Below are 144,179 nucleotides of genomic sequence, written 5' to 3'. Positions count from 1 at the left end.
TTATTATTATTATTATTATTATTATTATTATTATCGTCATCATTATTATTGCCATCATTATTAGTTAATCTTCATTATCATAATTGTTATCATTATTATCATCATCCTCATCATCATCGAGCGCCATGCGCAGAAAAGTCATTAACTGAGCCTCCTCCATATCTGACGATTGCTATAGGCTAAGGTGTTCTGCTTGCAATTCGCTACAGCCTGTGTGATATACGGAATTCCGCTGTCACGAAGAATCGGTTCTGGTGAATTTTCGGGTGTAATCTCTTACACAGAAATGTTGCACAGTAATCTTCCGTGACTCACACCAACAGGAACAGGATCTGTGACATCTTATGCCACAGTTGCCATTCGCTTCACTTCCGACTGCTGTTAGAACGTTTTGAAGGACGTGAAGAAGACAGATGTTTCCATGGAACTGATTGACCTTTCAATCCAGGTCCAAAGCCGTAAATCCGAGTCAAATAAATGGTAGCAATGCGTCTCACATATGATTCTTCTTACTGTTGGTATGGTGAGAGCATGGAAGTTCCTGTATATTATGATTTATGTTTATTTATAGTGAGGTTCACGTAAGAGCAGTTCCTAAAAGGCTAATTTGACCGTCTCTTCAGTGTTGCCAACAAATATCAGATTTCACCAAAGAGGGTAAAGTCACAATGCCATGTAGTCTACTGAAATAATAATAATAATAATAATAATAATAATAATAATAATAATAATAATAATAATAATAATAATAATAATCCTGAGGGAAAGAGACCTTTGGGGAGGCCGAGACGTAGATGGGAATATAATATTAAAATGGATCTGAGGGAGGTAGGATATGATGATAGAGACTGGATTAATCTTGCTCAGGATAGGGACCAATGGCGGGCTTATGCAAGGGCGGCAATGAACCTCCGGGTTCCTTAAAAGCCAGTAAGTAAAAATAATAATAAAACAATGTCTTGCTTATTTACTTGTTTACCACATCTCATCTTTAGTACGTTGGAAGGTGTTTTCTAAATGATTCAGTAATTTGTGAAAGAGTATATTATCCTCCTGGACCTCTCGGACATTATGTTGGTAATTAGTAGATTAATATGATCTAATATTAAAAAGTATTTTGCCTGACAACATGAAATTCATTGCTTTGACTAAACAGTTCACGATTCACGAGACCTAACCTAAAATGTGGCAATTGATAAGCACAGGAACGCCATTTCGTAGTGCTTTAGCAATAACATGTTTAGCAAGACTTCTGGCTTCTGTTACATTCAAACAATTATGAAATACGATAATTTGGTCCAGGGAGCATCCGTTTTTGGTGCAAAGATAATTCGTTTGGCGTGTTTCTTAACATTTAATTTTTGTCTGATCACGTGAAATGATTAGTACGAATTTCGAAAACAGAATACCACTTTGAAATGCATACGCTACTTAAAAATTTTAAGAGTGAATTTTAAGTAAAAATACATACTCCTAAATCGCTACCGTGCTATTTCCTCTCTTGAACTTTTTAATAAAAATCTTTCCATTAGCCACATGCATGTTTAATACCATGTATATCTTATTTAATTACACTTACCTGAATACAGTGTTGAATTGATTATTCAATTGTTGAATTCGATCCGTGACTAATAAACATAGTTCCGATATGAGATCCAAGTATGTGCAGCAAACTTGACGCAACTTTTTCCTGCAACCAAAAGGGACTTACTGTACTGTATTAAAACTACTTCGTAATGGCCCGGGACTGATGCTCTGAAATTTATTATATAAAATTGTGAGTGTGACAGGTTCTTTTTAAATAATTCTATTTCTGTGGTTATTTCTACTACTTTATTTCTCAGTTGTCGCTATATTGTCTTCCTTCTTGCTTAAAAAAGTGTTAAATAAAGAAGCATTGTCTGTAACGGTGATTTCTGCAAGATTTCGCATCTTCCCAGTAGTTTCTAACAAAAAAGTTAAGTAAAATTGGCAATATTAATTGGCAGGATTGCTGGGTGGTTAATCAGTGTTCAGTTGGTCCTTTTCAAACGTCAACAAGAACGATAGATATCGAATGAAGACAATTGCTCACATTTGTTTAAAATTCCGCAGCGGAGATAAAAACTAACATTTTTGCGGTTTTCCTTGTCCGTTACTTCTCTTCTTTTTTTTTTTTCAGGCCAACACTATTCTGGCCATTTCATCATTTTTAAACAAAGAAACGCTGCCTTTCCCTCCATCTGGCGACAAAAATTCCAAACACAGTTGAAAAAAATTCCCCTAACAATTTAAGTGAGTGATATCCAACCCACAGCCCTCTGAAGTTATTCTGTGACCCTTTCGAATATGTACAAGTAATATAGTGCTTAATAAAACTAAAGGCCTCCGTACGATTCATTTACAAATGTGAGGGACAAAGAAGAAACATTTCAATGCTTTCTGAAGTTTGGCTATGGAGGGAGATTGTCTAATATAGGTAGCTCAGCGCTAAAACCCGAGCATATCAATATCGGGCTCGATCCCTGATTAATACATGTGGTGCAGAATATCGTTTGATGATGATCTTCTCAAGACTTTTCTATTTTCCTCAACATTGATATAAATTTCATTCAACCTACAATTTACCTAATCTTCTGTACTTTTCATAACGTCGGAAAAATATGGTTTTAGGGTAAAATGTACGAACTTCATAGATGCCAAGTAGAAACGACCAGTTTTTTTATGCATAAATAATAATAAAGTAGTATCAAAACAGTAGATTTTTTGCCTACACATAAATATCTAACAATCTAATAGGAAATCTAAGTGGGACAAAACCACTAAATCAAAATTCAGTGGCGATAACATGAGATTTATAACAAAAGAAATGCCAGTCAAAATATACACAAACTCAATGAACAATGATGTTTTCTTCAGGTTTTCTTAAGAAAAATTTTACCTTCTGTCAGTTGGTATTATTTTGTGCGATTAAAACCTATGAAATTGCAAAAAAAAAAAAAAAAAAAAAGGAGAAATTAAGTAGACAGTAAAATTGATAATAGAAATCCCGTTTAAAACATTGATTTACATACATTAGAGACGGTAACATTAAAATACTTTAGTAGATTCGAAAGAATGAGCAATATTAATCATTTAATTTGTTTTGGTTTCTCAAATTCATTACCGCAAGGATTCAGTACTCTAAAGGGAAATTTGGTCTTAATTTGTTTTGGTTTCTCAAATTCATTACCGCTAAGGGTTCAGTGACTCTAAAGGAAAATTTGGTCTTAATTTGTTTTAGTTTCTCAAATTCATTACCGCTAGGAGTTCACTGATTCTAAAGGGAAATTTGGTCATTGTCTTGGGAATTTTGGAATCTTGGTGGAATGAGTAGCTTCTGTTTTTGCAAGTGTTCCCTCGAAAACATCTCTGTTGTCTCGTTATAATGTGTGGAAAGTCCGGTTCATTGGTAGTGATAGAAATAGAAGGCAATCATCGAGCAAAATATTAAAAAATATTAATATTTTTATGAAATATGACAATTTTGCCAACGTTTTATAAAGTGTTATATTTTTTTGCGTTAATTTCATTCTGTATATCGTGAATCGTGAGAATTATTGTCCCCATACTTCTAGCAGAAATAGTAAAGTTCAGAGTATGAATAGGCCTAAATCATAAAAATGAGGGGTCCAGTTTAAAATCTGTTTTATTATTATTATTATTATTATTATTATTATTATTATTATTATTATTATTATTATTATTATTATTATTATGTAAAGGCACTAACATGAAACTCGTGCAATTTGCGAAGACTTAAAAGCGCTTGCCGGTCAGAATGACTGTTACGGTTTCTTTAGTGTTAAAAATATTACTGTTTTATAAAAAAATGTATGACAGTTAACCACATTATGTCTTTCGATAAAATATACTGTTGTAAATTTAATTTTATAGATGCTTTATGGAAACTGTGCTGCAAACCCTGCTTAATGTAGCCTACAATTAAAACATCATTATCTGCTAAAACCATATTTTTTCGACGTTATGAAAAGTACAGAAGATTAGGGTGAATTGCTGGATCATGGCTGAATGAAATTTATATTAATATTGAGGAAAACGGGAGTGTCTCGAGAAGATCATCAAACGATATTCTGCACCATATGTATTAATCCAGTGGGGTCAGGGATCGAGCCCGATATTGATATGCACGCGTTTTAGCGCTGAGATACCTGTATTAGACAATCTCCTTTCATAGCCAAACTTCAGAAAGCATTGAAATGTTTTTTTTTGTCCCCCCCCCCACATTTGTCAAAGAATAGTATAGACGCCTTTAGCTTATTAAGCACTATATTCCATATTCGAAAGAGTCACAGATATAACTTCAGAAGGCTGTGGGTTGGATATCACTCATCTATGTTTCTTGGGTTCTAATAGAAAAGAATATAATATGCTTGCAAACTTATACTTACTTACTGGCTTTTAAGGAACCCTGAGGTTCATTGCCGCCCTCACATAAGCCCGCCATTGGTCCCTATCCTGAGCAAGATTAATCCAGTCTCTACCATCATATCCCACCTCCCTCAAATCCATTTTAATATTATCTTCCCACCTGCGTCTCGGCCTCCCCAAAGGTCTTTTTCCCGCCGGCCTCCCAACTAACACTCTATATGCATTTCTGGATTCGCCCTTAACGTGCTACATGCCCTGCCCATCTCAAACGTCTGGATTTAATGTTCCTAATTATGTCAGGTGAAGAATACAATGCGTGCAGCTATGCGTTGTGTAACTTTCTCCATTCTCCTGTAACTTCATCCCTCTTAGCCCCAAATATTTTCCTAAGAACCTTATTTTCAAACACCCTTAATCTCTGTTCCTCTCTCAAAGTGAGAGTCCAAGTTTCACAACCATGCAGAACAACCGGTAATGTAACTGTTTTATAAATTCTAACTTTCAGATTTTTGACAGCAAACTAGATGACAAAAGTTTTTCAACCGAATAATAACAGCATTTCCCATATTTATTCTGCGTTTAATTTCCTCCTGAGTGTCATTTCTATTTGTTACTGTTGCTCCAAGATATTTGAATTTTTCCACTTCTTCGAAGGATAAATCTCCAATTTTTATAGTTCCATTTCGTACAATATTCTGGTCACGAGACAAAATACATAAAATCGCTAACATAAATCCCGTGCAATTTGCGAAGCCTTGAAAACGCTTACCGGTCAGAATGACCGATACGGTTTCTTTAGTGTTAAAAATATTACTGTTTCATAAACAAAAGTATGACAATTAACCACATTATGTATTTCAATAAAATATAATGTTGTAAATTTAATTTTATAGATGCTTCATGGAAACTCTGCTGCAAACCCTGCTTAATGTACAATTAACACATCATTATCTGCTTAACTAATGAAACTGAAAGCATCTATGTTTCTTGGGTTCTAATAGAAAAGAATATATCGTCATTGTTCCTGCAATAACTCCTATGTGACATATTTATCTATTTTCAGATGTTTGCTCTATTAAATAACTTAAATAGTGACACAGCAAATAATAGAATCTCCTATATGTAATTATATTTCTTTGTTTCGAAAATATAAGAATTCACAGTCTCTTATGTACTGCTGCCATATAGGAGGAATAAATGTGTTTTTTTCCTCCTACTGAAAAATTTTATATTTACCACATAGGAGTTATTGCAGGAACAACGACGATATGCTTGCAAACTTATATTAAAAAGAATTGCATTACTCATGGTTACTAAGATACATGATTTCCTCTGTATCTGAAAATGATGAATTTAGCAGGTTTTGAACGGGACGCCCTCAAATATACATACATCTAACTGACCACTGATTGGATGACCTTGTCTCCAGCAACAAGTGTACCAAACAAGAACGACCGGGAAAGGTTGTCTATAACAATGTAGAGTAATAAAACTGTAGACATCTAATAGAAATGTCGAAAGAAGTAGAATAATATAGATAGAATTGTTCTCTGGACTTCGTCATCTATTCGCGCAGGGGGTAAACCTTGCGACAGGGGGTCCCTGAGCACATCCCTCCAGGTGGAATGTTAAGAGAACACAGCACAAAAAGAAAGAAAACCCGTCCATCCATCCACACGAAGTCAGAGCTCCCTCTCTGTGTTAAGAGAGACAGAATCTTCCCTTTCACAATCCATAACATTTCCTTCTATCAAGTCCTCACACTTCCCCCACTACAACCAACTGTGGGAGGGGGGAGGGGGCCGAGGGGTACCATCCGAAGACCACCCACGATGGCGGAAATCCTAGGGTTTGTGGGCGCGAAGTTAAAAAAGAGTTCCCCCTCCTCGCCTAGCTGTCATTCCATCCGTCCATACGACCACCCAAGGAGCCGCGCGGCGGACCACACAGGTCGAGGCTGTCCCTCTCCTGCCACAAGGGCCTAACCGACATCTCCTTACAAATTGAACAGTAGCCTGTCTCGGCCAGCCCGCGGATCTGGGATCGTCCCCCGGCGCGCTTTAATTACGTCCCGCAGAATCAGTTCCGCCGTTTCGAACAGTAACGGCCATAAATCATAAAGACTGTTTGAAATATCTTATTTAACTCGGAATGGCTTACTAAGGTTCGATTCTCGACTCAATTTCCAGGATTCGTAGTGTAGTACGTGTGTGGTATCGAACTTCAGTTTCTCTTCATTATCCTTTTAATTCGTTGGCCGAGCGAAGTGGCTTACGCGGTAAAGTTTCAGACTCGCATTCGAGAAGTCTCTGGTTCAAACTTCGTATTATCCTATCATCTCCCCGCGATTGGCTTGCCACCTGTCTGACAGAGTAGCGTAGTCGGCAAAGCTGTTCACATATTAGCCAGAACCTCAATAGAATATAATCAGCGCCGTGTATTTATGGAGATAGCGAAAATCACGACATAATAAATATACAATAGTTTTTTTACTAATCTTTACGAATTAAATGATTCTGATGAATAATATGTAGATTAAACAATCGCGACAAATACAGTTCTAATAGCGAAATATGAACACATTCGCGAATTATTATTATTATTATTATTATTATTATTATTATTATTATTATTATCATCATCATCATCATCATCATTATTATTGCGTCGTTTTATAGCGAATACCACATTCTGAGTTTTTTCTTTTTTTTTCCCACTTGAATTTGTTATATATCCAAGTAGGCTACATTACATGGTATTCCAGGTGTTCTGATTACATTAGTGAACTTAAAAGACGGAGAATTCAACATTTCACTAATCATTTGGAAGTGTTAATTTGAGGGCTGCAAGTTTTTTTTCGTTCTTAATTAATGTGTGTTAAATACAGTCTTAATCCAACAAATATTGTCTATTAACCACACCGCGCCTTTAACAGAATCCAACGAACCTTTAATGATAATTGAAGAGTCGGCTGGAACAACGTTGTAAGTTACAAAATTTTCATTCGGCGTGTTTCCGCGTAATAATGTTGTATGTCATGTTACCTTGCTATACTCTTTGGCTTGCAACTGTCCATCAATGCAGTACGTGAAATTTGTCCACTCAAAAGTTTGCTACCCTATAAGAACAACGTTGTTCGTGTACAAATTTTTGCAGTTTCTGTCAATTTTACTAAATGTAACTTATAACGTTGTTCCAACCGACGCTTCAGTTATTTTGAAAGTAATATTCATACTGAGTTAATACGCCAATTTCAAAATAATTTCATTTTCCAAAATTTCAATTAATCTCCGCCAAGAGTACAAATCAATCTCCAACAATCTCCGCCGACAACAGTATTAAAAAACACAAATGATAAAATTAATCTCCATAAATACCTGTCCCTGAATATAATATAAAGTTTTATTTTCTCTGGCATAGTTAAGACTATAAGACCTTCTCTTTCACTCAACCAGCTTTAATCACGTATAGAAATGCAGATTAAAAAAAAAAAGAAAAGAAATAAAAGAACCGTAGTTTTAAAAAAAATGCAAATTTGAGATATTAAGCATATGATGAACGTATTGTAGCGGCCATCTACTGAATCAGTTGTTAGTGGAATAAACACCATTAGTCCTATGTTACAGGAGTGGAAATTTTCAGTGGTTTTCATAAATCAACCATAGTCCCGCTTGGGCCGATTATACCTGGTTGAGTTTTTTCAGAGGTTTTCCCCAACCGTAAGGTGAATGTCACGTAATCTATGGCAAATCCTCGGCCACATCTCGCCAAATACCATCTCGCTATCACCAATCTCATCGACGCTAAATAACCTCGTAGTTGATATAGCGTCGTTAAATAACCACCTAAAAACTATCCATACAATTTTAACTGCTTCTTATGTACGCGGCAAAAGCCAGCTCGGAGAAAAATACTTTAGCAGTGAATTGTTGTATTAGTCAGGGAGTCATCTTTAGTTGCAGAAGTAACCCCATGGAAGAAACGTAGGCATTGAAAGGAGAAGAAACAGGATATAATAAAGAAAAGAAGATTAAAGAAGAGGCACACTTCAGCCACAACAGAGTATATTTTCTTAAAACAGTCATAGTCCACAATTAACTGCATTTACACGTGTATTTCTGTGAGGCAATTTAAGTTATAAGTGTACTTCAGTTTTCCCAAGTTTCTATAACACCTTAATAAATAACATGATGAATTTCATACTTGAAGCGTCAACAACAACTTGCCAGATAGTTTTTTGCTTGTCCTGAAAATTTATGTTTTTGGACTATGGTTGTTTTTCCAAAAAAGAATCTCTTCAAATGTAAATTGACAATAACGATGCTGAAAAAGATAAAGATATGTGGGGAGTGAATGCATCGGAGGATCACTAATTGTTATTACTTTAAACAATATTATAAAAATAAAATATACAACATAGTGTCCACTAATGCCGTCTCGTTCTTTAGTCGTACAGTCAACGAAACTGCGTCTTGTATCCCTTACCTTTACCGTGCACGTGCGGCTTGACTCGCCTGTATTGTGTATTTCGGTTTTCAGTGATGTTCATGATATATTAGTAGCTACTGTTCTCCAACCAGGAGATAAACCGTGAAAGGAATGTGCTTACTATTGCGTCATCTATTGGAGCGAAGTGGATAGATAATATTATCGTTATAACGTCAGTTTAAAAATAATGCGCTCTCCTGGATATGTTATTTCCTGTATGGAGGGATTAAAAGACCTGGAAACTAACCGTTAACTAATTTTGTAACTAGGGTAGTATAAAAATGTGTACATCAGTGTTATTGTTTGTGCTGTGAGAGCTAGCCAATAGAGATACGAGTACCCACGTGTGTGACCTTATGACATCTTATGACATCAACATTCATTCACAGCATCACCCCGCTCCGTCTCATTCCCTGGAGACTTTCTCGTGGTTGGAGTACAGTACACACTTAGAACTTGTTTGCGATGTACGCCATTATTTTAGAGGTGCAGCGGCACGCCACTGCTCATAGGAATGGCTATCTGTGTGTCTGTTATATACATACTCACTAGCATAGCAGTGGCAGGGGAATGAAATATATACTGATTGTGAACACAGCTTCAAAACTTGACTGTTTTAATTTAATTTAGTGTAAATGTAACACATATTATTCATAAATTAATGTCCTGTCACAGTTCCGAACTGTTACAGCTCCGGAAAAATCACTGTGATATGTAATAGTGATTTTGCCACAGAGTGATTTTTGTGTTCGGATGATTTTTGGCGATTGTGCGGCTCTGTTTCTTGTCTGTAGATTTCCAAGTCGGCTAGAACTCATTATCACCGTCATCTACAGCTTGTTTCAGGGATTTTGGCCCCTGCAAAAAGTAAGTAGATAGACTATTGGCGGGCTGGGTCACACAGGTCAGGCCGCTCAGTCATAACACCTAACACTTCCTTCTTATCACGTTGCGATACATTCCGCCTTAAAAACACAACATTCTTCCACACGTCCCGTTACTAATCACTACGTCTGTTGACTAAAAAATGTCCGATGACTTATATTTTCTTGACATGAGTGTCCCTCAACTAGAAGGATAGATATTATTTTCATTCCCAGTGTTGCCAGGTTGAGGGATTTATCCCTCGGCGTAGGGATTTTTTGGTCGAAACGGGATTGAGGGATTTTTTGACAGAATGACACAAAATGTAGGGATTTTCACACCTTTCCATTTTTTTCATTTTTTAAATATTTTTCAAAATATTTTTATTTTTCAGATATAAAATGAGTTTCTTAATTTTTATTAAAATCACATAAAAGTGATTTAACACTGAAAACTCTATTAAATGCTTAATATATGGTTTATCAACAATGGGTTGTTGTAACATATAATTTTAATTCAAAGAGTTGAGTGATTCAGATAGAAACGACCAATGAGATTTATGTTTTTCTTTTTTAATTTTACTGCTTGTTGGCTGCCATTTACCATTGTCGTTTACGTCTTCCCTCTTTATATTCAAATCGATTCAGTACTTCAGTAGAGAGTAGATTGTTGCGAACATGAGTACTTCAGGAATATACTGCAGTTTCAGTTTTTACGTTAACAGCCGGGGAAAATCTACGTAGGCCTATTGTATATTATGACCATAGTTTTAAGTTGATATTTTTTAAATGTCTGTTTATTTTCTTAATTTTAAATTACTGATATTTTTAAGCGTGTATTTATTTTATTGGTACAAAGAGTGATCCTCAAGAAGGACCTTCCAAGCCGAAAAAAAAAAAGTGAAATCAGGAAAGAGTTCCTACCTAAAAGTGAGAAATCTTGGCGGAAACAATCATTCGTTGAATCGTGGTTGGATGAACCTCACTTTAAAGGTTGGTTGGCTAAATCTAATGATCCCTATAAAGTAAAATGTTTGTGCTGCAAAAAGGAACTACAGGCCGGTAAGAGTGAATTACAAAGACACAGCTCCACGCCCATTGTCTTGTTCTAATTCATTATTTTAATTCGATTTTAAAATGTGTATTTTGGAGTTTAGACTATACCACCCCAAGAGGGATTTTTTCTAAATATGAGGGATTTTTCAACTCATCTGAGGGATTTTCTTTCGTAAAAATCTGGCAACACTGTTCATTCTTCCTCTTCCCTCTTCCCCTCCTATGCACATTTGTGACTAAATTTCTTTCTTGTGACGCAACACACAGCTCGCTCACTAGCCAAACAACCAAGGACAGGGGCTAATAACGTTGAATCGAGCTCTAAGTTGCGTATCGTATAAATAGGATAAGAAGTTAGTAGGCCTACTAGACCTACGTGTGAAAACTGGATAGTAGAATGTAATGTGAAGTGGGATAAACTTGACGTAAAAAAATTAACCATGTTATCAGACATATTTGTGAATTAAAATAATGAAAAGTACCTAAGAAATATTTAAAAAATAGTGAACTTTAAAAATACGTTCAGTGCATCAGATATCATGTTTTAAATGCTTTTTATGGTCAAATTTACCCCAGTTTGCGGTATGGAAAGTAGTTTAATTCAGAGGAAATAAAGAGGAAGTACGCCATGCGATATACCCTGTAAGATCTTTCCTAAAAAAATCATGCCATTCCCCAAACAAAAATTAAAATGACGCCCCTTGGTAGTCTACAATCCGCTCATAACCAAAAAAAAAAAAAAAAAAAAAAAAAATAATTCGACAGTTCGTGATGTCACTCGATAACTTACTGGAAGGAAACTCGCATCCAAACTTTCAATATAGCAATTCCATACGTAAAAAACGCTGGCGCTAGTTTTGTATGGAATTCGTCTGAAGACCGAAACGAACGCAAGGTTCTAATTTCGTGAAGGAAAATGATCATGACTTTCCTATTATCTGTCTTTGTTGGTTTGTCGAAATCATACTGTATACAACGGATAATTGTTTTACGAAAATTAAATTATTGCCAGCGCGTGTTTGTGTGTGTAAGCTATTTTTAACCAGTTGACCTTGCGCAGACGTGGAATGTATTGTTTATTATTATCAAAGCGACTTGCGAGAAAGACAGAGACGGAGCACAAAACAGGAGTAGTAACTCTGGTGCTCATGTTAGCTTTTATGTTCTTTGCTCGTTTTACAGACGGAAGTTGTCAGAATTCTCCCCGTGCTGCTGTCAGAGTGGCATACTTATTTTATTGCTTTATTTAAGTAGCTTTGAATTGCAGCGTGTACGAAACTGTTACCGTGGCGACGAAAGTAATGTGTGTTGAAACTCGAAATGAGACTTCGATCGCTCGATATCTTAAAACGTTCGAGATGTAGCGCATTTGTATTTGTACACTGACGTTCAAAAGTATCCGACCTACTATTTTATGATCGTGTAAGCGAACTTTCCAACCATGTGATAAGTCAAAACCAAAGATAAAGAAAATTGACAAACTTTGAAACAGTTTTCAATAGGTGGCACCATTATTGGGAATCATTGAAAATGATTTTGTAGATTAAGCATAAATATTTCGTCTAATAGAAAATACTAGCGGTTTCCAGCCAAACTCATTGTTGTTTTACAATCAGTAGAGTGGGATGAAAAATGTAATTCTATAATACGGGTATATTTATCTACGATTGGCTACAGTGACTATTATCTTCGCCATCTACTAAAGAATCCAGACTTACACCAACAAATTATCGATCACTATCGATTAGCATAATCAGATATATTTGAACGTCAGTGTACTTAACGCCGAGTGCGAATTAACCTTCTTCTTCGGGGGGGAGGACATCTAGCCAGTTTCTCCTCTATCAGTAGGCTTCAAGCACTGACATTTCAGTATTAAACATTTTCTTGGCTACATACAGTAAATAAAAAATCATGCTAAACTCAGTAACTTACACAAACAGTTTAAAATTTTAAGATGCATGTTTTTGATAGTATGAAAAATAAATTAAATAGGAAACATTACAATTAACGAAGAAAGTAAAAGAAAATAATTAGTTTGAATGAATATATGTATATATGTAATAATAATGATAATAATAATAATAATAATAATAATAATAATGGTTTATTTTAACTGGCAGAGTTAAGGCCATTCGGCCTTCTCTTCCACTCAACCAGTATGATAGAAAATTACTACAATGCTATGAATATAACATAATTAATACAATACAATTCAAAGCAATACAATACCACAATACAAGACAATATAATACATAATTAATATAATACAATGACAATTCTTTTCATCTTCACAACACCAATAAAATAATTATGTAATAATAATAATAATAATAATAATAATAATAATAATAATAATAGTAATGATAGTCATACCTAAATTAAATTAAATTATTAAACTCGATCACAATTATAACTTCAATTTGACTGCGCCCGTAAGAAATCGTTTAGCCTTTTCTTGAAAGTGGTTATTGTCTGGCAGCCCCTAATCTTCTGAGGTAGAGAATTCCATTCACGGGGGACTGAGACAGTAAAAGAGGATGAATGGTGGGATGTTCTATGGGCAGGAATTGCTAGGATTTGGCTCTCCTGTGACCTGGTATTTAGATTGTGATTGGAGGATAAGTAGTTAAACCGGGAACGAAGATAATTTGGAGTAGAAGTGTGGAGAACTCGAAACAGAAGAGAGAGCGAATGAAGTGTTCTACGGTTACTAAGTTGCAGCCAGGATTTGAACGAGGGTGTAATGTGGTCAAATTTGTGAGCATTACTGATGAATCTGACACACATATTGTGCACACGCTGCAGCTTGTTCGAAAGGCCAGTTGTCAAGTCTGTAAGTATTACGTCGCAATAGTCAAACAGTGGTAGTACGAGGGTTTGCACTAAAGTCTGTGAGGCCAAGAAAGACGGCACAAAATTAGAAATATTCTATTTTCTGAAATACATAACATTAATTTATAATGAATACACTGTTGGAAAAAGTAGACTTTAAAGATGAGGAGGACTTTTTACTATGTTTGCTGAGCCTCAATTAAAATCTTATGGAGATCAATATACAATGATGCGAATAATGTGATTTTTCAAGACAATTTACTACTTCAAAATACAGAAACTGAATGTTGGTCAAATTAATAATAATTAATGATCTTTCAAATAATCAAAATTAAAAATGATGCTCCATGTGACCGCCATTTGTCCGTCACAACCATTTGTAGGCGTCTTCTCCATTGCCTAATAGCACTGGATGTCTGTCTTTAATCAAGCAGGTTCCAACATTCAAGAAGGCGTTGTCTGAAATGTTCAATATTACGAATTCTTATTTTGTAGTAAACTGTTTTTTGTAGTTGACTCCATACAAAATAGTCGATAGGATTAATATCTCGCTTGAAACTCCAGCGGAAACCATCAGAGAATCTGAGAAATGCGATCTTCCACGCAGTGATCTCTCAGGAGGGATATCATGTCCGTATCTTGCTAATCAATCGTTGTACACTTGAAACTGACCATTCTCGTTGAGCGTAGTTCCTTACAATTTGACGGGCAGATAAATTATTTATCATATTGGTGCAAATGTTTAATGAAAATCTTGTCTTCGTTTGTTAAGCGACCCATTATTCACAAAATGAGAACTAAAAACGGAAGAAAACAAATGATGACAGCACAACAAACGGCTTGGCTTCCTGAACTCGTAAGACCATAATGCTTAGTTCGGCATAAACGATCGATTTTGCACTGTCTTACAAAAGATAAAAAATAATGTTTAATAAATGGTAAAAAATTAAATATTACAGTACTTTCCCGGTGTACAAGGACTGTGAAATTTGTCTGTGAAATAAACTTTCAAGTGAAATCATTAGCTACTGGAATATAACCATTTAAATTTTGTGCCTTCTTTTCGGCACACTGTGTGTGTGTGTATATATGACTTTCACGCTTTAACTTCAACTTCTTCTTTTTCACTACACGGATTAGGCGTAGTCGCCTGTTCCGGCTTCACAGGTTCTCTTTCCATCGTCCTTTAGGTCTTCCTACATCTCTTCTTCCAGTCGCCTTTTATTTAACTAGTCTACTATTTTTGGGGATCCTATTAATATGTTGGAACCATTTATCACGATATTCTTTCATTCTTTCGTTCATATTAAACATTTTTAGTTCTTCTCTTATATCTTCATTTCATAAACACTCCTTTTGTTCTTCTTAGAAATGTCATTTCCGCACTTTGTACTCTATTTTGAGATTTCTTTAAATTCACCCAAATTTCTGAAGCATATAGAAGAGTAGGTGTAGCCATCGTTTTATAAAATTTAATTCTGGTTTCTTTCCTTGTTTTATTCTTTAAAGTTCGATGGATGGTTCCAGACATCATTTGAAATTTTGATAGTTTTCTATTAAATTTTCAAAGTCATTTCGTGTATAAATGTTACAACCTAAATAGTTGAAACTATTAACGTGAACTTTGTAGAGTAACGGTCAGCACGTCTGGCCGCGAAACCAGGTGGTCCGGGTTCGATTCCCGGTCGAGGCAAGTTATTTAGTTGAAGTTTTTTCCGGGGTTTTCCTTCAATCCAAGATGAGCAAATGCTGGGTAACTTTCGGTGCTGGACCCCGGATTCATTTCACCGGCATTATCACCTTCATCTCATTCAGACGCTAAATAACCTAAGCCGTTGATAAAGCGTCGTAAAATAACCTAACCTTAACGTGAACTAGTTTAAAAATACCTTAGTTGACTAGTTTCGGCTTGGGAGCCATCTTCAGAACTGAGTGGTCCTTGCGTCTTTCGGTGTCTTCACCCCCCCCCCGGGGGTGTGTTTCTGTTTCGCAGTTCTGAAGATGGCTCCCGTGTCAAAACTAGTCAACTAAAGTAATTTTAAACTGACAAGCAAACATTTTGATGGGGGCAGAAAAAAAAAGTTAATTCTTTTTCTTCCTCCATACCATTTATGCCCATAACTTTTTTTTTTATATTTTCATAATTTTCGCACCGCCACATGAAACTGAAATGGAAGTTAATTGTTGTGCTGCACGCTCCTTTGACTCTTCTAGTATACACAGCAATGAAATAAAAGTTTATTTTGTAATTCATTTCTTTGAATTTTTGCAGAACAATAATTAATGCAGAATGTTGCGAAAACGCAACACTAGGCAGATATAGGTAATGTCAAAACAAGTGCTTATATGCTTGGAAAGATTTATTGAAACAGATACAGCAATTGTTGCGTTATTTATCAACATATCCCCATTGGAACTGAGAGATTTGTCATACCATGGGATCAATTTTTGTATCCCTGTGTCGTAGAAGTCAGCCGCCTGGGATCGGAACCAGCGTTTGACAGCCGTCTGTACCTCTCTGTCGAATCCATGATATGACAAATGGATGAAATCCGTATAACTAGAAGAATTTTCTACATACAGAGAGAGAGAAAGAGACTGATAGACAGACAGGCACTCATACGAAATGCTGAAAGCCACATTTTCGCTATCAGAAATGACAAAAAGTCGTTTCTGCGTGAAATTGAAGTCGATTTCATGAAAGATGACAATTTATTTTATATATTTTGTATAATGATAAGGTATGAATAGCAATGAGATGATGATTATGATGATGGTGATGATGATAAATATAATTATACTAGTGGCTTGTGCAACAAATGCTGCAAACTAAGTCCATTAGACGTTCAAATAAACATTTTTCAGATTTATTTTCAATGAAGAATACCAGACATTCTGATAATAATGCTTCCATAACAATGAAAGATTCTCTCGAGCCAATACTGAAGAGAACCACGCATATAAATATCTACACCACACCGCCATTAAATATATGAAAAAGACCCAACCCCTCTTGATTAATAACTATAAAATATTTGATTTTTAATAATATTATTAATTATCTTACGTAAGTTTCATAGCTTTCAGTAACATATACTATATATACTACATAGCCGCCACTCAGTAAAATATAGAAGTCAAAATCTAATTTAAGTTATTCTCTACATCTACTTATATAACCCCAAAACGTTTCACTTTCATATCATCAATATACTTACTTACTTACTTACTTACTTACTTACTTACTTACTTGCTTTTAAGGAACCCGGAGGTTCATTGCCGCCCTCGCATAAGCCCGCCATTGGTCCCTATCCTGAGCAAGATTAATCCAGTCTCTACAATCATATCCCACCTCCCTCAAATCCATTTTAATATTATCCTCCCATCTACGTCTCGGCCTCCCCAAAGGTCTTTTCCCCTCTGGCCTCCCAACTAACACTCTATATGCATTTCTGGATTCGCCCATACGTGCTACATGCCCTGCCATCTCAAACGTCTGGATTTAATGTTCCTAATTATGTCAGGTGAAGGATGCAATGCGTGCAGCTCTCCGTTGTGTAACTTTCTCCATTCTCCTGTAACTTCATCCCTCTTAGCCCCAAATATTTTCCTAAAAACTCATATCATCAATATAGCATTAATATGTATAATTAATGAAAAATAGTCACATCATGACATTAACTACAATAACATTTCATTTCTAATGGTAATAATGTCATCAAACCACCTCAAGTTTTGTAATTTTTAATATCCAATACACAGCTGTACCCAGAAAATAATTACACACCACAGAATCAAACCTGTAAATTATTTTTAGTAAGTTAAGTTTTTAATAACCAATTTAATTTGAGCACTAAATATGTCAGTATTCTTGCAGATCATGGCCTTCGTGTAATATTGTTTACTGTAGTGTGTGTTTTGTTTTATTCTGAAATGCAATTAGCTAGTTCTCAAAACTGACGACAGATGGATTTTGGAAAATAGGAAAATTATGTTTAAAAATTGACATTTCACTGAAAATTATTATTTTTCTGAAACACTTTGAGTTCCAAGCTTCAAAATGAGGGGTCATTTATTAAAATCCGTTCAGCCGTTTTCCCGTAATTTCCATTACCAGTTCAAATTTTATATATATATATATATATATTGTGAGAAAGTGATAGTTCTAAGCCAAATAATAATAAACAATCGACAGTAGCGTGTACAATGGGATTGGAACCCACATTCGTAGACTTGCACAACTTTATGTCTTTGACTTGAATCCCTCGACCACCGGGATCGCAGGAGATTGGAAATAATATGGCGGAGAATCCACATTAACATGTGTCCCTAAATAACCTGCCACTGCCACCTGACGTTTATATTCACACGGCATCCTTTAAAGGAAAGAGGGCGTCGTAAGGTTTGCACCAGCTCCTCTGTTAATGTTTCATTAGGGATGGAAATTCCCGAAACTTGACGCACTAACCACGTACAATGCAATTTATAACCCCTTTCTAAATAAGAGCTTACATAATTGGTAAGTCTCCATTAAATCTGAGGTGCTATTCAGAGATGATGGCATGCAGATAAAGAGATTCTAGAGACTTTACACAAACCTTCCTTACAAATATGACAAACCCGCTCAACCGTTATTGACGGTAAGTTGCCTACATTGCAAGGCGTTCTCTATTGTCTTGGTATCGTTAAAACTCTTCAAGTTCTTATAACAATGACGATGATTAGGTACACATATAGAAGAGTATCATTGTAATAATAATAATAATAATAATAATAATAATAATGAAGCAGGTAAAGACTATACGAATGAAAACGACTAACTATGTGAAAACGTTGAAAAAGGTAAAAAAGATGACGAAAAAAATGTAGTAAAGATTAAAGAGGGTGATAGGTGAAATTTTGGTAATTTTCAATCAAATAACGCATTTTTGTTTAATGTTTTTATGAATCAACAATCTCTTATTTACAGTATATATTCTCGAAGATTCGGTGATCTGCGACGCTTGGAAGCATGAAAATTAGGCCATATGCGCTGTTTTCTGACAATTTTTTTCCAGAAATTTCCTCACGTTCAAAGTGTAAAGGCTTTCACAAATTTTGATGTTAGGAACTTAAAATTCCGACTGCATGTTCTATAAATTATGGTTAACAAACCATGGTAGTATTCTTTGATAAACTAAATACTTTCAAAATTAAAAATAAAGCATACTTAGTGGACACTAAAATTTAAATTTCGAATTTGAATATTATAAAAAAAATTCTCCATTTGTACGTCAGAATTTAAAATTCAAAGTACTCAGTTCTTCTCTAAATAGATCTAGGGATATCGTAAAAGAAGTCATGCATGAAACTTCAATTATGTAAGAAGAGATGGATTATGAAAATATGCTAATTTCATTTTTAAAAATTAGAATACCGCTAATTCAATAAGCATTTGTCTGATCTCTTTGAAACTTATGTCAGGGAATACTTATAGGAAGAGGATGACGGGTAAAATATATCAAGTTTGTACCTTAAAATGGTAAAAAAAAGTAGATATTCAACCAACACAATATAAGAAAAAGAAATGTTAATGGCGGTGATGAACCTGAACTCATTTCGTTGGCATTATCACCAATTCACACAGACGCTAGATAGACAGTGACGTGCAGTGGCCCAACAGATTACCCAAACAGCCACGTAGTCAAGTTTTCTCTTCCTTCTTACTATTTATATTTGATTCAAATACGGTACTTATAACATTACTAATTATAAAAATACGTTGGTATTTGGTAGCCATTTTTTTTTACAAAATCTATAAGAGCAGGCCTACTGGAACTAATGCCTAAAATTAAAAATACTATTATAAAAGACTTACTTACTTACTTACTTACTTACTTACTTACTTACGTACTTACTTACTTACTTACTTGCTTTTAAGGAACCCGGAGGTTCATTGCCACCCTCACATAAGCCCGCCATCGGTCCATATCCTAAGCAAGATTAATCCATTCTCTATCATCATATCCCACCACCCTCAAATCCATTTTAATATTATCTTCCCATCTACGTCTCGGCCTCCCTAAAGGCCTTTTTCCCTCCGGCCTCCCAAATAACACTCTATATGCATTTCTGGATTCGCCCATACGTGCTACATGCCCTGCCCATCTCAAACGTCTGGATTTAATGTTCCTAATTATGTCAGGTGAAGAATACAATGCGTGCAGTTTTGTGTTGTGTAACTTTCTCCATTCTCCTGTAACTTCATCCCTCTTAGCCCCAAATATTTTCCTAAGCACCTTATTCTCAAACACCCTTAACCTATGTTCCTCTCTCAAAGTGAGAGTCCAAGTTTCTCAACCGAATAATAACAGGCATTTCCCGTATTTATTGTGTGTTTAATTTTCTCCCGAGTATCATTTATATTTGCTACTGTTGCTCCCAGATATTTGAACTTCTCCACCTCTTCAAAAGATAAATTTCCAATTTTTATATTTCCATTTCGTACAATATTCTCGTCACGAAACATAATCATATACTTAGTCTTTTCGGGATTTACTTCCAAACCTATCTCTTTACTTGCTTCCAGTAAAATTTCCGTGTTTTCCCTAATAGTTTGTGTATTTTCTCCTAACATATTCACTTCATATTATAAAACACTACTCTAAGTATTGGTAAGTCGTGACGAGTTATTCCATCTTGTTGGGGAAACATGTGGTAATAATCGTCGACCCAGAAATTCATCAAGAAATTTTGTGCGCTTTGATGATTTGGAGAAAAACGCTGCAAGCCCAGGAAGAGTAGCAAAAAATATACGGCATTCAGAATACTTGAAGCACTTTGGGACAGTGCTAAATTTAAACAGTGTGCATAGTAGTGAACAAAGAGAGTTTTTGGAAAAGACGCCTTAATATTAGCTTGACACCATGTAATGAAGAGGCCATCACTGCACTTCCCTCTGTGCGATAAGTTTCTTACTGCAGTTTGAAAAATCTTGAATATCTCTTAAAAATAAGATCAGAATGTGCTGCCGCTGTTTTGTCCTCACTCACATCACGGAAGCACACAAACCGCTCCACCACCCTTCCTTCAATCGTATATCGATAAACGAGAGAAAATTGTGATTTATTCGAGACGTCAGCTAATATGGCAAAAAAAATCAGATTTCTGTAATTGCTGTTTAATTTCCTTATTAAATGCGCTGGCAACAGATTCAATTAAATCATTTTGAATACGATTTGATACACTTTGAATACTGTAGATGTATCGAAGTGATTTTTTAGAAGAGGGTCGTACTGGGCGGTGTAGTCCAAAAGTTCTAAATAATTACCGCGGTTGTTGGACATTTTCAACTTCCCGTTTCCTTAAAATAAAAGTTCCAATTTTCCAAGTAAACAAACGGCGTTTATAAGCCTTTTCAGAATGTCTCTATTGCGTGTTACCTTTTCATTATGTAGAATAATACTTTGTTGTGTTTGGTCACTTAGCTCAGTTTCAATATGCACAGTTCCAAAAGTCGCGAGTGCGTTAGAAGCACAATATGTGCAATAGCAACATCATGATCCCGTACTGCTTTAGTTAAATTACTGTATTTAGCTTTTGTTGCTGAATTAAATTATTATTATCACCAGACATAATCAAAACTTTTTATACACGTACACAATGTAACTACAAAGTACCGGTACAAACAAACGCGAGAGAAACAGTACGTTTTACACTCATTCGACTTCGCGCACACAGCCAGCCCAGGCAGGCTACCGGTTGCTTGGGGTATATGCATCTATACAGTCTCGTGAGGCGTTCCTCATTGGTTAGAAGTTATGATGACGTGGGTTGTCATGGCAACTTCCATCCTAACTTGCATTCAGCACTGCTGTGCCAGCTCGGGAACGCAGTATGTGCATTGTATATGCCCCATCACGCGACTTACAATTAACAAAACGTATTTGGAAACGTTTCAGGACTTTATGATTAAATAAACAGAAAGTTTAATCATGGATTTACGTAGATATCGTGATTCTTATAATCAATCAGTGCTGCCCAAGCCGTGCTTGGGTTGCTTGGGTGGACTGCACGTCACTGTAGACAGGTAACCATCGCAGTTGATAAAGCAACGTAAAATAAACCAACATAGCATATTCGATAGTTCATTTATTTGTTTGATTGTTTATTTTGTGTACTGTGTGTATTTATTTATGCATTTATTTATGTAGCTATTTATTTGTTTCTTTGTTTATTTATTTATCTATCTATTTATTTATTAGTTTATTAGTTTATTTATTTATTTATTTATTTATTTATTTATTTATTTATTTATTTACTTGTTTACTTATTTATTTATTTACTGATTTACTTGTTTACTTTTTGTTTGCTTTTTACTTAATTACTTAATTACTGACTATCTATTTGTCTCTCTATCTCTTTGATTGTCTGCCTGTGTATTTATTTGTCTATTTATTTATTTACTTACTTATTTGCTTTTTATTTGCATTTTACTTAATTACTTATTTACTGACTGTTTGTCTATTTGTCTCTCTATCTCTTTGTTTGTCTGGCTACGTAATTGTTTATTTATTTATTTATCTATTTATTTATTAGTTTATTTGTTTATTTATGTCTATCTCTTTGTCTGTCTATGTATTTGTTTGTATATTTATTTATTTATTTTTTATCTATTTACTTGTGTATTTATTTATTTATTTATTTATTTATTTATTTATTTACTTTTTGTTTGTTTTTTACTTCATTACTTATTTACTGACTATCTATCTATTTGTTCCTCTATCTCTTTGTTTGTCTGTCTATGTATTTGTTTGTCTATTTGTTTATTTATTTATGTATTTATTCATCTACTTTTAATCTAACATTAAAAACATGAAATTAATTCACTGAACAGTTTACTATTCATGAGACCTAACCAGAAATATATAGTTTGTTTGACCACATAAAATATAGTTTGTTTCACCGAGAACAGAATACCACTTTAAAACGTATAGGTACTGTTTATTTATTAATGATTACCGTATGTATTATTTACCTATTAATGTTGATATTGTATGATCAAATTTCAAATAACACTAGTTAGTAGGTCCACTCCTGTGGAGTAACGGTCAGCTCGTCTGGCCGCGAAACCAGGTGGCCCGGGTTCGATTCCCGGTCGGGACAAGTTACCTGGTTGAGGTTTTTTCCGGGGTTTTCCCTCAACCCAATATGAGCAAATGCTGGGTAACTTTCGGTGCTGGACCCCGGACTCATTTCACCGGCATTATCACCTTCATCTCATTCAGACGCTAAATAACCAAAGATGTTGATAAAGCGTCGTAAAATAACCTACTAGTTAGTAACTTTCGTTTCATGGACGTTGGAATCTTCTTCAAAGACAAACGGTGCTGTCAACGTAACAGTTAGAAAGTAACTGCCAGTTGTAGTATTTGCCAGTGCCGAAATTCGAAACAAAGTTCGCAAAAGAAAACTCAGTCTCACCACTAGGAAATCACTATAATCCAATACTAACTGATATGTAGTAATAGGTGGAAAATTATTAGGTTTCAGCCTTTGGGCATACAGTAAGAAAGCCCAGACTGTAATCCCCAGCAATCTTAAAGAAGTTGCAGGACTGTACGACACTCTTGCACACACGAACGTTGGTCGCCCTACCGAGGGGATATGAATGCCCATTTACTTATCTGGATACAAATCAGCTCTATGTCTGTAATTGTCGGTTGTGGCGGCGCGTTGGGGGGAGGGGGAGGAAATGAACCACGTGCTGCTTGAGACATCAGTTGCCAATAACAACTTCGTCACTGCATTCCGTATTGTTTTCTGAATCCTCATAAACACTCGAGTGCTGTCTGTTATAACGGCAATCGAATGCAACAGACATAAAACGAACGAAGGAAGGGTTATGTGCGATACATGAGAATAATTCAAGCTCATTATAAATGTTACGACTTTGGCTTTCTGCAGGACTTTATAAGGTCGCCAGATGTACGGGTTTACCCGGAACATTATGGTTTTAGTTGTTTTTGCTCCGCGCACGGTGTGAGTCTTGGATCGTACGCCACCCCATTTTAATTCAGATTTTTAAATTGTTGGAATCATTGGCTTAAGGGACAAATCAAATATTGATTAAAAGTAGTCGGAAGTAGGTGTAATTTGACTTGTTTTCTAGGGAGAGAAGTGAAATCTAATAGAAAATATTCGTAGTGTGATAGTATCAGAAATATGGGTGTGTTTCATGGATTTAATCGATGCACGAATGATTGAAATTGTAATCAGGTTTTTTCTAAGCATTTTCCCATCAAATGCATTTACATACAGAATATTTTCACTAATTGCTATAAAATGGAGGAAGGAAAGGAGTAGAAATACAGAAAATCTTACCAAAATTAACTTCGTGCATACTTGTTCCCCAAAGTCTTGCAACATATACTTGTATTTTTGTCGTTCCTTGAGTGATATCCACTGGTTTTGGGTGAAATTATCGTTTTCGATTTTACAGGAATTTGTATTTTTTGAATGGAGTTAAGTACCGGTACGGTAGTGGGGGCCGCAAAGAAAAGTATCGTCCAAAAATGGATTGCGCCTTAAAAAAGTTTGGGAACCACTATGTTAGACAAAAAAAATTAAATATTGTATCTTCAAACGGTCAGCGCGTCTAGCCGTGAAACAAGGGTTCGATTCCCAGTCGGGGCAAGTTACCTGGTTGAGGTTTTTCCGAGGTTTTCCCTCAACCCAATATGAGCAAATGCTGGGTAACTTTCGGTGCTCGACCCCGGATTTATTTCATCGGCATTATCATCTTCATCTCATTCAGACACTAAATAACCTAAGATGTTGATAAAGCTTCGTAAAATAACCTACCAAAATAACATTTAAAAAATGTATCTTCAATTGAGAAATGTATGTAAAGTGTAGGAGTGACTGTACTGTATGTACTTATGCTGTAATAAATAATTAAAATTTATAGTGTATAAATCATAATAGTCTAATATGGTTATTAATAGGGGGCGGATGTTGATGAAAAGTCATTTTCTTATTTTTCATATTAGGACGATGGCTATTAATATATAAATCCTTTCTGTGTTAATATAAACGAAAAAATTAATTTTTTATATTGCATTTTTTGCATTTTTCGACGTTTTTGAACTAATAGGTTATTTATATATTTTTTTCGGTATTTTTTGGTTATTTTTAATACTTTGAAGAACTTTTAGATCATTTGGAATGTATTTTACTTTCTTCTTTACCGATAGCTCTGTTCAATTTTTTTCTAAGCAAATAGGTCAGTAGTAATTACCTACTGAATAAGTGAACAACAGTGAAGTTTGAGTTTTATAGTTTGGAACAGATTCTAAAGTCCATCCCTCATTCCACTTAAGGCTTCACTTCACACAACGGAAGTAATATAAAATGCTTGACAGCAGCTTAGTTTAAGTGAGGACTTTGACCGCTACTGTTCTTTTGTCGGTACGAGGGTGTCTTTAGAATTTATGTTCGGAAGAGGGAAAACTATCACCATGTCCTGGACAGGACGTTGTGTCCTCAACATGGTTCGGAAGGGATGTCTCTGTGTAGACAGTATTTTTAACACAAAAATTTGCAAGAATGCACGTGTGCTCACAATTTGTTTTGTCATTCACACTCCCTCATCTGGAAGGTCTGGTAACAAAAGTGAGGAGCGGAAGGAGGAGGAGACGGAGAATGAAGGCACTGACATGGACCATCCGTGATTGAAACACATTGTAAACCCTCATTAAAATCTATAGTTTTCCTTTAAAACCTTCATTTTTTGCATGCTCTTTTCCTTTATCTTAGCCAAATTCCAGGAAATTGCCTCCTCTCTCCGAGATTTGCAGGGCATCAGTGAAACAAGGTGACTAATTTTTAAGAAGTTGTGGTGCGAGTGCTTTGAATAATATTTAAATGTCATTTTCTTTTCATTTTATGTCATTTTTCCATTAGATTAAGGGCATTTTAATGATCATTTTAAGTAGATTTTTTGGTCATCAACATCCGCCCCCTAATTATAACATTCATACTATTACAAAAATAGCACAAATAATACCAAAAAAAGGCTAACCGATTTTTTAATAAGAGACTAGCAGTTGAATTAATATTTCAAAGCCAAATAAATAAATGAATTATATACAATAAATGAATTTTTGCTTATAAATAGCAGCAAAATTCAGATATCGCATTATTGATTTTTTCCGAGTTAAAGTAGTCTGCCATCAACAGATTTGTGCGAATATCTATTTTTTTTTTCAAAATGTTGGTTGATCTATTATTGCGTAACTTCGTCCAATTGTGAAATAATAATAATAATAATAATAATAATAATAATAATAATAATAATAATAATTTATTTTAGCTGGCAGAGTTAAGGCCGTAAGGCCTTCTCTTCCACTCAACCAGCAAAAAGTGTATATACATATGCATGAACTTACAAAGAATCCAACAATTTGATTTAGATGAGAGTTACATGTATACAAAAGTTATTTACAAATTAAGCAACAAAATACTATGAACTATTAATTAAACACTGAAATAAACTGTGTAGCAGAATTAAACTAAAATACATAGAATGTTAATATATTTCAAATAATATTAGATAATAGAAAGAGATTATTATGAGACAATTAAAATACAGCACAATCAGGATGATGTCTAAAGAAAAAAGTAACAATGTAGTCAGTGATAGTTTAAATCAGTATGATTGGAGTGAAATGCTAATAAGGTTATCTTTTAAGCTGTTCTTAAAGGTGTTTATTGTCTTGCAGCCCCTAATACTTTGTGACAAGGAATTCCATTGACGCGAGGTGGATATTGTAAAAGATGATGAATAACAAGATGTTCTATGAAGAGGTATACTTAGCGTGCCACAGATAAGTGATCTGGTATTTACGTCGTGGTTAGAGTATAGATAAGAGAAACGAGACGAAAGGTAATTTGGTGTTGAAGTGTGCAGAATTCGAAAGAGTAAAGACAAAGAGTGTAAAGTTCTACGTTCTTTAAGTCGGAGCCACGAGAGACTTGCGAAGGACGGTGATATGTGATCATACCGTCGGATGTTGCACACGTATCTGACGCACATATTCTGAGCTCGCTGTAACTTGACTGACAATTCAGAACTTAGGTCACTTAACAAAACGTCACAATAATCGAAGTGCGGCGTTACTAGGGTTTGCACTAGGGTAAGTTTTAGTTACCCTGTATAGAATAGAGCGAGATGGATCTCATGCAAAACCATAAAACATGAAGATCTTCTTTCACTTCTGTTTCAATGATAACATGAGTCACTTCAGAGTTTAGAGAAAAACCTTTCATATCAATACGTTACAATGTTTCTCCCCTTGTAGGTCGAGTATAGGTGTTTCGCGGTGAAACTGAATTGGTATGAGATGCGTAAAACATAATACAATTATAATGAGGATGTATATGTAAGCTTTGTGACATCGGATTTGTATAGAATATCTTCCACCAAGCTACAGCTTGAATCGTAATGTTATTGCCTTGGCAACGAAGAAGACTTGAAACATCGCCACACGGCGATCCAGGCAACGTGCGAGAGAATGCTCATTACAAAAATAACAGACGTAAATGAAATGTTAATAGAAGAAATGGCGTCAGATTCTCGTCATCCGCGGTCCCCGAGTGTGAATTTCAAAGAGGCACACCCTGCGTGAACCCGGATCCGATCTGTAGACTATACTTACTTTAATATTCGCGACTACAGACATACAAATTGATGTCCAGAATTATCCCCTCTCGCTCTTATTCAGCAAAGATGCCCTCGTTTAGCAGAGCGTGGGACGGAATAATACTTCAAAGGAACGGGGCAATACCCTTTCAACTTCCTCATCTTCATATGCCTCTTTTTTTAATTTTACTCGTATTTTTTTTCATTTCCTTCACATTCTTTATTATTATAACGTTCATTTTTATATTCAGCTTTGTTCTCTACACTTATATTATTATTATTGTTATTGTTATTATTATTATTATTATTATTATTATTACTCCTTCAACATTTTCTATTACATCTTTTCTATTCTATCATCCTCTACTATCACTTCGTGATTTAAGACGGCGCTTATTCCGTCGGATCCCGGCCAACTAGTCACTCATAACGAGTGCACCTCAGCACATGTGTGGACTTCGGACCTACGTTCATAGACATCTATGACGTAGTGCAGAGGACGGCCACTAGAGGGAACCCAAGAGTTGGAGCTTAATCTGAGACGGTTCTGTTCGGCGCCGGGGTCGTATTCGGTGTGGCTTAGTGGATAAAGCATCAGCACGTAGAGCTGAAAACCCGGTATTCGAATCCCGGCGCCGGAGAGAATTTTTCTCCGTTCCATTACTCTTTCATCCTCTACTATGTTATTGTCTTTTTTGCATTAGGTACATGGTATTGTATTATTATATTTTCGTTTACTGCATCATCTTCCCCTGCATGATGTTCTACTGCATCATCTTTTCCTATTGCATCATCTTGCCTACTGCATCATCTTTTCCTACTACATCATCTTTGTCTACTGCATCATCTTCTCCTACTGCATCACCTTCTTCTACTGCATTATCTTCTCCTACTGCATCATCTTTACCTATTACATCATCCTCTCCTACTGAATCATCTTCCTCTACTGATCCATCAACTTATTCTACTGCATCACCTTCTTATACTGCATCACCTTCTTCTACTGCATCATCTTTACCTATTACATCATCCTCTCCTACTAAATCATCTTCCTCTACTGATCCATCAACTTATTCTACTGCATCACCTTCTTATACTGCATCACCTTCTTCTACTGCATCATCTTTACCTATTACATCATACTCTCCTACTGAATCATCTTCCTCTACTGATCCATCAACTTATTCTACTGCATCACCTTCTTCTACTTCATTACCTTCTTCTACTGTATCGTCTTTACCTATTATATCATCCTCTCCTATTGAATCATCTTCCTCTACTGATCCATCAACTTATTCTACTGCATTACCTTCTCCTACTGCATCATCTTTACCTATTACATCATCCTCTCCTACTGAATCATCTTCCTCTACTGATCCATCAACTTATTCTACTGCATCACCTTCTTCTACTGCATCACCTTCTTCTACTGCATCATCTTTACCTATTACATCATCCTCTCCTACTGAATCATCTTCCTCTACTGATCCATCAACTTATTCTACTGCATCACCTTCTTCTACTCCATTACCTTCTTCTACTGCATCATCTTTACCTATCACATCATATTCTCCTACTGAATCATCTTCCTCTACTGATCCATCAACTTATTCTACTGCATTACCTTCTTCTACTGCATCATCTTTACCTATCACATCATCCTCTCCTACTGAATCATCTTCCGCTACTGATCCATCAACTTATTCTACTGTATCACCTTCTCCTACGACATCATCTTCTACTGCTCCATAAACTTCTATTTCATCACCTTCTCCTACTGCATCATTTTCTCCTGCGTCATCTTTACCTACTACATTATCTTCTACTGCATCCTATTCTTCTACTGCCCCATCAACTTCTGCTGTATTAACTTCTCCTACTACATCAACTTCTACTGTATCACCTCCTACTGCATCATCTTTACCTATTACATCATCTTCCATTACTACATTATCTTTTTGTACTGTATCATGTTCTACCGCATCATCTTCTCCTACTGTATCATTTTCTTCTACTGCTTCATCTTCTACTGCAGCTCTCTATACTGCATCTCTCTGCTGCATCTTCTCCTATTGCATCATTATCTCCCTGCACTTTATCTTCTCCTACTGCATCTCTCTCTACTGAATCTTCTCCTACTGCACCATCTTCTACTCATCTTCTCCTACTGCATCATCTTCTACTGCATTTTCTCCTACTGCATCATTATCTTCCTGTACTTTATCTTCTTCTACTGCATCATCTTCTTTTACTCCATTTTTCTGGACACTATCTTCTTCTATTTAATCATATTTGTCTACCTCATTTCATCTGCCTCTATTTCATCACTTTCCTCTACCTTCTTCATTTTCCTCTAATTCATCATTGTTCTCTACTTAATCATCCTCCTCTATTTTATCATCTTCCTGCACTTTATCTTCCTCTACTTTATCATTTTCTGCACTTTATCTTCCTATACTTTATCATCTTCCTGCACTTTATCATCTTTCTCTACTTTATCATCTTCCTCTACTTTATCATCTTCCTCTAATTTATCATCTTTCTCTAATTCATCATTTTCCTCTACTTTATCATCTTCCTCTAATTTATCATCTTTCTCTAATTCATCATTTTCCTCTACTTCTACTTTATCATCATCCTGTACTTTGTTCTATACTTTATCGTCGTCCTGTACTTTATCATCTTTATGTACTTTATCATATTCTCCTATTGCATCGTCATCATTTACTTTATCTACTTGTACTTAATTTTCTTCCTGGAGTACATCTTCTTCGACAGCATCTTCATCTTTTACTTCTTCATCTTTTTATACTTTATTATCTTCTAATTATTGTTTTGTGTTTCAACTCCATCTTCTTCACCATATTCTACTTAATCTTTCCTATTTTATCATCGTTTACTTAATGTCCTACTGAATTCTAATTTTTTAAGTAACTGACAACTATTCCTGGAATATTTCATTCTTGAGACTGTCTAATATTGATTGAAGAATACTTTCAAGATTAAGACAACAATCGACGAAAAGAATCAATCCTTGAATTCATTGATTATTGTAAGTTAATAATAAATTTTGATGATGACGATGACTCAGAATTGCAACGATTAACAAATCAAGAACATATGAGCATTTTCGCTAACATTTACTCTGTTTTTAATCTAGTGTGGTATAATTTACAGCTGCGAAATCGCATATTTCAAATGCCCAAAATTGTCATCTCGTAGTGAGCCATAAAAGGGGCCCCCCAATTAGTGAGTTTCAACTGCTATAAATTAACACCCGTGGGTTTGGCAGTTCCGCTTTGCTAGTCGCGATTGCAGCGCCACACGGCACGGGTGTGAAACAGTGCGTCCACAAGCTATAATTTTTTTGGGACAGAGGAACAGGAGTTTTCTACAGCCATTTGCCATTTATTAGTTTCAAGATTTATACAACTCTAGCCTGACCAGTATTCTCAGTTCTTAATTAGTGTACATTCCGCCACAAAATAGGAAACCTACAATAATTTTATTCAGAGATTTAGGAAATCTAAAACTACTTTTACACGTTACTAAATACAGACCGCGTTGCTACAAAAATGAAGGCCATATGGGATTTCCAAGAAACTCATTCTTACAGTGTTTAGTGAACAATTTCCATGTTAAATAATTTCAAGGGAAAAATTGTTCCGGGCCCGGGTATCGATCCCGGGGCCTCTGGTTGAACGTACCAGCGCTCTGCCAACTGAGCTACCCGGGAACTCTACCCGACACAGACTCAACTTTTCCCTTTATATCCACACAACTCGCGTGGACTGACGAAACGTCAGAGACTCACATCGAGTGCACACAAACTCTGTGTCGGGTAGAGTTCCCGGGTAGCTCAGATGGCAGAGCGCTGGTACGTTCAACCAGAGGCCCCGGGATCGATACCCGGCCCCGGAACAATTTTTCCCTTCAAATTATTTAAATCTGCTTTACAGGAAGTTTTACCTGAAAGAATAGATTTGCAATTTCCATATTAATTATGACGCTTAAGGCAATAGAAATTGCATTATTATCATAGCCTTCAAGAAGAGTAATTTCTCTAACTAAATTCAAAGATATTATGGTGCAATAATATATAAATATTTCATTGACTATTTCGCTCATGTACCAGTTCACCAATATAGTGTAAGATTGTTGAATTTCAACCAATTAGAGCTATCTGCCACTGCAAGACTATCGATTTCATATTGTTGTGTTTGTCTTGTAGCTGGAGATTCGCAATTGTTCCCACAAATCAATCAGGAACTCCATAACCTAATTATCAGGGAAAGGATTTATATGTAAATACATATTTACTTATAAAGCTAATATAATTTATATTTTGCATTATCTTTATGTTTCACAATGTGTAGGGTTGAAAAATCCTACTTTTATTTTCCATATTTTTCCATATTTTAGAGTTTAGTACATATTTTCGTTAATTTCCATATATTTTCCATATTTCATATAAAACAGTCCATATTATATTAGGTTTAACAATAAAACAAAACAAAATTCCATTAACTTTTAAAAATACATTTCAACAATAGAGATTTAAACACATGTTCAGTAATCCCTTTAACATCAGAGTTATTTGAAAATTAGCAGTCCTATCAACAATGGGAAAGTAAGTTACAAAACTGTATTAATTTAATTTAAAATTTTTAACAGACTTCAGTTGTGCAGCTCAACAGTTAAATGCCAGTCAGAGTACACATAGGTTCAGTTTTGTAAATCATACTATAAAGACGGTAAATATGCCAAAAGTACGTCATTCAGTCAATTTAAAATCAAAACTAACAAGTTACATTTCAGAATTTAAAGAAGATGGTTTATCAACTGACAATAAAATATTATTTTGTAATTTGTGTCAGTGTGCAGTATCATCTACACAAAAGTTCCTGGTGCAACAACACATTACAACTAGTAAACATCAGGCCAACAAACAACTAAATTCCAAGCAGAGACAATTGTTTTTAACACAACCAACAACATCGAATGTAAGATCTGAGTTTAACATCGACCTGTGCCGTTCTCTCATCTCTGCTGATATTCCTCTCTACAAACTAAAGAATAAGGTCTTCAGGGAATTCCTTGAAAAATATACTCAACATACAATCCCGGATGAGTCAACACTTAGGAAGACGTATGCTCCATCCATCTACGATGAGACAATACAGAAGATAAGAGATGAAATTAAAGATAGTTCAATTTGGGTTTCCATTGATGAGACTCCCGACAAAGAAGGTAGACTTGTTGGTAATGTAGTTATCGGTTTGTTAAGTGAACAATATTCTGAACGAATTCTTTTACATTGTGATGTTCTAGAAAAGTGCAATAACAAAACTATAGTTAAACTGTTCAACGAAGCTATGGGTATCCTGTGGCCAAAGGGTATTATGTACGATAATGTGTTATTCTTTATTAGCGATGCTGCCCCTTATATGGTCAAAGCTGGACAAGCATTATCTGTTGTATATCCTAAATTGACTCATTTTACTTGTGTGGCGCATGCATTTCATCGTGTGGCAGAAGTGGTCAGAGACAATTTCCCTAAAGTAGATTTGTTGATTTCATCAGTGAAAAAAGTATTTCTCAAAGCTCCCAGTAGAGTTAACGTGTTGAAAGAAATGTACCCTGAAATTCCATTGCCACCAAAGCCAATTTTAACTAGATGGGGTACATGGCTAGAAGCAGTTGAATATTATGCCGAACATATAGACTCTATTAACAATGTTCTCCTTGCATTGGACTCTGAAGATGCAGTCTCAATTGATACTGCGAAAACAGTTACCTGTGACATAAGTGTGAAGAATGACTTAGCTCACATTCAGCATACATTTTCATGCATCATAAAAACGCTCAAAAGTCTCCAAAATAGGCACCTTTCACTATCTGAAAGTTTTGAAATTATAAATAGTACTGTGGAACAACTGAATCGTGGTAGAGGTAAAGTTGCAGATGCAGTAAGAGCTAAGGTGGACACTGTACTTTCAAAAAACCCTGGATATGAAGAACTACAAAAGGTTGTTGCTGTGATGAGTGGTGAATCAACAGTGAAGATTAACTTGGACTTATCCCCAGCAGACATTGTGAAATTGAATTATGTACCAGTTACTTCTTGTGACGTCGAACGCTCTTTTAGTCAGTATAAATCTATCCTCAGAGACAATAGAAGAAGATTCACTTTTCAGCACTTGAAAGAAATGTTTGTAACCTATTGTTATGGTAACAGACAATAAAAATTGTGTTTTGTTGAAACTACATTGGAAGATAAGGTACGTCCATTATATTTTTTGTTTAGTTTGATTAAAATGTACCAATATTTAACGTACATAGTCATTTTTTTATAATTTTAAGTCCATATTTAATTCCATATTTTGGTAAAAATCCATATTTAATTCCATATTTTGGTAAAAATAACTACATATATATTTACATATTTCATATATTTTTAGTCCATATAAATCCGTTCCCTGCTAATTATCAACAAACTTCGAAATAATTAATCAACATTAATTTTCTCAACAGTCAATAAATTGACTTTCACAGGACGTCAATTGCATAATTTTACATTTAATTGAATTTCCGTATTTTTAAATATGAATGTGTTTATAATGGAAGTATTTCCAATAGCCTATTCTATTTTAGTTGCAGTAGTTAACCCTAGATGACTGAAGCCGTATTTCTAATTAAATATTTTAATTATTTCTTTAAATTCCAATTAAATGTCATAAATAGAGACCAGATTTTAAAGAGAAATTTTTCATCAATAAAGGGCAAAAAAGGGAAAGTTATAGTAAAAAAAGGACTTAAAAAGGACTATATTACTCCCCAAAACACACTTCAACACATTCATGGATATACATGGCACAGACAATCTTAATTTCTCTCTTCACAACATAAGGAAAGTGTTGTATTTAATATAGTCAAAAAAGGACTTCAAAAAGAACTATATTACTCCCTCAAAATGGTACTATTTTAGTTGAAAAGCACTTAACCACATTCATGGATACACATAACACACACAAGCTTATATTTATCGCTTCACAACATAAGGAAAGTGTTGTATTTGATCACATTCAACATTTCAGTATATTTCAATATGATTTTGCCTCTTTGAATGCAAAATGTCTTTATAAACAGAAAATGACCTCAATATCAACTGAAACTAGAGATGAAAATTTATTTTTATCCTGATCTTTAAATCAGCATACTTGATTAGTTTTTCAGTATCCGGAATCAGATGAAGAATGATATTTATTTTCGCTTGTTCAGGAAGTTATAGGTCTATCGGAAAAATATAGGAAAATTATCTAAATGTTTGTGAAATTCTGTCTAGAAAGGACCAAAATAAGAGATATTTTTAAAACAGGGAAAAAAAGGGAATGTGGACTAAAAAGGGAAAAAGGGGGATATGGACTAAAAAGGGGGGGAAAAAAGGAAGTCAAAACCACATAATTTTGTAGGTAGAAGATAGTTTTGAACATCGTAATTAATTATTTCATGTTTCGTGTTGAAAAAAAAAAAATGAGGGATTCCCTTTAAAATCCGGTCTCTAGTCATAAACTTCCGTTTATCAATCATACATAGTAGATTGCGTTTTTTGTTAAGTTTATTTATACACACACTAACATCTGTAATCATATCGCGTGTTAGGATCTTTCAGTGTATCAGTAGGCCGTTTTTTTACTATCATTGAGTTTCTGTTTCTATTGTCGTGTGTTATACAGGTGACTTGTGTTTATGTAACTGATTTTATATTTTGATTAATGTTTATGATATTGGTGACTGAGGTGGTGATAAGTCATGGTATGTAAATTTCCAATCTGGCATTTGCCTTTGTGACTGACGGAAACCACGAAAAACCCCAGTCAGAATGGCCGGTCGCGGGATTTGAATCCGGTACCTTCCGAATGCGGGTCTCACAAGTTACTATCGTATGAGTGAACTCGCTCGATAAAGATCACGTTTGTTGAGAATTTCACATTATAATGAGGCCTTGTCCTTTATTATTTTAATAAGTAATGAGGATAGGCCTATGACACGTCTTAGCTATAAATTGTGAAATAACAATAATTCGTAAGTATACCCAAGAAAAATTTCCTTTTTCGCCCCGAGTACTGCGCTCAGCGTTTCCATCAAGGACGGTTTTCTTAATTTGGATCACTAGGCTATATTATTAAACTACACTCAATTACAACGAAATAAATGACGTTTTTAATTTTTATAAGCGCACTAAAATTAAAAAAGATGCAAATTTAATTAAATGTACAATATTATGGCAGTAGCATTGCATAAATGTAAACTTTCTGATTGTACTTGATGCTGAGGAAATGTATGTTAATTCGATTATTTCTGAGTTTATTGATAATTAGCAGAGACCGAAAATTTGGCAGAATGGCTTCTTAAATGTGTTAAATCTATCTTCATTTTGTAAGTAAATCTGTACGAATTATACCTTTGTGATTGTAACGTCACAGTTTTATGTTGCCCTTTTCTGCCTCTTTAAATATAAATGCCTAATAATTTACAAAATAAATGTTTTTTTTTGCCTTTATTTGATTATTTATCTATTATTTATTAATTTATTATAAAAAATTTCCTACGTTTAATTTATTTCTATAACCGCTACAATGAAAGTGACTTCACCGAATGTACATTATTGTCTTTCAGTCAGTTCATATTCTCTTTGCAACAATGAGTGCTGCCGTGCAAAAATGTATAACAATAAGCGTTTTAATTATCGCTTGTGTTTATTTGACAAGACAACAATGAGTGCGGGTCTAACGTTATTTTTAACGTTTATTTTTCTTTCAGTTTTCATTGCGACGTTGTTACAGCTAGCTAAATATTTCATATCGCAACATATCAGTACAACCAAACACAAAAATGCACTTTCCAAGGCTACTGGGAAGAAGATTTCTTTGCTTCCAGCAGTAATCGCAACGAGTCGAAAATCTCAATTTGCATTCGACTTATGTAAAGCTTTTCTTGCTGCCGAAATCCCTTTGTGGAAAGTGCAAGGTTGTGGGTCTAGTTCAAGGTTTTTGTAATTACCTTTTATTGCGTATTTTAGATATTTATAATACCTTTTTGCCTGCCTATTTTAGCTATTTATGATGCGTTTTTGCCTGCCTATTTTAATGATTCATAATGCCTAAACTTCCAGTCTCTGATAATTAGGTTATGATGATCCACATTGATTTACGAAAACAAATGCCTATGATACAGAAAGACAAATGTGACAATAAGAAATCGAAATTATTGTAGGTTTAGGTACATAGCTGTGGTTGACGAAATTCAACGATTTATTAATTTCCGTTGGAGAATTGGAGAGAACGAGATAGTGTTTGAAATATATATCTGTTAACACGATCGCAGTATTCTTATATTGACTTTATTTATGTCTCTGGCAGCTAGTCATAAATTATGAGTGTTCGAAAGTTACAGCACTTCCTGAATGTACGTAATTCCCAAACATGTCCTGCTCTCTAAAATAACCTGCCCGGTTAGTTCTAGCTTGTAACCTTCAGAGAACAACACATCGTAGCTGTGTAGGTCGTGCAGAACATGAAATCTGGTTAGCTGCAAACGATCTTATTCGTTGACGTTAGAAAAGTTGAGCATCGCCTCTAACCAAATTTTCAGACAGAGACCGCCACTGCTGATGGACGTCCGCCAACATTGAAACAATAGACTGACTGCTGCCTCCGTGCGGCATATCATTACAAAGCCATCTGGCGGGCTACCTGGGAGGTATTGGTTATTAATTTCAATTCGTGAAGATATGGGATATTGATGAGGCGGAGAGCGCTGCTCATTTGTTGCCCTGTTCGTTGTTCGGACATGACAGACAATTAACCGGAGGCACAGAGAATAGAGTTCAGCGGCAAACAAATGCTGGTCTTAGCATCTTTGAAGTGTTCCAGTGCATCATGAAGGTTTAGTGTGGACCTTGATAAATGAAACAAGAAATCAAGTCGTACAGCTGGACTGATGGTGAACATAAATGTGAAATTAATTTTGTAAGAGAAAGAACAGCAGCTGACTGGACTTCTAAAAACAAAATTAAAAATCCGTGTACGAAGATTAGACTTTTAAGCATTTTCCAATAATTTATCACTTTTATCATATTAAGAATAATATGATTGTATGTATGTATTTATTCACACTGAAATAATAACTTAATAATAATAATAATAATAATAATAATAATAATAACAGTAACAGGGAACATCCTAAATTAAATGAAGCACGGTCACTTAAAGTAACATTTAAAGTACATCTAATTTGTATCTTAACCCTAAGTTCGAACTAAAACCCACGAGTATGATATGTTCATACCTGCACAAGTACCTTTCAACACTACACTCAATCCGCTGACAACTCACTGCACTGGAACTACGACACATTTCACTGATTCTATCCTGATTTCACTAACACTTCAAAAACATTTCACTGTTCAAATACTTTGCACTGCCACTATAAACTATAAAACTTCAATGACAGAAACACACTTCACTTACGAAACACACTTCACTGACACAACACACTTCTTCACTGATACAGCACTTCAAATAACAAAATATCAATTACATCCTTTAAATAGTGTGTGTAATATACTACCGTCTATTAGTAAAGTCCTTAAGTCTATTTTTAAATACATTTTTGGTTATTGGTAAAGCCTTTAGTAAGTCTGTAGGTAAAGCATTCCAGTCCCTAATAGTACGATTGAGAAAAGAAAATTTTCCAGTGTCCGTCCTCTGTTTTCTTGCCCTCAATTTATATGAGTGGTCGTTCCTTGAAGAGTAATTTGGCGGCTGCAACCTATTTTTTTATTGGAGAAAGTAGATAGATACTATGGTGCTCCGAAATATCGATTAGGAGATTTTGGAGACGGTGTACGTTTAGAGCCAATACTGTACTAATACTACAGATTAATATATTGCGATACAAAAGTGCATTATAACAAGTGAAAAAGTAGTTTGAAAAAACGAAACGAAGCAGAGATTTTTCAGTTTCCGAGTTTCTGTTACGAGCTTGACGCATGTGTATTGCATATAATTTTTTGGACAATCGTCATTTAAATAAATTTGTTTTTTCATTGCAAATGTTGCATAAATTTGTTCGATAATTAAAAGTGTCTCCTCTAAGAAAGTATTGAACGTCGTTGCCAAGGCAGTATGTAGGTTGTTTTGTTTATGTAAACAATCATTGTTGTTTCTGGTAATAAAATCTTTATTCATTTGATCAATATAATTAAAGAGTAGAGAGGAAAAACAATCAAAATCACAATTCTCTTAAGGGTGACGTCATCATCTTATTCATATATTACTGTAAAATTTATTACTGTTCCTAATGAAAAAGTAGGAAAGGATGACTGTATCCTTGGTCATAATTTCTCCTTTGCCAGTTTTGAAAAGAAAAACAAAGTTTGCAGTAATATCACAGTCCAGTATACACAGTCACGAAGCTTGAGTTGTTGAGGGTACTAAGAACAATAGACTGTGCAGGTACTATTTCACATTGTCTGTGATAAGGTGATAGTAGCGATCCTAGTGGTTAGCAACTATCTATGGATGCATATTCCCTACGTATTGAGCTTCGTGTCTGTATATACCAGACTGTGGTGATATACTGAATTAGATGATATCACCCTTATGAGCTTATGAGCATTGTGACTTTGGTTGTTTTTCCAGTGTACTCGTCAATTATGTAAGTTCTATTAGAAGTTTTGTAGTCATTTAATGAATATGACAGAAGAATAATTGATTAAGGATTTAGTGGCTGAATAGGTTGAAGAAGCATCGGTGATTGGTTGCGCTAAGTTAATATCGGATTTGTATACTCTTCTACATCTCTGGCCATATCGCGTGTTTAGGATCTGTGGATATACCAGTAGACCTTTTCTTTACTTTTTGTTGAGTTTCTGTTTCTTTTGTTTTTTATAAATGGCTTGTGTTCATGTAAGTGATTTTAGATTTTGATTAATGTTTATGATATTGATGACTGATGGGATGATGAATCATGGTATGTAAATTTCCAATCCGGCATTTGCCTTTGTGACTGAGGAAAATCATTAAAAAAATCAGATTGCTCAACCACGGGGTCTGAACCCGGGACCTTCCGAATGTGAATCTCAGACGTTACCATTTGAGTCATCTTTCTCGATATACAAAATATTATAGCGAAATGTGATTTTAAAGTTGACACTTCAAGAGCGCGGGCCTTTAGACGTCATTAGAAGGTTTTCAATCGTCTTACGTCCATCAAACTTTGCGGTCATGTAGAGTATTAGCCCAGATCACATATAGATAGATTGCTCATTCCCATGTTAAAATCAGTTGCACTTTGAAGAGAACAACCGCCAGGATCGCCACCCGTCCGCCGTAAACGAACACGAGATGGCAGTACAGTCGCTAATGCAATTCAAATGTAAGTAAAACTCAAGCCATCATTTTTATCAGAAGAAAGCCAAAAATACCAGATCACCTCAATCTCTTCTCCGAAGATATCTACTATAAACAATCTGTAAAATACCTCGGCATTACACTTGATAAACAACTTCGATTTCATCACCATGTTGAAGCAGCTCGTAACAAAGCATTAGCCAGATTCATCCATCTATATCCATTGTTGAAGTCACCTTACATCAGACTTCCCTTGAAAAAAATCCTTTTCACTTCTGTTATAAGATCTCAAATGACCTTATGGCTGCGAAATCTGGAGCAATGCAAAATTCCAAATTATCAGACGTCTTCATGCTATACAGAGAAAAGTATCCCTATCACTGGTGCAGACTATAGAACCACCAATAAACAACTACAAGACATGCTTGAAATAGAATCATTCTACGACATTATACAGAAATTTACAGAAAACTTTCATAAGGACTTGCTGTACCACCCCAATCCTGTGATAAGAGCCCTGGCAACAAGAGTATAAAATAACTACCGTCAAGATCGGTCACCTCACTTAAAAATATAAATGTTCCTGCTTGTTAACCATCTCTGTCAAAGTAAAAGCCATTTCAGGCTGACACTTATGTACCATACATGTTCTTGTCAATAATAAAAAAAAAAAAAAACAAATGGGAGTTATGACGTGACTCCTTATGTAACAACTAGATGGCAGTATTGTAAACCTGACAAAAGTTGTTACCGTCAAAACCTATAACGCCGAGCAATCTGGGTATATATGATCTAGGGTATTAGGAATAATTTATTAGAAATTCCATTCATGTCAAAAAATGTTATATTTTCTATATGGGCCTTCATTAAGATTTCTTTACAAACTTCCTCACATCTGTCGGTAACCAGAGCCGATGGGTGTGCAAGGTTTCGATCCAGCAAGCTGGAACATGCCCTCCCCCTTTACACTCCAACTTCCCGTACTAAAATTTCGCATTAATTTATAAATGAAGTTTAATTCTCTGTGAAAACCCCTTGCTTCACACGCCACTGAGACGCCAACCCGGAACTGGCGCCAGCCACCGGTCCACTGGTCGGATGGCACAGATTAGCTGAAGGTAGCCAGTCTGGAGGCCTCCGCCCCCCCCCGCCACGCCTCCTTTGTAACTTCAAGTGCTGTTCGCAATTTAAGCTTGATTTTCTAGACTATGACAGACAGGAGAAGCGGCATGAGTCTCTACTACCTCTGCGTATAGTGTCAGTAAAGTAGACAGCTTGGTCCAAGACCTCACACTGAGGTACTGTACATAACAGTAAACTGTCTGAATAATTTCAAGGGAAAAATTGTTCCGGGGCCAGGTATCGATCCCGGGACCTCTGGTTGAACGTACCAGCGCTCTACCACTGAGCTACCCGGGAACTCCACCCGATACCGTCTCAACTTTTACCAATATATCCACACAACTCGCGTGGGCTGATGAAACGCCAGAGACCCAAAACGAGTGCACACAATCTCTGTGTGACTTGAATTGTGGTTTTCTGTTAACGTACACTGTAACGTATATATTATGCAAATCTAGTCTTTCAGGTACGTTCAACCAGAGGTCCCGGGATCGATACCCGGCCCCGGAACAATTTTTCCCTTGAAATTATTCAAATCTCGGTACGTTCAACCAGAGGTCCCGGGATCGATACCCGGCCCCGGAACAATTTTTCCCTTGAAATTATTCAAATCTGCTTTACAGGAAGCTTCACCTGAAAGACTAGATTTGCAGTAAACTGTCTTGCTATAAGGGGATAAATCTTTCGATCTCTGGCAAATCTGAGTTAAATGAAGGTGATAATGCAAGCGAAATAAGTCTATGGTCCAGCGCCGAAAGTTACCCAGCATTTGCTCTTAATAGGTTGAGAGAAAACGTCGGAAAAACTTCAACCAGGTAACTTGTCCCGACCAAGATTTGAACCCGGGACGCTTGTTTCATGGTTAGACATGCTAATTGTTACTCCACAACGGTGGACTACTCGTATTATCCAATGTTGAATTATCTAGTCTCCACAATTGTTTTTAGTTGGTTATTTATTTAATCACACTGTATCAACTACTAGGTTATTTAGCGTCGATGGGATTGGTGATAGCGAGATGGTATTTGGCGAGAAGAGGCCGAGGATTCACCATAGATTACCTGACATTCGTCTTATGATTGGGGAAAACCTCGGAAAAACCCAGTCCAAGCGGAAATCGAATCCACGCCCGAGCGCATCTTCGGATTGGCAGGCAAGCGCCTCAGTTGACTGAGCTACGTCGGTGATATATTGTTATTTAGTCAACTAGACAGATTTGAACCTCAAAAGTGACACCAATAAGGCATCACTAATTAGGCAAATAAGATAGGAGATAATGGGGTAGGGTAACCAGTTCCTTTCCCCTCCATTGCATACACAGCTAATTAGGAGCATATTACACTAATCAGACTTCAGTCTCCACTCAATTATTATTATTATTATTATTATTATTATTATTAATTATAACGGAATGGAGACTCTCATTATTATTATTATTATTAGTATTATTATTATTATTATTATTATTATTATTATTATTATTATTATAATCATCTTTCAGCCAAATATCAGACCACCGTTATGGTCTCATGCCATCTCTTAACTGACGTCCAACATCTCTCTTCTAGGACGATCTAGCAGGTGGACTACAAAATTTAAGCCAACATTTAAAGAAAAGATTATCCAAACACAATTCAAATATTGTTTGGAAGGACAAAATGAAACCGTCCGCAGAAGCTTTCTTCACACTCAAAATTCCGATTGAAAAACATAGAGTTGAACATGTCTTTTGTCTTTACAGAGTTTAAGAATGTATTCGACGAAGTCAACAGAATAAGATTAACTTATTTGAAATACTATGCGAGGATGGAGTACCAAAGCAGATGATCATTGTTACGTCTTATCTATATGAAAACAATGTTATTGTTACGTATTTATTTAATGTCCAACCAGATTGATTCAACATCATTTGGTTTCTGGCAGACCAGTACAAAGTCCCCATAGAGGATTTAAAATTTACAAGTTTTCTGCAAACATTTAAATGTTCCCAATCCATAATAGAATTTTCCTCATTACAAATGATACACTGAGGTGATAGTAAAGTACCCAGTTTATATAAATATTCCGCCAAGCAGTCGTGTCCTGTGGCAATCCTTATGGCAGTTACAGTCTCTTTACGGGGGTGATCAGGAAGTATCTCTGACTTGTCAACAAGACCAACCCATTTCTTCTTCTTCTTCTTCTTCTTCTTCTTCTTATTATTATTATTATTAATTTTTCACATTTACAGAAACTCCTGTTAAACAAATGAGATATGAATGTTAAGGTTAAGTTTTGAAACACTGTGTAATGTGCGTACTTTATTTATGTATTCGATTCTGAAAAATGCTATGCAATTAGAAATGTCTGTAACGTACAGAAGTTGTGAACTGCAAGTAACGGAATTAATTTCAGGGGGTTATTCTTTTCCTCGATTTTGTTTTCTTTTCAAGTATAAAAAAAATTATATGAAACATTTCATTGCACATTTTGGGGAAACCATTGATTTAATTCCCAGTCAATTTAAGAGAGCAGTGTATCGTGATAATAAATTTACTGAAAGAATTTTAATTTTGTCCTTTAAATGTAACATTTTTTAATTCCTTTGCAGAATGCAAAGTTACATTATTTGTTCGATCATATTTCTGCACATTTAAAAGACGAAACTAAAAATCTTTCAATCATTTATTATCATAACATAGAGTTCTCTTAAATTGACTGAGCATATTGGGAATTAAATCAATGGCTATCCCAAAACACGCTACGAAATATGATGAAGGATGAATAGAACAGAGAAAAATTCTCTCCGGCACCGGGGCTCGAACCTGGGTTTTCAGCTCTACGCCGTGCTGACTTTATATATATATATATATATATATATATATATATATATATATATTATTACGATATACTGAAGTACATATGATATTCCCGGTGCCGGAGAGAATTTTTCTCCGTTCCACTCATCCTTTATCCTACGTGCTGAAGCTTTATCCACTAAGCCACACCGGATTCCAGTTCCGATGCCGGATCGAATCCCTTAGTTTAAGTTCTACCTCTCAGTTTTCTCTTTGGTGGCCTACCCTCATGTACTGTGTCACAGAATATGTGACAATGGCACGATGTCCAACGCACTATGTACAGAGGTGCGCTCTATTCTTTCCATCCTTCATCTTATGATAACGCAGAATTCCTGCACGGAAATATCGTATATACTGTATGTACTTATTATTATTATTATTATTATTATTATTATTATTATTATTATTATTATTATTTACTTACTTACTTACTGGCTTTTAAGGAACCCGGAGGTTCATTGCCGCCCTCACATAAGCCCGCCATTGGTCCCTATCCTGAGCAAGATTAATCCATTCTCTATCACCATATCCCACCTCCCTCAAATCCATTTTAATATTATCTTCCCATCTACGTTTCTGCCTCCCCAAAGGTCTTTTTCCCTCCGGCCTCCCAACTAACACTCTATATGCATTTCTGGATTCGCCCTTACGTGCTACATGCCCTGGCCATCTCAAATGTCTGGATTTAATGTTCCTAATTATGTCAGGTGAAGAATATAATGCGTCCAGTTCTGTGTTGTGTAACTTTCTCCATTCTCCTGTAACTTCAGCCCTCTTAGCCCCAAATATTTTCCTAAGCACCTTATTCTCAAACACCCTTAACCTATGTTCCTCTCTCAAAGTAAGAGTCCAAGTTTCACAACCATAAAGAACAACCGGTAATATAGGCCTAACTGTTTTATAAATTCTAACTTTCAGATTTTTCGACAGCAGACTGGATGATAAAAGTTCCTCAACCGAATAATAACAGGCATTTCCCATATTTATTCTATGTTTAATTTCCTCCCGAGTATCATTTATATTTGTTACTGTTGCTCCCAGATATTTGAACTTCTCCACCTCTTCAAAGGATAAATTTCCAATTTTTATATTTCCATTTCGTACAATATTCTCGTCACGAGACATAATCATATACTTTGTCTTTTCGGGATTTACTTCCAAACCTATCTCTTTACTTGCTTCCAGTAAAATTCCCGTGTTTTCCCTAATCGTTTGTGGATTTTCTCCTATTATTATTATTATTATTATTATTATTATTATTATTATTATTATTATTATACGCTCTATGAAATGTTTCGTATAAAACATTTTTTTTCTCGGAAAGGAAGTAAAATCGAGAAAAATTGTATGGAAGTTTTTTGTTTGAAATATCTCAAAGAATAGCCCCTTGAAATTAATGACATTACTTACGGGACATTCTGTGTACAAAAACACTGGCTCTCTGTAATGTGTGCAGCCTTGCGAAGTGACCGTTGGCCGATATATATCTTCGAACTCTGTTCAAATATGCAAGAAGAAACGGAACCTGCGCCAATCGAGTTAATGAAACTATTCCAGGACGAACAAAAGCAACGCCTGAAGCGTGAGACTATTCGGCAGTGCATGACGAAAGCAAACAGGATTGGCCATGGCCTCCTGGATCCTCGAGTGAAACGCGGCCGTGCCATTAGCAAAATATCTGAATAATGATGATGTAGCCACAATTCTTTACGTATACATACAGATACGAATAATGACGTCCAGTTTTCATTTACTGTAATTGCTACTCTTGCCGATGGTGACCTGTCGGATTTTAAATAATAAACGACTAACTCATTGCACAAGTCTCTGGTTTTATGAGACAAGTTGTAATGATTTTTTAAACTATGGCAATGAAATTAAAATAAATTTAAAATGAGTAGATATCAAACATAGGTCGAAAAATTCAAAGGAAACAAGAAGTAAAACAAACAAAATCCTATAAACTTATATCGGTAACAATGCGAATGAGGTGCTCCTTGGAATAACAACTTAAAGTACTTTACGTTCTTTATCCATTTCCAACATATTCATTCATTCATTCATAGTGTTTTGCCCAAGGGCAGTTCTTTCACTGCAAACCCAGCTTTCTCTAGTCTTTCCTATTTTCTGCCTTCCTCTTTGTCTCCTCACATGATCCACATAACTTAATTTCGTCTATCATCTGATATCTTCTTCTGCCCCGAACTCTTTTCTCGTTCATCATTCCTTCCAGTGCATCCTTCAGTAGGCAATTTCTTCTCAGTCAGTGACCCAACCAATTTCTTTTTCTCTTTCTGATCCGTTTCAGCATCATTCTTTCTTCACCCACTCTTTCCAACACAATTTCATTTCTTATTCTGTCTGTCCACTTTACACACTCCATTCTTCTCCATATTCACATTTAAAAAGCGTCTATTCGTTTTTTCTTAATTTCGTTGTAATGTCCATGTTTCTGCACCATACAATGCCACATTCCACACAAAGCATTTTACTAGTCTTTTCCTCAGTTCTTTTTCAGGGGTCCGCTTCCTTTGCCATTGCTATCCTCCTTTTGACTTCCTGGCTGCAGCTCATGTTACTGCTTATAGTACACTCCTAGTATATGAAGCTGTCCACTTACTATACTGCCTCATTTAGAATTACCAAGTTTACCTTCTTTACTTTTCTTCCTATGATCATGCTCTTCGGCTTGTTTGCATTTATCTTCATCCCATACTGCTCACAGCTGTTATTTAGCTCCAATGGCATATCCCTTAGTATAATTTCCTCTTCTGCTAACAACTCAAATCAACAGCAAATCTTATACACTTTATTCTTCTTCCTCCTACTATCACTCCTCCCATGTTCTGAAAACAGTTCTTCACTAAATCCTCCAAGTAGATGTTGAACAGAGTAGGTGATAAAGGCATCCTTGTCGTACTCCTCTCCCTATTTCACTTCCTTCTAACATTTCTTCTCCCATCCTGACTTTGACTTGTTTCATATAAAGGTTACTGAACAGCCTCCTGTCTTTCCAATCCATGTCAATTTTCTTTAGGATCTTCATCAGTTTATTCCAATTGACTCTGTCAAACGCCTTTTGACTGACTTACATTGTTACTTTTTTCTTTAGACATCATCCTGATTGTGCTGTATTTTAATTGTCTCGTAATAATCTCTTTCTATTATCTAATATTATTTGAAATATATTAACATTCTATGTATTTTAGTTTAATTCTGCTACACAGTTTATTTCAGTGTTTAATTAATAGTTCATAGTATTTTGTTGTTTAATTTGTAAATAACTTTTGTATACATGTAACTCTCATCTCAATCAAATTGTTGGATTCTTTGTAAGTTCATGCATATGTATATACACTTTTTGCTGGTTGAGTGGAAGAGAAGGCCTTACGGCCTTAACTCTGCCAGCTAAAATAAATCATTATTATTATTATTATTATTACCTCCTGGCCTAATTGTATCATAAGTGGTGCCTTCTTGATATCACTTGTGAGGTACAGACCTGTTTTCGGACAGTTGACTAAACAACAATCTTTGGAAATATTAAGTTATACGTCAATGTGTTTTACGAGATATAGTGTTCTGATAAGTTACACTTAAAATGACAAGAATTTAGCTTAATTAAGATTTTAATATGAAAAACCTACATCATTGTGTATATATATATATATATATATATATATATATATATATATATATATAATAATTAATATTGTTATTTTCAGAAAACCAAGTTTTTATACCTCCTACAACAAATCTTGTTTAGAAAACAACATTAAATTAAACGTATTTTAACTCGAGTATTTCTTACTTCCAATATACTATTTCAAAGAAAACACCATATAATTAATAAACAATTACTTACATACACTGTAATTACTTCTAAGATTCCAAATTAAAACTTATAATTCACTCTGCACACTTAATACAGCCAAACCAACGGCAGTTACTTGGTGCGCTCTAGTGTCGAAAATAGACAATAATGTTACAAAAGAGGAATGAGCAGGTAGTTACGCAACCATAAGATGCGATCCAGCAAGCGGTGGTTAAAACTATTCTGAAATTCTGTCAAACTTGCGTAACAATAACCTGAAAATAAAAGAAAAATATTCTACCAACTTTGCAAATATAAAACATTCTATATTTTATTCTGCATTCAGTACGTCCAATTAATTAATTAATTTTAATTTTGTAGAACTACTTCTGTGTTAACAGATTTTCACAATCAAAAGTGACTTACATTCTTCCTCCTCCTCATTATTATTATTATTATTATTATTATTATTATTATTATTATTATTATTATTATTACTGGCTTTTAAGGAACCGGAAAGGTTCATTGCCGCCCTCACATAAGCCCGCCATTGGTCCCTACCCTGAGCAAGATTAATCCATTCTCTATAATCATATCCCACCTCCCTCAAATCCATTTTAATATTATCTTCCCATCTACGTCTCGGCCTCCCCAAAGGTCTTTTTCCCTCCGGCCTCCCAACTAACACTCTATATGCATTTCTGGATTTGCCCATACGTGCTACATGCCCTGCCCATCTCAAACGTCTGGATTTAATGTTCCTAATTATGTCAGGTGAAGAATACAATGCGTGCAGTTCTGTGTTGTGTAACTTTCTCCATTCTCCTGTAACTTCATCCCTCTTAGCCCCAAATATTTTCCTAAGCACCTTATTCTCAAACACCCTTAACCTATGTTCCTCTGTCAAAGTGAAAGTTCAAGTTTCACAACCATACAGAACAACCGGTAATATAACTGTTTTATAAATTCTTTCAGATTTTTCGACAGCAGATTATTGTTATTATTATTATTATTATTATTATTATTATTATTATTATTATTGTTATTATTATTGTTGTTGTCTGTAACTCCGTCACTTTTGTTCATATTCATTGTTGTTTTGTCCCACGAATTCTGTTCATGTTCTGAACCTTCATAAAATGGAACTCATCCTCATCCTCCCTACAATTAGAATTAAATATTTCAATTATACTCTATGATTAGATGCCGACGGTGTTACAGTATGACGTCACGAAAGATTTAATCTCGTAACTACACTCTATGGTTGTATTACAGTGTTGTTAGTAATGGAAATAACATAGCGTTTACCTATTTTTTCGTATACTATTTGTGGTTTGTTGCCATTGGCATATAGCAGTGACGTAACCTAACGTACCTTCTTCTGTTTCATTTTCTTTTGCTCTGCAATTACGTAGTCTGTGGTTTAGTGTCAATGACGTCAATAAATAGCATAATACAATGTTTGCCTTAATTCAGTTTCACCTAATAGCTACGTATGAATATTTGTAATGCAACAATGATGACGCACTTTTTATTTCAGTTCAGTTGAAAAATTTAGGTCCGTGTGCAAAATTATGTCCAACAGCCATTACGAAAACTTGCCGTTTTTTGTCGTCGTCTATTGTAATTGTCTTATCATCAATCATAATCATCTTCACTATAGCCCTGAATTGTGGGTATATTTATTGAACATCTGAAGTTAAGGTACTAAAAAATCAGTGTTCCATTGTATGTTTCACGCATTTTTCAACAGTTGGCATTACTTTAGCATGTTGTAATTAATTCCGTGGCGCAACAGCCCATGAAGGGCCTTATATTCACATGCCTCAGTATAAGTGAACGACCATGTAACTACTATGGGGGTAACTTGTGGTCAGTACAATGAGATCCCTGTCTTTATAACTATAGTCGCGACGCTGTTATTCCCGGCGTGACTCCTCCTCTTTGCTTACGTCTTAGGAAGTCAAGGCTCTATAAAGTCTAAGTAAGTAGTATCGTTCGCCATTTTTTGTTCTTTCGTTGCCGAGCTGCCAGACGAGGAATCTATTTGCCATACCGTCAAACATTATCATGTCGTAGCTTCTATGATACTAAATCAAACGCACTGTAATTCAGCAAATAATTGAGCGACAAATAACGTCCTCGTGTGCTTTCTGCGAACGCCATCGAAAGAGCCAAAATGGCGGGCGATTATATTAAGTATTTATCGAGCCTTAGGAAATGCATAACTTGTCATCAGCGAATCACAAGACGCTGTAGCCGACCTGCAATATGATTGGCTGCCGGAAATAAGAGCGACGGGACTATAGTGTACGAAACCGGTTTACGCTACTTACTAAAGCTTGTCCAATTCTTCACGATAATTATTGGGTACTGGTCCCATGCTCTGGATAGATTTTGAGATTTCAGAACAGAATTTCTTCAACCATTAGATTTTCTGTATCGTTACACAACGTAGCTAACGAGAAAGACAAGCTAAGGCGCGAATTGGAGTCACATTATCTTTATTTAGTCATGGCCATCATAACAATCGCATAATATAAATTCATGTTCAAAGTTCTAAAAAACAAAGAAATTGATATATTATACTCATGTTAAACTTTATATTTATATATAAACTTGTTCAATGTTGGCCATGTTATGATTAAGAATGTGACGTCGCGCCGTAGTCTGTTTCTCGTTAGCCATGGTTAGACAAGATATGACGCATTAGAGGAACCAGCTACGGTGCGGGACGTTTTAGTTTATAATTTTACTAGTTGTGTAGTTGAGGAGGCGAGACCTGGCATATGAGCTACGTGTGCGCGAGAAAAAAAAAAAGGAATAAGCTACCAGAAAGAGAGCTTCTTTCAGGAATGTAATATTATACGCATCTACTGACATGAAAGTTCATCTCAGACTAAAACCTATCTTCCCTCTTCCATACCCATGGGTGATAGCCACGGCACATGATGAGGTCACAGGAGAGGTCTTACTTTTCTGCTCTATTAACGTCAGAGCTTTATTTTTCATGATTTTTTTTACTTGGTTAATTAACGACGCTGTATCAACTACGAAGTTATTTAGCGTCGTGGGAATTGGTAATAGATGATATTTGACGAGATGAGGTCAAAGATTTGCCATTGATTATCTGACATTTGCCTTACGGTTCGGGAAAACCTCGGAAAAAACCAACAGGTAATCAGCCCAAGCGGGAATCAAACCCGCGCCCGAACGCAACTCCTGATCGGAAGGCAAGCGCCTTAGCCGACTGAGCTACACCGGTGGCTGTAATCAATTATATTCATTAATTCATTCAACATTTTCTGCCTAAGGGCAGATCTTTCACTGAAAACCCAGCATTCTCCAGTCGTTCCTATTTTCTGCCTTCCTCTTCGTCTCCGAATATGATCCATATAGGTCTATCTTAATATCGTCTATCATCTGATATCTTCTTCAGCCACGAACTCTTTTCCCGTTCAACATCCGTTCCAGTTCATCCTTCAGTAGGCAGTTTCTTCTCAGCCAGTGGATCAACCAATTCCTTTTTCTTTTTCTGATCGGTTTCAGCATTATTCTTTCTTCGCCCACTCTTTCTAGCACAGCTTCGTTTAATATTCTTTCTGTCAATTTCACACTCTCCATTCTTACCCATATCCATATTTCAAATGATTCTAGTCGTTTTTCTTCACTTTGCTGCAATGTCCATTTTTTGCCCCATACAATGCTACACTCCACACAAAGCACTTCACTAGTCTATTCATTCGTTCGTTCATTCATTCATAATTTTCTGCCTAAGGGCAGGTCTTTCACTGAAAACCCAGCATTCTCCTATCGTCCTTTCTTTCCGCCTTCCTCTTAGTCTCCGCATACTATCCATATATATATATATATATATACACACAACATTATATATATATATGTCCCGCACCGTGGCGTCGTGGTCTAAGGCATCCTGCCTAGGACTCGCGTTACGGAATGCGCGCTGGTTCGAGTCCTCATGGGGAAAAAAATGTTCTCATGAAATTTCGGCCAGTGTATGTTACCGGTGCCCACCCAGCATCGTGATGCACTTGGGGAGCTGCGATAGGTAACGAAATCCGGTTGCGAATGCCAGCTATAACTGCTGGGGGATCATCGTGCTAACCGCACGATACCTCCATTCTGGTTGGATGATCGTCCACCTCTGCTTCGGCATGTGGGCGTTAGGCCAGCAGTCGGCTGGTCGGTCTAGGCCCTCCACGGGCTGAGCGCCACGGATTAAAAAAAAAACATTTTATATATGATGTTGTTTATCATCTGATATTTTCTTCTGCCACGAACTTTTCTCCCGTTCACCTTCCGTTCCAGTTCATCCTTCAGTATGCAGTTTCTTCTTAATGGATCAACTAATTCCTTTTTCTCTTTCTGATCGGTTTCAGCATTATTCTTTCTTCGCCCACTCTTTCTAGCACAGCTTTATTTCTTATTCTGTCTGTCAAATTCAAACGCTCCTTCTTCTCCATATCATATTTCAAATGCTTCTGCTCGTTTCTCTTCACTTCGTCGTAATGTCCATGTTTCTGCCCCAATACAATGCCACACTTCACACAAAGCACTTCACTAGTGTCTTTCTTAGTTCTTTCTCTAGGGGTCTGCAAAAGATGCTCCTTTTTTCGATTAAAAGCTTCCTTTGCCATTGTTACCCTTTTCACTTCCTGGCAGCAGCTCATATTACTTGTAGTACACTCCAAGTATTTGAAGCTGTCCACTTGTTCTACTGTCTCATTTCGAATTCGCAAGTTTATCTTCTTTATTTTTATTTCATAACCATGATTATGATTATGGTTGTGAAATTGCTGGGTCAGTAGCTAAGAAGAAACTGCCTGATGAAGGATGCACTGGAAGGAATGGCGAAAGTGAGAAAAGTTCGTGACAGAAGAAGATATCAGATGATAGGAAACATTAAGATACATGGATCAGATCGCACGCGGAGACTAAGAGGGAGTCGAAGAATAGGGAAGATTGGAAAATACTGGATTTTCAGTGAAAGACCTTCCCTTGGACAGGAAACTATAAATGAATTCGGTAGAAAGAAGTGGGATAGGTTTGGAAGTAAATCCCGAAAAGACAAAGTATATGATTATGTCTCGTGACGAGAATATTGTACGAAATGGAAATATAAAAATTGGAAATTTATCTTTAGAAGAGGTGGAGAAGTTCAAATATCTTGGAGCAACAGTAACAAATATAAATGACACTCGGGAGGAAATTAAACACAGAATAAATATGGGAAATGCGTGTTATTATTCGGTTGAGAAGCTTTTATCATCCATTCTGCTGTCAAAAAATCTGAAAGTTAGAATTTATAAAACAGTTATATTACCGGTTGTTCTTTATGGTTGTGAAACTTGGACTCTCACTTTGAGAGAGGAACAGAGGTTAAGGGTGTTTGAGAATAAGGTGCTTAGGAAAATATTTGGGGCTAAGAGGGATGAAGTTACAGGAGAATGGAAAAAGTTTCACAACACAGAACTGCACGCATTGCATTCTTCACCTGACATAATTAGGAACATCAAATCCAGACGTTTGAGATGGGCAGGGCACGTAGCACGTATGGGCGAATCCAGAAATGCATATAGTTGGGAGGCCGGAGGGAAAAAGACCTTTGGGGAGGCCGAGACGTAGATGGGAAGATAATATTAAAATGAATTTGAGGGAGGTGGGATATGATGATAGAGACTGGATTAGTCTTGCTCAGGATAGGGACTAATGGCGGGCTTATGTGAGGGCGGCAATGAACCTTCGGGTTCCTTAAAAGCCAGTAAGTAAGTGGAAAGAAGTGGACAAAATCGATATGGGCTTATTTTGAATATAGCTGTAAATAGTAAATAAACAGCTAGGACCTTCAAAAATGTAAACCAGTTTCAGAAGTTGGTTCTTGGAATTCACGAAAAACTGTGTGGTTCGTCCATTTTAAAATACGTTCTTCGTCCCCCCCCCCCGGCTGTTAAATAGAGAAATTTAGTTTTTTTTTTGTGGTTAAAGGAAACCGCCATCTTTCAAATTTACTTGAAACCAAAGACATGAATCAGCGAAATAAATTAAGTTTACTGTTTCATGGCAGGTGGTGCAATTCCTGTTGCGTTAACGACAGTTTTAATGTTACGAAAACTTGTGAGGGGAGGCCTCTTAACGACTTAAGTACTTCCGCGTCGGGTATTTGTTTTATTACAGACATGACTCTTAGTTCGCACACTTTTATACGTATTGCCAACATAAATGCTAAACTTGTAAGTATTATTATTACCAGATTTCGTGATAACGGACTGCTTGAAAAATACTTCAATTATTTTATGTTGCTAATATGTGTATAATTATTGGCAATTTTTATTGACTCAAAATCAGACGAGGATGCCAACATGGTGATTTCTAATAATTAAGTAGGCTATATTTCTTGGAAAACGTTTATTTCTTAAACATTCTGTTCAGTTTTGAAACGTAATACAGTCAAATGTAGTTTTAATGAATTTATAGATTCCCTATCATTATTTTCGTTATACTGAAAGTTCGTTATAGAGTAATTTAATATTGATCAATGCTACCTTTTACACAAATATCATAACTGTATGTTTTACTTTCACTGTTACACTTTTACAAAGTCATACTACTTTTGACTAATAAAACAATACAAAAGGACGTGTTTCAACCAATCATGGCTGTTTATCGCTACAATTTTATTACTTCCCTACCATTTGTTTGTTTTTTCATCACTTCCCTAGCATTTGTTTCTTTGTTTGCCAACATTTCAAACTGCAAATTCTTTACGGTACTTGTAAAACATGCTTTGTGTTCGTCATTTGTTTCCCGCATAGACAGTCAACTGAAAATGGCAGCTCCGTTCAAACGTTTTGGTGAAGCTAACATTAATGAAATAGAACTTTAGTAAGTCAATTAATATTTTATTGTATTAGAGTACTTTATTTCTTCTAATCTTTATATTCTTTCTTCTAATCGTGTAATAGCCAATTAAATCCCTCTCGAGTTTTAATTTTCTCTAGATAAATCATAACCTCTAGTGAGATTACTGTTGGTAAAATGTGTGTAATTTTTTCTGAACTGAATATTTTACATTGATTCTTTTAGATAATTTACAATAACATTTGCGCATTTTGTCACATCCTCTGGTAAATTTTGTTGTGCAGACAAAAATAGCCATAAATCATTAGTAACATTTGCAGCTTCCGCGAGAGACATTTCTTTCCACAATCATTGTCACTACATACAGATTCTTCATCACTTTCACTAACACCACCTTTTTCTTTCATTACACTACTGGAATGTTCTCTTCTGTAACCTCCTTTTCAACAGTCACTTCAATGTTGATATTAATGAAATCTTCAGGTTTCACATCTGTAGGTGTGTTATTCTTCTCATATATCTGTCTGCAGAGTTCTGGATCCATCTCTTCAATGTCATCGGCAGGCTCTTCTTTTTCTTCTTCAATCACTGACAAAATTCCGGACTTCCGTCAGCAATTTATTATAATAGTTGAGGGCAAGCTTCTCCATGCTGAAGTGGACATTTCTTCGGCTTCTAAAATTGATATGTTAGTGTTATACCACAGTCTAGTATATACAGTCACGAAGCTCAATACGTAGTAAATGTGCATCCATAGATAGTTGCTAACCACTAGGATCGCTGCTATCGTCTCATCACAGACAATGCGAAATAGTACCTGCACAGTCTATTGTTCCTAGTACCCTTATCATCTCAAGCTTCGTGACTGTATACACTAGACTGTGATGTTATCACTTCGTTGTAATTATCATATGTATTGTGAAGGGGAAATTTTTAATTTCGTTGTAGTGAAATTTTCGTTATATTGACGTTCGTAGGCCTACAATTGAAATAATTTAACATGGAATCTTATGCAGGTAAGGAAGGGGAATACTTTTTTTTTTTTTTCATTGTACTGACGAATTCGTTACACTGCCATTTGTTAATAGTACATTATGCAACGAGCCTATAATGATAGTAATTAAGACGCAAGTATGGATATTTATGAAACGAGCGCAAGCGAGTTTCATAATATTCACACGAGCGTCTTAATTACCATTATAGGCAAGTTACATACGACTTTTTATGCTCGACCATATTTCTAACTTGAAATTATTCAGATGTATACCATTTTATTTGTATTCGACAAGATCGGAAGTGACCTTGTTCTAGGTCGTGAATTGTGAAATGTGCGCAGACGCGAAAGTATTGATTTTTTCCGAGGAACAATAATGTCATTGACCTTGATGTAATCCCGTTAAACTTGATATGACCTTGATTATTGAATTCGACATTGAAAAACGAGATGACAAATTGAATTTATTTGAATATTATTTACAATTAACGCTAATTATTATAGTAACAGAACATAACCTTCTGCGACAGTACTGAATTTCCAGCCTCCGTGACTTTTCGCTAATTCTCTTTCGATTGCATATCCGAGAATAATTGATACTTGCGGCTTTATAACGGTACAAAGCTGAATTGTCATTGGCTGAACACCTGTAAGCTGAGTTGTCATTGGCTGAACAACTGTACTTTAATGAGTAGGTGTACTTTAATGACATGCATTAAAGGACTGCTACCAGGTGTATAATTACTACATTTCGGCATGGTCGAGCATAAAACTACGTAAGCTTATGACTGTATTATTATGTTCGCCATTTTGTCGTCAACTTCAATAGGATATTGAGAGAAGTTGTTTTCATTGCTTGTTATTTCCAAACTTTCTGCTTAACAACTATTTTCTGCTTTCTCGTGATATGAAGCATAATGAGAAAATATTGTGATCTTGCAACATTTCTATTATTTCGAGATTTTCGCAGACATGAATGTTTGCGACCTCTCTGGTTCAGAAAAAGTGGTCGGGCATTATTCTGCTAAACTACTGCCTGGATTTTGTTCACAGTCAGTATCTACTAGCCAAGTTATTAGAGAATGATGTACGCAAAGGGTTATTAAAATACTCCCTGGGATTTCTGTGTTAGGAGGACTTGTAGGGAAACAAAAACAGACAATATCTTTGTACAGAAGAACTTAATAAACGTTTATTTGTTGAAATAAAAGAATAGTCTTATGAATTCCGGGTTATTCATTGTGAAGATTGCTAACTCATTTCAGCATTAGAATATCCATTGAACTCACATCACGTACGATTACCCTATTAAAAGAAACTGCTACATGATTATACTTTGTGGTAATTAGGGCTACGATATATTTTATTTAGCTGTAAGTAGTGCGTTTCCTTTTAAAAAATCATACTTTATGTCCTTTATTATTTCACATTTATTTATCACTATTAGCCCTATAATACATGATTAATTGATTCTCTACGCAGTTTCAAATTATGCATTGTTGTAATTGAAGACAGTTACACAAAGGAAATTATCTGTACTAGCTGTTAACTGGACAAACTACAGCTGTTGCAACCCAAGAAACAACTTTTGATGTCTCTATTGAAGCACGTGGAAGGTACAGAACCAGAGCACTGCTTTGAAGTTAACAGCACTCCCTTCCCCTCCCTTAGGGCAGATTATAATGTGATATTTCTGTTAAGCGCGGGAGGAAATGTTTATATTATAATGATAATTGGGTTGAGGATCTGTGTGGCAATGCCGTCTTCAATCGCTTTGTGAAAGACGAGTGATGAATTCATTTTTTGTTGACTGTTCCAAGCGGGCAGGGAGTAAAAAAGGATTAAAAAAATATACATTACGTAACTAGCAGAAGTCGGTTCATTGCTTAGACAGGTTTAGACAAGATAACTAAAATTAAATAAAATATATTGGCAGCTGATTTCCGTTGCTATAGATTAATATTTGCAGAATTTTGAAGAGCATTACTGTCATTGTTGAAGGTATGTATTTTGTAAAATATGTTTGATAATATTTTATACAGTTTGTTATTAAAATACAGGGCTCAGAAATGAAATTTTAATCATGATGCTTTATGCTCTTTTTTTTTTTTTTTTGTAAATTATGTTTTTTTTTTATGATTTCAAAATAAATATTTCAAGTCATATAACCACCAAGTCACCAAGATCAAAATTAAGGTACCAACCATACTGCATATATTATGTAAAAATCTTTTATGCTTTTTTTTTTTGTCCTTCATGGTTGTCAAATTGTCGACCCAGATTTCGACTCGTTTTGTCTTATAGTATTCAGTGATATATTGTGACATGCATATAAACTCTGAAACTCTTCTCGCCATTTTAAGAGCTATTGTAAGCCTTCTCTCAAGGCTTCAGATGTTAGTGTGTGTGCGCGTGCGTGTGTCCAATGCCTACCCACTACACTTACGTGATTCGGGTTCCGCATATTGCGGATAATGTGACCCATTTTCGATTTGCACACCACTTCGGCGGGCCACGCTGTGCATTGTTAATCTTGTATCTTCTATCAGTAACACTAATGCTTTCTCGACATTTCTGTCTGTAACTGTTGAGCTAGGCCTACCAGCAAGAACGTCAATTTTTATATTTATTTTGCCTATTTAAGAACTGTAGATATGTTCAGTGAACTTTTGCCATAGATTCATGGTGAAATGCACAATTTTATCGTACATACTGGTACGATAATTTAATAGCATAACGTTGGCTCTTCATTCAAGAGAGCGCGAAGGTAAGCGAAGCGTTATTTGCTGTCACAAATACTTTTTTCATTTGTAAAGTACCGCATAAATCAACATAATACGCAATTATGGCAATATATTTAAACTTCGCACTCAACTAGATATCGAATAATCTACTGCAAGAGTCGATACTGCTACGCATTTCTACCGCCAGATGGCAGCAGTACGCAGATGAAGTCAATGACTTTGACAATCGAAGAGAATTTTTGCTCATCTTTCACGTGATATTATCTTCTGAATGAGATGTTTGGTCAAAAATGGCAGCAGTAGAGTGGCCGTGGCAATATTCATTCCCACCGTTTTTTACGTAAGTAATCTAATGTCTACAGCTCATTGCTTGATAGACCATTATAAATGTTCGTGTTCATTTATTTTGAAATTGCATGTATTTATATGAATGTTATTTTACATTTTATGGTACAAGATTCTCTCTAAGAAACACAAGAAAGGGGTTAAGTTAGTTCATAGTGTTATTTGTTCCTTTTACAGAATTCAGGTTCATCAGGAGACAAGAACAAAACAGATTGCTGCTTGGAGGAATTTGGTTCTCGATTATCATAGGATTTCGAAACAGTGCGTTTTGGATGTTAGAGAGGCGCAAAGATCATCTTTGTTTAATAACACTGCAATTGACAGTATCCTTTGAATTTGATTGTAACGTCGAAGGGGCGTGGGAGGAAATAATGTAGTTGTAAGATACTGAACTAAATAATTTTTCATCGATTCCGTAAGTTTTTGTATTTAGTTGAAACATAATGAAAGGGTTTGTTTGAAGTAGGCTACTGAGTTTGAAATACCGTTACCGGTATAGACATAATAAAAGGATTTGTTTGAAGCACTGAGTTTACATAATGAAGTTGCTAATCTCAGTGAAGATAAGAACTGAAAAAAATTAATACAGTGTAGACTATAGCCTACCATTAGCAGGGAAACATGTAAGAACATGACTTCAATTTGATGTAATGCTAATGTGTTCCTTGTGTTTTACTTTAACTTTTATTCAGGAAAATTACCTCAAGAAGGAATAATAATGATCTTGGAAGACCTAGCTCGTACAGGTAATGCTGAATCCTTGGACAAGCCAAAACATAGGTAAGTTCAAAATATTTCATGGTTAATATACTTTAATTATAGCCTAAACTAACTCATTTCTTCAAAATCCATTTCCTACATGACATCGTTACTTTTCGTTAAATTGTCTCGAAACATTTATTACATAGCAGAATCTATGATATGATTTTTAAAAGCTTAACTTCTTCCTAATTTTATTTTCTACCTATACGTTAGTTATTTTTGGACGTAATTTATGTTCCTGACCTTTCAAACACATATTTTATTTCTCTATTGAGATTGTTAAATTACATTTTTAATTGTGAATTTCTGCTAATTTCTTTGTCATAACTTATATACCACATCATTATTTTCGTGAGCTATAATGACTTGGTAGTCCTCGCACTCTTCTTATCAAATACAATCTCGCTGTCGCAAATTCGACCAATAAGTACGAGCCGTGTGTTTGGAACACAAAAAAGGAATATCACTCTGCAAGCATTAATACCAATATAAATTCAGATTTTTATAGGTAGGCCTATAAAAATAGTGCACTAATTATGGCATATGACTATTATTTTATGTTGTTGTTGTTGTTTTCTATTGCCAGGCGTTTGACAATAAAGTCATTTGACCTCTTGTACTCCAATATTTTTGAAAGATATTATCATGACCAGCCACTGAACCACAGGTTATACCGCCAGCATTTCATTGTAAGATGTTTAGTTGATTCTGTACCATTAAAGTAGTCCCTGCCCGGAGATCCGATTGGGGGACTATTTTACCTCCGGATAATTTTACCTTAATGGTACTCATTTTCATATTGGAGTGGTTAAATGGCAAGTTGTAGCCGATTTAAGTGAACACCATATTTTAACGTTTTGGTGGCTACTTCATTCACATACAACCCCCAGAATGTGTGGAGGACCACACCTGCTGTTGGTCGACGGGTCCATTGGACCTAGCTGGGAGATCTTGTTGATCACCAGCTTTCCCTCCTTAAGCCACTGGAGGACGATTTTAGTGACATAGCAGGTCAGCACTAGGAACAGAAAAGTAGAAAGAGGAGGAAGGAAAGGGAAATGAACCCCTAGGCCTCGAATGCTCTAATGCCGTCGGGATCGAAGAAAGTAAGAGTTCAGTCAGAGGACTGGATAGGAAAGGATAAAGAGGGAATTAGGTATTGGATAGAGGAAAATTATACCAAATTCAGTCATTAACTCATCAAGCTGACCAGTGCTAATTGATGAGTAGCCCCTCCCTTCAGTTCAGCTTGTAAAATTATTATTTTATTTGAACTCGTTCAGAATTATTTACATACACCTTCATAAACTGTACAACTTTGTGATGGAAGTGACAAATCTAGAGACTGTGTTTGTAATTTCAACATGATAATACTTACAGACAGTTACAGTGGATTCTCATCAAGTAGTCCATCTCGACTGAACATACCAACTTCAACTATGTTTCCACTTTTGGAAGTATTCCTAGAAGCCTTTCTCCTTTATGGTATTGAAAATAATTTTCTCTGAATTTGTGTGAATCTCTTCTGTATTGTAAAATCTATTCCCTTTGAGAGAGAATTTCAATTTTCAAAAAAAAAAAAAAAAAAATAGAAGTCAGTCAGGATTAAATTAGGAGAATAGGGAGGTTGGTAAAGCTCAGACATTTGGAATTTTGCCAGAAATTAATTGATTGAGATTGTAAGAGAAGCAAATTCATTGTTATGATAATAGGATTTGGATGACCAATTCTGTTGTATTTTCCAGGAACTCTCATATTTAGGTCAATTTTTGGGATTCTTTTATTATAGGATATCGCTTAATTTTCGTCAAGTTTGACAAACGATTCTGATGTCACAACATGGCCGATGTAAGCCAACATGACGAGTAAATAAAACTCACTGAGATATCACCTCAACTAACCCACTAACCTTCTCACATACATCGACCTCATGTCACTGAGATATCACCTCAACTAACCCACTAACCTTCTCACATAAGTTGACCTCATGTCACTGAGATATCACCTCAACTAACCCACTAACCTTCTCACATACGTCGACCTCATGTCACTGAGATATCACCTCAAGTAACCCACTAACCTTCTCACATAAGTTGACCTCATGTCACTGAGATATCACCTCAACTAACCCACTAACCTTCTCACGTAAGTTGACCTCATGTCACTGAGATATCACCTCAACTAACCCTCTAACCTTCTCACATAAGTTGACCTCGTGTCACTGAGATATCACTTCAACTAACCCACTAACCTTCTCACATACTTCGACCTCATGTCACTGAGATATCACCTCAACTAACCCACTAACCTTCTCACATAAGTTGACCTCATGTCACTGAGATATCACCTCGAGTAACCCACTAACCTTCTCACATAAGTTGACCTCATGTCACTGAGATATCACTTCAACTAACCCACTAACCTTCTCACATACGTCGACCTCATGTCACTGAGATATCACCTCAACTAACCCACTAACCTTCTCACGTAAGTTGACGTCATGTCACTGAGATATCACCTCAACTAACCCTCTAACCTTCTCACATAAGTTGACCTCATGTCACTGAGATATCACTTCAACTAACCCACTAACCTTCTCACATACGTCGACCTCATGTCACTGAGATATCACCTCAACTAACCCACTAACCTTCTCACATAAGTTGACCTCATGTCACTGAGATATCACTTCAACTAACCCACTAACTTTCTCACATACGTCGACCTCATGTCACTGAGATATCACCTCAAGTAACCCACTAACCTTCTCACATAAGTTGACCTCATGTCACTGAGATATCACCTCAACTAACCCACTAACCTTCTCACATAAGTTGACCTCATGTCACTGAGATATCACCTCAAGTAACCCACTAACCTTCTCACATAAGTTGACCTCATGTCACTGAGATATCACCTCAACTAACCCTCTAACCTTCTCACATAAGTTGACCTTATGTCACTTAGATATCACCTCATCTAACCTTCTCACATAAGTTGACCTCATGTCACTGAGATATCACCTCAACTAACCCACTAACCTTCTCACATACGTCGACCTCATGTCACTGAGATATCACCTCAACTAACCCACTAACCTTCTCACATACGTCGACCTCATGTCACTGAGATATCACCTCAACTAACCCACTAACCTTCTCACATACGTCGACCGCATGACATCACCCCATTCTCCAATCTAGCCAACATATATTCTCATAAACACACTACTGATATCCTATAGTCATATAGACCCCACCTCCTGTATTGAACTCCTAATCTTCCCATATTTTTCTTTATCGTCAGTCATGATCGCTAATTTTTTTTATATAATCTAAGTCTAATAATAATAATATAGGCCAAATATATTTAAATATAATTAAACTGACATTAATATCGATAGTGTAGTAGGTATAGACATGGAATTAAAAAAAAAAAAAAAGGCCAAGTCTTGGTAGCTGTTCTCCTGTATGTAGGCAACAAGCTTCGCAAGACTGTCCACAAGTAGCATACATTTAATCGCTCTTGTTTACTGTACTTGCACAATGTGTTGTATCTGGAATTTGGTAAAACTAGGGGCCCAGTCAATTAGTCCACTGCAAAAATGTCCCCAGTCATCAAATGTACTGTACAAAATATGTCCACAGTCATTAGATGGCCATTATCTTAAAAAGTCCGGAGCTATTACATACCACGAATGTCCAGAAAAATATTTGTTAAATGTAAATTAATAGTTTAACGATGTAATGTAGGCCTAAGTTAAATTTACAATATTATGTAGCTAATTTTATTTTCTAATTTTCTTCCACCCCAGGATCAGCATGCAGCTTCATATGATACGAAAGTGCCCGCAGATATTGTTTCACATCACTATTGCCCTTATATCGATTTTAACAGAGTACAATCCATTCAATTCGGCATTTATTTGTAATGCACTTCTTATTTATGGGATGCCTTACGTTTATGTGACCATTGCAAATTTGGATTATGGTATTCTCTTTCTCATTCTGTTTTTCAGTTGTTTCCAATAAATCTCCAAATACTGACATGATATCCGGAAACTATTTTTTTAAATTTAGGGTAAAAACCTTCCACTGTATTATTGGTTCTACATCCACCTTGCAATGTTATTTCATAGGAATTTCACACAGGAGGTGCAAATCTTGGCAGTGTAGCTCTCTGAAAAGAACGATGTGTAATAGACTCTGTATATTATATGGGACATTTTGACTTGTGGACATTTCTGTATATTGGACATCTTGATTTCTGACATTTCTATATTTATTTATTTTGCTAATAATTGTAACATAAAATATAATATATACAGAAAAACTCTAGCTCGCCCCTGAAAGAGTAGAACTCGTGCTCAGGGGCGGATTCCTGAATTTAAATTAATAAGTATACAATACAATTTGTCTTATATCTACTATGCAATTAGAATATATAAATTTAAATTTAAAATTTTTCAATTTTTATAAAATCCATACATAACTTTTTTAATTTAATACTAGAAATATTAGAATTGACAAGATTAGGATATTTAAATATGAATTTGTTATATATTCTTGGGCCTAAATTACTACTGTGATTAAATACTGTAGCAATGTTGCATTTTGGTTCAAACAATCTTAAAGAATCTTTGTTTCATAACTATGAGAATACAATTCAGAATTATTTCGATTTTTATGTATGAATTTTATTAATACAATATAATAAATTTGTCTTATGTTAAGTACATTAAAGTCTAAAAAGAATTTTTGAGATGGAAAATCACTAGGTTTATGAAGACATATTTTAATTATTTTCGTCTGTAATAAATAAAGTGGATTAAAATTGGATTTAAATTAGCTACCTCATCCTATAATTCCATACATAATTACCGATTGAAATAAAGTTAAATATATTGTGCGTAATAAACTTATTGATAAGTAATTCCTCATTTGATTAGTCATTTTAGTTGTGGACATTTTTGTAAAGGAATGTCTCTATATTGAAGATTGTGCTGTGGACGAATTGACCTGAAATGCCAAATTTTGTTTCTGGGTCTGTACCGATCAGTAAAATTATGGGTGAATATTACATATGTCCCAGCCACTATAAGAACTTGATAAAATACCTTGAAAATCCTTGGACTTATAGTATTGATTAGTAGAAATTGATGTGATCACTGGGAGAGCTCTAAGCCCACCCAGCCCGCCCTAAATAAGTACCTTACTTATATACGAAAATCATAGCGAGTGAATGAAGAATACGGCCATATTTCTTTAATCTAACAGTGGGTTCCAGTGTCGCCAACAGAGTAATAATATTACATATCTAATCAAACCTAACTTAACCTGTTACACAAAACACACCTAATCTAACCTAACCTAACCCTTCACATAATACTACACACCTGTAGTAACATTCCTCACATTTAGTATAATTTCGTTTGCATGTATTGCCGGCCCTGCTTCTCGTGTCGGTAGTCATATAGTGGAAGTGGATCGTAATTCAAGAAAGGAAATATGGTGACTTTCATAATAATTACATCATTTAGTTCGTCCAGTGTATATTTTGTGATTATATTAAATGTATTAATGTAGTAATTATATGTATATAGTACAATAAGAATTAAAATATGTTGTGGTCGTGATAAAAGTATTAAAAATTGGTTTATAGAGCCACATTGGCAGTGATAAAAGTGTGCAGTATTTGTTCAGTGGCTGGTGGATACTCTATATTGACCAAATTATGTTCCAATGACCCTGTAATCTTTCATATAATTGTATGCATGTACGATTGTAAAGAAATCTTTTTTTCCAGTTTGACTAGCAAGATAAAAAAATCAAATGTTCAACAGTATCCTGTTGACAAATATAAATATCGGTAAGTTAAAACTAAGAAACATGCAATATTGTTGTACGCATTATTGTGGCTTAAGTCATATTTGTGTTATAATTAAATTGATAATATATGTTATATATTTTTTCTGGTTTTACAATGTTAGTATATTTTCCCGGAGCCCATCATTACAAAGATTACATTATTATGTATTTTTAATAAGCCTCCTCCTTTCTTGTCTCTCATACCATAAATTTTCATCAGTATGTTGGTCGGCCAGGGTGTCGCAGTCGGTAGAGTGCTGGACTTCTGTGCCCTAGGTTGCAGGTTCGATTCAAGCTCAGGTCGATGGCATTTAAGTGTGCAGGACAAAATTTCAGCACACTGGCGACACTGATATAACCTCGACAGTTGCGAGCGTCATTAAATAAAACATGTTGTTTTTTTTTTTTCAACACCATATTGTTGGTGCCTAATGCTTGGCCCTCGGTAACCATTAGCACTCTTGTTCTCCAATATTTTTCTGTTATGGATCCAGAAGGTAGGGCATTGAAGGTTTAAAGAGGTCTTCAGTCATTCTTCTTGATCACATAGAGGGCAGTTTGGGTTGTTGTGAAGTCCTATTTTGTTTAAGTGCTTCGTTAAACAGTTTTGTTCTGTGATAAGTGTGAATTTTTCTACTACAGTTTTGTGAGTTGCTTGAGAGATGGTTTCTGGTTTATTAATAATGACATTCCACGTTTTGTCTTTGTCTTTGTTGTGTAGTTCTTGGTTGTGTTGGCCTTTGTATTTGTTTTTAATTACAGTGAAACCTCTCCTTACGGACACCCCCAACATATGGACACTCCTCATATACGGACAGATTTTTATGTCCCAACTGAAATAATATAGAAATAATGATAAATTTAACTCTCGTTTATGGACACTCTCAGATACGGACACGGACAGCTGTTTCACATTTCTAAAGCTTGCTTTACCTCTTGACTACAGACAGAACTTGGATTTCAAGACATAATGTGTTACAAAAATGGAAAATTTAGTTTTTAGAACTGTAAAGAAATTTTTTAACATGAAAGAAGACAATAAGGATCTCATAGGTTACCACTAGCCCAGCCGGCTACCCCATGTTAGCTGGAAGTGGGTGAATAAACAAAATCATAAAATTTAATCTGTCTGATGGGTCCAAGGTTTCTGCGATCGTGAAATTGTATTCGACACCTGATAGGGTTAGTAGGATTATTCTCTTCACTTCAATCAGTTGTTCTGTTTCGAGAAACATGGCACCTGAACGTAAAGGTTAAGTTGAAAACTGTAAATTACAGCACTGCGTAACTGTAGACCTAGAATAAAATTGCATGGCACAGTACTGTATTTTCCTTTTTGGTCTTATCTACTGTAGTTCAAAGTTGCAAAGAATTTACTGTAGTACAGTAGACTGTATTTAGAATTAAACTACAGTAATACATTTCATTTAAAGCATGAAGGGATTACATAATTCATATTATAAATTTACTGTTAGATTGGAGAACCTCCCTCCTAATTGAGGAGCATTTTTGCAAAAGTCGATAGATGCAGAAATTTTCGAAGGTGAGTTACATATGGATATCGTATGTTTTCTACCTCCGGAATCGATCTATGAAATCAGATTTACCAAAACTTGATTCATACCGTATGTAGAGACTACCAAACCTTCCAGGTTTTTTTCAAAACTCGATAGATCCTGTTACTTAGTGTAATTTCTGTAAAATCTTGATTTCTGCATCTATCGACTTTTGCAAAAACGCTCCTCAATTAAGGACACCTCCCAGATGCGGACAGATTGTTACGTCCCTTTGATGTCCATAAATGAGAGGTTTCATTGTATTGTTATTATGGATATGAAGGGTAAATTTTTATTCTTCTTTTGAGATAGGTCACACCCTTCTTTTTTTTTTTTTTTTGCAGGAAGATTAGCTGTCATCAACATCAAATTATACAGTAAATTTAACTCAGTGACTATATCTCCAATTTTAAGTCTACAGTCGGAGCACACTAAATAGCAAATTTTAACAATGATATTGTCTTTCTTTGAAGTGAAGGGGTGACCAGATCAAGGATCATCTTCGATTAATAATAAGCCATTTTTAAACCTGTTGCACCAAACAAAATGTTGAATCTGGTTACGAGTATATACTTATCTCGAAAATTTCTCTTTGAAAGTTCATATATCTCTGAAGCTGAATTTCCAGTCTTAAAACAAAATTTGATGCAAGTACGTTGCTCCATTCTTTGATATACACAACAATAAAAATTAAATATAAACACTTCGTGTAGACTTTCGAAATATAGATTACCAGTAAACATTTTCAATAATAAAATTTGTCACTGTCGTGACGTTTATGAAATGGACAGTAGCATCTTCCCCTTCACTGATGGTAGAGGGTGTGAGTAGAGGCGAAAGGCCTGTCAACCAAACTGAAATGGGAATTAGTTCGTTTACATTCAGGATAGCTCGACAACATTCCATTCGCCATGAATCAGCTGAACAAAAAAATCATATTATGACAAAATCACCATCTTCTGTCACAGGAAGTGAAATTGCCATCTCCGCCTATTATGTGACTCATAGCAATGATGGCGACTATGATTATATGACTATACGTGAAAATTGCAGTCACCAAGAATCATACTGTGATAAAATCGCCTTTATGTTAGCGATTTTTTTTTTTTCCAGAGATGTCACAGTTCGGAGCTGTTACGACTAAGTACTGTTACACCCAACGGATTACAAACCAATAAATAGTGGTGGCTTCAGTCTTAAAAATTTTTCAGTCACATCACACACATGAAATTAAATGTCTTTATAATGTATGGCTTTTGTGTGTGGTACAGAAAACGAAAATTTACCTTCCCCTATAGTAGGCCTACACAATTTTCTTTTTTCTTCCCTGTCCAAAGGCAGGGCCGTTAATTTGCCGTTATTCTGCCTGACACTATGAGTATGCTCATAATGTTGCTACTGCCACTATGGATGATGATGATGATGATGATGATGATGATGATGATGATGATGATGATGGAGAATTATTCGGATGTTACAGGGGAACTGGAGTACCCGGGGAAAACCTCTCTTGCCTGGGCCACAGACTTGTCCAACACAAGTTGTAAATTATGGGTAGAGTGGGATTTGAACCTGGGCTTCTTGGGCTATAAGCTCAATGTGCTAGCAATGAGTCACTGTGGAAGTTTTTAGGAGCACAGTAAATTATGTATGTCTCTTCAATAATAGAAACGATAAACAGTAATATCATTGTAACATGTATTACACAAATCTGACTTTTCAGGAATAGCTCTCTGTAAAGTTGACTTGAATAATTTCAAGGAAAAAATTTTTCCGGGACTGGGTATCGAACCCAGAACCTTTTGGCTGAGCATGCATTCAATGCTGGGTCTGTAACATCTTGTCAACCCACTTGAGGTACGAGTATGTGGATATAAAAGGGAATAATTGAGCCAAGGTCTGATAGAGTTCCTGGGTAGCTCAGTTGGTAGAGCATTGGCGCGCTCAGCCAAAGGTCCCGGATTCGATACCCGGCCCCAGAACAATTTTTCCCTTTAAATTATTCATGTATGTATTATTTCCATGATATCTGGATCTTTATGCAGTTTTAGTGCTAGTGTTAAACTGTATTCTACATATAAATAAATACATGTTGAACTCTGTGATATTAACTGTTTGACAGGTGGCATATATATTGGCACACATTGGAGGAATGGGCTGATCTGGTGTATAATTGGGTTCAGAGTTGTGGTATGACTAACAATGTCTGCACATTGTATGAGATCACAGATGGAGACAATTCAACAGATGAAGGTATAGCATTTGATTTTATGTTGATTTTAAAAATATAAAACTGTGTGTGTGCAAGAGATTTTGTTACAGTCTAGTATATACAATCACGAAGCTCAATATGTAGGAATATGCATACATTGACAATTGAGGCAATAGTAGCGATTCTAGTGGCTAGGTACTGAGGATTCCACGTTAAGAAAAAAGCATTGGTTATATGGGCTTTGTCTAATACATTATACAAGCTATGTGGTAGGTAGGTGTTTCTATGGTAAGTGGTCATTTGATAGAATAGCCCCATATGCTCAATGCTTTTTTTCTTAACGTGAAATCCTTGCAGTTTTATTTTGACAGTTTTCTTTATTAAAAAGTATTTATTATCAGCAGTTACATCACAGTCGCCGATTGCTTAACAACCCCGCTGCAATGATCATCACAAAAAAACGATCACTGAAACAATGCTGGTAATAGTTACTTTTAAATTTCGAAACAAATTTAATTGTTTATGAAAAATATTATTATTATTATTATTATTATTATTATTATTATTATTATTATTATTATTATTATTATTATTATTATTTACGCTTGGTAATATTTACGACCATTGCTGTTTGATCGCATGTTTGAAAATTTGAACTGAACTGGAAAAAAGAAGTGAATCATAGACAAAGAAGTGGAGTTACAATTGCATCATTGTCTAGTACATACATTCACGAAGCTTGAGTTGTTGAGGGTACTAGGGTGCTGGTACTATTTCGCATTGTCTGTGATGAGGCGATAGTAGCGATCCTAGTGGTTAACAACTATCTATGGATGCACAGTCCCTACGTATTGAGCTTCGTGACTGTATATACTAGACTGTGGTTGCAGGGGCGGACGCAGGATTTTTTTTCGGGGAGGGATTTGTGGAGATAGTAAAAACGGAGTAATGAGAAATAAGTTTATATACTCACAATTTGTTTCCAAGTCACAAACATTTACAAGTTGGCCTGAGTAGCATAGTCGGTATAGCCTTCTGTGCTCGAAGTTCTGGGTTCTACCCCAACCCAGCTCGATGGCATTTAAGTGTGTTTAAATGCGACAGGCCTCATATCAGTCGATTTAGTGGCATGTAAAAGAAGTCCTAAGGGGAAAAAATTCTGGCACACCAGCGACGCTGATATAACCTCGGCAATTGCGAGCGTTGTTAAATAAACCATAATTTTTTATTGTTAACATTTAAAATGACTGCAATACAAAAACAATGACAGAATGACATTTACAGAAGAAGGCAACGAGGCTTCTTAGACATTTCATCCAGTACTTCATGAGCTTTTACTTCCACATTTATATATATATACATCAAGGCCAGTCCATTTAATCTGTCTGCTCCTCAAGTAAGTCTTCAAATACCGCAATGTTGAGAACGACCGTTCTGGTGTTGCTGTAGTTACAGGCAACTTGCAGAAAAGTTTCATTGCCTTGCGAGTGCAGGGAAAAATAATTTCATTGCACTTGTTCAAAGATGATATAAAACCACTACGTATTAGGTGAAGATTTTTCTGATCAAGGAAATTTCTTCTCCACATCTTCAATTCATTGAAGAAAGACTGATGATGCATCAATATCATTGGGCCACTGATTTACTATAGCCTCAACAGCAGTTTCTAAATCTTCATCTGATGCTCGCACTATGTATTTAGGCAGCAAAGTTTGTATGGACTTTAGGATTCCCTTATGATTTAAAAACCTATCCTTAGCTGACTAATGAAATAGTCTAAGAAGAGAAGGAAAATTAAAAGCTTAAAATACTCTTCATGACTCTCTGTCTTGAAGTAAGAACGCTGTGTTTGTCTTCCTGCAGTTCTTGGAATTTAACATTTTAGCAAAGAGAATTTACGTGGAAAACTCTCTAATTCCTATGTATATTCACGAATTAAAATTAATATTATTTTTGTTTCTTGTTTCGTATTTTTCTCAAAATTTCGGGAGGGGATATATCCCCTTAATCCTCCCCCTTGCATCCGCCCCTGTGTGGTTGCATCATGTGTTGAAATTCACAAATCTCAAATGCAGAAAGAAAGTAAGGGAAGAAGCATTGTGAGTTGCGTCACTAACATATTCATTGCGACATCTGGCCCCCTCTATGGATTTGAAATAACAATTTTTGCCTTATGTCCAAGTTAATCTTTCATACAAATTATCTTTTTAACATGAGGTATCTCTTTTCGAATTATTTAGAGAGGCCCCCCATATTAATTTTATTGGGGGACGACATGCCCTTGGATCTATAAGTTGCGGGGGCAAAAAGTGTCTTGCCCCCCCCATAACATAATGTATTGTAGGGACGAGCTTACGACTGTAGTTCTGAATATTGTACATACAAATTAAAATTACTATTGGCCCAGAAATAACGTACTACGTAACTTAACATACTGGAGTTGGGGACATATTCAATAGAAACCATTTATACAAATTTAAGGTAACTTGCCGGAAAACCGTATTCACTACAAAGTTAATTTAATATGAACATTTGTCATTTCACTACGGAGGCGTCGATTTCAAATAAAAAAAATTGGCTAATGTAGCTACTGTTAAAGGAAAATTCGTATTTTTATGAATATAACAGAACTATTAAAATTAGGCACCTAGGTACATTTTAATCGTAAATTTATTACGTAGGCCTACTGCATTGTGCAGCGTAAACTCTTCTACTTTGGGGCCTTCTATTTGAACATGAAAGGCTTTGGAATGCTCATGACGTGACGTGGATCAGCATGACGCATTTCCGTACTCTGAACGGAATTCGAACCACTGACCGTGTTGACTAAAATACGGTTACAATGATGCGTCATATAGTATCAGAAACGAAGACTTGTTTATAAACATGTAACTAGTTAAGTCTTCCTTAGGGTAACGTAATTATGGTGAAAGAAAGAGGATATACCTTGTCATCGTGTCGTAGAAACATGGCATACGTTGTATTTCTAAATAAAAATATCAGTCCAAGAATTATTGCGTTTTCTTGTAATGCGTTCTAACATAGAGAAGCGTATATTCTTGGAAAGAATGTGTGCCATTTTGGAACCATGCAGTGTGTATAGACCTTTAATAAAATTCACATTGTAGCCTATTGAAATCGTAATATTGTTTAATATTGCCATAATTGATTTATTTATTTATTTATTTTTTTTTCAGAATTTCATGGTTTGGATATGGAAGTCATGGTGAAAGTGTTGCAAACATTGGAAGCAAGAAGCAAAGCAGAATTATTCGACGACAATCAAGGAGTCAAGTTTTTTTGAAGTTACTGTACATGTGCATTTGTACGTTCAACTGTTTTGTGTTAGTGTTCACTATTGCCGATGAAGGCGTTGTAGTTGTGCACGTTCTGACTGCTTCTGCAGCTGAGAGAAAGTTCCAGCTGAAATCTCTCGGTTAATGATTTGTATATTTTATATTTATTTATCGTCAATAATAAGCATAATTGAAGTGCTCACTTGTGATTTGTGTATTTATTTTAAAGATTCAGCGTATAATTAGAGGTGAGTAATGTCAGCATCTGTTGATTTGTGTCTATTGTAATACGAAACCAACCGGTCAGTATGACGACGTTTACATAGCCGCGTGCGAAAATATAATCAATATATTCAAGGACATCTGCAGTCATTGAACTTATGAAAAAACGTGTGTATAGTGAAAGAAAAGTCTGTAAATAACTGCTGAAAAGGTAATTCATTCTTAGTGTTTATAAAGATTCGATTCCGATTTTGATCGAAGCGTGGAATGTGGTGCCTTCGATACTATGGCTATTTGTATATACAACCCCAACGCGTTGAGTATCAGTTCTTCGTAAGATTCAGAAGTGGTTGGTTTGTACGTGATTAGGTGTGTAATGTATTTTTGGATGACCTACTTATACAGAGGTAACTCTGCATTAGTGTTATTTCAAGATGAGAACTACTGCATATTTCGCAATTTCACAACATTTTTATTAGAAAATTCGGACACTGTTTTTTCTGTGGCAGACTAACCTATTTTCTCATTTTTTTTTTGCCATTAGTGCTATTCTTGTGCTCATGAAGAGACTAGTAATATTACCACATCATTGTATTGTGTACAACGTATTTTTTTAAATTATACATAAATAAAATATAAGCTGATTTTATGATATGTTAATGCTACGTATGACGTAGATTCAGTTTTTTCCTTTGTCATGTGATTCATTTATACTCTTTTCACTGAATCTAACGTTATTCGCTTTTGGTATTTTGTGTGCATGTTAGAACTCAAATGATAAAGGAACGATATAATTGCGTAATAATCCTTTAAGTCAGTAAGTAGCCAAAGTTACATGTCACAAAGTAAAAAAGGAGTGTCTGTTCGAAACTGCCCTAAAATTGTTAGAATGGAGCTACGATAAGTTGTATAACTCATTCTTTGTTTTCTTACACCGTACGATCATAAAAGCAGAAACGCACAAAAAGTCGTCTGTTAGCGTATCCAATGAGAAGCTGATAATATTCACCATATACATTTCCTTTCATGCAGTCGACAGTAAATGAGTATTTTCCCTGGACCAAAAGGCCAGAAGATGACTGTGACAAGATTAGGTTAGGCTAGATGGGTTATGGAAATGACAGGAGGCAGCAGGACAGTCTACTATATACAGTCACGAAGCTTGAGTTTTGAGGGTGCTAGAAACAATAGACTGTGCCGGTACTATTTCGCATTGTCTGTAATGAGGCGATATTAGCGATCCTAGTGGTGAGCAACTATCCAATGTTTGCATATTTACTACGTATTGAGCTTCGTGACTGTATATACTAGACTGTGGCAGCAGTATTTCTCACTGCGGTAATTATTTACTACAGCGTTACCACGTTAAGATATAAATATATTTACATTCTTGGGTTGTAGTCGATTCATATGTATCGTGTACAAAAAAAGAATTTAGTGCCGACGCCAATTTCACAGCGAAAATAAGGGTCGAAAGTGCTGGCTGTCGGAGAGATTCGGATAGGCGAACGAGATTGAAGGGGCAGGCGTCAGGGAGGGGAAGCACATGCATCTCATTTCCGTGCGTTTCCTTACTGATTCACAGAGAGAAAGCGAGTTTTCGTAAGGTCGAATCAGTGTCAGGTTAGGTTAGACTTTTGGTATGCCTCTGAAGAAAAGGCACGCATTCTTAGATAATTGTGAGTATATGCAAGGCATAGAAAAGGCCTAAATTGTCCTTACCTATCCTGTCACTGATTCGACCAAAGCGAGTTTTCGTAAGGTTGAATCGGTGTCAGGTTAGGTTAGTTTAGGCTTTTGGTATGCCTTGGAGGAAAGACACATTCTTAAGCAATTATGAGTAGGCTATATGCTAAGCATAGAAAAGGTCTAAACTAACCTAACCTGTGACTGATTCGACTTCACGAAAAGTCGCATTTTCTCTGTGATCAATAAGGGAACGCACGGAAAGGAGATGTATGTGCTGCCCCTCATTGCCACCTACGCCTTCCACCTCAACAGAGTGACTTAACTTTCTGAATTAACTGAATAAACACACACAACTTCTATACATAATTATGGCCACCAAGAATTCAATTTCAGTACTGACTAATGTATCAAAGTCTTTCACATAAAATTGTACACACTGAATTCTAACACACGCATTTTACAAGTACTGGTCTGAAGAATGTATCTTTTTAAGAATCTATTCATTCCCATATAGCTTCACACTAAGTTCTTCACATGAGAAATGAAAGTTTGTTTTCACTTGTAACAAAGCTTTAACTGTTTCAACTTTCATTCTTGACTTTTCATCAGTCCAGATTGAGTTCATTGTGAAGAAAAGTTTTTCAACTGAAGAATTACTGACTGAAAGACACATGATTAATAACACTATTTTGAGAAGATTTTCAAATGGAATAGAATTTTATTTATTTATTTTTTTTTGAAATGTTGAAAAACATCACACCAATTTTCACTTGTTGGTTTGTCACAAACCTTTTCATTTTTTTTAACTGCTTAAAAATGGGTGCTGCGGCAGTTTTAACGCTTCCACGCAACGCGAATGAAGACAAAGATGGTATATCGTATGTTCTTCTCAAAGAGTGCAGAATATCCTATACTGTGCTTGCTGGTTCTTCTATCTCATACTGAGAACCGTTCAGAAATGTGCATGAATCACAGGAGTTTCATCACGATACTTAAATATTCATGTGTAAAAGTCATTGAAACAAGATCAAAATTTCTGAGGACAAAATTAACTTCCGGGGACGAAAAGTGGACATTTATTACCCGGGGACAGCAACTAAAAACGGCACAAATGCAGGTATACTTATTATACTGTACTTCAAGTCTGCACATACAACTTATCGCCTGCTTAGAACCATGTTGTTCTAACTCCACTTTAAAAAAAAAAACTCGTTTTTTGTATCTGTTATGTTCTAACTCCTCTTCTGTATCAGTTTCACATATAAAATTATACATTTTTTGGTCAGAAAGTGTTCAAAATAACTGTTCCATATTGTTCCAACTCCATTTTTCAAGCTCTGTTTAGTTCCACATTGTTATAACTCCATCATCCAATGACCAACCAATGATGGAATGGTTTGAGCTAAGACAGCCAATGAGAAGGTAGCTAGGACAGAAGGCTTTTCCTGAACTTGCATGAGAAAGTTAATGTGATACTGCGTGCATTTACTAATAAACAGCTTAATGCCACTTGCACTGATACATTTTTTGGAAGAGGATGACCATGAAGTACAAAAAATAGAACACAAGTATCAAGAACCAGGGCATAGTGCAGTGCAGGAAGTAGACACAATACACAGTGTGATTGATCGTCATATCAAACGACTTCAACTTCATCCTCCTTTAGCAATAATAAGGGTCCTGATTTTGTGTAGAACTAACGAACAATACAAAGTACATCAAATGAGATGGAATAGTTTTTATGACTTCAAGACTGTAGCTAAACTAAGTAACTTGAGCAGCATTCCATACAGTAAAGTGAAGCATATTGTATACACAAAAGGCTGTGAAGATATTGTGTACAAATTTTCATTCTCTGACAAGATGTTTAAGACTACAAAGTTTCTGAAACCTATTAGAACAAGAACAAGGCAAAAACAGTGTCGAGTTGATAACATATTGCCTGCACCAAAGCAAATAACAGTCAAACCAGTTATAGAAGCAAGTAAAGTTCAAGATATAAAGTCCCTACACAAATATTTTTCAGGCGTGGACAAAATTTTTTGCGATTCAGTGTTAAAAAGGTAACAATATATGCACTGATCTCTTCAGAATGTAACCTGAAAGGAGTTGGAACATTAAATTGTCAAAATCTGTTAACATGTTTGTTCTAACTCCAAACGTTTTTTTTTTTCTATTTTTTGTAAAATAAATTTATAAATATGGCAACTGAAGAATAAAATAAGCTTTCCCATGCTCTGTTTATTTCTTTGAAAATCCCTTTCCTCACAATAGTGGTATTAGTATGATTTGGGTAGTCTCCAAAACTTCATTGTGCTCCCCTGAAAAATTTATAAAAATGGAGTTAGAACAACTTGGTTCTAAGCAGGCGATATATCAAAATCATGTATGAAGTATTTTTAATTCAAAACAATAATGTAACTTTTATTGTCACAACAATAATCATTTTCTATAATTGAATTTAAACACTCCCGTCAACAATGGGATTTCCACTCCACACAGCAACACAGTATTCGTTATTGCACTCCACAGACGACAATGGCAATTCACTTGGACTATTGAGAACAACAATGTACTCCTAATCTCAACTAATGTTCACAAAGCACTATTTACAAACAAAACTGTCAGTTCTCAGTTCACAGTTAGTTTGCCTTAGCTAGTTCTTCTAGCTCATTCACTCAATTTCACAGTATATCGAACCCAAGACTTGCACTGAACTTCGAACTCAAGACTTCTGGAGACAGTCCACTGCACTCGAGCTCAAGACTTCCACCTGGACGCTGCTCAAGTTCACTCGCATATCGAACCCTAGACTCCTGGGTGCTGCTGATTCACAAGTTGAACTCGCTGCCCAATCCCAACAACAACTGGCTGGCTCCTTCTTCGCGTCTCCTATTTATCACTAAACCATAGTTTCCAGAAAGTACTGTTTCCAGTGTCTTCCACCTGTTACTCGCGGCTTCTGTTTCCGCATGATTCTGTTCGGGAGGTTTCGTTCCCCCATTCACCTCGCACAGCGAAGCACCTGCAGCTTTGCCTCCCCCTTGCTTCGCGCCACACCGCACCTCCCCTTGCCCTCTCAGCATGCAGACGTTTCCCTTACGTCCGTCCCCTCCAGACCCACGTGGCTGCAGCCTCCCTCGCCACGCCGCCAGTCCTCTCACGCATCCCGTCCTCTGTGGGACACGTGATCGACTCCAGAGGTAGCTGTCACAATACTATACTCCCATAACTTGGGAGGATAGTAAAGAAATGACGCCTGCAGGATCCAGTCTCAGCTGTAGTGAAATGATTAGAAAATTAGAGGAAATGGATGGATGAGTAGAGAGAAAATTGAACATAAAAAATTACCAGTTCTGAAATATAAATTACCTTGCGCATGCATTCATAGTTTGAAGGACTCACTTTTGTTGAATGGTTTACTGAGGGTTTGAGAAAATATGTATCGAACTCCCAAAGAAAAATAAAATTAAAAAAAAAGTTGTAAAAAAAATTAAAATCTCAGTGATAGCAATTGCACCACTGGCTATCCCCTGTGGGCACCCGTGACCTCTCTACTAAAAATGCTACAACTCTTCAAACTTTGGCAACATTACTTCGACTTCTGGAACATCTTAATTCACTGACGTTAAAATCAATGAAATCTTTCCCTTTCTGCAGTGAAATAAACAATTAATTGAAAAACACCTTCTTGCTGACAGAAAAAGGTTTACCTGTAAAAGAAAAAAAAAAAAAGGAGTTGTTTGAATTATCTTCTTACAAGAGGCTAAAAGTCTTGTTTTCTACAATGACTCTGTTGCAATTTTGGTTGCATGCACAACCATGTACCCAAAAGTTTCCTAAATTGCAGTACATCCAACACTTCATGCTTTTGCATCAACATACTTTCGTAAGTGTAGGCTACATTTTCTTGACAAACATATACATTAAACCTAAAGTTGAACTAGATTTGCTACTTGGAGTATTTACAATTGAAACAGACTTTACAAAATTGGCAGCTGCAGAGCAATATCAACCAACGCATTAACAACCTTATGGTAAGTCTAAACTTGTTTGATTTCTCGTGGCAAAGATGTGATATAATGTAAAATAACTTGGGAAACAATAATTCACCTGTCCTTTGTTAAATTTTATGCACCCTTGCATTTTATAGCATTCCCATGAAATCGTAGTACCTGTTTCAGAGAGATTTCAATGCAAAGGTGTGAAATGTTTATACCTTCAGGATGGATAATTTTTAATTCAAAATAGGCAGCTCTGTATTTTATTTGGTTACCAAGGAATATTAGCACCAGCCAATATTAGACACTTTATTTTAAGATGCTAGTGAAGTAAGAAGGTTAGGTTAAAGGGACAAATTAATAAATATGGATAAATAAACAATATGTTACCATAAGTATTTAAGGTGTTAGTATTGAAAGCACAACAATTTTATAATACATACTCGAAGTGCTGGGCTTGTTTTGCAGTACATTTACGACACTGCTAGTGTAGAATCTATGAGGGCGAAATATGTGGAAAATTTCGTGGTTCCCACATTAAAAGAAACAAACACAAGAACACAAAAAATACATCACATTAACATAGAAAAAGAAGAAAAAAAAACACGAGATCACATTTTCATTTAACGAATTAAATTACAACATCGCATACAGAACACAAAACACTCTAGAAGAAGCCCAATAGGCAAACAGTACAATCTAACAGGCATATAGGCTATATAAATCTACATGCAATAGTTGTAACAACTTCTATGTCGGACAAACTAGAGATAATTTCAAACGATAAAAAGAACACATCACAGCCATAACCAAATCACACAATACTTCCACATACGCAGAACACAAACACCAACCACAACTACAGCAACATAGAAACAGACAGGGAAATCCTACATATCCAACCGAAAAACCAGAAATGAAACACATTAGAACAGTAAGATATATACACACACACTAAAACACATCCTCAATACATAACTAAATTTCAGAACACACACCCTTTTGATGCCACACTATCAAACACAAACACACCTCGCAGCAAAACAACCGAAGAAACGGGAAGAAGCAAGGACCTCACTAGTTCTGAAGATGGCTGATACAAAGTCGAAACTAGTCATCTAGGTAATTAACAACTTAGTTTTAATTTTAACACATACTCCTAAGTTGAAACAAGAGCATTAAGCAGCATACATAGTGTAACATGCAAATCATTATTAGCTGTATGCCACAGTCACCTGATCTAGTGTTATAGGCACACTACTCTCTTTTGCAGTCAAGATTGATTACGAGTACCTACTATATTTATGTAACAATTGATAATGAACATGTGGAATTGCATAACTTTGTATAAATGAAGGCCAGGTGACTCGTCTGGTATAGGCATATATGTTTCAGATTGGTATGTTCAAAAGCTAAACCTAAAATTTAATATGGCTACCGCTTTATTAAGGATTAGTAATTCATTATATTATGCAAATATATAATGAGTATAACTTATTTACTGGCCTAAATTAAGCTAAACATAGTGGGGGGGGGGGGACACATTCAAAATGAAATATGAGCTTTAAAAGATCTGTGACATTCAAAAGATTGAGAATCTGTAGTCTGAATAATAAAAGCTATGTTTAGGGATAAAACTATTAATAAATGAACGTGTGAAAAATGGCTTATATTTACACGCTTGAAAGAAATGGCATACTTTGTATCTGGTGTGCCAAATTCAGTCATCAGCACGACAGCTCTCTTTTTGTCATAGCCTTCTTCCGAAGTTCCCACCAGGCTTGTCTGTCTTTTGTTTAGGACTTCCAAAGAAGAACTGCTGGCTATTGGATTAGACAAGAAGAAAAGTTTGGGTATTTTGAAAGAATTAAATATTGACTCAATTTTAAATAAAATTCAAAATTATAGACAGAAATGGAAATCTCATATACTCAGGATGCCTAGAACAAAGATACCTCGCCAAGCACTAAATTACCGCCCTTTAGGAACAAATTTGTGGGCTGTTCGCTGAAACGATGGAGTGAGACCGTAACAGACCACCAGGCTTAATATGTGATAGGAAGAAGAAGAAAGAATTATTTTCTTGCTTAGGTCTTCATTTTGCTCTTCTGCCCGCAAGTATTTCAATTATAATTACTTTAATGGGTAGGCCTAAATGATCATCTCACCTTATGACATATATCCTACCCAGTTTAGTTGTTGTGCTGCTTAAGTTATATCTGCCCCTGTATAGCTCTAAGAGCTTCTTTTATCTAATTCGTCACTCTCCATTTACATTAACTGATCCAAAAATAGTTGTTACTGTTTTTCTTTCAAATATACTAAAATTTCTGTGTCAATATTTACTAAGGTAATTACTACATGTAATACAAAAAATATAATAGAGAGTTTTCGTACCTTCTTGGTAGCCTATGCTAAACTACACAATGTTGACACAACTTGTGATATATTTGGTGACGTAGGCTATGTTAATGTTCATAAAACCTTGGAAAGAATCATTGTGAGACCTGTTGCGCGAAAAGGAACCTAAAGCCGTGAAAGGAAATTTTATAGGAGAATAAAATAACAAGTTTGCTGTGTAAAAACTGTATTTCTAAGTTTTGACATCTTGCACTACCTGTAGGCTTTCTTTACATACTAAACTAGGACGTAGTTTTACATAGTGCTTCTTAAATACCTAAATCTTTTTTACAGTTGCTAAGAAAACAAGAGAAAACTTTAATTGCATTTTTCTCGAAAAGTACATAATGTAATATCAACATTCAATAAGTAATATATTAAAAACTATAGTGCCTAGAACCATGATTTTTTTTATTTTGTTTAAATGCTCAGCATTTCATCCTCTTTTTGAAACCAAAAAAAAAAAAAAAAAAATTCGACTTTGGGTTCCATTTCCTGCAACTGGTCACATATGATTAACATTTATCATGTTGTAGTTCCTATGGTAGTCAATCAATTGTGCTGTAATTATTTTTAATTGATAGATCAATGTCTAAGGAAGGCATATAAAAAAAATTGGAAATGAAAATATTTTTTGAAAATGAAGAAAAAAAATACCAACTTCGATGTAGTCTGTTAAGAATAGACATTTACACATTGAAACGTTGATAAACGGTAAACTGTTTCGTTTTTCACGTTAGATGGAGGGGTCAAAGTGAGAGAAATGTTGAAAAAGGATGGAAATTTCTTTTAAAAGTGGTCACTACTCAGAATCTTTACTGGTTTCCAAGTTACGGCGAGTTAAATAAAGAGTTTTCGCTTGGCGGAATACTCACAAATCTGTGGAAACCTCTATGAAAAATACTTTCCTCAGCCTACTCTCTTAAAAACCTGGTATTTTATAAATTAAAAATTAAATTATAAGAAATAATTTAGTTTCATTAGACAGTTCGTTCAATAGAGTGATATATAATGTCTATATAATTTTTGCAGTGTATATCGTTTATACCATGTAGAATGAGAAGAGAGGAAGATAGTTATATTTGTGTCTGGTGGTAGGGATAAGCAAGATGGTACACCAAGGTCCTCGTCCTCTTGTCATCTGTGGGCCGTCAGGATCTGGAAAATCAACATTACTTCAACGCTTGTTTGCTGAGTTCCCGCATAAGTTTGGCTTCTCAGTTTCCCACACTACAAGAAATCCACGAGAAGGAGAGGTAGATGGTCAACACTACCATTTCACAACAAAGGAGGCCATGATAGCTGCCATTGCACGTGGGGAATTTCTTGAGACAGCTGAGTTCTCTAAGAACATGTATGGAACTAGGTATGTGATTATTTGGCAAATTATATGAAGAGTCCACTGCAAGAATGATTGATGTCACTTTTTTGTCGAAAATGAACCAAGACTGTCAATGCATAGCTTAAGACATATAGAATGTACATAGAGAGTTATATGGCATTAACACTGATAGTCATTGTCCAGTAATGATCGGAGAATCACAGTTAAGCTTTGAGCGCTAAGCATTTCAAACTTTCAATTGCTTCTCCTGCAAAATGTATTCCAAATGACATCCATCATTCTTGCAGTGGACTCGTAATATACGATACTAACATATTGCAATTGATGCTGTTATGAAATTCAGAGCCCTTGGGTCTTGAAAACAGACTGTAAAGGCAAGAATTTAAGATACAGTACTCTATCCCAGAAGACACTAGTAGTGTCATAACCAGAGATCTCCGTTTAATAAATTTTGTGATAAAAGTCCAAAGCTAACAATCTCTGAAAGATTTGTACATCAATAATACAGGCAGGAATGCCTACAGGTTTTCATCTCATTAGTGACGGGACATTTTCTCGGTTCAGTGATGTTGATTTGTAAGAATAACATTCTATGCTGATTCTCTGTTCACTGGCATATTGATGTATTGTAACAAAACCAATGCACACAAAAAATTTACATAAACATGAATACTGTGTTTTAAAAATCTACATAATATATTGCAAAGTGTCATAAAAAGGTAAATAAAATCTTTGATTTTCTTTAAATCTAGAAAATAGTGTGTTACTTTTGTTTCTTTTATGATAATATTCATGTTGAAATTTGTCAGTATGTCTCATGAATTTATTAAAGATGGGGTGACCATAATTCCTTCGAGTGAAGTACTGCATGTACTGGAATATGAGTATCAAATGTGAATAACTGATAACTGAGATATTTTTCGTCAGAGACTCTGGGTTCCTTATATCAAATTGCTTGTCTACAACTCCTATATAACCAGGTAAATTTCATCGGTTTAATTCTGAAACACTGTATAAAAATTACTGTACATGAAAAGATTACTACAGCATAGGCTACATTTGAATCAGAGATTGCAGAAACAGCACATACCACTATTTGTGACGAAATTAGTTTATTCGAGTTTCATGGACTGTTGATATAGGTCTATGATTCCATGCAGAAACCACATATGTCAGTATAGCCGTCTCACATTTGGAGACCTGTGAAATCCTGGAAGCGCGCAGAAACAACTCATGTCAAAGACATGTGCCGACACATTGGTTCTGATTCCAGATGGCAGACATCTACGACACAAGCATACAAAAATTGATCCCACGGAATGACAAATGTCTCAATTCTGCTGGTGAATACGTTGAAAAATAACTCAACAATTGCTATATCTGTTCCAATAAAACTTTCCATGAAATTTTATTCTCTTTCTGTAAACGGCCTCAGGGAAATTTTTTATGGCCCTCGTAATTGCATTCGAGTGGCCAAAATTTGTGTAAGCACTTCTTTTGACATTATTAAAATGATGGAAGAAAAAAGATTAATTTTTTTTATCTGCACCCATGAGAATGTTTGCTTGTAAGTACAAAGGAGAATACCATATTTACATTCTTTATTGGCATATCCAGACAAAATCGTGCCAATTCAGAGAGGCGATATGTGCAAACTAATGCGTTACATACCACATGAATATAAAGAATTTTACAATTTTCTTCAGTGGCCTATTGTGGAAAAATGTCATTTATATGTTGAACTTAATGTATTAAGTACACAGTAGGCCTATGCATATATTATATCCCTAATTTGACAAATAAACTTTAGTTGAACTGAAATTATTATACTACAATTTTCGTTCCTTACAAAAACAGCACATGTCAAGCTAATATATATTGATTTATTTCATTAACAATTCATTATATTCCAATAAATTTGCTATAAAACGACACATCTGTTATGCTTCTGTCTGAAGAAGCCAGTACTATAACCAATGATGTGGTCTACCACCAGTAATAGCGTTTTTGTGTCAACTGAAAAAATTTAGTTTTCATGACATGTGCTGTTTGTGCAATCTCCGATTCATTTACAACTTGTAGAGACTACACACACTTTTTTTCCCCTCTTTCTTGTAATGTCTTGTGACTTACGTTACAGTAAAGCATCTGTGCAGGCAGTAATGGGAGAAGGAAAGGTGTGTGTCCTGGACATAGAAATGCAGGGTGTAAAACAGGTGAAGCAAACAGATTTAAATCCAAGATACGTTTTCATCATGCCACCATCCATGGATGAACTGGAGCGCAGATTACGGGACCGTGGCACAGAGACAGAAGAAAGTCTTCAGAGAAGATTAAACACTGCCAAAGCAGAGATCGAATATGGTGAGTAGCAATTATGTTGTTGTTTTCTAATGCCAGGCATTTGACAATAAAGTCATTTGACCTCTTGCACTCCAATATTTTTCAAAGATATTATCATGACCAGCCACTGAAGCACAGATTTTGAGGTGTTCCGAATCCATTTCTTGGTTTGAGTTGCACAATGGACAGTTAGGGGACTGATATATTCCAATTCTATGCAGGTGTTTGGCCAAACAATCATGGCCTTTTGCCAATCTAAATGCAGCTACAGACGATTTTCGTGGTAAATCGGGAATTAACTGTGGATTTTGATGCAGAGAGTTCCATTTTTTTCCCTTGGGATTGTGTTATCAAATTTTGTTTGTTGAAGTCTAAGTATGTAGATTTAATAAATCTTTTTACAGAGTAATACGTAGATTTAGTAACAGGTCTGTAAGTAGCAGTGCTGCCCTTCTTTGCTAAAGCATCCGCATTCTCGTTTCCCAGGATTCCACAATTGCATGTCATTTAATTTTTCAGTGTCATATTCAGAAAATTGACTTGGATCACTATTAACGGCACTGACATAGCTATACTCTATTTTATTTCAAGGAGTGCAGTTCGGTGGCGCCTTTGAACACCCACTTACAGATTTATGACTTCCTACACAAACACCTCTGACAATTCCATCCTGTCCCCTCGTCCCAACATTGCACAGTTGCCACAATCCTGCTGACCCTCGAAATGAGACTGACGGGATTCTTGGAATTCGGAAAAGATGCGACAACTCTGCCTCCACGTGGATTTGACGGGAGCCTGTCAATTCTTCTGAACAAGGGTTGTGATTGGTTACTGACAGAAGAAGACAAGATTTCCGTCACAGTAAGAAAGACATTTATTTATGACAACCAATTAGTAGGGGCAGTAGAAGGTCTGTCGGCAAAGTCCTTTCTGTGAAATTGCACTCCACGAAAAAAAATAGAGTATAGGACTTGATATTATCTGAAGCTGTGCTGTAGCATGGGTTCGAATCCCACATGGACTGAATGCATGGTTGAGTTTTCTTTCCGAAGTTATCTTCACTGTAAGACGAATGTCAGGTAATCGATGCCGAGTTTTTAGTTTCATAATGCCAAAATCACCAACTTCAGTAATGTAAGAAAATGGATGCCTTCTACTTGTTGATGTATGCATAGTGGCAAAGGAAATGACGTAGTCTGTCTCTTCCGTTCAGCTTCAGTCTTTCTTCAGTTATAGCTTTGTTTGGATTGTTTTCTGTGATGTTTGATCTTCATTCTATACTCGCATTTCTTGTTGTCCAATGTAGGAGTACGAAAATGGAAATGGGTACATAAATTCTTCCTGCTTGTCATGTCTGCCGAAGTCCAGTTGGTCTATATTGGCACAGGCAGTTACAAAGAGAAATTTTTTCACAAACGACCTGCTTCCACCCCATTGAAATACCATGGAAAATCATAATTAAAGCTTAGAATTTTCTGGAAAAACTAAGTGCTGTTGCCATATCTTATTCCTAGTTGCACGCTGCTTCAGTCAGTCACTTGGTGGTTATTAGTGCCACCACTTCTGAGTTATTTTAGTTCTTGAGTTGAAACAGATTTTAAGCATCATGAATCCAGAAGTGCATAAATGGAATATGCGTACACATACCGTAATATGGGGTGAATAGGGATGCAGGAGTGAATAGGGAAGAATTTTTACTATTTTTTATTTCTTTGCCTCAAAGACTAATAATAATAAGAGTGTTTCTGTTTTTATTCGCCAGAAGTGAACAAATAAACACTCTTATTATTATATTTATTCTTTGACGCAAAGAAATAAAGGAAAGTGAACATTCATCTCTGTTCACCTCTACTTCCTTTTCCATCCCATATTACGGCATAATATTCTGCAAAATTCTGCCAAATGGCAGATTTTTCACTATAAACCCAGCATTCTCCAATCTCCTATTTTCTGCCTTCCTCTTTGTATCTGCATATAATTCATATTATTAATGTCTTCTATCATCTGATATCTTTTTTTCCCCGAACTCTTCTCCCGTTCACCATTCCTCTAGTGCATCCTTTAGTAGGCAGTTTCTTCTCAACCAGTGATGCAGTCAATTCCTTTTTCTCTTCCTAATCAGTTTGTTTTTCACGAGAAATGAGGGGTATTTTGAGCAGTGTTCATTATAGACGCCTGTTGCTAGTAGCCAGAGTTGGAGTGTACCGTAAAATGGGGTGAATAGGATCAGTGGGGGGGAATAGGATCAAAACTTTATTCTTGGTTATAAAGTTTGTTATAAACTGTACTTGAGCGGGATCACAGTCATTGGTTACTATTATTGTTCTAGTAAGCAATGACTGTCTTCCTGCTCAATTGCAGTTTATAACAAACTTTATAACCAAGAATAAAGTTTTGATCCTATTTCCCCCCCCCCCCCCACTGATCCTATTCACCCCATTTTACGGTAGTCAATATATACTGCAAGGCTGTGTCTTCTGCAACTGGTACTGATGATTTTAATTTACTTCTTTTGTGGTTTATGGATGGACAGTATAGAAGAATGTGTTCCAGATCTCCATTATGATTATTACACCACAGACATTTAATTCTCGGTCTTTAAATGTACTACCCAATGAGACATGGAATTTCTTCTTTTTTTAGGTGATTTTTTATATTACAGAGAATGGATTTTGCTTCTGCATTGGACTGACACCATACTTAAATCCTTTTGGTATTATATTTGCCTCTTTGTCTCATTATATGGTTCTTTTCAATATTAAATTTGGCTCTGATTGACTGGACGGTGTGACCTTTGGTGTTCCAAATAAGTACTTTAGTACGATTCTTGGCATCTCTCAGTGCAGTCCTTACCCAGAGATCCTATTGAGGGACTACTTTACCTCTGGAGAATTTTACATTGTCCATTTCACATGCCCCACCCTTCTCCATATCCACTTTTCAAATGCTTCTAGTCGCTTCTCTTCTCTTCGTTATAATGTCCATGTTTCTGCTCCATACAATGCCACACTCCACACAAAGCACTTCACTAGACTCTTCCTTAGTTCTTTTTCCAGAGGTCCGCAGAAAATGCTCCTTTTTCTGTTAAAAGCTTTCTTCGCCATTGCTATCCTCATTTTGACTTCCTGTTTTACTTATGTTACTGCTTATATTACACTGCAAGTATTTGAAGCTGGCCACTTGCTCTACTGCCTCATTTAGTATTAGCACGTTTACCTTCTTTGTTTTTCTTCCAACAACCATGGTATTCGTCTTGTTTGCATTTATCTTCATCCCATATTGCTGACAGCGGTCATTTAGCTCTGCTAGTATATCCCTTAGTATCATCTCCTCTTCTGATAACTTACTTACAAATGGCTTTTAAGGAACCCGAAGGTTCATTGCCGCCCTCACATAAGCCCGCCATCGGTCCCTATCCTGAGCAAGATTAATCCAGTCTCTATCATCACTCCCCACCTCCCTCAAATACATTTTAATATTATCCTCCCATCTACGTCTCGGCCTCCCCAAAGGTCTTTTTCCTTCCGGTCTCCCAACTAACACTCTATATGCATTTCTGGATGCGCCCATATGTGCTACATGCCCTGCCCATCTCAAACGTCTGGATTTAATGTTCCTAATTATATTAGGTGAAGAATACAATGCATGCAGTTCTGTGTTGTGTAACTTTCTCCATTCTCCTGTAACTTCATCCCGCTTAACAATGCCAATAAATGGTATATACTTTTTCTATTTAATATCAGTAGTTTCACTTGGGTTTATGACTTTTTAAGCTGTTGTTGGGAAAAAGACTAAGCTCTGCAATCAGTTGCTAGGGTTGGCGGTGTCACTGCTTCATCCAGGAGTTTCCCAACACCCCAAGATTTATCCGAATATAAGATAACCTCTCATTTTCCAATGGCTGTCATAAGATTTAATTTTTAAAGGTATTTTTGTTGATGAATTCACAGACAATCCATTGTTAGGTTCTAGAACATATAAAATTTAAAGTTGTTTACTTCTGCAAAATAGATGGATCCTCTTGATAAAATGAAATTTTGTATTCCTATAGGACCTACGGATAATGCACATTTAGTAATTTTTCTTCCTTTCTTCTGTTATTCATGTCTTTTTTTAATTCCTTCCCTTCAACTTCATTTCCTTCTTCCGTTTCCTTTTCGTACCTTTTTTTTCTTCCTTTTCTCGTAATTTTTTTCCTTTCTTTCGTTATTTATGCCTCCCTCAATTCCTTTTTTTTTTATTTCCTTTTTCGTCTTTTTTTTTCCTTACTTTCGATATTCTTGTTTACCTTAATTCTTTTTCTACGTTCTTTTTCTGTAATTCTTCTTTTCTTTCTTCATATCTCTCTCCCTTCCTTTTATTTTTTCTTTTGTAATTTCTCTTTTTCTTTTCATTTGTTGCTTTACCCCTTCTTTTTCTTTCGCTGTTTCTTCTTTTCCTGTCGTTATACATGTCTCTCTTATTTACTTCCTCTTTTTCCTTTCATTATTCATTTCCTCCTTTCATTTGTATCTCCATTTCCTTCTGCCTTCTTTTATTTTATTTCTCTCTTTCCTTTTTTTCTTTTTGATTCTTTTTTTCTGTCTTTACATACATCACAAGTAAACTTTTATATTTAGCAGTTCGAATTGGAATGAAACTTATCAAAATTCTAACAGTGGTATGAACATTATTAAAGAATGGCTGGATGCTCACTTACTTTCTTTGAACATTTCTAAAACAAAATTAATACAATTTTCATTAACATCACATGGCCTTGAGCAACTAAAAATAAATAATAATAGAAGTATAACAATACATGATTGTAACCTACCTACTTGCTCATGTAATGCTAAGTTAAATATTTAGGCATTATTATTGGCCAACATTTAAAATGGGACAAGCATATCTCCTTCCTGTGTAACAGATTGCGTAAAGCAATCCACAAATTTTCCATTCTACGCTCTTATTTACCTGTTTATGTTCTGCGTACTGTGTACTTAGCTCTGTTTCAATCAATAATTCAGTATGGTATTTTAGGTTGGGGAGGAATGGCAAAATCGACTCTCCATCCTTTAAATTTGCTCCAAAAAAGAATTATCAAAATTTGTCTAGGCCTATATAAACCTTTTGATTACCCAACAAAATTAATTTTTCAGGAATTTGGTGTATCAAATCTAGAACAAATTTATAAACAAACATTGCTGACTTACTTCCATAAAAACCACAATAAATTTCAATTTGATCCTCACGAATACCATACCAGACAAAATTACAGTTTCTTTCTAAATATTCCCAAATGCCACACAACTGCTGGATTAAAACACAGCAGAAATTTTGGACCCAAAATATATAATGAATTAATTAGAGCTTACCCTGAATTAAGTATACTTAACACACATAGATTTAAGAAACAAATCAGATTAATTATTTAATTGTTTAAGCTAATTGTGTTAAAAATTGATACTCTAATATTTATGTACTTTTGTATTTTCTATTTGTATATAAGAGGCCTGTCTAAAAAGTATCTGACCTTTAGCCAGAAAAAATATTTCAAATACCTGACGGGGTTGGGACCCTAATCCCCTTCAAAGTAGGCCCCTTGTGCTTGCACACACTTAGCCCACTGATCCTTCCACTGCCGGAAACACCTCTGGAAGTCTTCTTTTGGAATGGTGTTCAGCTCCTTCGTCGCGTTCCGCATTATCTCTTCTCTACTCTCAAAACGGGATCCTTTCAGTGGTGTCTTCAATTTTGGAAACAACCAAAAGTCGCAAGGAGCCAGGTCTGGAGAGTAGGGAGGTTGGCGAACGGTTGTAATTCCATGTTTGGCCAAGAAAGTGTGGATCAATTGGGATGAATGTGCGGGGGCGTTGTCGTGATGCAAGGGCCAGTTGTTTGCCGTCCACATGTCTGGGCTTTTGCACTGAACTGCATCACGGAGTCGCCAGAGAACATCGTGATAGTACTCCTTTGTCACCGTTTGTCCTTCCGGTGCGTATTCGTGATGCACAATTCCACAGACATCAAGGAAAACAGTCAGCATCACCTTGATTTTGCTTCGCACCTGCCGCGCTTTCTTCGGCCTTGGAGACTCGGGATGCTTCTTGTTTCTGGGTCGTACCCTTACACCCATGACTCATCTCCAGTTATCATGGTGTTCAGAAACCCAGGATCAGTGTTGGCGGTGTCCAGAAGGTCCTGTGCAACGTCACGACGGAGGTCTTTTTGTTCCAGGAACAACAACTTGGGCACGAATTTCGCAGCCACTCGGTTCATGTTCAAATCATCACGCAAAATTACATGTGCAGAATCTTTACTCACTCCAACCTCTTCGGCAATCTCCCGCACGGTCAAACGATGATCTGCCATCACCAAATTTCGCACCCTCTCAACAACAGCTGCACTCCGAGCAGTTTGGGGCCTGCCACAACGCTGCTGACTCTCTGCTGATGTGCGGTCATCTTTGAATTGGTTGAACCACTCCTTAATTTGTGTTACACCCATCGCATCTTCCCCAAACACCTGCTGAATCTTACGAATTGTTTGACTTTGAGAATCACCAAGCTTTTGACAAAATTTGATGCAGTATCTTTGCTCAATTCGTTCAGTCATCTTGCGAGAAAACTAAATCCGACAAACACTTAGAACAGCACCTTACTTGGCGACCACCAGCCAGTGACTGGCACAAGCGAATGCGGTGAAAAAATTCAAGCATGCGCATTACGGTTCCTCCTTCCACCGTGCACAGTGGCGCCGTCTTAGAATCACTACTTTGCGCGGGAAAATTTAAGGTCGGATACTTTTTAGACAGGCCTCGTAGACCCTATTATTACATGCTGTATTATTTTACCATTTATTAATGTTATTGTGCTCAATGAACTCTCTTAATTTTGTGATATATTTTGTATAACTGATCTGAACTGCGCCCGAGCACGAGCTTCTGCTCTTTTGGACTGCAATGCCTAATGTAGCTCAAGTATTAAAAAAAAAAACTATTCTTCCAGCTCGCAGGTCACTGTACATTATTGCTGTACTTTTCATTTTTGGTTGTTGGTATGCTTGCTGATGTATGTTTCAGTGCTTGATGGCTGAGCATGACTTTCATCAGCAGAAGCTGAGCTTTCATCACGGTGAGGTAGAGCTGCATGGTGTGTGACAGTCAGCAGTTGTATGTGAATGAATGAGTGGCTTTCTCGTGCTAAATATTTAGATAACATGTACTTTTTAATAATACAGGGAAAACACCTGGAAACTTCGACATCGTGGTGGTGAACCATTCAGTGGACAAAGCCTATGCCAACCTACGTGAATTCGTTTTGAGAGAGTTTGGGAATGATAAGGTTGATGGTGAGTCTCCCTGTCCATCATGGGCCAGATCTTCTGTTTACCATGCTGTAGGATCTTTCTTGTATCAGGCTATAACCTGGTTTGGCAGAGGTGGGATGCACAAAGGCTAAGTTGTGCATATTTTGTGTTGTTAACTCTTTTTACGCTACTGACAACAGTTTACCACGTTTCATTAATAAATCGAGTTTTTGTTCGAACTGTGGTATACATGCATTAAATTGATAACTAAGAGAATCCTTGTCCCAAGAGGGCTATAGTAGGAGAGAGGGACTCATAAGCCGGATTAAGTGTAATCTGTCAAGAAGCTTCTCACAGCCACGAGCGAAGCACCACATGCACAAAAATGGCAGGAATTTCAAACAACTTTCCTCCACAAAAAATTTATGTATGTATTTATTCACATTGCAAATGGGTGTATACCTGGTGGCAGTGGTAATTAATTACACTCAATAATCACAATTAATAATAAACACAACTAATAAAAAATACAGTTAATAATACTAATAATAATAGTAGTAGTAGTAGTAGTAGTAGTAATAATAATGATAATGGTAATGGTAACAAGGAGCATCCTAAATTAAATGAAGCACGATCACTTAAAATAACATTTAAAGTAAATCTAATTTGTATCTTAACCCTAAGTTCGAACTAAAGCCCACGCGTATGATATGTTCATAACTGCACAAGTATTTTTAGCAATACACTTATTTCACAGTCAACTCACTCACTGCACTGGTACTGCGACACATTTCACTGATACTATCCTGATTTCACTAACACTTCAAAAACATTTCACTGTTCAAATACTTTGCACTGCCACTATAAACTGTAAAACTTCAGTGACACAAACACATTTCACTGATACAACACTTGAAATAACAAAACATCAATTACACCCTTTAAATAGTGTGTATAATATACTACCGTCTATTAGTAAAGTCCTTGAAGCCTATTTTTAAATACATTTTCGGTTATTGGTAAAGTCTTTAGTAAGTCTGCAGGTAAAGCATTCCAGTCCCTGATAGTATGATTGAGAAAAGAAAACTTTCCAGTGTCCGTCCTCTGTCTTCTTTCCCTCAATTTATATGAGTGGTCTTTTCTTTAAGAGTAATTTGGCAGCTGCAACCTATAGCAGAAATTTCAAAATACTTCTCTGCACTTCCCTGTTACATTCATATTTAAGTACATCTGTATTTGAAATCTAACCATCCCTATTACAATTTTTACTTTTTTTTCTCTCTCATTTAAAAAAAAAATCCTAGAGTCAATACATCAGCATTTTCATAACGTGATATTCCAGAAAGTAGAGGTAGGAAATGGGCTGTGAAATTTGAAATGATTTAGACATGACCTACCAAATCTGTTGTGTTAGAATGAATTAGATTTGTTTAGTAACAATACTTTATTTTGTACATAAACATACAAAGATCTTTACTGCAATTAACTGTTTGCTGTTTCCAGTAACATATGATTTATAATGATGCACATGGCTAGAAAAATCTACCAGTATATTAAAATTAGTTTTATGTAATAACATTGATATATATTGTAAATGAAAACTCATCTTTCACTATATCCTGGTATTTTGAAGAAACATTTTCTGGGGTGACTACTTCTATTTCCATAATCAGGATACGTGCAGCCATTGCACTGTAACAGACAGAAATAAGAATTCTGTAACTAAAATTCAAAATGTCTTTCTTAAAATGAATTTTCAGGACTAACAACTTAAACCAAGTATGCATGTTAATTCTCCATTTCCAGGAGTTTAAATTCAATGGCGGAATGTTGGTAAGAAATTATGTTAGCGCTTTCAGTGGAGGTTGCTTTTAGTTAAAAGCGATTAACAGGAAAAAGATTGGATTGAACCCCTTGCTCCTATTATAGCCTCCTTGCCTTGCCCAATAATGATTTACAATTGAGGACCATTTTTGCAAAACTTGCTAACTGCAAAATTTGCATAATTGAGATTTTGATGGATCTGTTAACATAAGGCAGGCCTCTACATGATGTTCAAAGCGTCTTAGTAAAATTGGGTTATTTCTCTTCATTGTAGTGTGTTAAAGTGTGATCGTTTTTTCAAAACTTGCTTTCTGCTATAGGTGAGAGTTACAGCAAAACTTTCTTACTATAGTGTTTTGTCTGTCCTGTAAAATTTAGTTTTTTTCAGTTAGCAAGTTTTGCAAAAACGGTCCTCAAGTTCTCGTAATGATTCGTCAAGTCATTGTAAATAGCAAAAAGTTCTCTTCAAAAATTTTGCGTTGATAAAAGCTTTGTTCTTCCGATCAAATGTTCTGGTGAATTAGGCTGCTAAAAGATAATCTTTAAAATCCTATTAAAATAATTTTTCTGCCAGTAAGTTGTGTGTTGAGCTATATTTTGTGATTATGAATTCAGGAGAACAATATCCATTACACAAAATAAAGAAACAAATTTTGATTGTACTGTTTCATCATTTAAAACGGTAAGTTGATAACATTTTCTGATAGAGGAAGAATTAGACTTCTTTTAATAGAAACTAGAAATTGATTTTTTTGTCCAAATTCCTCAAAATTTAGTTACAACTACCATGAAGCATCTTGGAAATGATCCAGTTGTTTGAACTAATCATGCATATTACATCCAACAGTAATCCTTCAGATCTTGGACAATAAGATTCTTGTGATGAATCATTCAGAATATTTTCAGCCCACAGTTGAAAACCTAAAATTCTTCTTCTCAACATGATCACTGTGAAAGCCTAGAATTTTATAAAAAATAACAACTGTAAATCAACTGTGAAAGTGCCAATACTGTTAATGTTGTATTCATAAATATAGAATGATGCTGAGTTAATTAATTTTCATTTGTTACGATTTTTCATACCCAGTTCTTGTTATTTAATTGGAAAATGTGACATTTTCCCATAAACTCGAAATAAAAATTTATTTTGATCTTTCATGTAGTGTAGAAAGGGTTAAATGTCATCTGTGCCATTTTGTACTGATTTAAATTTTTATACTTATATACTACTCTAAGAAATGCTAACAGCTATGAGTTGATATTTAACAATAATTGCAATATAAGCTTTTTTTTTTTTTCCAAAAATTACCGATATTTCAATGTATTGTGTAATAAAAAAAACTCCAGTTATTATAATCTATTTACTGCCATATAAGAGCATTTGTGAATTAGATGTTACGTAGACATTTTTTATACTGTTTTGAATTGAGTGTATTGCCGTAAATGTTAGTTTCCACAAAGCCATATTATTTGATCAGAAGATGCATCTAAATGTTTGGCTAGAAAAACAAAAGACATTCCATTACATTTCCAATTCAGAAGTCCTTGACACTCATGGTTTATTAGTCTTTTCTCAATGTTTGAATTCTTGAGCATAGTTCTGTCATTTTTAGATTTGTCTGCATTTTCAGTTTATCTATATTTCACAGTTATTTCCATGAATAAAAACAGAAAACTTATCTCCAGTTGTTGGAAGTTCTTATAAAAATCTGTAGGAATCCTCAATGTATTGGCAAAATTGCCACAGAATACTTTTTCTTTACGTTTAATTTATACCAGCTATGATTGATGTTTGGTGTTCTTGTGCCATATTTTTTTTAGTAGTGTCATTTATTTCTAAAAGGAATAATTCACTGTTTCACCACTCCCTTCTTAAATGGATTTTATGATCAAAATATTTCTTTATTACAGAAAATATTACAGTATATTTTTTTGTAGACCAGCATTATAAATGGTCTTTACCATTAGTCAAACTCTTGTATAATATGATTAGTGTCGTAAAAATATTACCATGACAACCAAAACATCATGACTTCTATTATGATGGCATAACTAATTGTATCATAAAGTTAACGTTACGAAATGATTTGCCAATGCTGTATCATCATTGTTGTCATAGTAACCTCTTCATAGACCGTGAAATCAAACTTCCCATCGTTACAAATCTGATGTTATTTCTTTCTTAATTATTTTATAATGCTGTCGTTAAAAAAATAGCCTATAAAACCACGTTTATAATGTTATACAATTATTACATTTATAAAAGCTATAAAACTCACTACCTTCATTTCATAACATTTACTCGTGTAATAAACTATAATATTATAAACTTGTTCATAATATACTATTAATATTTCTCTTTGTGAAGTATCTGAAAGTGGATGTGATGTTATAGCATAAGAATTGTGCATATTTTGCAGGCATTCGTAATCAGCTAGTTAGCCTTATTTCAGTTTGCTCTTGCTTTCTGATTGCATTGTAATGCTATGTTTCACACTGAGGGATTTGTTGCTGAAACACAAGTCTCAGCATATGTACTAATTATATCGACAGAAGTCACAGGTACTTGGGATTCATTCCTTGTATCTGGGCACAAATATTTACTTGAAAAATTTATGCGAGATATGTGCATTGAATGTGCCCTGAAAACAATATACAAGCCACATGTCTTGTTAGGATTCAGTGTGTTTTCCTTGCTTTGTGCACATGATGATTCTTTTGTTTATTGCTATTGTACAGCAAACTCTCGACTATTCATGGCTGGATTATCCCGTTTGTGATTTATTTGTGCCTTTTTTTTTTTCTTCCACTTCGATGATGGTGTTCGAAAGATTGAAATGACAAATAATATGTGTGAACTGAGCTCACAACTAGAAGGGTGCGTGTCATAAAAATCTGATTGGAAAAACTTATGAAAGCTAAATCTAACAACGTACTGTACAGTAATTTCATTGCAGTAATGTACTTAGTACTGTAATTAGAAACAGTACAATATAAATGATATTGTATTTTGAATGTCTAATTTGTTAGCTTGATAGCAACAAAGGACGTTTTGTCTTTTTAATTACAATTTAGTTACTTTTTTTTTCTCTCTCCTTTTTTCGACAGTTATTTTAAAATTAAAGCAACATTGCAATTATTATAGATCATTACAATTTGTGTTTCATATCTTTTAACTCCAGTTTCAGTAAGAAAATTTGTATTCTACACAACTTTCCTTGCTTTAATTGAACTCGCTGGATAGGATCCCACATAATATTAAAAATGATCTTTATATGAAGCTAACAGTTTATGAAGATTTTATTTTTGTGGTAATCATCCAAACAATTTTGCATTCCATGATAATTTTCCATAAAATCAAGACTCATTGTCCTTAGATAAACTTTGGTCAATTTGAAAATTTTAATTGGGCTTCAATATTTCATCTTGTCAAGTCACTGTTAATGCCTTTTAACTCTTTTATTAGTAATAAATTAATAACACTAATAACTAACAAATTGACAAAAAAAAAAAAAAAAAAAAGAGGAGTGAGCTTGAGTTTTTATTTAGTGTAGCATGTGTATTGTAATTACGTTATATTTTATTTTAAGTTGTAACGAAAATATTATCTTCATAAAAATGTTCTCCATTTTATGTGGAAAAATCGTGTTATTTAAGGAATAATTCGTGAAAATTTCATATTTTATTGATATAATATTTCTGGAAATTATTTATTTTTCAGATTCCACATCACATTATAATCATCAACATTTGATCATTACATTATTTTCCCGATTTATTGAGATTCCATTTTTTATTGGGTTTGTAAACCAATGTTTGTGATAATTATATTTTTTTCATTTCATGGGATTCTTGTACAAGATTATTTAATTAAAATCCACTTACAGACTTTTCATTCCCTTGTCTTCCAAAGTAATTTTATTGGATAAAACAACATACAGGCCATATTTTTCTAAATTCAGTTTAAAGTAATAAATATTAAACACAAAAACAAAATCTTCAGATCGAAAATTTTTGCAGACAAAGTTTTAATGTTTAAAAAGGGCTTGTATTAACTTGTGTCGAATAATTTAAATTGGCTGTTTAAGAGATACAAATGTCGCAGGTTGAATTCGAAAACTTTTGCATTCACACCAGCAACATAATAGAGATAAGCTACTTTATTATGACTCCTTATTACACCCTGCGTAAATGTATAATGAGAAAGTATGTGTTATCTGTTCTGCAACTTTTATTTATTAATGTATCTTCTGATCTTATAATATGGATATTAAATTTAACTTCTTAATTAGTGCTAATAATTTATGATTTAGTTACTGTTAGTTTAGATCTGTTAAAAGTGAGGTTAAATGTAGGCAGTTGATTGTTACAATAATTGTAGGATAATATCTATTTATTACTAACCTACACTATATGAAGTTAATAGTTTAAAGTAGTTATTTTATAAATAGATAACCACAATTGCGAAATGTAGAAGCATTATTATTATTATTTAAAACTATTATTTTATGATCGATTTTATTCCTATAATTAATATAAGTCTTCCTTGGGTAATGTTAATGTGTCAAAACTATTTGCTTTAAATTCGAAATGTCCAATGATACATTACCCAGCATTAATTTTCATATGGCTATAAATAAAACTTGTTTTTTGATCCGTGTAGTAAATGATGCCAGAGATAATTTATTGATTTAAGTTATTGTTATTTACAAACCGTAATTAAGTATTGAATTTCGTGATGTATTGTTTTGTTGTGTTTTCCGCACTTAATATTTTAACGAGATTATTTAAGAATGGAGAAATAGGTGTGTGATACGTTTGAGAAATCATTTTTTTATTTATTAATGTCAACAGTGTTTGTCTCGCATTTTATATAATATATGAGTGATTTATTTCACAAAAATGATTGAAATGTTTTATTTAACATTTTATAACAGTATGATATGGAAATTAAAATATGCAACAATGTTTAGTTACGTCTTTCTTTCTTTCGTCCTTCCTTTCTTTCTTTTTTTTTCTTTAGCTGTACAATTTTAAATTATTTTTGACTGAGATTCTAGTTGAGTTCATTGAGAATGTTAACATTAGGCTATATCATATAATCCATTTTTCATCCTTCACGTGAAATACAAGTCCTAGATCATGTTTGACCATGTATGTGTAGCCATAACACAAATCCGTATGAAAGGACTGTATCTTATGCTGTAAATTTTGAGAGTTCTGTCTCTCCAACCCCTGGATTTCATTAATGAAAACTTGTGAAATTTTGTACATTCATATGGGCTATTCCATATGAAATCGATCAGTAAAAAACCTCGCATTTTTTATATACTCTCATTTTTTCCCTATTTATTGAAGGTGCTGAGGAGAGTGCATTTGCAAAAATATACTATCGAAAGTCAAACGGTTTTCGTATTGTTGAGTGACAAATTTAGCGTATTTTAGAAAAACAAGCCTCTTTCAGTGCTCAGAACTCTGGAACCATTTACTGTAGAACATTAAACAAGAGCTCATGTTGAAGCGGACATTTGGTAGGTTATGATAAGAAGTAATCCTTATTTTTATTGTGTACAGAGAGACAGATAATATGATTTTACTTACTTTTAGGCTTTTTGCTCATTTATAAAAATGTAAAAAAAAAAAAATTGAGAAAAACCTTGCATTATTAAGAGGAATTTGGCATTGTTTGCTTAGTGGTACAGCAATAAGTTTCGAGGGTATTAAATAAATTATTTTCACACGCCTAGACTTGAACGGCGCAGTACCGCACGCATTGGCCAAGAGATAATGATAAGCGAGCGTTGGGCGTCATTTTACTCCTGTGTTTATGAAAACTTGTGATAAAGCTAGCCCAGCTATGCGCTACTAGACGAAACATCATGTGTTTGTCTCCTGGCCTTGCTTGTCTCGGCTAGCTACCGTCTCACAGTCAGCATACTATTTATTTTCTTTATTTTATATTTTCAATACTTTCTTATCATCATACCATCAGTAAAAAATATGTGTTTATTTGTACTTTCAATGCAGAATCTAACTATATATTTTTAAAGGCGTCTTAATGAGGAAAAATCTAAATTTCTCCATTTCCATAAAAAGTAAGAAAATCTGTTTATATATCAATATAAACTTTAATTTCTCAGCATCAAAATAAACCATGATTTTGATCATTGGGTAAAAGGGTTTCGGACCTACAACAGTTTAAAATTGCTAATTTTATAAAAATACGATAAATTTAAATATTTTTAATTTAAACACTATGAAGTTCTGATGCCTCAAACTTTGCACAAAGCATTGTATCACAGTTCTCTACGTACAAAAAAAGTTGTATTGTATTTAGAAATTTCTCTATATTTCGGTCGATTTGAGATGGAATAGCTCATATGTACACACACACACATCACACATACACACACACACACACACATGTATACGTATGTGCTAAGGAGTGTTGATATATAGCTAGCCTTGGCCCTTCGTTATAAAGAAAAGCGAAAGCAGTTGCCATAGAAAAGAGTAGGCCTATCTTATTTGATAAATCCATGTTTGGTGATGAAAACTTTAGCCAATTCTATATTTTGAATTTTTAAAGTAATTACTGTATGTCAGATGAATTCAATTTGGGTACAATTGAGTATCAATTTGTGACAAAGTACCTATTTTTGAAAGGGTTGTCCAACAACAATATTTATTCAGGTATGGTAGATATATTGCAGGTTCATTATCCTTTGTACACCACCATAAAAATTGGGTTGCGGAATTTAAAAAAGAAAGAATGGAGACAAAAGAAAAAAAAAAGGTTTATTTAACGACGCTTGCAACTGCCAAGGTTATATCAGCATTGCCGGTATGTCAGAATTTTGTCCTGCAAGAGTTCTTTTACATGCCACTAAATCTAGTGACATGGCACACTTAAATGCCATCACCCTAGGCCGAGATCGAACCCGCAACCTCGGGCATAGAAGGCCAGCACTATACCAACTGCACCACTCAGGGCGATCTGGACATAGACGATGAACACTGTGATGGAAGACCTGTTTCTGTGAACATTTCAGAAAATATCAATTCCATGCATATGACATAATTTTGAAGGAATGACGAATTAAACTCAAATCTATATCAGAGACCTCAAACTTTTCCTATGAACATGTCTTTCACATCATACATCATGATTTGTGTAACAGGAAATTATCTGCTAAATGGAATCCTAAACACTTGAACACTGATTGATCAGAAATGACTGACGAGAGTGACATTTTTCAAGTTGCTTTGCTGCTGTTTTGAAGAGGATTCTTCTAACGTGTAGGATCATATTGTAACTTCGGACAAAATATGTATCCCTCATTATGATCAAGAAACAGAACAGTGGAACAGTCTGGTTCTCCCCACCCAAAGAAATTTCGCGTTCAATAATATGAAGGAAAGGTCCTCACATCAGTTTTTTGGCATAAAGACAGAGAAATGACTGTATTTTATCACATAAACCCCCTTGCGTAATTTCCTTGCCCCAAGATTTGTTATGTAAAATATTGAAATGAAATTAAATATAGCATATTTTCCTCCTCTCAAAGTACAATGGAATTCGTTTTAAACAGTTTATGATGGAAAATTTTCTACAGCATTTGTTTCACAGCCTGTAAATTTTCGAGCATGAAGGCCCAGGGTGAACAATTGCCTAACAATAGATCTGTACCTGATCCATGTAAGTTGTGCTATATTTTTGTATATTCTGTCGTTAGAAGTCATCTATATCAACAATATGTAAGTGGATAATCCAAATATTGGTCTGATCACTGAGAAGCTCTAGGAAAAGCATAACAAATTTCCTGTGCTATTGATGGGTTCGAGGATAACATGTTATGAAATAGTGAAAATGAAAGATGATTATAATGAATAAATATTTTTTTTAGCTATAGCAACTTTTTCCATGCTAGAAACTTATCAATACCACCTTGTATATGCACATAGTTACAAAATTGTTGAATTAATACCCTAGAGGCTGGATATATCTTTTTTGCACGCATCAATAATTATTGTCAAGCAGTGTTGTCACATTTTCGTTGCAAAGATTATCACTAGTTATAATTATTTTTATATCGACATCAGTACATTGATTTCTATCACCACCATCCACAGTGAATAAATCTTAAGTTATAAAATTACTTAATTAAAATTGAAATTAACCTTTTTGTCTTCATCAATCAACGTGAGATATGGCAATAATGTTATATACGTGAAGTTCATATTGATACGTTAATTAAAAATATTAATACATCATTGGTAAACACATGTTACAGCTCCTTGTGATTGGAGCAGCATCTGAGAAGGCCTAAATGAAGCTCATATCTTCAAAGGGAAATGTCATATTTGACAAGACACAAATGTCTGACTCCTAACCAGGGGTTCGTATACCTGCATAATCGGATAAATTCGTGTTGGGTGTGTTAGCCAAGCGGTTTAAGGGACAATAGATATGTCCAGCCAGCATATCGTGCCTTAGATCGCAGGTTCGCGTCTCAGCCACTGCAGGCAATTGAGACTGTGGTAAAGGATGGGGAGGGCCCATGTAAAACAATCTGTGTAATGTTATGTATGAAAGCTGACGGGGTTTCAGTTGACTGCAGTTGAAATTATTTTGCTCCTTTTTTAAGAAACAAAATACAAAAAAGAAGTTATTGTTTTAATCAAGTGCAATGTCCTTAATGTTATATATAATTAAAGAATATCAACGTATTTTATATATAACATACAATTTATAACATATTATATCATGTCATGACCATAATACTAGCTGCCCACTATAATGGACACACGGCTCCTAAGGGTTAATTGAATGCTGGGACTGTATGGCTATACATACATATACATACATATATCTAACTCAAAGATCTCGTTACATAAGCAAAAAGGAAGTCATGAGTTAATGGATACAGTAACCAAATTAAGGATTTTCTGAAAATAATTGAAAGTTGAATTATACACCAAAAATGGAGTTGCGAATACCAAAGGTACTTCCTGTGTAGTGTTTACATCTTCGGCATTTGTTTCTCAAAGCCTGCTAGTTGAACAGTTTTTTCTTTGTTTTCGTCATTCTCTTCAGACACATTCTTTTCAATACCTTCCTTACAACTTTCTTCCATATCTTTCCTTGCTTGATAGTTTATGTTCATCAGGATTCAGCAGTATTTCAGTCTATTATTACAAACTGCTATACATTAAGGCAACAGTTTATTATATTGGTAGCTGTTAGGTTCTAATTGGCCATTTAAGAGGGATATCACCATGGCATGGCGCTTCCTCAGGTTACGGATAGAGGAGACTGCCTCCAGATATGGAGGGTAGCTACGAATATATTGAATCAGCAGTCGTGGGCAGCCGATAAGGGGTGGTCCTCCAGCTTGAGGATTGGGCGAAGGGCTAACAACCCATCACCGTAAAAAAACAGCTTGTTACGAATCCATACAATAAGCCTTGGAATGAGACTGATTCTCTGGCACGACCACAGCAAAGGAATGAGGGAGGTGGGATATGATGATAGAGACTGGATTAATCTTGCACAGGATAGGGACTGATGGCGAGCTTATGTGAGGGCGGCAATGAACCTGCAGTTTACTTAAAAGCCATTTGTAAGTAAGTAAGTTGACAGGTGAAATTTTGGTCATTTTCAGTCAAAAATTGTATTTTCGTTTTCTTGTAAAAAATTGATAAAAAATCTTTTATTTATGTTGAGCAAGTTTCAATGCCCTGTGTCACTCGAAAGCATAAAAATTACACAATATAAAAATGGCTTCATCCTTAAACTTCAATTCCATGCAAATTTTACAAGCTGTTTTCTTGCACTTTTTGTGTTTTCAGTACATTTCGTCAGGTTCGAAGAGTAAAGTCTCTTACGATTTTGATGATATGAACATGAAATTTTTGCTGCATGTTCTATACATTGTGGTTAACAAAATAGCATATGGGTTTTATGATTAAATTAATACTTTTTGAAATAAAAAATGAAATATTTATAGTAGCAATGGAAAATTTCTAATTTTAGATATTCAGTGGTTATTAAAATATTTTTCCCCATTTTGTAGTAAAGATAAAGAAAATCTGATGCATGATGTTTTTCTAAATATGCCGTGGTCTTGAAAAAAAAATTCAAACATTTTACTAAAAAATAAAGTGACACATTTCATTTTGAAATATGCAAATTTTTCATAATATTTTTGTTAATAACTCGGAAACTAATTGACTCACAGAAATGAAACTTCATCCACATCATCATCTGTCACATCGTGATTATGTGTACAAAAAATCAAGGGTGTAACTTGAAAAATGTAGAAAATAGAAATTTCGCTCATCACTCTTAATAGTACAGCCAGTCTATCGACAGAAAACCAGAATTACTAGCAATTGAAGACTGGATCTAAAAAGGTTGTGTCATAATCGTTCAAAAGTTTTCTAAAAAAAAAGAGTAGTATGGATGTAGCTCAATCCACTAAGAAAAATAGTAAGTCCCAGTGTAATTTTATTTAGGCCCTAGCTTCTCCTATAGATGTGCAAAACGTATGGTATTATATTACTAATCAGTTAATCACACAAGAAAGCTCTACTTTCTATGGTTTGTCTCTTTGGCACTTACAGCCTTTTTATGGCCAGTCTTCAATTGTTCTAAGGATTAATGTAAGTACAGGTGTGTAGTGTGATCGTCAGTTTGCATTTCCTATTGTTATTTACTCACAAATGCTCTACATTATTGAGAATTGACTGTGTGTACCATAAGAAGTGGCTTAGAGTAAGTGGGCCATCTCCATTTTGATATAACCTATAAAATGTGTTACTGTGTTATAGTGGATTTTTCAATTGTGTTATTGTGCCATGAATACTTAGTTATACTGAGTATGGCATACATACACAGCATGTTTTAGTTATAAACCAGCCTTCAATTCCTTCAAAATGAAACCAATAATTTTGAAATTGATTCTATGTTCTTAACAAAGTTATATTTGTGTTCACAACCAGTGACCATAAAATCAGGTTTAGTAAACAACTTAATTTTAATGTTTGTGTCAGTAATAACTTTAAAACTTCGAAATATGTATTATATGTTTTTCTCGCGTTAAATTCTATCATACCTGGTTAAATGTTTCGGTCTGTTATTGACCTTCTTCAGACCAAAACATACCAGATACGATAGAATTTAACACGAGAAAAACATATAATACATATTCCGAAGTGATATATGTTAAAAGTTGTGTAATCAAGATGTATGAATGACTTTAAATTACATACTTTGTGTTAATACATTATTTCAAATTTTCATTATTATAGCACATTTGTGAAATGTTTTCCATTTTAATTTGCGTAGTATTTAGTCCAAAAAACAATTTTCTTGATCCTGTATTTTATCTTTTTTCTTTGATACTTCTTCCCCCCTCCCCCTTTTCCTTTCTCTCTTCCATACTATCTTTAATTTTTTCTTAATTTTTCCTTCTATCTTCCTTTCTTCTTTTCTTTCGCTATAATTCTTTCTTTCACTTTTTATTACGTCTCTTCTTCCTTTCTTCATTTGTTCTTTGCTCTTTCCTCATTTTTGGCTTTCTTTTTCATAATTGCTTTATATATAATTTTGACTTTTTTCATTGCTGAGGAATAAGATCTCAGTGTTTTGTAGGTTGGTTCTCCCTTCTTTAGGAGAACAAGAAAGAGGAGTAAGAAGAGTATTCCTACTTCATTTATTCATTAACAGATGTGTAAGATGAACTTTGAGCTTAGTGGTTTTCCACATGGTCTATCTTAGTACATTCTCTATTAAATGTGGCTCGAGATTTTCTGCACATAGACGTATATCATTCATTTATTTTTCAGTTACTGTTCTCTTATGATTAGAGATGACATATTTTGGTATGCATATCAATCGGTATTCTGTGTTTGTCTTTCATGTTTGCCTGTTTCTTTATTTTTGTATATCTATTTGTTTCCTTCTTCTTATTTGTCTTTGTTTTTATTCTTTCTTTTTAAATGAATTAATTAATTTATTTACCTATCTGTAATTGGTATCTAAGCTGGTCTTCCTTTCACCATCCTTAGCAACTTAAACAATGACCGTATTCACAGCAGTGAATTAAAATTTTTATGCTCGACCATACCGAAATGTAGTAATTATACACCTGGTAGCAGCCCTTTAATGGACCTCATTAAAGTACACCTGTTCATTAAAGTTCAGGTGTTCCACCAATCAGAAAAAACCATTGTAGCAATATGAAAGTGCAAATATCGATTATTCTCGGATATGCAATCAAAAGACAACTAGCGCGAGATTAGACAATATTAAACTCAGTCGAAAAAAACAACACACAAATTAACATCAATTCACCGTCATCTTCCAGCCTTTCACAAAGCACATTCCCGCAAATTCATTTCACCAATTGCCGGAAAAAATCAATATGGTCGACCATAAAAAGTCGTATGAAACTTGACTATAATGGTAATAAAGACGCTCGTATGAAAATTATGAAACTCGCTTGCGCTCGTTTCATAAACATACAGTACTCGCATCTTAATTACTACCATTATAGGCTCGTTGCATAATGTACTATTTAGTCACTGTCTCCATGACAATCAATACAGTAACAATCAAATTCAAACATTCATTTATAACTTCTTCACAAACAATACATTACAAAGAAAAGGTGTAGGATTTAAAATTAAATTAAATTTAGATATCAGTAATGGCTAAAATGTATAGCACACTAGCATAAACAGATTTTATGCACTCATAGAAATTGTCACCTCGGCTTTGCCTCGGACACTAAACTTTCTACTTGCATATAAAATCTAATTTTACTCTCATATACTATTATATAAATTACTATTTATTTATTTACTTATTTATTACGGAATTGTTTATTTATTTATATACAGTCTCACTTATGTTTTTTTTTTCTGAAGTACCTACCTACCTATTTATTTGAGAACATATTTTGATCGAAGAGTCGGGTTCATATGAGGGGGCTCACAACCAGAGTGGACCAAGTCCACCAGTGATCAGTTTGTGGATTAATACAATCTCGGATGAAGAACACTTAGATTTATTCATTGCCATAACAAACAAAGTCCATAACTCATTTGTTACTCCACAGAGGGCAGCATTTCCTATGGAAGGTGAAGGTTGCTAAGCGTGAGCCAGAAACTTTAAGACTCAATATCTCAGAACTATTCCAGATGGACTTCGTCCATTCTGGTTGTGAACCCCTGATGTAGTTAAATGATTTGATACTGCCCCATGTTATATAGTATTTTAGCCTTCTAGAAAACCATTCCTAGAAAATTTAATCGTAATAAATGACATATTTAGCCACTTTTGGCTATATTTTATTTGTTAACAGTGAGAAATGGCCCACTTTTCTGTAAGCCCTTTACATATTCAATTGCATGATACCTGAAATAAATGTTGGCACAGGGGGGTGCAGTGACTAGAGATTCAACAACGCAGAACGCAAGCTGAGAAGCCAGTCTGCCACCCCTGTCTGCATGCCAGATGACAGCTCCACCACCACTAACACTGTGTCGTGTTCATCCCTGTTGTGCTTAACCTAACCTGGTCGGTATGTATCCCCGCATAATCAGATCTAGTGTTAGAGAGCCGGGATACCTTGTCTGTGTACACACTGTGTAAGGAGAACTGATATTTATCTCATTCTGTATACTTTCTATAGAAAAGGGCTTGACAAATCTTTTTTAAGTATTTAATCCAATGCCAAAAGAAAATTCTCTTGCAGATATTTATGTCTTTGACGAATACTGAAATTGCTTGATTTCATTCAAGATGTTTGTATTGTAATATTTTATATAGGCCTATTATCTCCACTACACAGAAACTTTTTTTTTTTAAGATGATAAAAATCTATTGGGATTCAGACTTATTGAAAAACAGAAACAACTTACATTTCATTATCATTTTAGTGAATGCAGTATTAGTAATGAATGAAATATATATTTTTTTTATAGTCTGATTTGCTAAAACTTTATCATATAAAAAAGTTTGTCAGTATCTGTGCCTGGTAACCTGTTCCCACCTATATTTGTTTTTTTTGAAAGATGGGACATGACAGGAGCATTGCGATCGGAAAAACAACTGAATGTCACATAGCATGGTAGGCCTGTTGCTATGGTAACAATGTTTGAGTTGCCGAAGTTACAGTTTCCATATGGCGAGTGCTTAATAGCTCTCTTGGCTACATTTATTGTGCACACACTGTTAGCATTGGCACGTTTCGTCTTTGATTCTCTGTCGATTTTTGTATTGTTTTCTTACCTTCACGTCAATTGTCAATGAATGTTTTAACATCAGCCATTTTAACGACAATTGTTAGCTACCATCAGCTGGCAGCATGTTCGTCCATATTGGCAACATGGCACTGTAGTTCCAAGCTTGGCCGCTTAACTGTCATGTCCCATCTTTCAAAAAAACAAGTATAAAGAGAATTCATTCTTCTGTATGCATATATTCTAGTCACAAATATTTGAAGGGTACATGGGGAAAAAGATGGACGTCACATTTCTGTTAAGGATGATATCATTATCTAATTCAATAGATTACTACGGTACAAACTTTAGTGTTGTTCTCATCAAAACTGGTAAAAAGGAGAATTATCAACATGGATACAGTCATCCTTTCCTTCAATTTCAGCAGGAACAGTAATAAAGTCTGCAATAATATACTAAATTAGATCATTATTTCACCCTTAACAGAAATATGACATTCATTGTTTTTCTCCTTTAGCCTTCATTTGTTTTGTTTCACTCAAACCATTTACTTACTGAATGAACAATACATACAGGTTATCCGTCATTTTGATATAGTGAGGCTTCATTTCGGACTAGTCCTTCCTTACATTTTGTGTTGAATTGCAAACCGAGATTCTTTTTTTAAGAATGTTAGTAGATCAATAAAACATTTGGAAGACTTGATGAAGTTGGGACAGACTATTGAGTATAAAACTGTGTGTTTTATAATACATACGCAATTGAAACTTTCGGATTGAATTATCCTGTGTATGCATAATGTAACACAAAATAACATTTAATTAAATATAAGGTCATTGAAGTTCTGGAGAATGTCAAGCCCTTTTTTGAAGTATTGACTGCAAATGCATAAAAACACCTAAGTTCATGTCCATTCACTTGTTTTTAATTATCACGATTTAAAAACTGTTGCTTATACTGATTGTTGTTATAGATAAGTGTTGTAATTTATTTTTTGAGACATCTAATGAAGTTCATGATTATGACTTGGTAACATTCAGGGAATAATTACATAAGAAAAGGAATTTGTGAGGTTATGAAAGCAACAGATATTTCTTTTGCGAGTGAATGCATTACATTTCTCGTGAAGATAATGTCGTCTTCACGATCTTCATTCCATTATATTGTAAGCCTTCATATGTCACCATGTAAATAGATGGTTTGGATAGATAAATGTGGAAGTCATGGTAAATTTTGTTTTTGGGAGTAGTGTCAAGAGAAATTAGTTACTTGGTAGTGTCACAGTCTAGTATATACAGCTACGAAGCTCAATATGTAGGAAATATGCATCCATGGATAGTTGCTAACCACTAGGATCCCTACTATCACCTCATCACAGACAATGCGAAATAGTACTGGCACAGTCTATTGTTCCTAGTACCCTCAACAACTCAAGCTTCGTGACTGTATATACTAGACTGTGGTAGTATCATGTATGTATTGAAGGTGATGGTCATTTGTTACCTCATGTTCATCATTGCATTTATTTATTCTACTGTTTCCTGAACTCTGAATTGATATACCGGAAATCAAGTGATACAAAATCAATTATTTTGTTGTTCTGTGATTGTAATATAGTATAATGATCTTGTTTCCTTCCATGTGCAGCATAACACATAATTTTCTAAAAAATAAGGAGTATGTAATTGCAGAAGAATATATTTATTGTATATACCTACTCCAAAATTCTTAGTTATTTGTATGTTATGTTATAAAATAAACCATTAATATCAGAATATAATTTATTTATTCTACAGAATTGGACACTTATTGTCATATTCGTTTTGAATGTAAGACCTATTATGTCATATTAAAAGTAAACTTGAACAAAACTTTAAATATTATTTTTAATCTTGCTAAGAGATACACAGAGTGATTATTATAGACTTAAACTTTTTACTTTAGATCGCAATTGAATGGACACTGCTCAGAGTTCGAAGGACTTAGTGTCTAACTTAAAATTTTCATTTTAGATAGCAATTGAAAAATGTTAATATATTACCGGTATTTCTTCTGAGGGCAAAGTGCATGTTCAGCAGTTGATGTGAATATGGGACACTCAGTAGGATCACATGTAAGGTCTTATGCTGCAAACCAGGAGGTCCCAGTGGAGTCATAGTCTTTATTGATGTAATTTTTCCTGCCACACTATGGCCCTTGGGGTTACTCAGCCTCTAAGAGAGGGTATCAGGGATATTTCCTTGGGGCCATACTGGCAGCATATAAGACTGACATCCCATCACCTTAAGGGCCTTTTGGACTCTGTAATGGGATAGCCTTGTTTTTGATGTGAATGTACACTTCTGTGCTATAAGAGAGGATATTTCAATTTTATGGGTGGCCGAAATCATGTTGAGAATTAATATGATGGTATTGCATATTTCAGAAGTTCAGGAAACACGATTGTATTGTTTGTTTAGAGTTTATTTTTAATAATAAATTTTCAGTAGTTTTGTTGTGTGTTCTACCCATTGTATGATGATAATAACATTATAATGTTGTTTTACAAAGTTCCATTTGTAATTTTCTCTCACTTTATATTATTTTCATGCTCAATTCGTGCTTTCATGTGGTTTGGTGAACATATTTGATTCCGAAAAATGTATTGTCTGTTGATATCAGCTGACTTAACAAATAATTGCTTCAATAGAAGTAATTGTAGAAGAGTGAAGTTATATTTGTGAAGAGTTGTTTCCGATTCAGAAGATATAACACATTGTAACTTGGAGCAAGATATATTAATTTCAGGATATCTATGTTACTATTGTAGCACTTTCCACCACTTCTAATACAAATGGCAGCTATAGTCTTGTGTAAATATATGTACATAAATGTAAAACTGTTTTAGAATTATTATTGAGGATTGAAAATGTTTCTCTATGGCATTGTGATAAATGAAGAATGGAGAAAGGCAATTCTTTGTTTATTTAGTATTAGGTATGATTTTTATTGTAATATGAGGAATATTTTACGAGTAAAGCCCCTTCATTTACGTATAGAAATAAGATTGAAATTGTTTCCCTAGAACATTGTGATAAATGAGTTGAGAAAGGCAGTTATTTCTTTATTAATAATGTTATACTTTCTTATTGTTGTAATCCATGGATTATTATATATGGACAGGTATATGAAAAGGTCATTTACAGAACAGTTAGATCTATTTCTTAAAGAGATTCGATAATTCTTTATGTATAATTCAGTGCCAAATATAAGTTGCATGTACTGGAGGCAAGCTTATTTATGAAAAGATGGTATCTGTAAAGAAAGTACCCTACTTACTGTATATGTGAAAAATCATCTTGAAATGACAGTACTATCCTTAAAGAAAAACAATAAATTCAATTTTTGTTTTTATTTAAATTAATAGAAACAAAACAACTGTAAAATTGGAGATATAAGTTATAGATTTAGGGCGGCGTTGGCAAAATGAGGTTTTGAAGCAGTAATTTTCGACAGATGGCTAAATTAGTGTGGAGCTGTTGAACTGTGCTATTATGATAACAACGAATTACACAATGTCACCAACATGATGGAACATTACGTACGGCCCTTATGGTATGACTTATGGCTACTGTGAGTATTTTCGTAAAAGACGAGTTATTTCCCCTGGACCAAAATCACTTCTCTTTTATTTCACATGGCTCGGTACGGCCCGGTCTGTAGTAGCTATAGTTCCGTCGCTCTAATTTCCGGCAGCCAATCACGTTGCAGGTCGGCTACATTTAAACTTGTGCATCTTGTGATTCGCTGATGAAGAAGTTAAGCATTTCCTAAGGCTCGATAAATACTTAATATAATCGCCCACCATTTTGGCTCTTTCGTTTGCGTTTGCAGAAAGGACACGAGGACGTTATTTGCTGCTCAATTATTTGCTGAATTACAGTGTGTTTGATTTATCATAGGAGTTACGACATGATAATATTTAACGGTATGGCAAATAGATCCCTCGTCTGGTAGCTTGGCAACGAAAGAACAAAAATGGCGAACGATACTACCTACCTAGACTTTATAGAGCCTTGACTTCCTAAGACGTAAGCAAAGAGGAGGAGTCACGCCGGGAATAACAATGTTGCGACTATAGTAGCCTATGGTTAGCACTGCTGTATTACATTCATTCTCCAATTGTTCCCAACTGATGTAATATGAATGTCCCTCTGGAATTTGAGGGCAAAAAGAAGCGAGGAATAAGAAAGCTGCTGATATTGTGTGAATTTTATGAGCATTAAGGTTAGTGTAGCTAATTACAAAAAAAATTTCAGTAATTTCAAATACAGTATCTCTAAAAATCATTTTTAATGAAAGTGAAGTGGAGTATGTGATGATTAGGGACCGGATTTTTATGTAATATGAAGGTGTGAAATATGTACATATTTGTGCAAGAAAAATAATCTGAATATGTACCAAAATATGTAAAATCATGAAAATATTTAATATCAATATCTGGCAGGTACAGGATTGATAAGACTCTCCACTTGTGATTTCATAGAGTACCCGACTTTTTTGCCGGACACTTGACACATTACTATTTTTCCATCTGTAGTGAAAGCTTCGTCAATCGCAATCCATGATTTTATTTTTGTCGTTAGGGTTGAAGACACAGGGGTTATTTTAGTTAGTTAAAAGCAGTAGATAAACTCGCACTTTATACTGTAAGTACTAATACTAGAGAAGTGAATGAAATTAATGACATAACAGAACTGCAAGCACTGTTTCACTTTACTGGATTAGGAGAAAATAGGAGATGTGGGACACATGCATTTTGGCTGCTCCCTGTAAGAAACAATGTACCTACTAAAACCTCAAACTATAGGCATTTACAAACTGTTGTTTGTAAAGTGACATTTTTGTCTCATTCAGAAGAGTAGGATTATTCCAGCCGAGAACTATACTTTCTAATTGCTCGGAAAATCCCATTTCTGTATAGGTCTACTATTTATTTTAATCTTTCAACATCTTTCCAGTTTGTTCCTTTACTCCAGATTCTTTTCAAAAGTCGGCTACTTTATTGCGGCTCGTGTCACATTTGATACGGGTTTTCCCTGGAAGGATTAGGAAGAGGGTGGTTAAGGTTGCAATTTGCATGGGAACGGCTTGTTAAGGCATGTGCAAAACAATTATAGTTCGAGACAAATCATGTCGTCCTCGTCCCACTCCACCGCATGAAGGCAATGCTACTTTCTGAGTGATTTTTTTACAATACAAGGTAGTTGTATGAGAAAAGTTGCCTTTTGTTCACTCATATTTACAGTGGGCGGTATGGGGTGAGTGCCTCTATTACTTTCTGGAACTGAGGACGTTATGTTTCGTCCTGAAATATATCCTTTCTTGGGTAGGTAAAAAGGCTTTTTAAATCTGTGTATTTCAAATTGTAAACTTCCTCAGCAGAAGTTTTTATTTATTTATTTTTTTTTTTCCTTTTAGAGAAGTAGAAATGAATAAAACCCCTAAATATGTAGATTTATGTAATACCAAGCCATAATATGTAATGTGGGGTAAATATGTAAAAATATGTAGTATCAAATTTTAATATATTAGTGGTAATTACAGGATTCGCATAGATTTGTTATTTATATACGGTTAAGTTGAAAGGAATATAATATGTAATTACATAAAAATCTGGTCCCTAGTGATGAGCTAGACGTCTTGGCTACCCCTTTTTAACTGGAAGTGGGTGGATTTTAAACAAAGTCATAAAATTTAATTTAAAGCGTGAAGGGATATACAGGGTGATTCAGAAAGATGGAAACACTTTTAATTTGCTATATTTCCTGAACTATGTGTTGTATTTTAATTCTGTAAATTACATTTGATTGTACATACATGGAAGTTTAAAGATGTTCCACATGTCTGCCTCCGGCTGCACGGACAACATCTAGACGGTAGCTGAATTCGTCCCACACTCGTTGCAGAATGTCTTGCGTCACTGAGTTCACCGCAGCTGTGAGATGGTTCATTCAAATTCATGGGAAGAGGTGGTACATAAACTGCATCTTTTACGTACCCCCACAAGAAAAAATCACAGACTGTCAGGTCGGGGGACCTCGGTGGCCAGAAACTGAAGTGCCAAGTCTGCATTTCCCATGCGGCCTATCCATTGTTGAGGTAGAGATTCATTCAGAAAACGTCGAACATTCAGGTGCCAATGGGGCGGAGCTCCGTCCTGCTGAAAGATGTAATCTCCTGAATCTTCATTCATTTGAGGAACAAGCCAGTTTTGCAGCATTCTAACATACGTTACTCCAGTAACCGTATTTTCGTCAAAAAAGAAAGGTCCATAAACCTTTTTCAACGAAACGGCGCAAAACACATTCAATTTAGGTGTGTCCCGCTTATGTTCCAGTGTCACATGGGGATTTTGTAGCCCCCATATCCGAACGTTATGCCGGTTGACTTTCCCATTTATGTGAAACGTAGCTTCATCACTAAAATTTACACGAGACAGAAACGAATCGTCTTCTTCCATGTTTCGGAGCATAGCATTACAAAATTCTACATGCCGTACCTTATCGTTTGCGCGAAGAGCCTGTAGCAGTTGTAGGTGGTATGGTTTGTACACTAAACGGCGCCTCAGTACACGCCAGGCAGTTGTTTGCTGTAGCCCAAGTTCCCTACTTGCTCTACGAGTTGATTTCATTGGGCTACGCTCTAATGCGGTCCACGTTCTCCTCCGATACACGCAGTCGACCTGGGCTTTTACCTTTATTCAAAGAGCCAGTTTCGTCGAATTGTTTATTCCAATGATAAATGCTCTTCCTCGTTGGAGGTGTAACATTGAACTTACGCCGAAATGCACGCTGCACAGCAGTCACAGACTCGCTTCTACTGAATTCACGAACGCAAAAAATCTTATGTTCCATAGTAGCCATCTCGATTACAACTGACGTGGTATTCTACAGTGCAGCGTATTCGAAACAGCTGATGGTACAGTGCGGTGGGGCGCTCTAGTGGTAGTATTCGAAACTTTACACCTTCCTCTTTCAAATATACTCGACAGAATTAAAATACAACACATAGTTCAGGAAATATAGCAAATTAAAAGTGTTTCCATCTTTCTGAATCGCCCTATAATGCATATTATAAATTTACTGTTAGTTTGGGGAGCCTCCCTCCCAATAAAGGACTCCTCCCAGATGCAGACAGATTGTCACATCCCTTTGATGTCCATAAATGAGAGGTTTCACTGTATATCTGTATTTTTTCTTACGAGTTTGAAAACAATGTACGCTGGCAATGACCTTCAGTGAAGGGATTGTGTACTCCCTGCTGATGCAGCGTTGCATGATCTTATAATTCATGTATTTTAAAATGCACATTTTTCTGGAAAATTATTCAAAATGTAGCAAAATGGTATATGACTTTTTTGTTCTTTACTGAAGGAATCATCCACCAGAATTAATGACTTTACTTACGGTTCACCCTGTATAGTATTTTATGCATGTTTTGATGTTGGTGCTCCCAAACTGCAGGAAATGATAATTGCATATATATTTCGATATTCAAAGGAAGTAAGTCATAAAGCGTGTGTAAAGTGGAACAATTCATTTCATCATATCTCAAAATGGAGATTTTGGACGTACAGTAGAACTTGGTTATAGCGACCTCGTTTTGTGCGACACCTCGCCTATAACGTCAAATATTCTGTGGTCCCAACTAATTCCCCATAAGACATATGCTATCCTACCTTGCTTAATACGACAAACGTATATGCGTCTACCTCGCATATAACGTCATTTTCAACCTCAGTTTGGAATACAATTTTCTAAGAACCAAAGTATTTTAAGAAATATTTTGCTGAAATCTGGCAAATTCTTTACTGTTCCCTTCTATCATAGACCTCTGGAATGTAGGCAGATTCCCCATCCCATTGTAACCTGCCCGAATTCATGCGGTATTAACGGTACCTGCATGCTGTCAGTTTAGACAGTAAGTTCTCACTTAGGTGCACGCATTTTAACGCAGTATGGCCACTAAAAGAAGTGAGTGACACTTTAGAAGCCATTAGAATTGTGAACATTTCTATGAAGCTAGGAGAAGGAGCAGTGAAATTGCAACTGAAATAATGAACATAGAATTTACTTTAGAAAGTGTATATTGGGCAAGTAGGAGACAACAGAGTAAAATGACTGATTACTTCACTCCTCAGTAAATAAGTTTGGTGAGTAATGAACAAACTGTTTTAATACAGAATACTGTATTTATAATTGTACATGTATTTTATTGTGTTCATGGTATGCTTAAAAGTGAATACATAAATCTAAAATAAGCCTAATTATGTTTATTATTTTTCATTTTCCACCTCACTAGACTGATAATATGAATCTCGGTTACTACGACACTCGTTTATAACAACATAATTTTCAAGGTCCCTTGGATGTCGTTATAACCAAGTTCTACTGTGTTTCCTTCTGGCTTTTGAGGATGATGATGACAACCATGCTGTAAAATATTTGAATACATAAATAAATTGGAAAAGTCCACCTCCAGAGAAGACTTTTAATAATATATTGTGCAGCTTATATTAAAAAATGTAATTATAATTCAGTCTGAAAGACCTATATTACTCCGTTCACTTAAAACAGAATTGAGCCATATTCTTTGTCACTGCCTCTTTATATTCCTTTTAGGTATGTGGACCAAATTTGTGCCAAATGTTTTGAGATAATATTTTGAACTTAGGTGCTCGATTCTAGAGTGTAACTTCATTTTGTGTAAATATCAAAAGCATCTACATTGCCGGTAATTTTGTTCTATTCAGTAAGACACGTTCGAATTTTATAAATTACATAACGGAAAGCATTATTGGATAGATATAGTCTACTGTCTTCTGGGAAACAGAAAATATTGCTACCAATGCTCCAAAAGTGACAGGAAAGTAGGAAAAAATGGGTGTGATTTGCCGACTGCATCAAAAACTTTTGTCAGGTTTCTTTTTATCAGAAAAATGTGGAATCTGGCATTTGTTTTAGTAACTGAAAAGTTATTTCTATACCCATCAAGATTTAATTCATTGTTTTATGATGTTGTTGCTATTTCATTATAAATATTCCCAATTGTTTCTAAAAATTTGCGTTGTTAGAAGTAGCTTGTTAATATAGATAGATATAGCAAGCTTGTATTAGTAATTGTTTCATCTAATGGATTGTTTCATTCACATACAAATTCAAAATAATAGGAGCAGAGAAGTTGTAACGTAAATAACATTTAACTGTATTGAACTTTGTTTCAGTAATTTTAATGTTGTTCATAAACATTGTGCAGTGAATATTCTCTCCAAATTATGTCCTTTATATGTTAGAACAGTTACTGTATGTTCCTATTCACAAGCATAAACATTTAAAATTATGCATAAATAATAAAACTTGCTGCAATGTTAAATATACACTTGATCAATCAGGTGAACATAGACACATGTTTGACTTAAGCCGTGTGTAAAAAGTTTTATCATCTAGGCTGTGCATGTGAACCAAGTGGTACCAAGTAAATGGGTGCTATGTATTGAGGTGCACCAATAGAATAGTTCAATTCTTAATAGCATGAAAGATATTTGGGAGCTGATGGTATGGTGTAACACTTACTCCTTGTTTTATTGATTCTTATCTAAATGTTTTGAATTTAACATTTCATGTACAATAAAATTTTTACGAAATTGAATTTAGTGAGATTATTTTTATGTAAATCAGGCGAAATGTTTGTGGCAACAGAGTCATGAAATTACTCTAACACACTTTATTCAGGTTTGAATATACCTTTCTTGGTAATGTATGTTTTCCCAATATACCTTTGCCTCTTCCTCACATTATCATTCCAATACTCCACATTGAGGATGGTGTCAAGTAGCACCGAAACAGCTGTAAGCCACACATGCTTACATAATTAACAGGAGTAAGGTCGCCATTTAATCACTTATTCTTATTCACCTTTTTTAACTTAGAAAGTGAAACACTTCTGTCCAGTATCTGCCATTGTAAAAGCATAACCAGCATTGTTTGATGGAGCATAATATTCACATCATCTTTACAGACACTACGATCATAATATCCATGCTATACTCTGTGACATTATGTGGCTTTGGATAATGAACGTTATCCCATCTTAACTCACATTCGATAAAAATGAATTATGCAACATTTTTGTGGAAAGCCCTTCAATTAATGATTTTGGGATTTGATAAAAGAAAAATTGTTTCTTGTTACGAATTTTTGGGCCCATTTTCCATAATAGCATTCAACCACTGCTTCATTAATCATTATGAGTCACCGACATAGCTCAGTCTGCTAAGGCACTTGTCTGCAGATGCAGAGTTGCACTCGGGCATGGGTTCGATTCCCGGTTGGGCTGACTACCTGGTTGGGTTTTTTCCGAGGTTTTCCCCAACTGTAAGGCGAATGTCAGGTAATCTATGGCGAATCCTCGGCCTCATCTCACCAAATACCCTCTTGCTATCACAAATTCCATCATTGCTAAATAACCTAGTAGTTGGAACAGCATCGTTAAATAAGAAACTAAAAAAAATAATCATTATGCAGTGCAATGTATTTTGCCTCTTATGACCCATCAAGGGCAATGCCTACATTGAAAAAAAGAGGTGCAGCTTCAGCACATTGCTTGTAGATGGAGACAGGTAAATGACGGAAAGTTAAGTACCTGCCATTAGACCCCCCCTCCCCTAGAAAAAAAAAATTTTAATTGATTTTTCCAGACATGTTGCCAGACAAAAATATTATCTATCAGAGTACTAATACCATAAAATTTTTTAGGTTGCTATTCATAGATATTTTGCTAGCCCGCGCTACGAGTGTGCTAAACTAGCCCCGGCTATCGACTGATTACTTGTACAGGATTCGTATCATATCATATCGCTAACACAGATTTATGAATACGAAAAACTTTAGTTCACTGATAATCCACCGGAAGCCTGCGCTAAGAATGTCTATGAATATGACCCTAAGTGTTTAAAGGTTGCTGCAATGATATTGAAATATTTTGAGACAGAAACTATGACAGGAGTTCTATAAAATTAACTTTTAATATTTAATTCCCAAAATGTTTAATGGGGAGATAAGGACAGATTGTATTACATATTCGATTTTATTAATTTTATTAAATTAATTCTCTTTTAAATTAAATTGTTGAAGAATCGGCATATTTTTATGTGTAAAGCAAGGTATTGTATTCATCATATCATCAAAGCATCTTGAATTAATTACCCAACCATGGCTCTGTAGTTGTACCGGTAGTTTAAGTGTACAATAAACCTAATAAAATGTTTGTATTTGCAATGATAAACTAACTTTCATGTATACTGTATCACAATGAAATTAACACAAGATTGTTGGTAAAACATACAGCATAAAACATAACTATGATAAATCCTTATGTTAGGTTATGTCATCTGTTACCTATTTCCAAGTTCTGTATGCATTGTAAATTACTTGATGAATCTTGTAAAAAATATAATATATATTAATAGTATTTCCGTAGTTCAGATTTCTTACAATATAAACATATACACTTAACGTATTTGTGATAAATTTGTTTTTTAACTTTTTATTGTTCGTCATGATGGTAATTCTTAATATAACGTCACTAGCAATAAATAAGAAACTCATGAAGACATTTATGAGTCCAAACATTTTTAGAAATTTTACTCTCATTTTCTGTAGTATTCTATTATACGAAATAGTTGATCTGAAATATTATAGTACGTACAAATCCCTTTCCTGTCCATTTTTTGAAGTCATGTGAAATTATATGGAGAATGTAAGGCTGGCTAAGGTGATAGGAAATTGAATGAAAAAGTGACAATTCACGAAGAACTGTAGGTTTTATGTGCAAGCTTGTACTTTTTCTTATTTTATGAATTATGAAATATTTTGGGAATAAGAAGATGAAGATGAATGAAAATTTAGCGAAAAATTAGTATATTTATATGTGGTATTTGTAGATTAGTAATTAAAATGTAGGAGCTTGAATGCAATCATTATCTAGTAACATTTTGTCAGATTTCGTTACGTCATTCTGTCAGCACATAAAACTGTACAATTAGTGTACTGGTACTGTAAACTTCTGTGCTTTTTATTGAGAACCCAAGAGAAGCCTAGCTGTTTCCGTATCATTTTAAGCAATTACTGTTAAGATATGAATAGTTTACAGAAGAACAAAGAATTCTTTGTTTATCATCTTTTCTTCTTCTCTTACACTGTTATGCCAGGAGAAGTCGCCAGAAGTACTTAGACGGTCCGGAGGGGAAACAGTCGCGCATGCGCATCGCGCTGTTCACTGTAATATTCCTATTTCACAAACATCTACTGCACGTGTCTGAGAGTCTTTGCGACTTTGTGAAAATAATAGTGGCGTTTTAAATGTAGTTCTTTTGTTAGTTTCAACAGAACAATTGTTTTCAATATGTCACAAGTCTTTGTATTGGTTTAGTTATCATTTGCTTTCAGTGATCATATTGTTGATAATAATATAGTTAATGGACTTTATGTTATGTATACTGTTAGTTTAGGTTTATAGCAGTTTTTTGTTTATTGTAAATATGTCGACGAAGAGGAAACAAGGATTGACAATCTATAGCGAAGAAAGATATATTACTGCAAATATAAAATATAATAATTCTGTGATGAAGAAAAAGTACAATACTACCTTTGCATTCCTCTTACGAAACCAACAGCAAAGACAGAAAAGTACTCTAATCTATCCACAAGAAGAATACAGCGTATAAAGAATGAAATGAAAGACTGCACAGAAGAAAGTGCGTTGTCGACACCTGGGGGAGGCAAAAAAAGTGGAAATGTCTTGACTATCGAAACGTAAATGTAGATGACTTTGACCGGAGATTGTCAAAAGTATATAATTGAGAATATTTATTTGGTCAAGAAAGAGGGCCACCAGCGTAGGTCAGGAGGTAATGCAACTGCCGAGGTTATATCAGCGTTGCCGGTGTGCCGGAATTTTGTCCTGCAGGAGTTCTTCTACATGCCAGTAAATCTATTGACATGAGCCTGTTGCATTTAAGCACACTTAAATGCCATCGACCTGGCCCAGGATCGAACCCCCAACCTCGGGCATAGAAGGCCAGCACTATACCAACTGTGCCAACCAGGCTGATGCTAGAAGAAGATATCATACAAAAATACTGGAGTGCAAGATGACAAATGACTTCATTATCAAGTGCTAGACATTGGACCAACAACAACATGTTTAGTACTATTGTACAATTATAAACAAACTATTATATTATCATCACATGAAGAGATAAAGTGTCATATATCGCAGTTGTGCTCGGGCGTGGGTTCGATTCCCGCTTGAGCTGACTATCTGGTTGGGTTTTTTCCGAGGTTTTCCCCAACTGGAAGGCGAATGTTAGGTAATTTATGGCGAATTATCGGCCTCATTTCGCAATATACCATTTCGCCATAATCAATTCAATCGACACTAAAGAAGTTAGTAGTAATTACAGTGTCGTTAAATAATCAAGCAAAAAAAAAAAGTAGTACCAAGCTGCAACAAGCTTTTACCCTGCTACAAGCGAGAATTGATTTCAAATGAAAGACAACATTAAGACGAATACTGAAAGAAATGGATGTCAGATGGAAGAAGTGTGCATCGAAAAAAAAAATAATTGAAGGGGAAAGCACTCAAAATTAGATGTGAAGATATGTACAGAAAATAAGAAAGCTTAAGGAAATGAAAAAAAAAAAAAAACATTTTGTACCTGGACGAGATATGGATAGATAAGCCCACCAATTTAACGTTTCCCAAGAGCTGGCAGGATAAAAATGTTACGGGAGTTCTGATTACCGTAAATGTGTCCAAAAGACTCATTGTTGTCCATCAGGGTGGGGCTAATGGCTTTGTTGAGAGATTCTAGTTAATATACAAGACTGGAACAGCAACAGACGATTATCATGGACAGATGATATTCCAAGAATTTCGAAAAATGTGATAATGATAGTCATAGCGACAACACCGAAGATGCGGAATCTTTAATGTCTGACTTCATTCCCTTGTAGCCAAGTAAGCGGACCGAAGTTTTCAGGTCAGATTGTAGCGTAAAGTTCCCCCATCCCACCTATCTTCTCCTCGCTCCAACTTGTAGCGGGAAGACAATACATAGGCAATATTGTCTGTTTTTCTTCAGTGTTCCTTTTACGTCATCACACCATTGTCTCTGTGTGCGACCAATTGATCTTTTCCCTGTGGGGATCCTGTCTCTAGCTATTCTGACCATTCTGCTGTTTGTCATCCTATCAATGTGCTCATTGCATTCTATTCTTCTTTTTTTAACCCATTCTGTTATAATTGTAATATTGTATTTATCTCTTATGTCCTGCGATGAAAGAGTAATGGAACGGAGAAAAATTCTCTTCGGCGCCGGGATTTGAACCCGGGTTTTCAGCTCTTCGTGCTGATGCTTTATCCACTAAGCCACACCGGACACCACCCCGGCGCAGGACAGAATCGTCTCAGATTAAGCTCCAACTCTTGGGTTCCCTCTAGTGGCCGCCCTTTGCACTACGTCATAGATGTCTATGAACGTAGGACCGAAGTCCACACATGTACTGAGGTGCACTCGTTATGAGTGACTAGTTGGCCGGGATCCGACAGAATAAGCGCCGTCTTAAATCACAAAGTGATTTACGCATATCACTCATAACGAGTGCACCTCAGCGCATGTGTGGACTTCGGTCCTACGTTCATAGACATCTATGATGTAGTGCAGAGGGCGGCCACTAGAGGGAACCCAAGAGTTGGAGCTTAATCTGAGACGATTCTGTCCTGCGCCGGGATGGTATCTGGTGTGGCTTAGTGGATAAAGCATCAGCACGTAGAGCTGAAAACCCGGGTTCAAATCCTGGCGCCGGAGAGAATTTTTCTCCGTTCCATTACTCTTTCATCATATGATGACGCATAATATCTGCATGGAAATATCATATGTACTTCGGTACATTAAAATAATATATCTTATGTCCTGGTTTCTTAGTCTGTCTCTTAATGTCTTTCCTTCAATATGCCTTAAAATTTTCATTTCTGTGGTTTCCGACATTTTGTCTGTTTTTATCCGGTCTTGTTTCTGCTGAATAGGCTACAATGGGTATTTTCCTTGCTTTGGTCGTCATATAGTGTTTCTTGTTCCGAGGCTGTGCATTGGTACTCTGAGCATTTAATGATTTTTACCTAGGTAGGTCGCTGGCCTGATCTAGAACCTTCAACCTAGTTTTTTATTTTTCCTCCATAGTCTGGAATAAATGCACAATAATTACATCCCAGTTTCGCTTTTGGAATATTCTATTAAAGACAACCTCATTTCATACATAATTTCCTATCTCATATAAGTTAGGAAAACTTGAAAAATAAAATACACTTGATTTATCACTAGATTATGGATTTATATGCAAACTATAATTCTGTGGCCAGGAGGAAAAAGGTCTTAAGTCAATTTTTTGTGAAAATTATATATTCTGAAAGTAGAAACAATTCTCTACAATCTACTAAAATGGTTAAAGTCAAATAAGACTCCTGATTGGATTTATAGAGAGTTATCAAATGTCCTAAGTACTTTTTGAATCGAGCACACACAGAATAAAGGACTTAAGAATATTTAATACTTTATTCCCTATAAATATCACATGTTTACTTTCCATGCTGCCCTATTAAAAAGCTCTAACTTGTATTTTAGCTATTTTTTCACATACTGATGACTTTCTTTTTAAAATTTTAAGCCCAGGTAAAAACAGTCCTATATTGTTTAAGACCTATTTTGCATTCCTAATAATTTACATTTCCCATTTATTTTGACATGAAAAAAGTTTAAATAGTCCCTTCTTCTCAGGGCTTAAGTGCGGCTATTTTTGGAAATAATCAAGAGAATTGTTAAATGAGCAACATTACCTATTTTAGAAGAAATATAAACAAATAATATCCAGGAAAAACCTCTTAATTAAAAGAAAATCTATAATTGACACCAATTTCAATCTTTCTACTACTCTCCCGAAAAGTATAAAATTTTTACTTAAGACCTTTTTCCTCCCAGCCACAGAATTGTGTTGTTATAAAATTCTATAACATGCAAAAGTTTTTCTATGATATCTTGCTTGAGTTCCTTGCATGGATTTCATTATACATATAAATAAATACAATACAAATTTTCATGGGAAAATGCTTATGTACCTTTTACTGATTTTGCCTCTTTTGAAGCTAACATATTTAAAAAAATTAATTTTGCTTTACAGTGATGGATACTGGAAAAAAGATAGATAGGTGCATAGCTTTACTATGCCGCATATCTTTATGTAGACCTACATGTGGGTACTATCACACAAGTGAAGTACTAGGAGAAAAAAAACAGTAACTTCAAAAATCTGCATCTCAGAAACATCTGAGTATCACGTCATGTCAAAGCCACTTATATTATTGTAGTAGCTCTGTTTCTGCTACTTACTGACATGAATTTCCACCCTAGCATGTGGCCTTAAACACTGTCCTGTACTCTCGTTTTCTTTCAGCTTCCAACATATGTGATGTTTTCTAAATCCTTGTGTCCTCGGTCACTGCTCTCGATGCATTTGTTAGTTGTTATGGTATTTTGTTCCAAATTTCTTTGGCACATTTGAAATTTTTACTACGACTACTACAAATTTGATCTCCTAATTTAACTTCCAGATGAATGATATTTCTATCCACTGATAGCATTGTCTTTAAGTTACAGAATGAGGTACTGTTTGCTTCTGTATTTGAAGTCATAATGATGCAATCAGCTTTGACTCATACTGAAGCACCATGCCAAGATTACTAAAGACTGTCATTTTCACTGCACTTCCCCTCGTCTCCCTCGTGTATCTGGTCCATCCAGTTTATGTACGAGGGGGATCCAGGAAATAACGACCGTTTTGTTGTAATACTTAAAAAAATATATATTTATTTGAAAAAACAAAGTCTGTTACATAACTTAAGTTTCCTTTACTTCTCTACATAATCACCACCTACATTTAAACATTTGTCGTATCTGTTCACTAGCTTTAGAATTCCCGTGTTATACTCCTCTGTCGCCAGTTCATTAAACCAGGTGTTCACTGTCTTCTTCAACTCTTCATCACTTCCAAAACGATCCCAAAAGACAGTAGCCATGACTTTTTGTGTTGAGAGAGTCTGTTTGAATTTTCTCGGTTTCTTGGGTGATGAGGGATGATGCCACTGACATGATTGGCGCTTGGTCTCTGGGGTGTTGTGAGACACCCAGGTCTCATCACCAGTCACAATTTGATCAAGAAAGGCGTCTCCATCTGTGTGATATCGCATCAAGAATGTCAATGCTGAGGCCATTCTCCGAGTTTTGTGTTGGTCACTCAGTTGCCGTGGAACCCATCGTGCACAGATTTTGTGGTAGCCAAGATGTTGCGACACAATTTCACCAAGCAAAGAACGAGAAATGTCAGGAAAGGCAATATGCAATTCGTCGAGTGATGTGCGCCTGTCTTGCAAGACTCTGTCGTTCGCTTTAGTCTTCAGGTCTTCTGTGATGAGTGATGGGCGTCCGGGTCGAGTTTCATCGTGGACATTTGTTCGCCCATTGTTGAACATTTCGCACCATTTTCTCACATTTCTTTCATTCATTACAGTAGCACCATACACTTCTTTCAATTGCCGGTAAATTTCTGCAGGTTTCAAATGTCGGGCATTCAAAAATCGAATCACACTCCTCACCTCACAGTCGGCGGGATTATCAACCACGTCGTTAATTTTGAAGTAACACAAAATGCACAATGGCGACTTGTTGCAACCAGTACTCACAACATTATGAGAACACATGTTAAGGAAGCCAGTTGACCTTCAAACAAGGAAGGGGAGTCAGCTGCGCGGCGGGTATGCGCGAACGGTCGTTATTTCCTGGATCTCCCTCGTATTATTAAGAAGCGACATCTAGCCTCTATCCAACTGTAAATAAAACATTGACGTAGCTCTTACAGTTTCCACGCAGTAGTATTTCAAATTTTGGACTTTTTGGGACATGGAAAACTCCATACATATCCTCTCAACACACTTGGGGAAGAACATAGTTCTACATAAAAATCGTAAGCATATTAGTATTTAATGCTTAGGTAAACATGGAAGCTGTACTCTTCTCAGTTTTTGCAATATAATAATTATATTGTGATATATAAAGAACATTTTTCACTACATAAAATGTTCTTCAGTGGTAGACATTGAAGTTTACTGAGAAAAAATCTGTGAATTATTTTACTACATACTGCAATAACAGAATATACAATTAATTTTAATTACATAATTTGACTCATATGTCTGAGGAAGTGCAAACAAAAGAACAACTAATAATAATAAATCAATTCTAAAAGACTTTGTCTTGTTGCAACCATGCTACTCTTTCATCTGCTATCTAAATTCTTCATAATTGTTAATTTCATTCTACTAAGCATGTCTGAAGTATTTTCTTCTCAGTCTTTTCTTCTTCCATTCTTGCCAAGTATTTTCTCCAACAATATATGTTAAGTCTGATATTATGAAGAATGAATTTCGTTTTCCTAGTCTCTAATTTCTTCTTATTTTCATTTACCCTCATTAAAACTGCAATATATGACACTTTATCTCTTCATGTGATGATAATATAATAGTTTGTTTATAATTGTACAATAGTACTAAACATGTTGTTGGTCCAATGTCTAGCACTTGACAATGAAGTCATTTGTCATCTTGCACTCCAGTATTTTTGTATATCTTCTTCCAGTGTTAGCCTGGTTGTCACAGTTGGTATAGTGCTGGCCTTTCTGCCCAAGGTTGGGGGTTTGATCCCGGGCCAGGTCATGGCATTTAAGTGTGCTTAAATACGACAGGCTCATGTCAGTAGATTTACTGGCATGTAAAAGAACTCCTTACTTAATCACTTACTTACTTACAAATGTCTTTTAAGGAACCCGAAGGTTCATTGCCGCCCTCACATAAGCCCGCCGTGCAAGATTAATCCAGTCTCTATCATCATATCCCACCTCCCTCAAATCCATTTTAATATTATCCTCCCATCTACGTCTCGGCCTCCCTAAAGGTCTTTTTCCCTCTGGTCTCCCAACTAACTCTCTATATGCATTTCTGGATTCGCCCATACATGCTACATGCCCTGCCCATCTCAAACGTCTGGATTTAATGTTCCTAATTATGTCAGGTGAAGAATACAATGCGTGCAGTACAGAACTCCTGCAGGACAAAATTCCAGCACACCGGCGATGCTGATATAACCTCGGTAGTTGCAAGCTTTGTTAAATAAAACATAAGCTTTAATCTTCTTCTAGCAATGCTGTTTATCTTTTCAATGTCCATTTCTTCATTTGGATAACACAATACACAGATGGATGTATGGGAAATTTCTCTCCTTTGCAGGTGGCTTGTCAAACAATATGACCTCTTATCAACCTGAACATCGCAACACCAGATTTACATGGCCCTTGAGGTATTATCTCGGGGTCAGTGTATAAAATTTCCCTTTTATTTTTTGTTCCATCCGAATTTTTGGACAGATCTGAATTTACTTTTGATTAGTTGTTTTAAAGAATAAAATAGAAGTCTATTATTAGATGGTTGCAAACAGTGCCCTTTTAGCCAGAAGGTCTTCTGTTTCATTTCCCCTTTTATCCCAGTGGGAAGAAATCTTTGTAATTTTTTAGTTTACTTAGGTATATATCATATATCATTTTCTCACAATCCTGAATTTTAGCCCCTTTTGTAAACTTGTGAAATTATAGCTTTGTACGACTGTCTTTGAAACTGCGAATATGACAGCGTTTTGGAATTTACTTAATCTATATAAGAAGTTCTGCAAAGGTATATAAATAGCAGTAGCTCCTTCAAAATTCGTTGTATATTCTGCTACAGGATAATAAAATGAAAAGAGAGGACATGTTCCTCCAGCTCATATGAGTACAAAGTTATGTATTTCTGTATTAGGAAAATAACACTTCCAGTGCTCATGTAGATGCTGTGTCACTGCTAAATTCATTGGCGAGATCTTTATCCCATTGGAATTACATTATTTGTTATTGGCTAGGCACACTTATAATACATTATAATTAATTTTATCCGTATTTTTATGAATATCTCATTATTCGTTTTTGCATGTAAACTGAACTCTTTAGTCACTGTAGTTTTCGAGATGTAATATTAATAATTATGATTATGACTAACAATAGAAAGAAAACCAGCAATTTAATTTTTTTTTTCTTTTTTGCCAGTGTGGAAATAGGTGAAAAAAAAAAAAACAATTTTCATTTAGAATACTGGAATAATTTACATAAGGTAAATATAATCACATTTAAAAAGATTGTATGTAACTAACATTGATCACGTTTACACAAACATGTAACGTATCAGATAATGTATCACAATTAGTATCTAATATGTCTCCCGAGAGGTATGATAAATTCTGTACAATATTAAGACTATCATGGCATCTGTTGATAGTAGTATGAGTGTATAGTAGCTCATATGATATTTAATTTGAAGAAGATTCTGACTCCACGCCTACATAATATGTTGTTGATTCAGTGATCCTTAATCATTAGAATTTTTACTTTCTGGATTACAAGAAAATGTTTGTGTAAATATAAATATAAGAATGCCATATCTGTAAAAGATCATACTGTAAGTTTAAGGTTATATTAAAAATAATCTTTGTTTTTTTATGTTAATATTAATAGGATTTCTGTTGCTTCAGTGTAGTTTCTGTTGAAGCTATACCTAATTGACTTGGCATAGTTGGTGGAGCAAGGTTGAAGATTCAGTTCTTATTGAAGACAGGTGTTTTCTTTTCGTCATTCTGTTGAGAATGTAAGTTTTTTTTCTTGGCATTTCTCCGTAGTCTGTGAGGTTATCACAGCCACCTTCCTTTCTTTCAACAGAGCACCATTTAGTGTGGTACTTAACAGATAAAAGTGATCTATTGCATAAGATGACTGATGACTAAGGGTGTGATTTTATGGTGAATATTCTACCCTGATTTCGGTGGTTAAAATGGTTTAATTTCTGTGAATATTTTGTAAGAAAACAAGCAATTTCGCACACTAAGTAAAACTTAAAAAATAATAAAATCCCTTTGAAACTAATAGAAAATTGTTTACATCATTAATTAAATTCATATATATTTTTCTAAATTATAGACATCAGCTCAAAGAATTTGAGTGACCACAAGGGTCCTGAATACAATAAACTTGTACAATATAATGTGATGTGATTCATTAAAGAAAAAAGAAAGTTAATTGTTGAAGGCAAATATAAGTGGATTAATTGAAATAGAGATGATGATGTAATATTTGAAGAGAATTCTTGATAATATTTATAAGAATAGACATTACATAATCAAAAGGAATGTGAAGTTCCTTAAGATAATTCCATGTGAATTTTGTAATTGAATCTCTACTGCCAAACAGCAAACCAATGACAGACCATTGTTTAAGAGGGACGTTGTACTTTTGAGAAAGATACGGCAGACAAGGTTCATATATAGACTTCTTCTCAATATCAACTTCGGTGGCCTGATTTAGGTTTCTTTCGAAACGGATAGTAGGGTCAAGAACAAGAGATTTAATTTCATTCTACTGTGAGGGGGTGACGTCACTGCTTTCTTGATCTCACGAAGGCAATTATTGCAGGAAAGAGAAATGACCACTGTCTGCTTGTATTGTTCACTAGAAGTAGTCCCTGAAACTATGCGTACATAATTTCCAGATGTTACATGCATGTAATGCTGAAGGATCAAATATGTAGAAATGTTCATGTCTATTTTATAACGAAGACAATGTTCACGGTTTATTTGGAAGGAAAAGTCTTTTTTGGTGCTTTTTTTTTATCGTGATTATGAAGTAATTTCGTGAATTTCTATCAATTTCTAAAAAAATTCGAGGATATATTTCACTTAATTTTGGACTTTCATTAAGGAATTTGCATTTTACATGCATAAACGTGAGTTTCGCGTATATAGTTCATACCAAAAATTCACACACCTACTTATGACATATGGAATGTGTTGAGGAATTATGTACACTAAAAGCTGAAAATGCCACGGAGTATATTAGGATGGCTTGGAGTCTGTTTGGGAGGATTTTAGATCTGATTCACAAGATTACAGAATGTTGTTGTTTTCTAATGCCAGGCGTTTGACAATAAAATCATTTGACCTCTTGCACTCCAATATTTTTCAAAGATATTACCATGGTCAGCTACTGAAGCACAGATTACAGAATGTAATAATAAATAACTGAGTTACATTTATTTTAACACTATTTCCGTTCTCGTTCTTGTTTCCGTCTTAAGTAAGAATGATGAAAATGCTTCACAAATATTTCAGAGAAAGATTATCGGACGCATATACGGTCCAATGTGTGAAGTGGGCACATGGACAATTAGATCGAATTCTGAGATTAGCCTAATATTGAAAATAGAGGATTTATTAAGACATGTCAAAGCCCTGAGAATTAGCTGGCTGGGCAATATAGAGAGGTTGGATAAAGAGAGAACACCAAATTCCATTTACATAATGATATATTAGTTAGAAAGGAGGGAAGACCAAGGAAAAGATGGCTGCAGGACGTGAAATAGGATTTAAGGAGAAGGGAGTTAGAGATTGGAAAGGTGCAAAAAAGAGAAAAATATGATTGGAGTAGGATTGTGAAGGGGGCCATAACCCATCAGGGGATGTAGAGCCATGGAAGAAGGAAGGAAAATAAGAGTTGTAGTGAGAAAGAACAATCCTAATACAGATTTTTTGTGTGCTGGGTTACTGCAGGTTAAAACTATAGTCTTGATCAAGGCACCTCACAAGATTGAAGTAAACCCTGCAGGCACATGGAAATAATAATATAAAAGAAATAATGTGATGCAAACATGATATAGGTCTCGCAAGCAGGGAATACCGACAGAAAGAATGCGAATCAAACAATGCGATAAGGAAGAGCGAGCGACAGGAAAGGTCACGAGATAGCTTGAATGATATTCAAGAGTACAGTCAGAAGAGAAATGACATCAATATAATCAGTCTTGCATTGTGATAGTTACATTACAGCTTTAGTTTGTTTCATAGCATGTGAATACGTGTCTTGTATCGCACGGTATTATTATTTCATTCGTAAACATACAGTATGTTGCGCGTTTAATTAGCTTCGAATTTTTCTCTTGCTGCGTTCTTTATTTCCACAGCGATGTCCTCATTTGTTCATCTTCTTGGAAGAGGCAGTACTTCCATCGGTTCGCACCTCTCCCCCCTCGGCGTGCCTACAAACACACGTCAAAACAGACAGCATCGCCACCATTGCTTTTCGGTAATCGTTCCTTGCGCAAGCTATAAACAGTGTGGTCGTTATCAACATGGATTTTTCCTGGTTGAGACAAGTTACCCTGTTCACCCTTCATCCCCCTTAATGCGTTCTGGACATGGAATAAAGCTGCTTTGATGACACATGAGAGATTTATGTCTGCAGTTTAACATTGTAAGTGTATATCAGTTGTTTCTACCAGTCTTTGTATAATCTACCATTCTTCAGCCATGCTCTTCCAACATTAGTCTCAGTATTGAGTTATTTAACTACATAAGTGTGTGTTTATGGAATGCAGAAAGAAATTCTTACACTTCGATGTAAGAGTTTTATAAAAGAAAAGAATTGGAATAAGGTATAATGTATTTTTTTACCCTCAAACCCTAAAGGGCTTAAGGGTTAAAAGTATGAGTGATTAGACTGTTAAGAGACTGAGAAATGTGGAATTTTTAAGGTTAAGATCCCGAAACTGTGAATGTATGTGTTGGTATAAGTTAGTTAATGAATGCTGCTTAAAATGGAATATTTATAAGACTGATTGTTAGTAGCTCTTCAAACAATTTTCTTGAAAGGATATTTCTTATATTCTTACACTGTGATGTGTGTCATAAGCACTGCAGCAATATGGGGCTATTCTAAATTAGTTACCAAGAGGAAAAGGTAATTGAGGGTTCATGTAATTATTAAAACGTAACACTTGTTTCAGTTGAATTTTATCTGAACCAAAATATAGATTTGTGCAAACACACAGAATAACAAGTAACATTTTTTTTCCAACTTAAAGAACTTGCAAATAAAATGTTATTTTAACCAATTTATGTGCTATGTGTACCATACAAGTGATTCCTTATTATAAGTATTGAGTATTTCAGTACTGACAAAACAACATCCTGTTTGAGTTCAGTAGACAATTTATATTTACTACACTATTTAACACTAAAACCAGTGTTTGTTTTCCTAGCGTCATGTGAACATGGGCGGAGATTCATTGCAACAAAGGCGATAAGCTAAAGAGGCTCGCTAGTTGGACAGTGCATTAAAGGTCATCCTTCAAGAATGGTGTGGATACCTATAGATGACATGAAAGCATAGAACTCTACTCCCTGTCCTCTAAGCACCTTCATGGCATATATAGGGGATATTTTTACCTTTTATAATTTGCATAGATTTTAATACATAGTTGCATTCATTTGTTTGCAAAATGGCAGAACGAAATATGCCATCGAAAAAAAAAAAAAAAAACGAGGAAAATATGAAAATATGACTTACATTATTGTCAAGATTTCTCGAATAAAACAGGTATTGCTGTAATTCGTTTAAAAACTTGAATTTTTTTTCCCCTGTTTTTTCGTGATTCAGATTTTTTTTTTTTTTTTGAGGTTATGGGAAGAAGTATAAATAAATAATGCAAAAAAATGGCAAAATCAGTATAGTTTGTATTATCACATCTCGCAAATTTCACAGATCTAATGATACCGTTTAATTTACTCGAGGCTAAAAACATTGTACAACATTACAATTAATGCTTGTGAGAAACTGAGGACAATGGAATTGGTTAAGTGCATGGTTAACAAAAACCAAATTCATTATCTTTTCTGTATTTAGTACTTACTAGAAAGAAGAGTAACATTAATCAGCTAGTGGAATAATACATAATTTGCTCTTGTAAATTGTAAATTTAATATATATTCACAACAGAAAACAAGTTGTAAATAAACAAATCTAACAGTATGCTGTAGCACTTGAATATATTAAGAGTAGTTGTACATGCATACATACAAGCGTTTTTAATGAGTAACTAATTTAGGAAAGCCCTATGTATTTGTGTGTCCAGAATTCAGCATCTTATTTGACATAAAAATTGAGTATTTAGTGGTAATGGGTACGTGTCACTTTTGGTCAGATATAATTACTTTCATTTATTGTGTCTTAATAACTTGTCATTAACTCAAAAATAATGTAAAATGATTTTAACAATACAAGCTAGTGTATGGTGCTCAGAAGTTACCTTCTTATGTTAGGTTATGAAAGCACTATGAGGCATAAAATATGTATGGCAGGTATAAATGAAAAGCATTAAGTTGTAAATAGTTACAGGAAAACTATGTTTGTAGAATATTTTATTTTGAGCAAAATTACGAAAATATGAGAGCTAGAAATAATTAAAAAATCTTGTAATGTATACTAGACCATTCCATGGTGCATAAATAATTCTAAGTTTTATTATAGTGAAATGTAATTAAATTAGCTATACAGTACTCGTTCATTTTGCAATTTGGAGACCACACTGGACATTTGAAACATTTTAATAAAAAGAAAATATGGTTGTTTTATCTCATTTACTTAACAACTGTCGTCTGTCACATGATTTTTAGTCTTTTGTAACCATGTCTTGTATATCCACAGATTTTATAGTTTATTTTTTTATTATTATTATTATTATTATTATTATTATTATTATTTTTTTTTTTTTTTGCTGAATCCATCCTTGAAGCCGTGACCACAAATGTAACAGATTGGACATTCCTTTGTTAAAAATGGTACCATATAGATGAGAACAGCCATCGGCGTGGGTCAGTCGGTTAAGGCACTTGCCTGTCGATCTGAAGTTGCTATTAGGGCCTGGGTTCGATCCCCGCATGGGCTGATTACCTAATTGGTTTTTTTCCGAGGTTTTCTCCAACCATAAGGTGAATGCCAGGTAATCAATGGCGAATCCTCGACCTCATCTCGCTATCACCAATCTCATCGACGCTAAATAACCTAGTAGTTGATACAGCATCGTTAAATAACCAACTTAAAAAATAGATGAGAACAACCACCAGGATCGCCACTGTCGATTAGTAACTACCACTAGATGGAAGTACAGTTGCTCCATGCAATTCAAATGGGAGCTATGATGTGACTTCTTCTACTGTTGCTAAATGGCAGCATAGTGAAATTGATAAAAGTTGTTTGTTGCCTTCAAAATTCCTTAAGAGTGATCAATCTGTTATATTATGTAATCTGGGCTTGAAGTGTACCTGGATTATTAATTACACCTATTAAGCATGTATATACGTGGTTATGTAAATATAGATTTTGAGTTCTTTTCAGAAGCTTGTAACAAAATTTACATATATAAGGGGGCATTTTTTTCCTTTAAATGTGCTGAAATTTGATCTGAACATATATAACATTTTGTTCTGCAAAGGAATTTTACATTGTTACATTTGTTCAGATCAAATTTCAGCACATTTAAAGGACAAAACTAAAATCCTTTCAATCATTTATTATTATAATACATTGCTCTCTTAAATCAACTGAATATATTGGAAATTAAATCAAGGCTTTCCCAAAATATGCTTGAAATATTTCATATAAAGAAGTTTTTATCTCGAAAAGGAATAAAAACGAGCAAAATTATATTTAACCTTTTTGTTTCAAATATTTCAAAGAATAACCCCCTGATATTGACATTACTTACGGTTTACCCTGTGTATATATATTTCTGCATAATGTGATAGATGTTCAGATTGCAAAGGTTTATACAAGAAATACAGAATTTGAGTGATGAGTATTTGTAATAATATTTACTAAGTCTAATACGAGTTTGTATTATTAAAATCATTTCTTTTACTAACAGAAATTAATAGAAACTGTTCTGAAAGGATTAACTTGGCTTTAATATCTATAACTGTTTTAAAGTTTGTTTCTAAGCAAACGCTTTGCTATGACAACCAAATGCTTTCCACTAAGAAAATCTCATTTCTTCTGAAAAGAGGCAATTTTCGGATTTTCAAGATTTCATAAAAATTAACTGAAATGCGATAAAACATTTAGATTAATTCTGTATATATTGTATAATAATAAACGTTGAATAAATGGTCGGCCTTATTGTAAATGAATGAAATGTTTTATGTACTATATTATTATGTGCATAAATGTCCAGTATTATTGTTTGAAACGTCTTTATTTCTATTAATGATGCTGCATACATGCAATTATTTTTATTATTTCATTTATATGTAATCAAGATGTTATCACTCCATAGGCAGTTTGGTAGTTGTTGCAATGTGTTAGTTTTCTCCACTTCTCTGAACTAATAATAATAATAATAATAATAATAATAATAATACATCATCATCATCATCCAAGGCACGACAGTCCTTGAAGGACCATGACCGACCAGCCGGCTGCTGTCCTCACGTCCACATGCCGAAGCAGAGGTGGACAATCATCCAACCAGGATAGAGATATCATGTGGTTAGCACAGTGATCCCCCCCAGCCTTTATAGCTGACTTTTTTAACCAGATTTCGCTACCTATCGTAGCTCCCCAAGTGCATCACAATGCTGAGTGGGCACTGGTCCCAGACACACCGAAATTTCATGAGAAAATTTCTCTCCCCATGAAGACTCGAACCAGTGTGCATTCTGTAACACGAGTCCTAGGCAGGACGCCTTAGACCACATTGCCACAGCACAGGACTGAAATTAGATAATTAAAAATAAATACTTTGTTAAAAGGGGCTTGTAAATACATTTCCAGAGTTTTATTTTTAAACAGTAATAAAAGTATATGGTAATTAAATAAACGTCTGAGATTTCATGCTCAAATAACTGAATATGTAAAAGCTTTCAAAGCTTCCCTCTCCCCTCTGCCTCAGTAAGTTCTAGTATGAACACTGTTCATAGCTCTGCACACACACATATATATATCGAATTTATTAAAGAAAACAATCTGCCCTTCAATAAGAGTGATCACAAGAATCCAGAAAACAAACACATACATAGAAGTTTATATTGAAAATACATACAGTAATTTTAAAAAGTAATTAAAAAGAAAGTGAAATTATATTACTTGAAATAGAGATGGAATGCAGAATTTGAATTGAATCCTTCAGAATTTCTGTAAGGATTTTCTCAATATTGTAAATGTGAATCCCATTAATCTTAACAGGTTATAGGTGTATTTGGATGTGGTACCACGAACTTCAAAAAGAATTTTCTTGTATTGATCAACAATTAGTCATGATGTTATACTGCGTACTAAAATAAGGAATGCAAGGTTCACAAATCAATCTCTTTACAACATAAGTTTTGGCTGTTGTGCATCTCTTTCAAACCTTATAGTCAGGTCTAGTATTACTCCTGTGTTGTTTTTTCTTTTAACGACAATAGCTGTTTTTTATTGGGTTATTTTACGACGCTGTATCAACATCTAGGTTATTTAGTGTCTGAATGAAATGAAGGTGATAATGCCTGTGAAATGAGTCCAGGGTCCAGCACCGAAAGTTACCCAGCATTTGCTCGTATTGGGTTGAGGGAAAACCCCCAGAAAAAACTTCAATCAGGTAACTCTTGCCCCGACCGGGATTCGAACCCGGGCCACCTGGTTTCGTGGCCAGACGCGCTGACCGTTACTCCACTTCGTCTTGTTGAATCATCTTTAAGATACAATGCACTTCTTCATGAACTTCTAATCCTTGTTGTCTTAGGATGTCAGCAAGCATTATCCTTACCCTGTGATGGTGGTTGTTCCACAGTAACTCAATCTCTCGGCAGAAACCCAACACATGTACAAGTGTTTCAGTCTCGTCACAGCCCAGGTGACAGCAACGGGTTGTGTTGAATGCTCTACTTGGGACTGATCGTACTGCAGAAATGTTGCATGACATCTTCACCACATTAATATATTCAGATGATGGCAGGCCTTTTTTTATTGGATATCCAGGAATTTGTCATAGGACGTTCTGCATAAAAACTGACTCCTTTAACCCTTGTGTGACAGTTGACACCATAAAGAAAAATATCTTTTTCTTAGTATTTCTCTCAGTTGCTGTCCTTTCTTCAAATTCGGAAATTTCTACTGAGATTGATGTCAGCTGTGACATTGGCTGGTACAGCTCGATTCAACGTTAATGCCCCTGTCCTTGGTTGTTTGGCTAGTGAACAAGCTGTATGTTGCGTCACAAGAAAGAAACTTAATCACAAACGTGCATAGGAGGGGAAGAGGGAAGAGGAAGAATGAAAATAATATCTATGCTCGAAGCTGAGGGACACTCATGTCAAGAAAATATAAGTCATCATGAAATTGTTTAGTCAACAGACGTAGTGGTTAGTAATGGGAAGCATGGAAGAATATTGTGTTTTAAGACAGAGTGTACCGCAACATGATAAGAAGGAAGTGTTAGGTGTTATGACTGCGCTGCTTGACCTGTGTGACCCAGTCTGCCAGTAGTGATGAGTGACTCACTCTTAGTATTTCTATTTACTTTTTGCAAGGGCCAAAATCCCTGAATAAGCTGTACTTAGATGTACAGTATGTTGCTGTTTTCTAATGCCAGGCATTTGACAATAAAGTCATTTGACCTCTTGCACTTCAATATTTTTCAAAGATATTATCATGGCCAGCCACTGAAGCACAGATTTTGAGGTGTTCTGAATCCATTTCTTGGTTTGAGTTGTACAGTGGGCAGTTAGGGGACTGATATATTCCAATTCTATGCAGGTGTTTGGCCAAACAATCATGGCCTGTTGCCAATCTAAATACTGCTACAGACGATTTTCGTGGTAAATCGGGAATTAACTGTGGATTATGATGCAGGGAGTTGCATTTTTTCCCTTGGGATTGTGTTATCAAATTTTGTTTGTTGAAGTCTAAGTATGTAGATTTAATAAATATTTTCACAGAGTAATACGTAGATTTAGTAACAGGTCTGTAAGTAGCAGTGCTGCCCTTCTTTGCTAAAGCATCTGCATTCTCGTTTCCCAGGATTCCACAGTGGGATGGTATCCATTGGAATACAATTTTTTTTATTGAATGATATTAATTGAGAGAGCATTTTAGTTATTTCTGCTGTTTGAGATGAAGGTGTGTGTCTAGAGACTATTGATAGAATAGCTGCTTTGGAGTCTGACAATATAACTGCATTCTTAAATGTATTGATGTGGCATAGAAGATTCCTGAGACTTTCACTTATTGCAATGATTTCTTCATCAAAACTTGTTGTTCCATATCCAAGAGATCTATAAAGTGAGAAGAGACAGCACGTAACACCTGCACTGGCACCTTGTTCTCTGGAGATCAAGGATCCGTCGGTGTATAAATGAAGCCAGTTTTGTGGAGGGTACCTAATATTAATTGTCTCTAAAGACAATTGTTTCATTATTTCAGTGTTTACTTCTGATTTCAGTATTTCTTCTGTTAAATTTAGATTATATTCTATATTTAATAGAGAGATGTACATTATAGTAGTAGTAGTAGTAGTAGTAGTAGTAGTAGTAGTAGTAGTAGTAGTAGGTTTATTTTGCCTGGCAGAGTTAAGGCCATGAGGCCTTCTCTTCCACTCAACCAGGTTTCAATAATATACATGAGATACAAAATTTGATTACAAAACAGTTCCTCATGCAGGACATAAATTGCTGCTTTCTGGTTGGAAGATAAATTCCTCATCTTGTATTTGTAGTTTCTAATTATCCAGCATCCAGGAACTCACTTCTTTCCTCCATCTGTATTTGTTTAAATATAACTATGTTAGTCATTACCCTCCTACCATCTTAAAATAATTGTTGGATCTAAAAAACTTCATAAAACAATAGTGAAAAGTTGCTTTTTTTACTAAACTAGTGTGGTGGAGAAGGCTAAACATATTTGCTTTGTAGTTCCTATTATTCACAGCAGATATCTCTGAATGTACTTTTATTTGTGATTAGAGTTGTACAATATGAAAAATGCATGTTCAGAAGCAAAGGATTGGGCTAACAACACTTGTCTATAAACATTCTGTGATCAGTAAAGTTGTACAAATTCCCATTGGATACAGCATTTAAGTGTCTTAAAGAAAACATGTTGTTGTTACGGGTAATTCTGGTTGATTGAACAGAAATGGTCCTTTTCAAAGGTCTTGTAATAGTAATTTATTTCTTAAATTGTATTTCCAAACAGCATAAAATCCTTTTTTTTACTGTATTAGCAAGATATTTTGTTTTCAAAATACATGTTATATGTCAACTTAATTTGTTTTCTATTCTTTCTATGTTTGTGTATTTTGTAGTTTTGCGTGCGTGTGTGTGTGTGTGTCATCCCTACCTGCATCCAACCAACTCTGTGAGTATCCCTCATTTAAAAGTGTTTCATTGTATTTGTGATAGAAATGGTGGTACAGTAAAATCCCTCTTATCCGGCACCCAAATAACCGGCAGTACCAAAACGACGACACTTTTGGCTAGGCAGAAAAAAAAATAGTCATTCATGCGAAAGAGAAGAATCTGACGAAGATGTGAGTAGTTTTCGTGGATCGCACATGCTGCATATTGTGTTTACTCTTTACACAGTTCACACGTGAAAACATAGACAAAAAACCCGTATGTCCCTGGAGTAGAGGGTAGCATCTGAATCTGTCACTTGGACCTTGCAAACAATGTGCAGAGATGATACCTTTCAATTTAACACTTGAACTCGCCCGTTTCGAAGGGGTATTGGATGAGTCTAAATACGAAAGTGTGAAATTCTCTCTTCCTACAATACGTAAAAATTTCATTCGATTGATGGATAGTATCATGGCTATTACCACTAAGTGCTGCTGTTGCACAATGGATTCCGTGAAACACAAGCGAAATGTTCTTACGCTCAAATCATCGAGCGCTACTTCATAGTATAGTTGCGATGTTGGCTACACTGCTCTTACGTCACATGACTTACATGACCACCATTTAAAATTGTCATAGGGTTACGAAAACTTTTAGTACTTTTTACGCTATTATGAACTGATGAATGTACAGTATTAAATATAAACATTGTACGTACTTTAAAATTTTATTTTTAATTATTTATATTAAAATTACTAGATTTCAACATGTAAAAAAAATATTTGTGCAGTATAGTGTTTTTTTTACATAACCTATAAACATATTTTCCAATTATCCGAAAAAATCAGTTATCTGGCACTGGCTTTGTCCCACAGTTGCCGGACCAATAAAATTCTAATTATATTAGGTCTAATAATTAAAAATATTATAGATATTACAAACATAAGAACCAATAAAATGAACTGATTAATATTTACATCTCCATCTATATAATCATCACTATACAAAATAATATACCGAATTGCACGATAAAATTATTCAGTGTAAATGAAATTCTTAACTTAAAGATTTAATCCATATTAACCAATATCATCCCATACGAGGAATTCTACTGTATAATGGTAGTTAAAATGAGGTAAAGTTTTACCTTCAGCAATGTAAGCACTGCTTACAGATCAAAATTACTAAAATAAATAACGTCTTAATTTCATCAAGTAGTCTTCAGTAACTGCACCGCAGTTTAATGTGGCTTGAAGTATGTTTACATGAAGGCAATACTCTTACTATGCGCATTTTTGTGAGTGGATGTTTGGCTGGTTCAAAGAAAGAGGGAACTGAGTAGAACATATGACTGCTCATTGCTGTCCATGTAAGCATTTAGTGAGAATGCTGAAGGTGAATTGAGGCGCTGACATGGGAATGGTAGTAACTGCCGAAAACAAAATTTTCCAGGGGAAGCAAAAAACTAATTTATGAACACTTTCTCACTTACATTATTACAGAAACTGCTTTAAATGAAAGGCATACACTCATATTTGTGTTACATATGAAATTTGAAAAGTCTGGCACAGATTTATCTGTGAAATCCTATTTTATGAAAATACAACATTGAAATCACTCCTTAGCCAAACTGAGAATTAACGTTATTTATACATTATGCACAAATTTTTTGGTAAAATGCATGATACTTTTCATCGAGGAAGTCTAACATAGATAACAAGTCTCTCTTTTTGGCATCAGGGACGACTGGTCTTCTTTCAAGGCGTTGCAAGCACTGCAAGTTAGTGATTGATGTTAATGACTGTCCTTTCTTAAAAATCCTGTGCTCTGTCCACATTTCAAGGTCATTAAATGACTATCTTGTTTTTATTAGAGGAAAATCAGCTCTTGAGAGTCTAATCCAGTTGAGGGTGCTGATTTTGATAGGAGTTGTATTCAAAAACTTTGTCACATTCTGCAGAAAAGTCAAAGAAATCCTCATCCTTCATCATTATTACATTATTAGGCCTTACCTCTTCTGGAACCAAGGTCTTGCATCTTTTTTTTCTTTTCTCTATGATGCCAAATTCCCTATCACATGGCATATAGGAATGTTCTGAAAACAGGAATTTCAAGTCCACTGAATCAAAATGTTTCTTGGCAATAATGTAAATCAGGACCATTAGAATCATCCGATTCTTATTCTGCCCCGCACAGTTATCAGCCCATATTTGTCTAGACACACTCTGATGTTGTAAAAGGAGTTACTACCTTCTCCGCACCAACAGCTGTGCACATACAACTTACAACATCTAGTGACTACGTTTCCAACTTCGTTTCATTACATACGGACATACTACCTTCTCTGTGCCATTGGCATGGCTATTTACTACCTTCTCAATGAAAAACCTAAAAATTCGAATTTTTGGCAGTTACGACTTTCCCATGTCAATGCCTCAATTTATACTAAGGTTACCAGACATCCTCATTTTTCAGAAAAGTCCCCAAATTTTTCTTTTTGTCTCCAAACAAAATTCATCTACGAATTTAATAATTTCTCCTCTGATATTCTCGGATATTATATATAACTATGAAACTACTGTTGAATATCCCAGTGCCTGGAGTATTCAGGCACGAGATAGGATATATGTTGAATGTACTGTATATTAATGAGATCTCCTCCAGATAGAGAAAAATTTGAAGAGACAATTCGTTAGTTTTTTTTTTTTCTTTCAAAAATATAGATGTACTTGACATGGATGAAATAATTTATTTGATGAACTTTCATACTTGAAGAAATATGTGACTCCAGAGAAAATGGCAAAATGGATTGAAAACAATGCTTATCTTCACTCAAAATGGAGTGAATTTTTTTTTTTTAATTTTTCTCTTTAGTATTTTTTTCTTTCAAATATAGATTTAAGGTAAGTTGGGCTATAGCCAGTGCCAGCATTTTTGGCGCATGTCCTTGAGTAAAAACCCAGTCAGTGAGCACTTATAGCCAGTGTAGCTGAGAACGGTACTACCCAACACGTCACATCAGCGATCTACCCACTGCGCCAAGGCAAGACACACTTCGCGTTTCTGGGGTGTGTTCTTGAGTATACTGTCCAGTGAGGGGCATCTGTTGCCATTTCGGCTGAGAATGGTACCATCTCCTAATCAGATGGGATGTCAGCAATGTGCCAATCACATTTGTCAGCTTTCTCGTCCACATTTTGTGGCAAAGAAAAGATACTTGCTCTTAATGTTCCCATTACTTATTTCACACGCCAGAAACGGTGGTACTGGCATCCCCTAAATATGAAAGTTCAACTTTGATGCATAGTAACACCTCAACCCTTTGTAATTTTAAAATAAGACTTTATTGGTATATTAATTTTGTGTATTTTCATCTTGTCCGTTGTATAAATGGTCGAAGCATGTTTTATGAAACACGTAAGTACAATTATAATGTTGAGGATATGCAGTTGCGCCGTGATATGGGACAAGAGCATCTCCAGGCTGTAACTTTCCGTAGTACAGGATAGAACATAATCAAGGGGCAAGTGCGTATTCTCTGTTCTTTGAACTCAAATGCATGTTTCAAATTTTATTTTATTAATTCCTTTTGATAAGTTACGTATTTCGGCAATAAACGGTGTTCAGGGAATAAGATTAACACTCCCCGAGATGGCAGAACGAATCTCAAATGAACTACAGAGATATGGACTGAAGTTACACTTGCCCCAGAATTGCACTTACCCTAATTCACCTTACTTGACATGGATGAACTAATTTATTTGATGAAATTTCATATTTGAAGAAATATGTGACTCCAGAGAAAATAGAAAAATGGATTGAAAAAATGCTGATCCTCGTTCAAAATGGAGTGAATTTTTTTTATTTTTCTCTGAGAAAATTATTCCCTGTGCACAACTTAAAAAATTGATTGAACTATTTCTTTGTCTTCCTGGAAGTAATGCTTCAGTGGAGAGAGTTTTTGGTTTAATGGACCTGATGTGGACATCCCAAAAATCCAGAATGAGTTTAGAAACTGTTCGATCTATGTTTGTTGTCTTAACAGATTTTAACATGGGCCTGTCAGAAGTTTGTTGCAAAATTGAGGATCCAGAGAACACCTGCTTAAAAAAATTCACTGTTCTGAATATACTAGTAGAATTAATATTTTTTGTGTGTAAATAGAATGAGTATTTGATTCTTTAAAGTGTGCACAAATAGGTAAGTGAATGGCTAACTATAGGTATCCTACAAGCAAAACTCAGCTCGGACTCCTCGCGGCGCGCATGCTATACCCCTCTTACTTCCCTGCAGTAGGCTTGAGAGCATGCTGGGAACGGGAGCATACGTCATCTGCGCGAGACAATCACGCCCGCTGGTTTCTGCGCACTGAGTTTTCCTTGTTGGATGTCTATAACAGAAATGCTGAAAGCATTTTTTTCATATGTCAATATCTCTCCCCAGAAATTGTGAAAATAATCTGGTAACCTAAATTTATATGGTAGTTTTGCATAAAAAGAATTTTGTAGCACAGATAATTTATAAGCCCCAGAAAGGAGGCAGTGCACAGGATCAGAGGACGAGCGGCCTAGTTCACAAAAGGACTAGTTGAGGTAATAAAATTAGTTTTGTTTTCTTATATGTCTGGTCAAGCAAACTGTCTCCTTTCTGAGACTTAGGAAGTATCTGTATGAAAAACTTTTTCCTAAGACTGTACTTGGGTCATCCAACAATTAGTAGCAACACTTTAATTGACCACAACTGTGGTGTAGGTTGCAGTAGAGGCGTTGCTGAAATTTGCGACTAGTCAGTTCTGGCAAAGTCACGAAGCACAATACGTAGGGAATATGCATACATAGATAGTTGCTAACCACTAGGATCGCTACTATCGCTTCATTACAGACAATGCGAAATAGTACTGGCACAGTCTATTGTTCTTAGTACCCTCAACAACTCAAGCTTCGTGACTATACAGTCGGACACTAAAGTCTACATACACCCCCATTTTTTAGCATATTTTGTACAACCCTGAATGCACAGATGTTAACGTGGAGCTCTATGTCTGCGTCCACTTCCATAACAACAAAAACCAAGGTATTCAAACCAGTATCTTGCGCTACAAGCGTGTTAGATGCAACTGTTTGTGTTTACTGAAGTACAGAAGTGAACATACACTGCGATTCTTTCGTCAGTTGTAGGAGAGACGTTGCAGTGAACACAGTGAAATTGGTGC

General features: G+C 35.2%; 2 protein-coding genes and 1 non-coding gene across 6 annotated transcripts; 2 read left to right on the top strand and 1 right to left on the bottom strand.

The window, feature by feature from the left end:
* The first annotated feature begins 58,330 nt into the window (after nucleotides 1-58,330).
* Nucleotides 58,331-72,382, top strand: Vps25 (vacuolar protein sorting 25). 2 transcript variants are annotated; one of them, XM_069816510.1, is made up of 6 exons: nucleotides 58,331-58,482; nucleotides 58,665-58,810; nucleotides 59,180-59,267; nucleotides 65,055-65,117; nucleotides 68,795-68,925; nucleotides 72,082-72,382. In XM_069816510.1, the coding sequence occupies exons 1-6, from the start codon at nucleotides 58,433-58,435 to the stop codon at nucleotides 72,186-72,188; spliced, it is 585 nt and encodes a 194-aa protein (XP_069672611.1). In that variant the 5' UTR covers nucleotides 58,331-58,432; the 3' UTR covers nucleotides 72,189-72,382. The 2 variants fall into 2 exon arrangements, with proteins under 2 accessions (XP_069672611.1, XP_069672620.1); XM_069816519.1 differs by lacking the exon at nucleotides 65,055-65,117 and having other exon boundaries at nucleotides 58,332-58,482.
* Nucleotides 72,290-133,233, top strand: LOC138692995 (guanylate kinase-like). Of its 3 annotated transcripts, none has more exons than XM_069816492.1 (5): nucleotides 72,290-72,428; nucleotides 81,591-81,858; nucleotides 83,975-84,198; nucleotides 91,396-91,506; nucleotides 106,733-133,233. In XM_069816492.1, exons 2-5 carry the CDS (start codon nucleotides 81,602-81,604, stop codon nucleotides 106,747-106,749), a joined length of 609 nt encoding a protein of 202 aa, XP_069672593.1. In that variant the 5' UTR covers nucleotides 72,290-72,428; nucleotides 81,591-81,601; the 3' UTR covers nucleotides 106,750-133,233. The 3 variants fall into 3 exon arrangements, with proteins under 3 accessions (XP_069672593.1, XP_069672601.1, XP_069672582.1); XM_069816500.1 differs by lacking the exon at nucleotides 106,733-133,233 and adding an exon at nucleotides 91,238-91,289 and having other exon boundaries at nucleotides 91,396-91,491; XM_069816481.1 differs by lacking the exon at nucleotides 106,733-133,233 and having other exon boundaries at nucleotides 91,396-98,260.
* Nucleotides 121,949-122,020, bottom strand: TRNAF-GAA (transfer RNA phenylalanine (anticodon GAA)). Its single transcript has one exon. It is a non-coding gene; the product is annotated as a tRNA-Phe (tRNA).
* Nucleotides 133,234-144,179: the final 10,946 nt, after the last annotated feature.

The sequence above is a fragment of the Periplaneta americana genome, chromosome 2 (assembly GCF_040183065.1).
Source record: "Periplaneta americana isolate PAMFEO1 chromosome 2, P.americana_PAMFEO1_priV1, whole genome shotgun sequence".
Lineage (NCBI taxonomy): Eukaryota > Metazoa > Arthropoda > Insecta > Blattodea > Blattidae > Periplaneta > Periplaneta americana.
Note: the sequence above shows the minus strand (reverse complement) of the source record. Positions and strands in the feature narration are given on the sequence as shown.

What these genes read in the sequence shown, in the direction of transcription:
- Vps25 (XM_069816510.1), top strand. Translation starts at nt 58,433, where the DNA reads ATGGCAGCAGTAGAGTGGCCGTGGCAATATTCATTCCCACCGTTTTTT. An exon ending in TCATTCCCACCGTTTTTTAC is followed by an intron (nt 58,483 to 58,664) that starts GTAAGTAATCTA and finishes TTCCTTTTACAG; the next exon opens with AATTCAGGTTCATCAGGAGA. An exon ending in TAATAACACTGCAATTGACA is followed by an intron (nt 58,811 to 59,179) that starts GTATCCTTTGAA and finishes ACTTTTATTCAG; the next exon opens with GAAAATTACCTCAAGAAGGA.
- LOC138692995 (XM_069816481.1), top strand. Translation starts at nt 81,602, where the DNA reads ATGGTACACCAAGGTCCTCGTCCTCTTGTCATCTGTGGGCCGTCAGGA. An exon ending in AAGAACATGTATGGAACTAG is followed by an intron (nt 81,859 to 83,974) that starts GTATGTGATTAT and finishes CTTACGTTACAG; the next exon opens with TAAAGCATCTGTGCAGGCAG. An exon ending in CAAAGCAGAGATCGAATATG is followed by an intron (nt 84,199 to 91,395) that starts GTGAGTAGCAAT and finishes TTAATAATACAG; the next exon opens with GGAAAACACCTGGAAACTTC.